The 142,741-nt window shown below is 35.4% G+C and overlaps 5 protein-coding genes across 10 annotated transcripts; 4 read left to right on the forward strand and 1 right to left on the reverse strand.

Annotated features, from left to right (window-relative positions):
* Window positions 1-5,264: 5,264 nt before the first annotated feature.
* LOC121410054 (protein Wnt-16-like) lies at window positions 5,265-23,285 on the forward strand. The gene is made up of 5 exons (XM_041601899.1): window positions 5,265-5,972; window positions 15,631-15,778; window positions 16,713-16,869; window positions 21,504-21,844; window positions 22,642-23,285. The coding sequence occupies exons 1-5, from the start codon at window positions 5,842-5,844 to the stop codon at window positions 23,110-23,112; spliced, it is 1,248 nt and encodes a 415-aa protein (XP_041457833.1). The 5' UTR covers window positions 5,265-5,841; the 3' UTR covers window positions 23,113-23,285.
* Window positions 23,286-28,757: 5,472 nt separating this feature from the next.
* Window positions 28,758-42,422, forward strand: LOC121410055. Of its 2 annotated transcripts, none has more exons than XR_005969267.1 (3): window positions 28,758-28,968; window positions 38,978-39,191; window positions 40,317-42,422. XR_005969267.1 is itself a non-coding variant. In XM_041601900.1 (3 exons), exons 1-3 carry the CDS (start codon window positions 31,188-31,190, stop codon window positions 40,498-40,500), a joined length of 405 nt encoding a protein of 134 aa, XP_041457834.1. In that variant the 5' UTR covers window positions 31,063-31,187; the 3' UTR covers window positions 40,501-42,422. The 2 variants fall into 2 exon arrangements, 1 of the variants encoding a protein (XP_041457834.1); XM_041601900.1 differs by lacking the exon at window positions 28,758-28,968 and adding an exon at window positions 31,063-31,194.
* A 403-nt stretch (window positions 42,423-42,825) lies between these two features.
* LOC121410056 (THAP domain-containing protein 5-like) lies at window positions 42,826-57,477 on the reverse strand. Of its 3 annotated transcripts, none has more exons than XM_041601902.1 (6): window positions 57,273-57,477; window positions 50,253-50,458; window positions 47,341-47,481; window positions 46,687-47,021; window positions 43,714-43,829; window positions 42,826-43,038 (listed from the first exon to the last, which is right to left on the reverse strand). In XM_041601902.1, the coding sequence occupies exons 2-5, from the start codon at window positions 50,409-50,411 to the stop codon at window positions 43,826-43,828; spliced, it is 639 nt and encodes a 212-aa protein (XP_041457836.1). In that variant the 5' UTR covers window positions 50,412-50,458; window positions 57,273-57,477; the 3' UTR covers window positions 42,826-43,038; window positions 43,714-43,825. The 3 variants fall into 3 exon arrangements, with proteins under 3 accessions (XP_041457836.1, XP_041457835.1, XP_041457837.1); XM_041601901.1 differs by lacking the exon at window positions 57,273-57,477 and adding an exon at window positions 55,877-56,126; XM_041601903.1 differs by lacking the exons at window positions 47,341-47,481; window positions 57,273-57,477 and adding an exon at window positions 55,877-56,128.
* A 2,811-nt stretch (window positions 57,478-60,288) lies between these two features.
* On the forward strand, window positions 60,289-82,796 carry LOC121410057 (TBC1 domain family member 22B-like). The gene is made up of 11 exons (XM_041601904.1): window positions 60,289-60,606; window positions 65,519-65,841; window positions 66,820-67,026; window positions 69,096-69,166; window positions 69,786-69,914; window positions 72,529-72,594; window positions 74,200-74,314; window positions 75,871-76,068; window positions 79,443-79,570; window positions 80,227-80,322; window positions 82,128-82,796. Exons 1-11 carry the CDS (start codon window positions 60,479-60,481, stop codon window positions 82,266-82,268), a joined length of 1,602 nt encoding a protein of 533 aa, XP_041457838.1. The 5' UTR covers window positions 60,289-60,478; the 3' UTR covers window positions 82,269-82,796.
* Window positions 82,797-92,540: 9,744 nt separating this feature from the next.
* Window positions 92,541-130,088, forward strand: LOC121410058 (E3 ubiquitin-protein ligase ARIH2-like). Of its 3 annotated transcripts, XM_041601905.1 has the most exons (14): window positions 92,541-92,602; window positions 100,156-100,499; window positions 102,798-102,865; window positions 104,835-104,919; window positions 110,752-110,902; window positions 112,748-112,869; window positions 113,439-113,548; window positions 114,964-115,081; window positions 116,139-116,189; window positions 120,294-120,339; window positions 121,211-121,338; window positions 124,539-124,682; window positions 127,377-127,529; window positions 127,859-130,088. In XM_041601905.1, exons 2-14 carry the CDS (start codon window positions 100,275-100,277, stop codon window positions 127,928-127,930), a joined length of 1,473 nt encoding a protein of 490 aa, XP_041457839.1. In that variant the 5' UTR covers window positions 92,541-92,602; window positions 100,156-100,274; the 3' UTR covers window positions 127,931-130,088. The 3 variants fall into 3 exon arrangements, with proteins under 3 accessions (XP_041457839.1, XP_041457842.1, XP_041457841.1); XM_041601908.1 differs by lacking the exon at window positions 127,859-130,088 and having other exon boundaries at window positions 126,739-127,455; XM_041601907.1 differs by lacking the exons at window positions 127,377-127,529; window positions 127,859-130,088 and adding an exon at window positions 126,507-126,728.
* The last annotated feature ends 12,653 nt before the right edge of the window (window positions 130,089-142,741 follow it).

Raw genomic sequence — 142,741 nt, forward strand, 5'->3', positions numbered from 1 at the left:
TAAGAAGTGTCACAACTGTGTTACCATTCAGTATCATGTTGACGTTGGCCCGGGTTGGCCATGGATGTACTTGGGAGAGCAATCAAAAGTTATTAAAAAAAAACAGCCACTACTAGACCAAGAAGCTGTACAGCCTTGCTGTATATATGACCAGTATATGCTGTACAGCCTTGTCAAAGTCTTTGATTTATGATCACTCAAGTCAAAATGTGTAACTGTTTCATTTTAGCACCGTTAATACCACTTGCCATCAATCAGAAGTAATTTCCTTTGATGTTGAGGAACACGTTGCTTTCGTGGTATACTTGCTGCGTGATGTCCCTATCTTTCCCGCCATGTGGGCATAACTCCTGTCGTCTGCTCATATAATTCTCATGCTGCGCATCAAGTCCTCTCGAAACATTCTATTATCAATCTTTCTTGTATCCATGAGGTGTTTGTCCTTTCCCCACAATATTTTTGAACCATTTTTAATATTTGTGGTAGATGTTAATAAAACATGAATCAATATACTTCTACTAACTAAATGGACATGAATTCCTGATTTTTAGACGAAAAAAGTTTGAGCTGGTTTTAATCGAGTAAATATTATTTTAGAATATACTCGTACAGAAAACATGACGAGACCGGCCTGTTGGGGGGGGGGCTTCAAATATCTTCTCGAAAATGTTCCCCAGAAGTCTTTTGAAAGAAAGAGCTAATTCTTTTCATTCGATAGAAAACGTATTATGTTACCGACAAAAAATCGAGTCGAAAAACAAACACACGCGGCGTCGGAGGATTGCCGAAAATGGTTACATGTCGCTGGCCAAACTGAGCCGGTGTCTTTATTCAATTTTCTGATCAAACCACTTACTCAGCAGGAGAATAGAGCTCAAATTTATGAACAGATTGAAAAGGGGGTCTGACGGGTGTATTTGAGGTATAGGAGAAGGGGTTTGCATGCATGGTCTTCCTGTAGGTATTGTATTCATTACTTTAGTGCTTTGATATAGCCTAGCCTATGGCTTTGAGATTAGTGTTTGAACCCATTCGAAACGAAAGTTAAGTCCATGGTTGTTGAGAGGGGAGTATTTCGGGTTGTCAAGTGCAAAATATGACCCCAGGCCTTTTTTTTTATGAATTCCACTACTTTTAGAAATTTTGTATTCGAATTGGCTCGTGTTAGAGGAAAGGAAATTGATGGTTGAATAATTGAACTGTTCCAGTTTTGTTAGGCTCCTTGTGATCGTAAGACGTTGAAATACTTTATTTTGCTACATTGATAGATAACACGGGAGAAGTGATTATTTAATGTGGCTGAAACAAACTATACGAAGGATAAATCGTACTTAAAATGAATATATTACAGAAAGAATGAGAATTACTGGATTCGTTCCTTGCAGCATGAAAAAATTAAAAGGGACATAAATAAGTTTAAATTAGTTTGACAATATTGTCAAATCATTTCTTGCGTATGTCTTGAGCTTATTAAATCTACTGCATTCGGAGGTGTGTGTCACTGGGTCTGTTTTAGACCAGCATGTTATAGTTTGAAATTCATGGATCTTTTTAGTTTGGATGGTGATGTTTGATGTGTTAGAATTATACTGGTTATGATCTTGATTCTCCGAAGAATCGAAATGAGAAAGACAGATAATCATGGAATTCATAGATATCCGTTAAATTATGAAACAAATATTTCAGGAAGGGGGTATAGGGGTAGGAGTCCTACACATGATATTCACTCCTGTACTGGGTGCTATGTTTGAAAGTAATTCCTCTGATCCGGCCCTCTGATAGGTTGGATCTGTATCATAAAATACTTACAATGATTATAACAGAGCACAAGCCAATCGAAATCAAGGTTACCATAGTAGTTACCATAATATTTTAGGTATTTATAAAACGGAGTCCAGATCGAGATTCCGACCCGGATTTCCGACAAAATATGTCTTCAATTTGGACAAACAATAGAGGAAAAGGTCCATATCCTTTTTTTTTTAGAAACTTTTAGAAAAGTTAGGCAATGGTTGAAAGATAATTGAAATGTTCATTATTCAATAATACTGCTTTCAGGAGATTACACATCGCAATGTCTTATCAGGGAGTTTCTACCTTCCAACTCATTGTTTTTATATCAGGAGCATTCTACATTATTTTATGTGAGTGATAGTTGACTCATAAAGCATTGGCAATTTCTCCATTGAAACTAAGAACCATTGTATACAGGACAGGTCTATATATTATGAAATCCTTCCCCCGTTTATATTAAAGTTTTCAGAGAATTTTGGTGAAATGATTGATTGATTGATTTTATCTTATTCATATACATATACATAATTTTCAAAATTACATAATATTTATTTTGGTAAAATTATTCATATATATATATATATATATATATATATATATATATATATATATATATATATATATATATATATATATATATATATATATATATATATATATATATATATATATATATATATATATATATATATATATATATATACATGTATGTATATATATATGTATATATATACATATGTATACTCATGTATATATATATATGTATATATATACATGAGTGGAGCATCATAAACTCTATGAGCTTGAGAACACATCGGTCTCGCGGTAAAAATGTGCAGGACATATTTTTCCAAGTGTTAGAAATCGTGTTGCCATGGTAACAACATATTAGATGTAAAAAAATTAGGCAAAGATCTTGCAGTTTGAACGACTTCATCTATTTGATATATAATATGATACCAAGTGTCAAAGCGCAGTTGAGTATATGCACATAGTAACTGCGCTATATAAATGGACATATTATCATTATTATATTTTAACCGATTTTCATATTTAGCTCACACATTGGTCTTGGTGTAATAGTAGGTAAGACCTATTTTTTCATGTGTTGGAAACTATTGCCATGGTAACCACGTTTAGTGGGGGTATTAATCGCCTTCAGTGATGGTTCTAGTTCATTAAAAAAATAAATGTTTGAAAATGCGTTGTGTACGCCGAAATTCTGAAGCGAAACTGGTTCTCTCATTAACAAATAAAACGATCCCAGCGGGTCTTCATGAGAGTATAAAAGTAACAAAATAAAAAACAATTATAGAAAAAAAACTATTCCGATTCTATATCCTGATATTTCAATGAAATGGATATGAACCCCTTGCCACCCAGCTTTTTCTCATCCATTCTACCCCATGTTGATCACACCTGCAATACTGGAGGTCTTTAGGTGGTCTTTGTGTGTTTTCTGGCATAACCATGATAACTGCAGGTTTTAACGATGTCCGACTTTTTTTATTATTCTTATTCTGTGGAGCGTTGTGGCCCAGTGGATTAGTATCCGGACTTTGAAACAAAGGGTCGTGGGTTCGAATCCCAGCCGTGGCGTAATTTCCTTCAGCAAGAAACTGATCCACAATGTGGTGCACTCAACCTAGGTGAGGTAAATGGGTACCGGTAGGAAGTAATTCCTTAAGAAGCTGTGTGCGCTCCGAACGCCTAGCTTAGCCGGGTAATATAGGAGCGCCTTGAGCACCTAACAAGATGGATATGTGCGCAATATAAATATCCTATATTATTATATTTTTTTTACGAAATTCAAAAAGTTCTAATAACTCGGCACTTTTCAAATTTGATTTGACACATTTTTGTTCAAATTCAAATCATATCTATAATGATGAGACCTTTTCGATTAACAACTCAAATATTGTGCCGACCTATCAATTATGAATAATCCATAGTGATTAGAAATAGGCCTAGAGAATAAAATATATAGATCAATGATGAGGGGAGAGACAAAGAGTGAGATATTAGGGGGAGGATGGAATCCCAAAATAAATACTTCTGCTGGCGGTTATGACGACTACGACGACAATGATGTTGGTGATGATAATATGGATGTTTGTGATGATGATAATAATAAGGTATGTATTTTAGTTGTTTGCCGTATAGTTGTGTCGTATCTGATGGGGTGGTTACTCAGATATTTTCCAATGATAATTGTGGAGTGGTGTCGCTCAGGTCGCCGTCAACCTGTATCGTTTCACAGGTTTATTTTAATAGCGGACGATATTGATTTTTTGTCCTCATTCAAGGGATCTGCTATTTTCGTCGTTGAGGCTATATGCCATAATATTTTTAACTCATCGCCGAAATATAAAAAACCGGATAATTATTCAAAATACAAAACAAGACCAAATGTTTAATGTTTTCATGATTTTGAGACTAAAATGTAATTCATTAGGTCTTATAACTCGCATTATAAACCAACCAGGGCATGTAAAAATATTTGTTTTAATGCCATCAGCCTTGATCCTACTACGATTAATCTGTCAAAAACCCAAATGGTGTCATGCTACCCCTCTTCTAAATGAACTACATTGGCTACCCGTTTCTGATAGAATACATTATCGAATACTTATTCAAACCTATAAATCTCTGTCAACCACACTACCTTCTTACATTTCTTCATTATTTCAGCAACAAAGATCCACATACTCTCTTCGTTCTGCAGCTGCTCCTCCCTATGTCATTCCAAAATCCAGAAAACAGTCCGGTTTCAACTCATTTCAATCTCTTGCCCCCCGTCTTTGGAAAAAAAACTCCCTCCATCTCTTCGAAACCTCTCTTCTCTTGACCTCTTCAAAAAACATCTCAAAACATACTTATTTAACCATAAACCTTAACTTGTCTTATGCATTTAACAGCGCTTTATATCCTCTGGAAAAAGCGCTATATAAGTCCAATTATTATTATTATCATCATTACTTGTTGCTAATGGTAATTTCTAAATAAAATCAAATAGCTCAATTAGGATACAGTCATTTATGTCAGTACAAGCGTTATATATTGTCATTTTAATTATTAATCTGGTGATTTGAGTATAGACCTAAATTCCGAGTATACTTGTCTGCACTAGTCGTCGTAAAAGTGTTTATTGAGGATTCTACATACGTGTGTCATGAGAATGGAATCTTCCTATCTACTTGTCGTTTTATTTTAGTTTTTACACACAGGTGTTTATACCAGTATAATCTCTCTAAAATGCCTAATCCTTATAATAGGAGAAAAAATCCGGGGAGAACATTGATTCACTATTCATAAAAAGATAAACAATTGAGATAACAAAACGGATAGGTTAAACAGAGCCCTCGCTTCACAAAGAACGATTTTAGGGAGGTATTGCCTCGTCACGAAAGAATAGAAAGCATAATGAACGCATCTAAATTGTTTGTATTCATTGACCGAGCAACCCTCACAGAGATCACAACATTCTCACGGCTTGCATCAGATGCAATGACCTTTTCTGATGTTTCTAATTTATTTTAATCAAACATCGGACCGGAAAGCAATAACATTCTCATATTGTGTTATAGATTGATTTAATAAGAAAACGATTACCTCTTTTTGCGAGTCACTAAATGAGTGAGTAACACGTCAACACTGATTGGTTGAAACAGGCGGATGTGACGTTCCTTGCCGACCAATCACCAGAGACCTATCCGTTTTATTGGCTTGACTTGATAAAGTTTTGGCAGTGGTGTGTTTGCCGTTGTGTCACAGCACATTACGAGCTTAGGTTGTTTGCTGAGTGGTCAGGTAGAAACGGCAAGCATCAAAGGAATTCTTTCCGCAATCGTCAGGGGATATATACCAATCTTCGAATGCACTGCAGATACTGAACTGCAAATCGTATCAACTATAATAAACTTTTGTCAACAAAATAACGAGTACCAACTGTAGCTATGAAAGACAACTAAACAGAACTTTCTTCAGAAACAAAACGATTTTATCTGTGCAGATTTTAATTTTGTGAGACCTTTAAAGGATATAACAATGGAGTGTAACCTAAAAGAAAGAGAGATCGGATGTTACAAAACCAGAATGAATATATCTTATCGATGTTTTGTGATCTTCAGCGTGTTTTGGTTGATATCAATACCGAACAAGACAGATGCTACATGGATGTAAGTACCTCTGCAGTTTCATTTGAATTGTTTAAGTTACTACACTAACATTACAAGAAAATTAGTTTAAATATTGTGCATATAGGTAATAATATTTCATATTCAATTCTGTACAAACATAGTGCAGCTTTCTCTGTTTCTGTAGCTGGTTTTACAATACTAGAAATATAAGATAACTATGTGACACCGATGGCTCTCGTTTAGATTACCAGTATGTTTTTTACCTCGCAAGTAAGTAAAACTAAAAATTGAATTGATTTGGAGTACCTTGGTATATGTAATGCGTATTGACCCAAGTGGAATGCCTCTGGCCGTCTCACCTGCATCACGCGGTTCAATATAGCAGCAGTGCTGACTTTGAATACTACTCTAACTCGCACAAGATGTTCAGTGATACATGGTTACTCTTATGTCCACTTTTTATGAACTAGACCAATAAACTTACAGAGATATGATGGTTATTCACCAAAAAACCCCAACATGGCCAAAGTTCATTGACCTTACATGACCTTTGACCATGATCATGTGACGTGAAACTCAAACAGGATATTCAGTGATACTTGATTACTCTTATGTACAAGTTTCATGAATCAGATCCATAAACTTTCAAAGTTATGATGGTAATTCAACAGATACACCCAATTCGGCCAAAGTTCATTGACCTTTGACCTTGGTCATGTGACCTGAAATGTGCACAGGATGTTCAGTGATACTTGATTACTCTAATGTCCAAGTTTAATGAACTAGCCCAATAAACTTCCAAAGTTATGATGGTAATTCAACAGATACCCCCGATTCGGCCAAAGTTCATTGACCCTAATGACCTTTGACCTTAATCATGAGACCTGAAACTTGCACAAAATTTTCAGTGATGCTTGATTACTATTATGTCCAAGTTTCATGAATCAGATCCATAAATTTTCAAAGTTATGATGGTAATTCAACAGATATCTCCAATTCGGCCAAAGTTCATTGACCCTAAATGACCTTTGACCTTGGTCATGTGACGTGAAACTCATGCAGGATGTTCAGTGATACTTGATTAACCTTATGTCCAAGTTTCATGAACTAGGTCCATATATTTTCTAAGTTATGATGACATTTCAAAAACTTAACCACAGGTTAAGATTTCGATGTTGATTCCTCCAACATGGTCTAAGTTCATTGACCCTAAATGACCTCTGACCTTGGTCATGTGACATGAAACTCTAATAGGATGTTCAGTAATACTTGATTAACCTTATGGCCAAGTTTCATGAACTAGGTCCATATACTTTCTAAGTTATGATGTCATTTCAAAAACTTAACCTCAGGTTAAGATTTGATGTTGACGCCGCCGCCGCCGCCGCCGTCGCCGCCGCCGTCGGAAAAGCGGCGCCTGTAGTCTCACTTTGCTTCGCAGGTGAGACAAAAACCTTTGGAAAAAACACTTCGAAAAGATCATTGCCAGTGGGAGCACATCCGGCCCAAGTCAGCCACCCCTCCCCCCTTGCATCCAAAGATAAAAGCAAGAACAAAATGGAAAGGAGGACGACAAAAAATAAAAGGAAGGGAATGGAGAAAGTAAGAGAAAATGGAAAAGGGAGAGGGAAAGGAAAAGGAAGGAGAGAAAAAAAAGAAAGAAAGAGGAAAGGTTATAGGAAAGGAGATGGATAAAAACAAAAGAAGGTGAAAAAATCGAAGCACAGGAGTGGGAAGTAAGAAAATAAATAAATGAAGGGAGAGAGAGAGAGAGAGAAATTAAGAGAAGCAAAAGAGGGGATAGAAATTTCGGAAAGAAAACTTTTAAAATGACAGAATTTATACCATTATACATTTATATATGCGTACATGAAAGTGATAATAGGTGTTTTTTTTAAATAGTAAAACAAAATCTTTTAAAATCAGTTTCTGATTTTTTCCACGAAGAAATGGAAGATAAAAAGAAGAAAAAAGTACATGTGCGAAAGGACCTTGCCTGCGTTTTCAGTGGGCCTTGCCCCTAACCCAGCAACAAAAGGAGTACGGGACTAAAACTGAATTTCAGTTGTAAATTTTTGTCAGAGAAAAATATATATATGAGCCTAAAATCCCATGCCTCCCCTTGTACCAAATGAAAAAGTTTAGGACGGAAAATAGAAAGATAAAAGCGGGCTCTGGGGCTGCAGTATCTTCAATGGTTCAATCTGGCACTATTTCGCTCCTTTAGAGATGCAACTTTGATTGGAATGGAATTTATTTGTTCCAATTTTACAACAAAACGAAACAACGGTATGAATATAATTGTGCAGTTTGATTGGACCTCTATGAAGAACAGAACAATATATCAATAGCTCTGAATAGAATTATCCATTCGTATATTTGTAAGTATTTATATCGTGATAATATTTGTAATACATATTTTTACAATGCATATTGTTTTTATTTTTCATATGGTAAATAAAACCAAACCAAACCATATTGTTAAACAGAGCGTTTTAATTAATGTATAAGTTGTGGAGCATAAACAGAAAGCAAAGCTTATAGAAAATTATTTGTTCCCATCGGGAGAAACATGTAAGTGATTATAGTAAACAATATGTTTTCAAACGGTTCACTAGGATTATATGTATACACACGAAATATTAACTTCTTGCATCTTTCAGAACGAGGAAAATCTTTAAAGGTGATCAAAACGCATTGTGTCATGTTTAAAGATGCAAAGTTAAACTCAGACTGAATAGTGGTGGTATTGATCTATTTCATGAACACTGTAGGCATACAATCTCTCTTTTTAAATATTTCTTAATAAAATTGCGTTAATTATTCGTAACTTTTGCAGTTTAAGGTAAACTTAAATTTTTTCATAACAGCCATTTTCGTAAAATAAAGTGTTATATCAACTTAATGTAAAAAGTAGGACTAAGATAGGCAGACGGAAATAAGGTTTTTTTTTAACCTACATTACAAAATGAAAGAATATGTATTGTCGTTTGTACATACATGTAAGTTTGAATCATGTAGATATACCTGGGTCATTATACCGGGACCGAAAGAGATCAGCAAAACACTTTGCATCTTGAATTTAACCTTTATCATGCTATTATTCATCGTCTCAATTTCTAAATCCATCAATATTCCTTGCCAATGACACGAAGAACGCGTGTGGGCAACGGGAAACAAGCTCTAAGCCTAGTTACAAGGTCTACAGTCTTGTCAACATCTCTCTCTCGCTCTCTCTCTAGAGGGTGATTTATAATTTTATTTCATTTAGGAAACATTGGCCTTGCATGTTGATTTGAATTTATCTAGAATTGCATTCACTGGCGAATCGATCGGAGGGGGGGGGAGGGGCACCTCTCTGAAAAAGTTCCACAAATAATGATGAAAGGAGAAAAGGAAGAAATGGAAAGGGATAACGCGATATACGATATAACTTCTTGAATATTATGTTAAAATCTATCAGAAAAATTAGATTTTTGTTTGGATTTTTTTTCGCCCTCTCTCAACTTTTCGAAATATGTAGTTTGCCACATACGCCCTATAGTCTATGGCCCCCTCAGAATTATTTGTTGGCTCATTACTCCACTGATCCAAATAGAATAAGATAACAAATACACAACGGAGAAAAGAAAGAAGTTACTGCTGATCACGGTTTCACGAATTATTACACAGATTATGCTCTATAGGATTTACTGACTTTAACTTTGAAACTGTTGTTCTTGGGTTCAAATCCCAGCCACAAGAAAGTGATCGAAATGGTGCTGCACTCAACCCAGGAGAAGTGAATTGGTACCTAGCAGGAATTTATTGCGTATATATGCGCTGTTAGCCGTCAACATGGTCAAGCTAAAGCCGGAGTAATTCTTTATAGTAATAAGATAGACAAGCCCCTCCCCCACTTTTTATTTTTTTTCTCTCTCTCTATCACATCCCTCTTCTCCTACCCCCCCCCCCTTTCTCCCACCCACTACTATATTGTTTTTGTTTTTCATTTTCAAATAAGTTTAATATGCTTTCTGGGAAGCGTTTCATCAACATTTTTGTTTCACAAATTGTCAGATCTGACAAGTTTCCTTCATTTTATTTGCGATGGGTAAGAAGCACTCTTTCCAGTGGCGTACCGTGGGTCACGGCATTGGGGGGGGGGGGGGCACCAGCAAAAATTTCGGGTCACTTAGGGAGCGCGCTCAGTTGTCAAGTATACTGACCTAATAGATATATTTTAAGGACATGCAGTGCCATTAAATGGATATGTATCTCACTGATTAAATAATGCGAGCGCGAAGCGCGACCTGAAAATTTTTGATATTGGGGGCTAAAAATTGACATTATAAGCAAATTGTTTTGTAATCATGATACTTAACTGTCTCGCTAAACAAACAATGCGAGCGCGAAGCGCGAGCTAAAATTTTTGTATATACTGACCCTAAACAAGGAAATTTTAAGGATTATATTTTAGAATCCATTAAGAGTATAAATATCTCACCATAGTCATCTAATGCTAGTGCCATCCTTTACTGATTTTGTTAGAATTACATCTAAACACAGTCATGAAGCACCTTTTGTAGTCATGTAATCATGATTATCATACGCATCTTACTAATCAAATACTGCAAGCGCAAAAGCGCGAGCTGAAAATTTAGGAAATATAGACCTGAAGAGGGGCATTCTAAGGGTTGTTTGTAGGAATTCTCTAAGACCCTACGTATTTGACTAACAATAATGCGAGAGCGAAGCGCGAGCTGAAATTTTTGTATATATTGACCCCAAACATGGATATTTTAAGGACTATGGTTAGGAATCCATTAAGTCAGAGTATACATATCTCACTATAGTCATCTAATGCGAGTGCCAAGCGCTTGCTGATTTTGTTAGAATTACATCTAAACACATGGAGCACTTTTTGAAGTCATTGTAATCATGATTATCATACGCATCTCACTAATCAAATACTGCGAGCGCGAAGCGCGAGCTGAAAATCTAGGAAATTCATACATGAAGAGGGGCATTGTAAGGCTTGTTTGTAGGAATTCACTAAGACCCCACGTATTTCACTAACCAAATGATGCGAGCGCGAAGTGCGAGCTAAAATTTTTTGATATTCAGATCAGAAAAATTGACATTTTACGGACTGAATTTAGGAGTTCATGAAGAGCAGAAATCTCACCAATCCACTAATGCGAACGTTAGCACGGACAGGAAATGTTTTATATTAAGACTTTGAAATAGGGCAATAACTTTCAGTAGTCATGAAAAATAAGAATATATCACTACTTAAAACAATAATAACTCTAATTGCGAGGAAATATACTATTTTGTTGTATATTGATTTGAAAACAGCAGGTTTATATATCTCGTTAAACAGTCTATGCGAGCACCAGGAACAATGAATACACAATTAAGCAAATAATGTTTCATAAAGTTGTGAAAAAAATGCTTCTTATGTTACATAACATAATATAATATAACACTATAATAAACAACAAATTCTTCTTTTCCCCACTACGTTTCTCTTCCTTTTTCCCTCTTTTTCTCCTTTTCCCCGTTTTTTTTTTGGCCAGCCGATTGGGGGGGGGGGCACGTGCCCCCCAATGCCCCCCGTAGTTACGCCACTGACTGTTTCTATGGTAACAGTAGGATAAATCGTTCGACAGTCCTTTCATAAAGTCTACCCTGGTCTTAGCAATGGTACAAATTTTATTGCGGAAGTCCCACAATAGCACCATTCTTTCTGTAACATCTGAAATATTAAGTGTGAATGACACATAAAGCAGACGGTATTATATAGTTTCCAATTTATTACCTGCGCGTGGATACTTACTAACATTTTAGGGCCTTATTTGAGTGTACCGCCTGAGGTCTAACATAATTGATTATTACTTGTGGAGGTCTGTGTATGACCTTTTCTTTGTTCTGCTGCTTTAGCCCTACCATCAATTTACTTTCAATAAAATATGAATAGACCTATACAAATATAAAATCAGATCAAAACCGGTTATAAAGTAAGAGAGTTGTGTGTATTTTTTTTCTGCAGTTTTCACCGCACTATTACATAATGAGGCAAGAGCTCAATTTCGCATTATTTTTCGTCATCGGTGATAAGAAATTCCTTTGTTGTAGATGTAATGAGAAAAGGCTATCCATTGAATTAGCAAGAGGAGGAAATCTAATTATACTAATAATAAAACTATAAAAACTTCAAGAAGATTATGAAAATATTGCTTATTTTTCGCATAACATGTTTATGCACATCACAGTGATGTGCAAAGAGAGATTTGATAATGTACACACATTCTTTTTGTATTTTATTGTTTGGGGTATCATAATCATATTTTTTTGAAGATTTGATAATGAGGGGGTCCTTTATCTATCAACTTAAAATAGCTTGATGATGTCATTTCCAACCTGTTCCGGGACGGATCGAACTTTGTTTCACATGAAGAAAAAATTAAACTATTTCACATAAAAATGCAAAAAAAATAACGAGTTAGTGTCAGTGATAGCATTGGTTCCCTCCAATAAACTGATAGTTTTACACAACTTTCTCATTTGACATCCAATTGTAATGAAATTTAAAGCTTAGCGTTATGCTTGTTTGAGTTTTCTCTTCTTGTTAAAATCAATTCTTTTTGTTAGGGTGGACTTCTCCTTCAAGCTCGCTTGACTTTTATTGGATCATTTGGTAGTAGATGGCTTCAACCCGAAAAGAATAGTTAAAGTTTGAATTGAATTGATTTTCCTTTAAAAACAAATAACAATGCTTATGAAATGACACATGTAACACTGACAAATGAAAAAGGGAGGATGGCCCTACTTAGCATCAACCATGGTGCTGCTGGTCTTCCGAGGGGTCCTCGTGACTCAAACTTAACAAACCAATCTTAAACATACCTATTTCAACATGGTGTGGTTGTAGAGAATGCAATCAACGAGATTGACATCATGGTGTTACTATCTCAGATGCAATCAACGAGATTGACATCATGGTGTTACTATCTCAGATGCAATCAACGAGATTGACATCATGGTGTTACTATCTCAGATGCAATCAACGAGATTGACATCATGGTGTTGCTATCTCAGATGCAATCAACGAGATTGACATCATGGTGTTACTATCTCAGACGCAATCAACGAGATTGACATCATGGTGTTACTATCTCAGATGCAATCAACGAGATTGACATCATGGTGTTACTATCTCAGACGCAATGAACGAGATTGACATCATGGTGTTACTATCTCAGATGCAATCAACGAGATTGACATCATGGTGTTACTTTCTCAGACGCGATGAACGAGATTGACCTCATGGTGTTACTATCTCAGATGCAATCAACGAGATTGACATCATGGTGTTACTATCTCAGATGCAATCAACGAGATTGACATCATGGTGTTACTATCTCAGATGCAATCAATGAGATTGACATCATGGTGTTACTATCTCAGATGCAATCAACGAGATTGACATCATGGTGTTACTATCTCAGATGCAATCAACGAGATTGACATCATGGTGTTACTATCTCAGATGCTGATGCCGATCTCGAATACGAAATCAATAAATAAAGGGAGTAAAAAATAACATTATTTGCCCCCAAATCTAGTCATATTCCAGGATTTTGTGCTGTGAATATTAACAATGATGGTAATTCAAAATTCTTGCAACATATTATCTTTAAACAAATTTTAGATGTATATTTTCAGGCCGGAGGGGGCAGGCCGATGAGACTCGACAACAATGATTTTTAAAAAAATTCCTTTGACAAAACACAGATATTTGTTCTCTTCTCAAGTTCTAAGTGGCAATTGATCAAAATACTCTTCAGTAAAGCAGAATATAAAAAAGTTCTTTATTTGACATATGGCTTTGTTTAGACCATTACTGCGGCACACACATCAGTGATCAAAATATCCTTTTTAGTCCCATTAAGGTAATCGGGCAGAACGTAATTCAGATATTAATCGGCATGCAATTATTACAAGTCACTTTTTGTACCCAGAATGACTTTGTTCATTCAGTTGGTTTACACAAAGATAAGAGATCATGATGATGGCATAGCTCCACTTCCTATTTATTATTTTGAAGCCAACAGAACTACCTACACAATATTCCCTACTGTAAAGAACACAGCATCGCCTAATCGAAAAAAACTGTATTCTCTACTCGAGAAAACGCAGTATTCCCCTACTCAAAAGAACACAGCATCCCCTCCTTGAAAGAGCATCTTCTACTCGAAAGAATGTGTTACCTACTCGTGAGAACACAAAAAGGTGGTCAGTTTGTAGAGAATATGACCAGATCCCAACCGTTTTAAGGTGCAATCTTGTTTTGACCAACAGTTGGTATGGTCATATTTTAACCAAGTTATAGGGTAGTAATAACAAAATTTGAGAGTGGATGATTTTATCTCATATCCTCATGGAGGTAGTATACCTCAATGACTGGATCCCACTCGGGGATCCTATACAATAATTTGTTCACTCCTTTTTGAGAAATGGAATCTTGCCTGCGGACATGTAGTACAGGTGGCACCAGTCTGTTTATTATAGATCATTTACAATGACAAATTTCAAAACGATATGGGTTGAATTGATTATATGAATGAGTAGGAACTCATTAGGCCTAATTTAATATCTGTTAATGAGCCGTAACGCTCAGCAATCTTGACGATTATTACACAAAAGAAACTTTAAACGATCAACAGAATGTTTGAATACCGTATATCAAATGGGTGGGCAGCAGTGGAGGTGAGCAAAATATCATCATAAGCGCTATTAGCTATTGTTAATCTACTAATAACAAGAAATAAAAATATGTTAAAATATTGCGTGGCATCCCCCCCCCCCTCTCTAAATTGGAGGATGTCTTCCATGGTCGTCTACGTGTATTTCCTTTCCCATGTACATGATGTAATTGTTTTTTTTACTATCTTCATTTCCCACTATTTGATATTCTCTTAAAATGCAAATTGATGTGCTTTTCCTGCATGGATTCGAAAAAATGAAAACCCAATTGAAATGTTGAATGTCTAGACATGTTTTTGCCGTTTTCTTTAACGAAACATATTTGGATATTTTGTCCGCCTCATCGTTCTGAAATTTATGCTCTTCCAAAACTCCATGTTTTTTTGTAGTTTGCCCTTTTCTATTTATAATTTCATTACTATGATAAACGTTTTGAATTTATGCCTTCTATGAATAAATGCGATTTTCAAATTCTTGTTAATGTTATTCATCATACACAACACCGCGATCACCATCATTATTATCTATTATTATTGTTTTTTGTTAGTAGTATGCCTACATAAAGTACATGTATATTAATGGCGGTAGTACTATGATGATGATGGTGATAATAATAATGGCAAATGCAGTTAAAGCGCATTGTTAAAGGTCAAGTCCAACCCAGAAAAATACTGATTATAAAAAATAGAGAAAAATTAAAGAAGCATTACGCAGAAAACTTCATCAAATCGGGTGTAAAATAAGAAAGTTATGCCACTTAAAGTTTCGCTTAGTTTTCACAAAACAGTGATATGCACAACCAGTGACATGCAAATGAGACAGCCGATGATGTCACTCACTCACCTTTTCTATCTAATTATAATTCTGTTCTTATTTTGTTTTGTTTAATGAAATTGGAAATAGATACTTTAATTGGCATTTTAATCATGTTTGTGTTGTATCATAGGTGGTTAGGAGCAGCATCTCTAGGAGCTACAATGGTTGGTCATGACACCATTCCAGACCAGTCTGTTACTCAACCACCATCAATCAATAATATCTTAGTCGATCCTGATACACTATGTCAAAGGTTTCCAGGACTCACTATTGAACAGGTTTGTATAAATGCATCACGACAGGTCCATCCCCAACAAAAAGTTGACTCGAATAAAAAGAAGAAAATCTAACAAGCATAACATCGAAAATGTCATCAAAATCGGATAAAAAATAGGAAAGTTGTGACATTTAACTTTCTCTTAATTTCAGTTGAATGCACGTCCTCTTCGGTGCAAATGAGGAGACTGATGGCATGACCTACACACTTTTTTCAATACATGAGTTATGAAATATCTTAATTTTCTCTTAATTCATGTCATTGCCATGCATATGAAAGTTTGAAACAAAAAGTTTTATTCCTCCCTCTGGCCTATACATGTAGAATTATGCTTTGTTTGATTGCTTTAACATTTTGTGGTTCAGTCAAGTTGGTCATTATTGTCAAATCTGTGAAAATTGAAATATTGTATAATTAAAACAATAGAACATAAAATAAATAGTAAAGGAGCTTGGATTTTTTAACTCCGTCATTTGCATATATCTCTAAGTTTTGCATAAAAATGTTATGTGAAAAAAATAGCAAAGTTTAAAATGTCATAACTTTCTCATTTTACGTTATGCTTATGCGATTTTCCTGTATTAACATTTCTCGGTGGACTTATAGCCAAATGTTATCAGAATGGCGCTCCTATTTTTTTTACGTAGTAAACAAGGGGAATTAAATTGATAGAAAAACCTCACTTTTAGGTCGTCTCAAACCTTTATCTTAATATATTGATTCTGTCTCTGTTTTTTTCATTTTTATGCAAATTGGGAGGGATTTTCATCACGTTGAAATATAAAATTCAAACGTTAGATGAAATTTGGAATGAATAATGAAGAAAGATTTTCAGAAGGTACCTCTATACTTTCTTTGTTGTGATCTTTGTTAAAATATATATATATTTTCGTTGTTTTGAATTATTATTCTATTTCCTTTGATTTTTATTTCAGCGGAGAGTATGTTCTACCACGCCTGATATCATCAACATGATTAGTGAAGGAGCTAAAGTTGGGATTATTGAATGTCAACGTCAATTTAGCACTGAGAGATGGAACTGCTCGGTTATTGGTGACGTAAACAATCCGTTTGGAGAGATTATGAATACAGGTTAGTAAAATTAAAAGGCTTATAATGTAGTTAGATAATGTAGTTGATGTTATACGTTTTTGGCCCTTGACAAGTAGGGATGAAGCCAGAATACTATGCTTTGTGAATTTTAACGACAACCTAACATCTTAACCTTGAAATTCACCATAATCGGATTTTATGCATATTGTGTACATGTCCTATTGGTTGCTGAAACACGTTTTAACAACCAAATCGAATGGTCACAACTTGCTGCGTGTTTCTGACATCAGTGTATACAGCTCTATACAACTTTATGTAAAATAGGAATGCGGAGAGTTTGCTTTCAAAAATATTATTTTTGCATAATTATTTCAAGAGAAGATTATACTACAATATGTAAACGCAGCTTAGTATAAAAGCGGAGATGGAATATATCGATCAATAAAAACCAGTAGGAGCCCATACCGTACACATGGTATATACCAAAAAATGTTAGTTCAGTATACTACTAGGTATCTATACTTGACCAGATTGTAATTCGTTTGTTCTCTTGAAGTTATCATTGTATCATCTCATTAATTTAATTAGGTCTAACGAGATAGACTTCTAATGAGAAATAATGTAAATAATACAATGGACACACTTTATGAACTCTTCGGGGTTTAAACATACCTTGGCAGACAATAAAAGCATACACAAATTCAGGTCCTACAAAGAATTACGAAGATTTTTGTATAGTATATAATAGACGCGGCACTATATGGGTGGCTGCGAGTGAAATAAATCTGTTATCAACAACATGTCTGCTGGTCAGTTTCTACGATTTTGACTAGAAAATTTTCCACATTTTACCTGCTAGTTCGCATCTGACGAGAATATACTTGCTTGTCAGTTACTTGTTCCAATGGCGCGGTCAATTTTTTTATCAATGGAATATAGGGCGATTGGGTTGCACAACTTATTTCTCTTTTCTTTCTTCCTTTTTCTTTACCCCCCCCTTTTTTTTGTTTCGCTACTTAAAAAAAAAGTCCCTGCATGTAGAGCCGACCCCGACCAGTTTCGCAAGTAGGCCTATACACTGCCATGGGTGTGGACTATAAAGTCGCATATATGTACCTTTTTATGAGATTTTAGTTTAATTGGCTTCTGTATAATGTAAGTGACCTAATGAACTCTATTTGACTATAGGCATGATAGGTTCTTGAATGGCTTCTCATCACACTCGTACATTCAGGTTTCGACATTTTTTCCTGCCTTCTTTTTTTTCTTCTCACTCCCTTTCTCTCACCTTTGGTGTATATGGGTCTTGGGGACATAAGACAATCGAAAAAACAAGAGAAAACAAATAAAGGAGAAAAAAATTAATAAAATGAATGAAAAAAGTGCAAAATGCAATTATCTTCTGAATGATAATGTCAAATTCTGTCATAAAACAACAAATTTATTTATTTAAGGGTCTGAATTTTCGCTCGCTCCTGATCTTTGAAAAGATATTTTGCCAACATAATAACTTTCCACTGTGTCTATGGCTCTTCTCCCCAGTACCTCATTTCACTGATCAAAAGTTATACCCCTTCAAGATCCTTACGTTTCCCCTCTTCCAATTCCCTGGTTACCCCCAAAGTTTCCAAAACCTGGGGGAAAGATCATGGAATAGCCTCCCTGAAAACATCAAACAGTGCTTGACTTCTGAAACTTTCAAACAATACCTTAAAACATTTCTCTTCAATTCTTCTCAATTTCTTTTTATAATTTGTTAAAATGCGCCTTGAGCACTCTACAGAGTGGATTTGGCGCGATATTTATTATTATTATGCCATGATTTGCATGAAGTTTTGTTTCATCACGCCATTGTCCCTCACCCCTTTCGTTCAACCTTCATCTTCATAAATCTTCTTTTGTTAAGGATAACACACTTTCACAAAATTAATCTTAGCCACTTTCATTCCTATTTTGTGTTACAAAATTCTTTGTTAGCTGAAGGAAGAAGAAGAAGAAAAAGGGAATACCTCCATGTCAAATACATGTAGGCCTATTATGAAATTGGCATCTTCGTGGTGAAGAGTGTTATGGTCCTACCCTCACTGACTGTGTGTTGTTACATTTACTTGTTGCAGTAATTTAATTCCACATGTATTACATGTGTAATAAGTTTAATATTATGTAATGGTCTGCGTGGCATTGTTTTGTTTTGTATTTGGTCTAAATTAAAATAAAAAATGAGTCAATGCCAACCATATATTTCGTATTTTCTTCTTCATAGAAACATTATGATTTTTTTTAAATGAAAATTAAAAATCTCCTGGATTATTTGATTGGAATCATATTCACATCATAAATATTATATTTGTTATAAATCTTAGTTAGTTTTGGAAACGATTGGTCTCAATATTATACAGATTTCGATCACCAATCTACTTAATTCAAACTTAGGACTCACCTCTGGAATTCCTCTTTCGGACCGACGTAATTTTTTTTAACAAAGGGGATATCTTGGCTCAATATTAGGTTTATTTCCTTTAATAGAGAAAACAACTCGAGGCGATTGGTTCTCTCAATCCTCACCGATAACCATCAGTCATCTTAACAAAATAAGGATTTACAAATCAAACATCGAATCTTTAAGTCTATGATTCATTTATTCATGTTAATTAATATGAAAGTATAGGAATTAGAATATTGAGTGGAATACATGTAGGTAGATGACAGTACCATGATAGTTCATTTCAGCTGCGAAGTGGCACAAACCGAGTGTGATCACTTACATCGTCTTTATATCAATTTCTGAGAATTGTTGCCGTATAGGATAATTAACTCGATTAATTAACTATTTAAAATTCTCAACATCTCATAAAGAATTTTTACGACCCCCCCTCAAAATGAAATGTGAATTGGTAGAAATCCCCCCTCTCTCTCTATGTTTGATATAGGGCCTACGTTGATATAAAGTTGGATTCGATTGAACATATACTTTTGATACACCTTATCATGGAGGTTGTTGCCAAGTCCATGACAAAAAAAGAGAAAATGGCCCGGGGCTGCAGATTAAAAAGAGATTTGTTCGTGATATCAGAAATCGGATTTCTATTCATGCGGTTGTTTGTATTTAAATGTGAGGGGATTGCATACCCCTATTATAATCATGTTTGCATAAAGAGAACAATTTGTGGTAAGTATTGTTTGGGCGGCAAGAGGACCCGAAAGTGAAGCAGAACTTTCTTGAACTTGGAAGGACCATTTTTTTTCTTTCTTTGTATCCAAACCACGCGGGAAGACAAGTGCTCTATAAGCGCGTTATTGGGAACATTATTATGAAACTGTGTTATGCTTGTAAACACTATGAAATTCATACCTAACTAAAACATAATTTATGAAACAGTAATATGTTAGTACATAAAATAAAATTTATATTGAAGACATGAATTACACTATCCTTTCATTTATATGCCTTTATTGAATGGAAACTCTACTGAAGATAATATTACTTCGTTTTTCTCAGAACATAATGATGAGATATGTTTAGTTTACATCGGTGTATTGTTGCTCTATATTCTGTTCCCTTTTTTCTAGATGAGTGAGAATATGTTCTGATATCCTTCCTTCATGTCCTTATGACTCGTAGGGCTCATTCTTTTATTTTCTCGTCTATTTCCCATTTCTCCACCGACTTAGTTCTGTTTTTGTGATGGTTTGTTTTTTAATAATTTGTTTCTAATAGAATATTGAGATCTCATTCTTCGAATTGAAGACTACACTGATTTCATTACAGCATTGAACAAGCCCTCCAAAAAGCCCTAAATATACTTGGCAAGATAAGGAAGCATACTGGACTGACATAAAAAGTGCTTCATCCATAATTGTTTTTATATCAATAACACCTTGTTTCTTAATCTTATTACTTTTTGCTTCTAAAATATTTGATCTTTGAATATTAGAAAGCCCTAATTAATCTCGATAATGAATTTACGATTATGAATATTCGTCATACAGCGTGGATACACCGAGTAATATGGAAGTGTACCTTTAAACACTCTCCCGTCTCGTGAAATCTATGTAGGATAAAGCAAAGATGAAGTGGTATTATAGACATGTTTTCATAAATCTCACTGACAGTTCACATGTACTTTCATCATGATAGACACCACATTGACAATATGAAATATGAATTATTTCATTCACTATTTGACTGGTAATAAGGGCTTCACAGCATTTAAAGGATTGAAACTTTCTTTATCTCTTGGCTAATAAATGATTACGATGACAGAGCTCAAGTTTGTTGAGAAGAAATAGCTGGGGTGTTTATCAGTACCGTAAGAGTAATAAATGATCGATCATTGTCACTTTGAAAATGGTCCGCAGCATTCCATCCTTTAAATAAAAAGTTGTGAACTTTAAGTGAAAAGAATCTCCAACAACACATTTTTTAATATTCAGTATCAAACCTGTAAAATACAAAGGCCTACTAATAGTAATACAACAAAATACATTTTTAGCAATACCTTTTTATCTAAATACCAAAATTTGATGGGTCCGTATAACTTTTGTTTATGTGAGTGTGCAATCCATGGTACCAAGAATTATTGTGTCACTGATATAGGCCTAAAAAATATTGGAATTATACTTGTTCGCATTGTAATGGAAGTCTTTATCATTTACAAAAAATCTTTTGACAGGCAACAAAGAGACTGCATTTATCTACGCTATCACATCAGCAGGAGTAGTATACTCTGTAACAAGATCGTGTAGTGTTGGTAATCTTACAGAGTGTGGATGTGCATCACCTCACGGTCGTCCTAGTGATGATGTCGTGGGTGAAGATGAAGAATGGAAATGGGGAGGATGTACAGATGACGTCGATTATGGAATAAAATTAGCTAGGAAGTTTGTTGACGCTGCCGATGAAGACGCATCATCGTCGCCTTCGCCCCCACCGTCTTCAGCTAAGGGTCGTACATTGACTATCAAGCCTGGTGTACATGAAATGAATCTACATAACAACGAAGCTGGCAGACAGGTCTGTAGAAATCATTTCTTATTATTATCAGTGATAGGAGTGATGAATATAAAAAAGGAACTACATGTAACTTCGTACGTTTTATTTTTAAAAGAGCAAATGTTGGGTGGATGACGTAACGCAAGTTCATGACAAAACCGGGGAAAGAACTTTATGTATAACTAATTTACACCATACTGCTTTATTACTATGAAAGAAGTTACAGTAACGCCATGGTCACAATGGTCCTTGGTAGCCCACCCGTGCGTTTTGTGATTGGTAAGAAGAGATGACTTGTTTCAAGATCAAAAGGAATGCCGACAACTCCTCAGAAAGCCTCCTTAAGATTGTAAAATACTGTCCAAGGACATAGTTCCCTGGTATCACCATCGAGGTACTACTTTATCCAAGCTATTTGGTATCACATCCTCCTCAAGTATATACTCATGTACAAAGGTTATACTTGATTTCCCACTAGTTTTCATTATTGTGGGTTTGGACGTATTTAAACTGAGAAACGAGTGTTCGTCTTTCAGCTAGTTTTATCTCTCTAGCTATATGAATACCAGCTAATTATGCAATTATGTAGGATTAAAATGCATGGACTTTTTTTTCAAACATACTACTTTCGACTACTATTATTCCATGTTTATACGGGCTAATACGGCTATATTTTCAATTAGAAATAGTTTGTTGAAATGATTTAAGGGTTATCCTGTAAATTTATTAAAGATTATTTTACCAACTCTTTGAATTTCCTCTTTGGGTAAAACGAAGAAAAAAGAAAGATAGTTGATATGTATTTGTTTTTCTTACAGCTTATCAAGTCAGGAATGAAGACTCTTTGTCGATGCCATGGTGTTTCAGCATCTTGTTCATTAAAGACATGTTGGAGGGCGATGCCAAGCTTCAAGGAGATCGGTGATCTCGCTAAGAGTCGTTATCGTGAAGGTGTCGAAGTCATCATCAGAACAAAGAAGCATACTCGACTTCGTCGTAAAGACAAACGAATGAGACGCGAAGAGATTGGATCAGATGAACTAGTCTTTATGCAGAGATCACCAAACTACTGTCGTACTAATCGTGATCTTGGTATCGTAGGAACAACAGGACGAGAATGTAATCGAACATCTACTGGATCTGATAGTTGTGATCTTTTGTGCTGTGGACGGGGTTATAACACTCAAGTTATCAGAAGAGTCGAAAGGTGTGATTGTAAATTTATCTGGTGTTGCAAAGTTAAGTGTCGAGTCTGTGAAACTGTCACTGATGTCTACACTTGTAAATGAATAACAAAATCCATGGCTTAGTCAGTTTGTGTTCTGACTCGTGTACACTGAAGATGACAGACTCTGCATTAGACTCGACTATCTCGAGAAAAGGACATGTTAGAAAACCAAATGGAATCGGTGGACGGAACATGAAATATTCCAAATAGCACCATCTGCTTGGAAAATAGACATACAATGAAAATAAAAACGAAAGAAGTCTGTTATGATTACTTCTTGTAAGCGCGTATTGCCTAGATGAAAATCATTCACAAATGACTTTTATTGAGGCTACTAACCATGCTAACGTATCACTATTATTGACTAAAGAACAATCAAATCTTTAAAAAAATCTATACACAACACAAATAAAGAATCAAAATATATAAATCTTCCTGGATAATGTGATAATTTCCATTCTCATTAATACACTTTTTAAAAAGGATTAGTCGAAATAACCAATGTGTTGATGAACGTGCATCTGATCAATAATAATAATAGAACAGCTTTTGTATAGCGCATTACACCTTACAAAGGTCTCAATGTGCTTTAGAAGAAAAAGAAAAGATGAGGGGTAAGCTGCTGGTAATGCTTTGTTTATATTCTTTTCAGTTAAATAAATATGTTTTCAATGCAGTTTTAAATTGCCCAATTGTGTCAACTTGCCTTAAATTTTGTGGGATGCTATTCCAGAGTTCCGGCGCAGCATGCGCAAACCCCCAAACAATAAAATGTTTAAAATCAATCAATATATTGGTTAGAATAGATCATGACCATTTTTATCGGTCGGACACATCAAATTGGTTATTCTTACCAATGCTCTTAAGAATGTAACAATAAGTTAGAAAAGTGTCATATTCTGAATCAATTTCTGTCCAGTGATGATGGATTAGCACCTTGTTCAAGATTTTGAAAGTATACTTGTTTTTTTTTAAATCTTATTCTCCAAGTACTTGCCCTGGGCTTGTTTCAGAATCAGATACACTATCAGCTTGGGACTTTTTTCATAGAAAAAAATGATTAGTCGATTGGAAAATTAAAAAAAAAACTTTCATAGCCCTGATAATAATAATAATAATAATAATAAAGGTATATTTACCCAGGGTAGCCACTTCAGTTCCGAAAACTGTTCTCCCAGCGGGCCCTGCTATTATTACCCGGCTAAGCTAGGCTACCTTCTCGGTGCACACAGCTTTTTGAGGAATTACTTCCTGATGATGACAATCCATCTGATAACAGTTAAGTTGATGTCTAACACAATTCACAAATTGTGCATGTTGTGTGAATTGTGTTAGACATCAATTAAACTGTTAATTGCTTATAGATTTTTTTTCTCCTAATAATTTTTCACACCTGCGCACTGCGCAGCAGAAGCGGGACGGAGTCACCTTTTTTTCCGACGGCGGCGGCTGCATCGTCAACAGTGGAATCTATGTTAAGTTTTTTAAATATCACCATAACTTTGAATGTATATCAGTGTAAGGATCTATTTCATAAAACTTGGACGTAAGGGTTATCAAGTATCACTGATCGATTGGTACGAGTTTTAGGTCACATGATGATGATCAAGGTTAAAGGTCATTTAGGACCAATGAACTTTTACCATTGTGGTATCATTAAGCTAATTTTATGATTTAAAGTTTTCAAGATAATGTTGAGTCTTTGTCTCTTCAAATTTACATTTACCAAGCACCGGCAAATAGAGGAATACTATTTCAAGTCAACAGGCGATGGCCAAAGGTCAACTGAGGTCAACAAACTGATATTTTATTATCAAATGAACACTTTTTTTGAAAAAATATTCATCTGAGTTGTTTCAAAGTCAGCACTAGCGCTATATTGAATCGTGTAATGGAGTCGAGTCTGTCTGAGGCGTTCCACTGGTTCTCTTGTATTACACCTATACTATATCATAGAATCATGGGCCGCATTCCGCGTCGACCCAATTTTGGAATTTCGAAATTTTGCAGCAGCCTATGGGCATGATGGGAGAGGATCGTCCCTTCCCCCTAGCCGGTGAACATATCGGACGAAACCGCCTCATATGGAACTGTTGCATTATCTTATTTTATTTGGAGTACGTTACGGGAAACAGGCCACCATGATATTATGAAGTTTGTTCATCATTTTATAATTTCCTCGTATCCTGGTCATAGAATTTGATATATATTATATTGATGACTTGACGATCCAAGTTACTCATTATATTTGAAACATATATTCCGATATATCCATTGGGAGATGATATAATGTATGTAAAAGTGGACAATGAATTAGATTTATATTACTACAAAAATCTAGTAATACTAGTACTCGAATAATGTAGAAAGAAGGTATTCAATACATGTACTTTGTATACGTAGAACTTATCAGTCGATTAACTATTCCAGAGTTGACTTTCTTCTTTCTTTTTGTTGCATATATTTTCCAGCGAAGCATTTCATGAAGAGTATTGTAGGTGATTTTCATCACTGATGGTGGGGGCTTGGGCAATATGGACCCACAAATTTCTGACTACTAAATGAAAAAGGAATATACAGGAAAAATTGAAATATGACGTGATTTTCTGGATATTAAACTATAGGCCTATTACATATTTTTGTATTATAAAAGTCAGATTTTTGGCCCATTACTCCATGTCTGCCTCATCAAAATTCTGTGGTCATTACGCCATTGATTTTTAAAACATAAAATCTATCGTTAAAATCACTTACAAATCTCATCACAGAACGCTTTCGGCTGTCGTGGAGAGACATATCTATGAGTTTTTATATTTATTCAATTTCATTTTTAACTCATGTGGGTATTGTTATCTGTTTAACTGACTTGTATCTCCTTTGAACAAAAAGTTTAAATAATATTTACTTTGTAGATTAAATGTAAATAATTTTTATAACAAACATTGTGTCTTCATGTGTTGATTTCCATATTCAAGCACTGTGTAATGGCGTTGGCGATTAGACGGGAGGGCACCAAATTGTGACAAACATAGGGGCCTTCATCTATTTTTCAGATTGGGAGGCAAAATCATAAATCAACTTCCCAAAGGCGCTCGATCACACAAAACAAATTAATGCCAGCGCGAAGCGTGAGCTGATTTTTTTTAGTACACTGACCTGAAAACAGGATAAAAGTGCCTGTTTAGGACTGTTTGTAGTAACTCATGAGGAGGATACATATCTCACTACACAGATAATGCGAGTGCCGAGAGCGAGCTGGATTGCTTTATATTCTGACCTGAAAGCTTGATATTCTAAGCATTTTTTTGTACCAGTGATTAAGATGGGTATCTAAAACAAAAATAGATGCGAGCGCGAGGTGAAAATTTTGATATTTCGGTCTGAAAAAAAAACCCAGTTTAACATGTTTAATGGACGTTTTTGATAAAGAATAAGATATATATCCAACAAAAGATTATTGCAAATCGAAGTGGGAGTTCTTTTGAGGTTTAGAACTCAAAACGGGACATTCTATTTAATCATGAAAAGTATGGGGTTTTGCTGAAGAAATGATGCGAGCGCGAAACGCGAGCTGAAAATTTTTAAGCGGACATTTTGGGCACGATTTTAAATAAAGAACGAGTTGTGTATCTCAATCTCGCTTGCTGATTTCTGTGTAACATTATAATCTTATTTTTTTCTACATGCAGAATTATTAGGGGGGGGGGCAAAACGATATGTTCCCCCAATATTTTCATTGGTGGGACGATCGCCCCCCCTGCTCCCCCCCCCGGATCGACGCCTCTGGACAAACAGGTTATAGTTCGTATATTAAATCATATTTATCATATTCTATTGTTTTTCATGGAAATTGTCAACAACTTTATTCTAACAAAAAGAGTCAAAATAATTGACTATAATGATTAAAAGTAGAATTATTAAGAATTCAGGCTAAAAGTTTTGTAAACAATTCTTTGAAATTTTTTTGGTTAGAAATGCACTTGGAAGACCCAACGCCAGCTTTTCGCTTTTATTAGGGTTAAGGGGGAGTACGATCAGTGGAGTGAAAGTGATATAGGGGAAGATCATGCACCCCAGGCGTTGATCCATGGGGGCCGAAGGTGTCTTGCCCCCCGAAGAGAGAGAGAGAAAGGGGGGGGGAGGGAGAGAGCTAAGAGAAAGAAAGGAATGGAAAATGGAACGAGCAAGAACGAGAGAAAAGAAAGAAATATAAAGGGAAAAGAAGCAAAAAAGATAAAGGGAAATGTAGTGCGGGAAAAAATGAAGGGGAAAAGAAAGAAAAGGGGAAAAGGGAGGTTAAACGAAATAAAACGAGAAAAAAAGGAAGGGCAAGGGAGGGGGAAATAAGAAAAGAAGAAAAAGGATAGAAAGAGAAAACAAAGTGAAAAGGAAAGAAAAGAAAGGGAAAAATTAAACTTTAGGAACAAGACCTAGGGTTAACCGCCCTGCATACCCTCGGTGCATAACACATAGCCTATACACGGCCATCATGATAATGTGGTATTGTTCAGAATAGGTTCAAATCACTCATAAATTATACATTTTTTGATAACCTGAATCTGGGTCAGGAGTATAATAGCGACATATCTGTGAGAATTTTTTATTTATCGACAGAAGAATTTGACACCTCACAAATCCTTAATTTCAGGAAAAAAATACTTCATGAACACATAGTTATTATATAAGGTATGAAATAGCTTTCCACAAATAATTTGATGAAAGTATGGTTATGTGTTAACGTTTGGATAATCAGGAGGTATTTTTGACAAAATGATGATTTGCACCAGAGTAAAGCATGGCTGCAGTGACTGAATCCAGATGTCATAATGTCATGCCTTATTACTTTGGCGCAAGTCAAAATTTACATAACTGCAAAGAATACCTACTTATTATCCTAGCCTGACGACTTATCACACATTATAGGACCTATAATATGGTATCAAATTATTTGGGAGAAGATACTCTTTCATGTCTTACGGGCCATATCTATGGCGTGCCAAGTGTACGCCAGTATATTCTGTGCAATTCAAGCAATTCCGTACACAAAATGTGTTTTTATTCAGACGAAAATCTTTTCGTCATGACGCTGTTTTATTTCGTACACGAAATTTATTTTGTGTCACACAAAATTAATTTTGTCTCAACGAAAAAAATTTCGTCTAGACGAAATGTAATTGCGTCCACAAACTTTTTTTGGCGTGCCATACTCCGTCCAATTCACGCCATTCCGTACACAAAAGTTCTTTTGTTCATATGAAAATGATTTCGTCATGATGCAATTTTATTTCGTATACGAAATTATTCTTGTCACACAAAATAAATTTTCGTCGAGACAAAATGTAATTTCGTCCACAAAATTTATTTCGTACACACGAAATGAATTTTGATCTAACGAAATGGCACCCCAAGTGTTCAAAGGAAAATTCTGTAGGAAAATTTGTGTTTCGATCACTCCAACGAAATTCATTTCGTCATGATGCAGTGTGATTTCGTATACGAAATTTATTTTGTGTCACACTTATAATCAATTTCGTCGAGACGAAATAAAATTGCGTCCTCAAAATTCATTTCGTTGCGATGCGAATATCTATTCCGTCGATGAAATGATTTTGTGTCACATCACAAAAAATTCCGTCGACGAAATGATTTTGTGACATCACAAAAAATTCCGTCCATGTAAAATAATTCTGTCTCCTCTTTCTGGCAGGGTATATGAGATCGTCGCTGATTGGCTGCACCTTGCTCAAGCCGATCTTCGATCGATCGATATCCGGCCGCGGGACGGTCACACTCACAGGTCGGCATGTTGGTGAACCTTTCCTGTTTAGCTTAGATTTCACGTTATCATGGTTATTCATGCCAACAAGAGCTGCAAACAACTTCTCTAATTAGTAGAATGTGGACGGACATTGCATTCGTAAGTTCAGCTATGTTTGAATTACGTTGAAAACAAAATGGGAAATCGTAGTGGTTGCCATACCTGCTACTTTCATTTGCAAGAAGCTGTGTACTGTAAAAATTATAGTCCCATGTATTCAAGTTTGTGTACTGTAGTCAGACAAAGGGGGGGGGGGGGATTGGTCTTTTCTGCACACCTAAAATGGTGAGGAATTATACAGGCTGAAGATATTTTGGCCTAGAACTTAGCAAATAATGTAAAATTCATACAGAGCAAAATGCTGAAAATTTCATTGAAATCAGATGACAAATATATTTTTTTTTAATTTGAAATAACAAATTTATTCAACAGTTTGGGCATGTTGGGCGGGCTTGGCCGCAACTTGGCGCAAGTTTACCCAGCCTCACTAACCTCGTACCCCGGGCCGGGGCACTTGAACAAAAAAGTGGTGGGGGTGTGCCGCAGGAGAGACAAAAACGGGGGCCTTGGGCTTGGAGCGGGAGTATTGTAAAAAGGAGGGTCCTCGGAACGGGGTTTGGAACTAAAATTTTGTGAAATGGGGGTCCTTGGAAGTTGGAACGGATCGATCGCCAGCGTGTGAGTACGTGCGTATGCATCCCTATGGAACGGGCATCCGTGATGCAGCTAGCGCAGCCTCCGCCGGGTGCGCTCGCTCAGAGACGATGGTCGGACAGCGCTCTGTGGCCGCTTTTCACCAAAATTGCAGCAGATCAATGCGACCGGAATGGCGTAACGAAAAATATGCGAAGCTTTGGAGCGAATTTCTTCTTTTTTCTAGATAAGAACAAAATGCTTTGCCTTGGAGCAGCTTTCTTTGTTTTTTTTCTCAATAAGACAAAAATGCTATGCCTTGGCTTGGAACGGAAATTTGGGTGTAAAAATGGGGGTCCCCTCCGCGGCACATACCCACTATGCATTATATACTGAGTGCCCCCCCCCCCCCCGGGCCTCGTACTAGTGTGAGTGCCCTATTGCGATGTTTCAGTCTTGATTCAGGCCCTCTTCAAATTCAGCTCCTCTGTAATTATGCTCTCGCAGACAAAGTCCGGAGGGGGCATTAAGCGTTCCACCTGTCCATTGATTTGCCTGCCTCCCCCCCCCCACCCCCACTTGGTTTCAGTGCAATAAATTGAAATATATTTGATTGTTTTTTTTTAAATTTAGGTGTGTTGGTAGATGACACTCTAGGCACCGTGCCTATTAATTCCTGTGTTAAAAAAGTGAGTGCACGCGAATTAAAAGTTGGACTTAAATTACTAGATTTTAACATGGAACTCCATTAAGAAAACTATTTTTAATTAGTCCCTAGATACTACTTCTTTTCTTGGGGTATTGAAAACTATTCGTCCAGAACTTGCTCAACTTTTGCGACTAGCCTTGTCGCCATAGGGTTGTACACATCCTCGTTTAATACTGATTGTCACGTGACACGGCAATGTGTGTGTGTGTGTGTCGTTAGGCTGTTTGGCCTGTATTCAAGGCGTTCTATCCGTTATGATTTTATATTGAAGCAGAATACATCAGGTATAGGCCCATGTCAAGTCAAATCGATACAGGGATCGAGGAGGGGGGAGGGGTAGAGGAAAAAATTCCCAGTCACATGGTATGAAAATGATATTTTTTAATGATTGTTCATGCATTAGGGCAAACCCCTGTGTGGCAGGAGCATGATGAGTAAAAAAAATGAAATAGTAGAAAGAAAGAGGCCGAAACATATGGCACGTGGGAATAAAGTTGCTTTATATGTTCCAAGCGAATGAAGCAAGCGAGAAAAAACCTTTTGTGCAAATCTAAATTTGAGACAGATATCTTACCTTACACTTTTCCTAATTTTGGTTTCTTTAATTCCCTTCATTTTTTTATATCTTGGTTGTACGTAGAACATTCGGGGGGCATGCACTGGGCATAACCCTGGCTTGTGTACCCCAGTGCTAAATCAGCAGGTGGGTTTTGATATCTCTGGATCTTTAGCAATTTTAAAACTTTTTATAGAATGGATGAGAAAATCCCTGCAATCTGATTGGTTGAGAGCAATGCAAAAATTTTACTGGGCTGCATGAACGATATCCCGATAATCAAAACGCAACGATATCCACTGTAAACAAGCAATCGCCCGAAAAGGTCATTGTGATGTCATCGCGCATGTACTGTTACCGTCACTTGTTTACGTCAAAATTTGAATTTCGATCAAAGCAGAATGAATCAAAGGATGCAAAATGATCTGTAAGTACAAATACGGTACCGTAATTGTCATTGGGATTAAAACTGCCCACATACTCGTTAGTTGAGAAGTCCAGACATACATGTACGATCTAACGTTAGATCTATACTGCCCTGGGCTGGCTGTGCACAGCGAAATATCCACTGCAGGCCCAGGCAGGCGCTGGCCCCCGGCGCGGCCCGCATACACACACACAGCTACATGTATTGGAGGTCGGAGGCTGCCTCAACTGCTCAAGATATAGTCAATGCAAAGCTGTATCTGGCATTTTGGGTATAACAATATCTTTGTGGCAACATCCAGTTAAGCCCATATTTATGTTGTCCAGGGTTATCAAAGTGTCTGCGCTCTGCATTAGATTTTGGAATTTTCATGCATCGATCCGGTAAATAAATCATGCGTCCAGTAAATAAATCATGCGTCCGGTAAAAAAAATCATGTGTCCGGTAAATTAAATTTACCGGACGCATGAAATTATCATGCATCCAGTAAATCATTAATTTTTGTGGTTTATTAAAAAAAAAATTCCATTCTATAAAACAGATGATGCATGGGTTTCTTTCGTGGGTCAGTGGAACTGTGTGCATGTGGTTACCTTGTACACAGAGTTCCTACTGACCCACTCTAACGCATCATTTGTATATAGATGGCTACTATTTTTTATTAAATCGCGAGTGTAGACCTAAATGTAATTATAGAAAAACATTTCGTTAAGGTTTTTATTTTTTTGACCCCCCCCCATAAAAGAAGGAAAAACAATTATAAATGAAGTTATAATATACACCCCTTTAATGATTTCGCTTTTTCTTCTCTCTTTTCCCCTCCTTTTTTTTGGGGGGGACCTTTTCGTTTATTTCCCAGTCTTCCCTTTCTCCCCCCCCCCTCTCTCTTTCTTTCCTTTTCTCTTATCTGGATTTTTTTTCCGGTGAAATCCACTAGGGATCAAGGGCCAGCCTGCATGCCCCTGCAGCGGTTTACGCCTCTGCCGTGGTATACGCATGATCTTAACCCTAAAAAGACTGAATCAGCCCCCCCCTCGACATTTTTCGTGATAAATCCGCCGCGCAAATCTTTTTGACCGCGTTGCTCGCTGACTTTTTACTTTCAAGTCTCGCACAACTTTTGAGACCAAAATTGTGACCCCCGGGTACACAGTTTCGAAATTACGCAACATTTCGTTCGTGCATGCAGACCCAAAATTACTCAAAAACGTGAATTTGTGTACAAATCCAATACAAATAGTGTTTTTAGCCAAAATTCATAAATGTATTATTATTTTTCCTTTTACTGCTTAAGATCAATTTATTATTTCTTTTTCATGGTCAAAATAAAGTCCCTGACAATTTCCATTGAAAAAACAATGAAAAACAAAGTCGAAAAACAATGAAATACATAAGAAATTTAGAAAACAATAGAATACATAAGAAAATAAACATGATGTTGAAATTTTTTAAAAATAAATTTGATCAGATGCCTATCTAGAGTAGGTGAAACAAAAATTAGCATTTCAGGGGCATTATTTTATTAATTAGAGCAAACTAATGATTTTACGCAAAAATTAGCATAATTAATGAAACATGAGATTTTTTGCATAATTTGATGTGATAATTTGGTAGATTATGCCATGGGTAATGTGTGCCAATTTTCGTCGCGATCGCGCAATCGACGTCCGAGATCATAAGGGGGCGCTGAATCAGCCCCCCTCCCCAGTCTTCTTAGGCATCGAAATAGCCCAGTCTATTTAGGGTTAATCATGATTAAAACTAGAGGTAAATCCAAGATTTTCCAAAGTAGGGGGGGGGGGGTGGGGTGAATTTTCTCAAGTACAATTAGACAACTCCCAAAAAAGGTTCTCACTTAAAAAAAACCGGTCATTTTGTCTCACGTAAAGTGATGGTCACTAAAAATGAAAGTCATTTCGTTCGCGTGATATTCGGCAAGCTCCCCCCAAAAAAATAAATAAGAAAAGGGAAAGTCATTTTGTCCATGTTATATTTGGCAACCCCCCCAAAAAAAAAATTGAAATTAAAAAAAAGGTTTTAACTGTAATAATGATCGAAGGTAATTTTGTCTTGCGTAAAATTTGACAAATGAAAAATAAGATTGTCACTAAAAAAATGAATGTAATTTTGACCCACATAAAATTTGGCAAGCCCCCCCCCAAAAAATGAAAAGGTTTTAACAAGCAAAAAAAAGGCTAAAAAGAGAAAGAAGAGACAAGAATATGAACGAAATATATCCCCATTACAAATAATGCTGTGATCATCATGAGGGAGGGGTCGCATAACTAATATAATTCCAAAATATTTACTATAAATCTCAATAGGGGGATCGTGTAGAAATGCTCACCAACAGTGAGCATTAATATAATCCATTTTAATTTCAACTAATTTTATAAAGTATTAAATGTCTTCCCACCAAATGAAAGTCATATCGCATAACTCCAATTTGTATTAAGGCGTACATTTACCAAAGTCTTGGGTTTGAAATCAGATTCAGAACAGCATTGTCCAACCGGCAACCCATATTTTGGGTAATGTCGCCTATGAGGTCCAAACATTAACATTAATCATTGGTACTAGGAGTGTGTGTGTGTATTTTGAGTTTTTGACAGACGTATATCAATCAGGTTTGATTATTTACGTCTGGGACCGACCTTTAATGTCACAATCCGAAAGACGTGATCAGGGCTCGAACCTCTGCATCAATGTGTAACTTCCCCACAGCTTGGAGTGGGTGACACCATAGGAGTGGATGACACCATAGTAATAATAATAATATTCCACATATTTATATAGCGCTTAATGCATCGGAACGACGTCTCTAAGAGACTAAGCGCTTTCCAGACTCAGTATTACCACGGTCATCAGAACCTTGTATGCCTGCGTACAATGTATGCACCTTCTCCACTCCCTGGGGAGCACTCCAACAAGAGTTCCAAGACTCAATTGCTAGGCATACTACATTATACATAGGCTTTCACATCCTACCAGGTACCCATTTAACACCTGGTGGAGAGTGGCAAAGTGGATTAACGCCTTGCCAAAGGACGCTAGTCCATGGCGGGATTCGAACACACGACCCTCTGATAGTACAGGCCAAGTTTGAATTTGGAGTCGGCAGGTCAAAACACATTAAATATGCAATTTAGTTTCCGCATGATAATGTCTTTTTTATGAGTTATGAAATATTCTACTTATTTGAACAAATTTGGGTGTGTAGGTAGATGATACCAATACAGGCTAAGTTCGAATTCGGAATATGCTGGTCAAAGATCACAGCTCATTAAATATGCGAGTTGGATTCCTCACGATATCTTATCAAAAGTCATCAGATTTTTTAAAATTTGGGTGTGTTGGTAGATGATGATGCACAGCATTTATATAGTGCCATATATCTGTTAAAGACATTCCAAGGCGTATTGGAGGAGCCAGCCAATCTGGGTCGCCTACAAGGGTGCGCACACAGAACTGTGACCCGCAGGTATCTCCTCCCAATTACTGGTTGGGGGTATCCGGGTGGACCACTACACTGGGTCATTAAATATGCGAGTTGGTTTCTTATAAAATAACATCAATATGAAATAATCACGTAGGCCTTATATAAAAAGTGCAAAGGCAAGCAATTTTTTTTCTTACTTTTTTTGGAACTTTTATATATGTATTTAGGATGTATTTTGTCCTGAAAATTTAACATTCTAGGCACCGTTTGTGATCCTGAACAAGATGTGTGTGTTCTAGATAATTACTGAGAATGCCAAGCACGAACATAATTTTTAATAAGTGTTCTAGCATGATCCTGTTAAGGACTGTTTAACCATGAGGATGGTACATATTTCAATAATGGGAATGCGAAGCACGAGCTGAAAATTGTTGACATTCCGACCTAAAAAAAATGGTCATTTGTTCTATGCACTAGATCATAAAATGATAGGTACGTAACTAAATAATTGATGCGAGTGCAAATTGGGAATTTGAGTGTGGCAAACTGATTCTGTTTGGTTCTGCTTGCGTAGACTGGGGCCCGTTTCTCAACACCGTTAAGTCTTCTAACTTCTTAACTAAATTGGAAATAGTTAGCTACCTGTTAGCGAACTGTTTCACGAATCCCTCTTTGCCAAGATCGGGGACAACTTGACCAAATAGTTATGACATCTCCAAACCTGTCATAACTTACTTCTTTCTTAAGGATCAAGTCCACCTCAGAAAAAATGTTGATTGGAATCAATGGAGAAAGACCAGACAAGCACAATGCTGAAAATTTCATCAAAATCGGATGTAAAATAATAAATTAATGACATTTCAAAGTTTCGCTTATTTTGAACAAAATAGTTATATTAACGAGCCAGTTACATTCAAATGAGAGAGTCGATGATGTCACTCACTATTTCTTTTGTTTTTTTATTGTTTGAATTATACAATATTTCATTTTTTACAAATTTGACAATTAGGACCTCCTTGCCTGAAGCACAAAATGTTAAAATAATGTAATTCCACGTGTTCAGGGAGGAATGACACTTCATTTCACATGACAATGACGAGAAAATAAAAATAATTCATATTTCATATAATAGATTACAAAAGAAATAGTGAGTGATGTCATCAGTTTCTCATTTGCATATCGACCGAGATGTGCATAACTGTTTTGTGAAATGAAGCGAAACTTTAGAATGCCATAACTTTCTTATTTTACATGCAATTTTGATGAAATTTTCAGTGTTATGGTTGTTGAATTTTTCTCTTTTTATTCAAATAAAGTTTTTGTTGGAGTGGACTTGTCCTTTATGTAGTGATATCATGTGGATAGACTGTGACATTCAAATGAGCCTCGAAATTTGAAAATTTTATTACGTAATAATTTAAAGAAAAATGAATTATATAGCAAACAAGTGGGATAAATCATTTAATAGTAATTGTAATGCACAGAAATTATAACAAGTGTTAATTTAAGGTAGTAAAATAATTGAATTGACAAAGATTCTACCACTTCAGGTCATCCATAATTGGACTCGTTTTCAGACCCTTATCAAAATTTTAATAAATTCTTCCTCTAATATACGCATAGCATTCATAAAATTGTGCGTTTAGGTATCTAAAGAGTTTAACAATCCATGATAATATATTTTTTGATGATGTTTGGAATCCTGAAAATCTGTTTGATTATCATCATATTAAAGGCAAAAAGAAGCTGCTGAAAACTGCTTATCTAAAAAAAAAAAAGAGCCAATGGAGTAAATTAGAGAGTCAAAAGGGGGCCTAAGCTTTCGATCCTAGCAGAATCTTCGTCGGAGGCAAAATGACAAACATAAAGTGGAACAACCATGATATAGACCACAAACATCCAACAGCAACACTAGAAACCATCATGTTAGGAAGAAAGCCTTATGGTTTACTTACGTAAACTATTCAAATTTTATATCTTGGGATAAATATCTCAATGTCCACTTACATGTGATTTTTTTTATCATGATATGAATTAGTGTTAATTTCATTTCCTCAGAAATTTAATGCCCATGTCTGCATGTTTAAGTACTTTTTAAGCATATTTTGCCTCTATTTTTTGCAACTTTTGGAAAATTTGCTATTTTGTGACTAAGGCTACGTCTGGTATGTACTTTCCACCAATAGTATCAATATGATATTAATGGATTCTAGTTAATCCTTTTGGGTAATTTTGGAACTAATTCTGTGTTTGGTAGATAAATAGGACTAACTTGTCCAGGTGTTGAGAAACGGGCCCCTGCTGATGAGTAGGCCTAGAGTTTTTATGCCCCTGCAGATGAAGCCCGGAGGGGGCATTAAGTGTTGCCCCTGTCAGCCCCCCCCTTGGTTTCCGCGCAATAACTTGAAAAACATTCAATGGATTTTAAAAAATTTGGTGTGTAGGTAGATGTCACCAAAATACAGGCTAAGTTCACAGCTCATTATGCAAGTTGGTTCAAAATTTATTTTTTTGATTATATTTATATGCGTATTGATTTCTGCATGATATTAAGTTCAATCATATTGAATAGATTTCTGATCGCGTTAACTGGGGCCCGGGTTGGCACGTTTTAACCAGTGTGTTTTAAAACACATTTTTTTTACTTGTGTGTTATAAATAAATCCTCTTTCTCTTCCCCCTTTACTCTTTCTTGATTGCTTTGTCATGTTCCTCTTCTCCCTGTTCAATCTTGCACAGCAATCAATATTAAGAATATCATTTTAACAAACAAATCTATGTGATTAGCTCACTTTTATCTACAATAAATTCGTAAACATGGCAGGGCCACACAACATTCAAGACTATTTTTGGAATGCATGCATGGTTACGCAGTTATGATATACACAAGTGCATATTATCAGATTCCGAATTGCTTAAAAACTTGATTTCATGTACAACTCAATGTGAGTCATTGCCAAAATTTGTATCTGTATCATTATTTTCAGAAATTGCTGAAAATTTCTATTAGTAATAAATTTGAAAATCTGTACATAAGAAAAATGAAAAAGTAAAAAAAAAAAACATTACCAGTAACCTACATAGACTGGGCTATTTCATTTCCTAAGAAGACTGGGGGGGGGGGCTTTATGATCTGGGCAGTCAATCATGGGATCACAGCGATGATTGGCAAACGCATTACCCATGGTATATTCTAAAAAACTATAATCAAATTTTGCCTAAATCTCATTGCTAATTTATGCGTAAAATCAAAAGTTTGCTCTAATTAACTAAATAATGCCCCTGAAATGATCACTTTTGGTTCACAGACTCAATATATTTCAACATCACACTTATTTTCTTATGTGTTTATTGTTGTTTCAATGGAAATAGTCGGGGACCATATTTGACCGTAAAAAAGTTGAAATTAATTGATTTTAATCAGTAAAAGGAAATATAATGGCACATTTATGAATTATGGCTAAAAACACTATTTCCATAGATTTGTACGCAAATTCACATTTTTCCAGCAACTTTTGGTCTGCATGCACTTCCAAAATGTTGTGTAATTTCGAAAACACATACCAGGGGGTCGCAATTTTGGTCTCAAAAGTTGCGCGAGACTCGAAAAAGTGAGTGAGTGATGCTGTAAGTCTGTGAGTGATGCGGTAAAAAAAATTGCGCAGTGGATTTATTGCAAAATATGACAAGGGGGTAAATCAGCCCCCAGTCTCATAAGGGTTAAAAACATTATATAGGCCTACTGATTGTTTTTAATATACATTTGATCAGAATTCCTGAATTAAAAAAATAAGTAGTTCAAGGGCTATATTTATAGGTTTGAATTGAATTTGTATTTTATGCCCTAAAATTGGTATAATTGATTCAAATGAAATAAAGCATATTGATTTACCCGAAATGAAATTAAGCTTTGAAACCCAATGTATATCAATTTTTCCATTGTGCAAATTCTCCTCGCCCCCCCCCCCTCGATTGACAAGACTCAGGATACCTAGGGACAACACGTATATAATCATGTATTAGGAATGAAATGTCATATTACTTATAAAGTGTTTTTTTTTGTAGGCATTCAATTTCCATGATTTAGTAATTTGGGGGGAAATATCAACTTTTCTGTTCAAAATTCATAAACAAAATTGTGGTAATCTCTTATTAAAACATCAAGAACTGAAATCTTATTTTATTTAGTGTATAGTTTAATTGATTTACAGAAAATTGCATCATAAAACAATAAAAAAACATTTTGTACTACAATTCTGCGGGGGCATCTGTTTCCTTTGGACACGTCAAACTTTCTTAATTATGTGTAATTGATTCTATGACATGTGTTTACATTTGCTGCAGATTCCCATTCAGCCATTGGACTGAACCGGTACCAAGACCGGAACTGTAACACAGTAAGGATGGTCAATATGAAGCGAGCTTCATTGAATTCCTCCAAGAGCTCTGTACTCTGTTCTGATCATTTTGAAGATGCTTGCTTTGACCTGGGCAGACGATACGTCTTAAACAGGATGCTGTCCCAACCATATTTGATTTCCCGCCTCGTCTTCAGAAGGTACAGTGGATCTATATCATACATGCGTTCTAAAGAAATATATATTCTGTTTTATCTACCTTTGTTTTGATAGAACATTGCTTTAATTATTCAATTTTCAGTAGCAAAATAGAGATGAAAATTATCCTAATCAGGAGGATAACCATGGACCGGGGCCTATACTGTGTATTTACAGTAAACTACTAAATAAATATATTTTTTAAAATTTGGTTTAACTCATAATCCTGGGAGGTGGGCTTTTTTGGTCCCCCTCTTCAGATCTTGCCTCTGATCAAAACGAAAACCAATGCACACATCAACATCAATGTAATCTGCAAGCATGGAACTAAAGGTTACAGAATTCATTAAAATTTATTGTTAATAAATTATTTATTGTTAATAAATTAGTAATGCTAATTTATGCGTAATAGAGAATTCTTTGTTTTAAAGGTTAATCTCTAAAGAATTCCCGAAATTCTATGATTTCTAACAAAGTTGCTCAAAAATAAATGGTAAATGACATTTCTAATCTTATGTATTTTATTGTTTCTATAATTCCATATGTATTTCTTTGTTTTGGGGCCTTATGTATTTTATAGTTTTTTTAATGGGATCTGTTCATGGCACTATTCTGATTATAAAAAGCAAAGATTTGATTATTTTCAACCAATAAGTGCAAGAATAATGATAAATTTGTCAATTATGACTGAAAATAGAATTTCCATTGGATTAAATGTGTATACAAAATAATATTTTTGAGCAATTTTTGGTCCGACATAAACTCATAAAATGTTGGGTAACTGAATATCCGGGTATCTCAAAAGCTCTGCAGAATTGACCAAAAAGTAATCATGGTACCTCATTTCTCATTGTGGACTTATCATGAAAAATGTGGATGGGGAGGGGAGTTTATTAAGCCCCCCCCCCCCCCGGGGCTAGATAGGGTTTATATATCATGTATATTTTTAAAAAAATTATCTTGTTGCAAGTCACTGCAAAAGGTTTGATTTCTAAACGAATATTGTTCTTCATGGATAATCGAATATTTGATTGAAAAATTATCTTTGAATAGTTATCTTTTCATTCTTGTATCTGTTTTTGTTCAATATTGTTTTTCTTATTTTTTTATTAATTCGTCTCCTACAGAATTCACCCAAACCAAGGTATTTCCCAAAAGACTTTTCGATTCAGCAAACAACCTCCCAGATACTGCAAAGACACCAGTGCCAAAGTCTTCAGCACCTTAATTTCTCGAAGACCACTCCTACTGAATACCAGAAAGTCCAAGAGGGGTAAAGTGGAAGTCAACAACAATAATGGACTGTATTAAAACTTGGAGAAGAGGCTGAAAACCACACAGAAGTCCTACCTTATACATTACTTGCTTTTAAGTTTGGACAAACATTGATTTGCACAACTTTACAACAAAAAATTTACGCTGTGTGGATTCTGATTATTTAAAATAGCTCAATGAAAACGTTTATCACTGGGCATGTAACAAAAATGAATTCATTGAATTTGAAGATGTCTTACAGTATATTCATTCTGATTTGAATGTCAGAAGAGAAAAAAGTTTGTGAAAAGTAGGAATGACGGCAAGCTGACAGAAGAATAGAATACATGTAGGATAGAACAAGGCCACAGTTATAAATGAGCTGTTGGATAGAGACAAAAAGATGAATTAAGAATGGGGGTGATAGAGAAATAGAGACAGGAATTGGGGAGCCTGTGATGAATGCCTGAGAAAGTAAAAATTACCATATTTTATTTTTTTAAGGATTTGAACAGTCAGGAAGAATGTGGTCTTTTTTCTGTTGTTATTTCTCAAAATACTGGTATGTTTTGTGTACAGAAAGGGGTATAATCCTTTGCAATAATCACTCTCACAGAAAATATTAACTAATCAAAAGAAAAGTCAAATATTTCACTGATTTACAATTGTTCGGTCACTCTCATATCTAAAGTTACCCCCCCCCCCCCATCATTTCAAGGTATTGGAGAGAGAGGTTGGGCAGGACATGGCTGTCAGCAGAAAAAAAATGCAGGGTGGGGCAAAACAATTTTGGGATATGTGCGAGGGAGCGAATGCGACAGAGCAGAATTTTGTGGGGGGGGGGATATATGCGAGAGAGCAAAATGACAGAAGGAAAATGCAGGGGCCAAGAGATTTGAGGAATATGTAAGAGGGAGCGAAGTGACCAAGCAGAAGAAATGTAGAGGACAACAAATTGTTGGGTATGTGAGGGAGCAAAGCAACCAATTAAAAAAGGAGGTTAGTCAAAACGTTCTTGAATATGAGTAAGGAAGCAACTTGTTCACTTCCGAGCAGTAGGACTCGTTTTAAAATAGCTTAGGAAATATGTGTTTCCTAAGCATGGTAAACACATATTGTAGGCCTATAGTACAATTTAGGTGCTCTAAGAGTTAAATTCTGAATGAGCTGCATTTGCTGGTAAATCATGCGCAGAGGATCTTTGTCTTTTATCCATTTCTACACTTTTCTTTAGATTTCAGTTTTAAGGCGGGAAGGATCCCACCCTCCTGTGGATGCTAATATTTTGACTGACCCTGGGTAAATAGAATAATTACAAAAACAAAAATGATGTTTTAATATGAGATTTTTTAATGCCCCTTGAAAGTCCACCATCTTTCTCACTCTCTCCATCTTTGTTTTTATTCATTTTAACTTTCCAATTCTTTCTCTCTTGATATCTATAAAGTTCAGGTTCACCCTTTTAACTTGCACTATTCCAAGCCCCCAACCAATTGGCATCCACAGGAATGGGGGAGTGGGGCTTCCCCCTAGAAAATAAAGTCAAACAAAAGAAAAATGTGGAAAATAGAAATGGATAAAGACAAATAATCCTCTACGCATGTCTTACCTACCAATAGTTCATTCACAATTTAATACCTAAATTCTACTGAGTTTACCATACTTAGAAAATGCATATTTCCTATGCCATTTTTAAACAAGTCCCTATCGCTGGGAGTGAACGTGTTGCTCACCAGCACGAATTCGAAAATATTTTGATTGACCTGGGGCCCGTTTCATAAAACATTTGCCGCAGCGGCAACTCCCATTTTCTGCGGCAAATCTCAAAACAGCGGCAAATGACAATTTCTGCGGCAATATTTGATGCAGCTATTTGAGCTGCGTCAAATATTTGCCGCAGATACTTTCAGGGGCAAATGACAATTTCTGCGACAATATTTGATCTATTTGAGTTGCGTCAAATATTGCAGCAGAAACGGCTTTTTCATCAAAATATCAACAATTTGGAGGGCCTAACAACCATATTGCTAAAGTTTTTGATGATATTGAATTGATAAATTGCTTTTTGTCATTCTAAATAGAAAATACAGGTATTTTCACTCATTGACAAATAAAAGTAGATATTTATTGAATCACTAAATTTATTGAATTGAATTTACTGAATTTATTAAAGTCAAATTTATTTCATTAAATAGATACATAGGAACATCCATTGTGTTCCTGCAAATTTACACTTTAAAAAAGTATTTCTTTATCCTGTAAAAGAATGAATAATTGTCTCAGTTTGTCAAAGATGTTGCGTCATTGGCTTTTGAGTTTCAATTAGATTCATTTCATTATTCATAAGTGTTTTTTTGCTGCTGTTGGTTTTTTTCTGATGTGTTTGTTGAAACTCCAGCTGAAGCTGTGGTTGCTGTTAACGTTCCCGGAGTGTTTGTTGGACACCTTGATGTTGTTGAGGTTGCCAGTGTGGTTTTTGCATCTCCTGCAGAAATTGTTGATGCTGCTGTAGTTGTTGCTGTTGGTCAATGTAGTGTTACATCTCCTGTGTGTTTGCTGCTGTTTTTGCTCCTACTGTGCATGTGATTGAAGTACCTGAAATAGTAATTTATAATGCATATGAGCAAGATACTAAACTTATTCCTAATTTCAATTTCATTGTTAACCCTTAATAGAGTGGGGGGGGGTGGAGGCACCTCTTGGTACTTTGCAAGATTTATCCAAATGGACAAGATCCTCAGGCACTCCCGGGATGACCTACCAGAATAGCCTCACAGTAAGGTGTATTAACAGGATTTTGTACTCATAACATTCAGTTGATTTTGCATGAACTCAATTCATCAAATGAATGTAAAGGGTCTACCAGTAAAAAAAATTCTGTGAGCTTTTTCGGGTAATCTTTCTGAGTCCTTTTACTCCTTTAATGAAATATTAATAATAAAATACATGATGAAGTGAGTTTGACAGTTATTTGACATGTTGCATCTTATGTGCTAGTGGTGGGGTCAATCATTATAGAAATGCAGAATATACATGTACATGTACCAATTTGGCAAGAGAAAGCAAGTCACATTATCGACCAATGATTGATATTGGTTTGTTACTTTTGCAGCTGAAAAAAAAATCATCAACACCTCAAACTAAGAGTTTAATTCTAAAATTTGGATTCCTGACAAAGAGCAAATCAAGAAGACAAAAATCATTCAAATTGTTATTATGACTTACTTTCTATGCCAAAATGAATCAGAATTATAAATAAGTTTAACTTACGTTTAAATCACATTTCTAGGCTCTTTATCTGGCTCTTCAAACCCTTCAGTTGTTGATTCTGGCATGACTTTCTGATACTATTTTGTGTCCTTCTGGAACTGTGGACAAAACCTCACCTGAAGGAATAAATTAAAATTTTCAAAAAATGTTTGGCACTATAATTTTTTTTCTCACATGAATACATTACATGTATATCAAAAGAAAAGAAAAGGAAACTTCATTTGACTATTAGGTTTTTGTCAGGGGGGGGGGGGGGGTAAAGGGGTCAAGATGGGTCAATATGATGAACAAAAATGCAATAGTAAGTAATACATAAGGATCAATCTCTGGTTGAAAAACGTCACTTCATGCAATTATTCCTCATAATTCATCTTGCACACACATATACACATAGTGAGGATGGGTGAGAGAGAGCGAGCATCGTCATCGTACATGCAAAAAGTATTAAATCCATCACTGATGTATAGATGGGGGCCATGCCCCCCAGTCAGACTGCAGGTCCCAAGAGAGTGGCTTCTTTCATCCAAATGATATTCATGACTTGAGATGTTTTGTATATTTAATGAGCTTGACGCGGACCATAACACCTTTTCATTCGGTCATTGCTGCTCTAACTGTGCATCGAATTTCATGAATTTGGTACCATTGTAAAGAAGAAGAATCATTCTTTCATGTCATATGTTTGGATTTATTCAAAGATTTTGTAATATAGGTTCAAAGTTTGATCTAAAATATGCTATAAAATAAATATTTTCACCTGACAAAAGTTGCTATTTTCACACTTTATTTGTGTTTGAGCCCAAATGATTTTTATATCATGATAAAGCTGAATATGTATGCTTTGAAACGATATAGGTTTCAAAATAAGAATTGGTTTAATCGGGTCAAGATCACACTTTTCATTTGCCAAGTACATAAAGCAGTTTGAAAACAAGAATACTGCATTCTGATTGGTCAAATGGACCACCCAGTGGCAAATTCCAACGGTTCCAGTGCCATGGTTCGTAGGAAGGTCACACTTCCCATGTGGTAATCTCCTCAAATACCCTGTGCCTGTTGTTCTGTGAACCTTATCCAGCCAATCAGAACTCTGGATTTCATGCAAGTACAAAATTACAGAAATCTCGTATTGTACCTTAGTGGGAAAAGTGTGATCTTGACCCGATTAAAAGGTGCCGCATATCAAGAGTGGCATTGTGAGAAAGAAAAGAAGTTCAGCTTTATGGTGATATGGATATCATTGAGGCTCAAAATAAAAAGTTTGCACAATGTGCAAAAGAAAATGGAAGAAGAAAATTAAGTTTTGAGGCACACTTTCAGGCCAGAAATTTACTTATTTAACAAAATATTGTATACAAAATAAATGACCAATATGAAAGAGTAACTTTTACTCTATCTGATAGTGCAATAATATTTAATTTAACTTGAGGTTAAAAAGTAATGCCAGTAGTTGCAGTAAACACTGATTTCATGAGAAAGTCTGGCTTAATTGTCAGTATATCATCGAGGATCTAGATTTGGTAAAGTTACATAAACTGAACTTTGTGAAATCTTGAAATCTACGCTGAAAAATGTTCACACTGAAGATCACCAACACAGATAGGCACACGTGGGACAGTGTATTATTATTGCTGGAATATGAGCTTATTTTGCTTATTTCTCAGCAATTACACAATTTCTTCCAGAATCCTTTGGCACATATTTTTTATTCATACAAACAGACACTTGGGTGGTCATTATATTAGATTCTGTAAAAAGTCATTTTGAGATCGTTACCAATACTGGAATTTCTCTTTAAAACAGGTAAATTCTTAGACTCGAGAAAGAAAATCTCACGAATCACAAGATTTTGCAAGGATTCAGCCACGAGATGATTTGGATGTATCTGGACTTTTTGCTCATTAGCATAGGGACCTGCGGTCTGACTGCCCCCCCCCCCAATGTTTAACGACCAAGAAAGAAAAGGAGAAAAAGAAAGAAAGCGAACGAGAAAGGGTGAAATAGAGAGTATTTACTGGATATTATTACGTCAAAATCTTTCCAAATTTTGATTTCTGTATTAAAAAGTTCTAAAATTTTGCACACTCCCTTCGCTCTCTTTGGAGAACTTTTGTTCCATTCGCCATATTTAGCCCTCTCAAAATATTTGGCTCATTACGCCACTGAATTCAATTGTAAGAATTTTATGTTTGCTTAATGTAGACTTAATCTAACCCTAATAAGACTGCCAGGGTATTTTGGAGGCAGGAAAGATGGGCGGAAGGGGAGTGGGGGCCCTCAAGATTGACCGTTAATTGCGCAATTGTGAAGAAATGCAAAATGCCTGCCACAGATGAAAAAATTGTATATTTGATCATTCTAAAATTATTTAGAATTATATATTTTACTAAATCATGCATGAAATTAGAATTTGGCTGGAAATCTATAAACACAGCCCTTGAAGTTTTTGTTCAGACACATAAAAATTAATTGATATCAAATACCTTTCATATGTATTTTTTTCCTTTCTTAAGTATTTCTTTGTTTTTTTTACTTTTTTTATATTGTTGACAAAATTTTCTGATCATAAGCACAATGAAATTAATTGATTTTAATCAGTAAAAATAAACATTAACCGGTATGATACAATTATGAATTCTGGCTAGAAACAGATTTTGCATTGGATTTGTCCATGAAATCACATTTTAGTGCAATTCTGACATGTGTAATTACACAATGCACAATGTTGCATAATTGCAGAACCGGGTACCCAGGTGTCACAAATTTTGTCTGAAAACTCATAAACTTTTTTTAAAAAAGGCTTTATAATGACGCGGCACAATCTTTCACGTTGTGGATTTATCGTGAAAATTTTTGGGCTCCCACCGCCTTTTTAGGGTTAAATCAGATAGCACATCATGATGGGTTTTACTGATATTCATTCTGCAACCCATATTTCAAAGACTATCCATCATATCTGACATTGATTTTTACCTGTGGCAGTATGTTAGTCTCTGCATTTCTACAACTGTGGCCAAATATTCTACTACTAGTTCATTAGATGGGCCCATGGCATTTTTCTTATTGTAGGAGACTGGCAAGCCCTGGCTTTGAAGTTCCTGGTATATCCTTCTCCAGCTGCAATATCTGGTCAGTTGAGGACTTGGGGGCTTTGTGTCAGGAGTGGTCTTGGTAATGGCGGTGGCAATGGTGATGGCAGTGACAGAAGCAGACTTGGTGGTGGTGACTGCAATTGCAGCATTGTTGATGGTGGTATATGCCTCATCACGACCAACATTAGCTCCTGCTGCCATGCTGCTGGTCTCCATCTATTATGTTTTAAATAGAATAAAACATTAAAACAATTGATTATTAACACATCAACTTCAGAACACTAGCATATTGATAATAAAACTTGTAGATTAGCAGTCAAAGCATAAAATGAACTTCCACAGAAGACTACATGTACCTTCTAATAGAATTTCAGACCACCTTGAGGATGTTATGCTCAAAGCAAGGTTTTTATTTGACAACATTGGTCAGAGGGACATGGATTTAAATGTCAGAATACAACTGGTATCATTGGTTGATCAATCATACTGTACAATACCCCATTTAGATATATGTTGCTGTTATCTTCCACTTTACCCCTCTTAGATTTTTGGCATTGAGTAGTAGTCCCAGGGAAGGTGCTGAAGACTTTGGTACAGGTGTCTTTGCAGTATCTGGGAGGTTGCTTGCTGAATCTAAATGACTTTCTTTCGAGGGTTTCCCTGGTTTGTGTGCATTCTGTACGAGAAGAGTGAATAAAAAAAAAACATTAAAAAAAGAAGAAAAATTGAATAAACCGAGATGCAAGAATGAAAAAAATGACTTTAAATTTGTCAAATTAATATTCAATAGTACATTTAGAATAATATTTGTTTAGAAATGAATCCTTTTCAATGGACTTGCAGCAAAATAAACATGTTTAAATATTCATGATGATTTATTAACCCTATCTGGCCCCAAAGGAGGAAGGGGGGGGGTCTTAAAGGGATGGTCCAGGCTGAAAATATTTATATCTTAATACATAGAGTAGAATCCACTGAGCAATATGCTGAAAATGTCATCAAAATCGGATAACAAATAATAAAGTTATTGAAGTTTAAAGTTTAGCAATATTTTGAGAAAATAGTCATATCATGAATATTCATTAGGTGGGATGATGTCACATCCCCACTTTCCGTTTGGTTCATAAAATCATAATTTTTTCATTATTTCATACATGTGTAAATGATGTGTCTCCATTATGATGAAATAAGTTTCAGCAATTAATATCTAATGTACTAAATCAGTTGTCAATCCAATTTTTCTAGTTCTTGGAGGATAAAATTTAATAAACATAATTTCATATAATAAAATTCAAAAGAACAATTTGAGATGTGACATCATCAGCCCACCTAATGAATATTCATGACGACCGTTTTCACAAACTATTGTTATAAACTATCAAATTCAATAACTTGATTATTTGTCATCTGATTTTGATGAAATTTTCGGCATTTTGCTCAGTGACTTCTACTCTATTTATTAAGCTACATGTATAAATATTTTCAGCCTGGACCATCACTTTAATAAGCCCCCCTCCACATGTTTTGCAATAATTCCACAGTTAGAAACATGTCCTCATATTTTTTTGTTGGTCAAGTCTCGCAGAAGTTTAGGGACCAAGTTTGCGGCATCCGGATACGCAGTAATGCAACAATGTATGAGTTCATGTCGGACCTAGAATTGCTCAAAAACATTATTTTTCTTACAAATCTAATCCAATGGAAATTCTATTTTAAATCATAAATGACAAATGCATCATTATTCTTGTACTTATTGGTTGAAAATTATAAAATCTTTGCTTTGTCTCAAAATATTATATCTATATTTTGATATTAATAGATGCTCTAAGATCTTATCTTTGAAATGGCATTTAAAAAATAAATTCATGCTTGAGCGAACATGGGACGTTTTATACTTTTAGACTTTTGGCTAATCAGCAGACTTATAATATATTCATTATCTTTGCCATAATTTTCGAAAAATGCTGTCAAATTTCACTAATAAATTTATTCATTTACCTGAATTACATTGGTTTTAATTTGAACTTCTTTTACCTTTGAATTTTGCTTCATAAGTAAGAAGACTTTCTTGTCAACCCAAGTGAGAAGATTTGCATTTTTAATTGGGAGAATTTGTAATCATTCAAATCCTTTTTATTATGTGAAACAAATTATGTTATGGTACCTTTGATAATAATTATGTGAAACAATTTATGTAATGGTACCTATAAAAGACATGAATCCTATTTTCAAGGGGTCATTGAATCCTTCACCAAGTTTAATTATGTGCTTGACAGGACAAACAAGAAAATATTCATGTCTTTCAATGGCAATGGTGTATTGAGTCAATTTTGAAGGAGCAAGATATGGCAGATCAGGTAAAATGCATTGAAAAGTTGTGAAGCGAGCAAGCAAAAATTTCCAGTTTTTACTAAAATATCCAATTTTGTGATTTTGACATAATATTCAGAATAATATCATATTTCACTTTCTATGTTTTCTGTTATTTTTCTTTCCACTTTTTTCCTTGGTCATAATTTTGTATTGGGAGGGGGGGAGCACCCCGAGCCCCCACCCCTCAGTATGCCACTGTTCAAAGGCATCATAACCTTTGCAGAACACAATGAAAGGATTAAAAAAAAAACACGCTCTACCATAATTTGGTTTTAAAAAATGTTCTTGCCTAAGGAAGGAATATTCAAAACTAAAAGAGAACATATTAAAAAGGAACAACACCACAACTATCCAAATAAATAAGTAGATTTGGAAATGAATTTTGACTGCATAATTCGAAAATTATGGCAAAGATAATGAAAAGGTTAAGAGGAATTCTGCTGATAGCAAGAAGTCCGACCATCATATTATGCCATTTTGGCGCAAGCTTCCTTTTTTACCCCAGACAAAACAAAAATTTGTGTTTGCGTAAGCACGAACAAAACCAAATTATTTTAATAGCATTTGAAGGATAAGACTCCATAGCATGTATTGACACCAAAATATTGAGATCATAATTTGAAACAAAAATTTTATAGACTTTTCAAATCTATCCCATTTTTTCATACGCACTGTAGAACTTGGGAACTTATTTAGAGATTTACTTAACTGTACAGCAGAGAATTCTCTATTTATGCATAAAATAATTTATCAAAAATGAATTTTAATAAATTATGAAAAATCAGCAATACACCCTTAGCTTTGCAATTTCAAAGAAGCTCATGCTAATTATGTAGGGCTAAACCAAATTTTTAATTTGTTTGATCATTTAGTAAGCGTTAACTTAAAATACACAGTCCCCTGGTACACAGTATAGGCCGAGGTCCATGGTGACCCTAACGAATAGGATAATTTTCATTTCTCTTTGGCTACTGAGAATGGAATATTCAAAACATTGTTCTGTCAAACCAAAGGTAGATAGATAATACAGAGATTATATTTCTTTAAAACACGTATGATATAGATCTACTGTACCTTCTGATGACGAGGCGGCAAATTAAATGTGGTTGGGACAGCATCCTGTCTTAGACGAATCGTTTGCCCAGTCCTGTCAAAGCAAGCATCTTCAAAATGATCAGAACAGAGTACAGAGCTCTTGGAGGAATTCGATGAAGCTTGCTTCATATTGACCATCCATACTGTGTTACAGTACCAGTTCAGTCCAACGGCTGAATGGGAATCTGCAGCAAATGTAAACACATGTCATGAAATCAATTATATATAATTAAGAAAACTCTAGGCCTACTCAGCAGCGGCCCGTTTATCAACACCTGGACAAGTGAGTCATATTTATCTACCAACCACAGAGTTAGTTCCTATCTTTAGGATTTTTAACAAGAAATAATCCATTAATAACGTTATATTGAGACTATCGGTAGAAAGTACAAGAGATGTAGCCTTAATCACATAATAGCATAATTTTCAAAAAGTTAAATTATGATAAAACTTGCAATTATTGTGATAAATCAGGAAATACATCCAATCAAAAAATAGCAGAGCCAAAACTAGAACTAAAGCTTCGGTCTCTGTTAAAGGGGAATCCAACCCAAATAAAAACTTGTTCTTAGGGGAATAAGAAAAATCAGTCAAGTTGATAGGTGAAAGTTTGAACACTATCTGACAAATAATAAGAAAGTTATTTTTAAAGTTGTGAATATTGGTAATCCCTAGATCCACGAGACTGCAAATTGGCCACATATGTGATGTCACAGTGATGTAAGGCAAGGACTACTCTTCCATGTACTCCAATACATAAAATGGCTAATATGTCATTTTTTCAAATGTTTTACTTCAAATTTTTATTTTTCTTTCACATGAGGACATAAAACAATATACTACCAGGGTTATATTTAGATTACTGCCCCAGGGGAAGGGCAGTTAGGAGAAAAACACAAATCCCTGATAATTAAGTACATGGCCTATGGGAAAGTTGTCCTTGCCTCTTGTCATAATTTACTTACCCAGTTGCCACTTTGAAATCTACATAATCATAGGGATTTCAATTTTAAAGCAGCCATAACTTTCTTATTGCTGGTCCGATTTCTTTCAAACTTTCACCATTCTGTTTTATCTAATTTTCTCCTTTCCAACACTATATTTTATGACCAAGGCTGGATTCCCCTTAAGTGTAAAGGCATCTGGCCGAGCGTTGTTGGAGCGGTCGTGGAGCGGAGAGAAAAAAAAATCATCACCGCTCGCTACCGTTTACCATTTTCAAGTTCGATTTGTTTTTTTGTTTTCGATTTTTCCCCCATTTTGAGAGAAAAATTCTACCCTCTTTCCCTACCGCTCCAACAACGCTCGGCCGGTGTGACCATGCCTTTATGTTGGTTGTTCAGCTGAATTTCGTTGGCTTCACTCACCAAATACAGAAAAAGATATAAAAATACTCCTCGAGACAGAGGGCTGCCAGCTGTCTACTAAAGGCAAAACATGCATCAAACATAATTAAACCATGCAGACTTGGGGATTAAAATGCCGAGAAAAATGAAATCATCACTAATTCATTTTGAACATGACTAAAAAACAAGGCAAAAGCAATTTTTGTCTCGCCCACTTATGAAAATAACCAGAAATATTGTGATTTGCGAGGGCACGCAAGAATTATATCGAAACTTCATTGTGAAATTACTGGGATGGAATAACACTTGTCATACCAGCCTTGCACGTAAACTTTAATATTGACCTGAAAATGACCTTTGACCTTACCATGTGACATCCGACTGCAGCATAAGTCTGCAAGTTTGGTTGAAAAGTGACTTACGGTTGCGGAGTTAGGTGTCATAAGAGAGTCTTGCATGTAAACTTTAACCTGTAAATGACCTTTGACCTTTCCATGTGACCTCTGACTGCAGCATAACATGCAGGTCCCCCAAGTCCATCTACCATCCAAGTTTGGTTGAAAAGTGACTTACGGTTGCGGAGTTAGGTGTCATAAGAGAGTCTTGCATGTAAACTTTAACCTTTCCATGTGACCTCCGACTGCAGCATAACATGCACGTCCCCCAAGTCTATCCAACATCCAAGTTTGGTTGAAAAGTGACTTACGGTTGCGGAGTTAGTTTTCATAAGAGAGTCTTGATGTAAACTTTGACGTTGACCTGAAAATGACCTTTGAACTTATCATGTGACCTCCCACTTCAGCGTAACATGTGCAGGTCCCCCAAGTCCATCTACTGTCCATGTTAGGTTGAAAAGCGACTTACGGTTGTGGAGTTAGGTGTCATAAAAGTGTTGCATGTAAACTTTAACGTTGACCTGAAAATAACCTTCGACCTTACCATGTGACCTCTGACTGTAGCATAACATGCAGGTCCCCCAAGTCCATCGACCATCCATGTTTGATTGAAAAGTGACTTATGGTTGCGGAGTTAGGTGTCATAAGAGAGTCTTGCATGTAAACTTTAACCTGTAAATGATATTTTACCTTACCATGTGACCTCTGACTGCAGCATAACATGCACGTCCCCCATGTCTATCCAACATCCAAGTTTGGTTGAAATGTGACTTACGGTTGCGGAGTTAGGTGTCATAAGAGTCTTGCATGTGAACTGTAACGTTGACCTGAAAATGACCTTTGACCTTACCATATGACCTCAGACTGCAGCATAACATGCAGGTCCCCCAAGTCCATCTACCATCCAAGTTTGGTTGAAAAGCGACTTACGGTTGTGGAGTTAGGTGTCATAAAAGTGTTGCATGTAAACTTTAACGTTGACCTGAAAATGACCTTTGACCTTACCATGTGACCTCTGACTGCAGCTCAACATGCAGGTCACCCAGGTCCATCTACCATCCATGTTTGGTTTAAAAGCGACTTACGGTTGTGGAGTTATGTGTCATTACAGGTTTGTGACGGACGGACAGACGACATTTGGATCCCTTAGTCTCGCCTTCACCTCTGGTGGGCAGGACAAATATGTCATACGGACGTTGAGATATGCCGCGAGAGCTTTTCTCGAAAGGGTGGGTTGAGGAGGAAAGTCAAACAAAACACACCTTTTCGGGACAACCGGGGGAACTTTCCATGAAAGGCTGCATGTGTTTAATATTTTTTCTGAACCAATCGTTTCTATGAAAATTAGTCTTGAAATAACAATATAACAGTAATATAGACACTAGACAGAGGTGCATAGATGGGGGGAGGCTTGGGATGCTCTCCCCCCCCAAAAAAAAGGGAAAGAAAAATGAAATATAACATTTTCTGAATATTTTTATGTCAAGCTACAAAATGTGATTTTTTTTAATGAAAAGCTTGCTCGCTCACAACTTCTATTGAATTTTGCCTGATATGACACATCTGACTCCCTCAAAATCTTGGGCTCATTTTGTCTCTGATTATTAGGAGAAAAAGAGAGCTTGCAGTTTTTGTGATTCTGAATAAAATTTCATATTAATGAAGTAATTCAGGACACAAAATAATTACACAAAGCCATATGGAATTATGAGAAATAGTAAACAAATATATCAGGCTTTGAGAAAGTATAGTTGAATTATTTATCCGAGGTTGGTCTGACAATTACTTCCTGAGGGGCGAAGCCCCGAGGGAAATATAGTAGTTTTGCCAGTCCAACCGAGGATTAATAATTCCCACTATGCTTTCGAATGAAACGCCTGATATATTTGTTTTTTATCCAACTTTTTATAATTTATAACCAAAATCTATGTGATGAGCTTGCAAAGTCCGGTTACTTGAGTTGAATTACCTACTTTTCTCTGAGCCATCGTGCTCAGCAGAACGCAGATCAGTGCCTGTGCCGACACATCGCTGGACTTGCCCGGGAGAGAGCGCGCTGGCCGGTGTGCCTGAGAGTTTAGCTAGATCCAGTTTTGTGAAATAATGATGTCAGACCTCGATATACTAGTATCCAAAAATATATCGAGGTATGACGTCAGAGTTGATATTCGGTCACATGATGCTACTTGAACCAATAGTACTATACATGATTTACTCTATGTAGGATATAATGTATTCTATTCTATAGGCGTAAGTATTTGCATAGAAGTGTGATGAAACAAATCAGTGGCGAAGTGAGCCAAAGTTTTGAAGGGGCTAGATATGAATAATTGGGCAGATCTTTTTTTTGTGAGCGAGCAAAAAAAATAAAAATATTTAACTTTATAAATATCCAATGAAAGCATAATATTCAGAAAAAATATATTTCACCATTTTCTTTTCTACTTTCTTGGTCATAATTTATTTTTGTAGGAGAGGAGAGGGGGCAAGCGCCCGAAGACCCCCTCGCCTCATCTGTGCACTGAAGAAATTACTTTGAAACTGACTTTCCTTTGCAAGCTGCTGGATAATCTTTATATAATAGTTACCATGCAAGGACGGCTGCACTGCCGAGACTATTGAAAATAAATACATGAAAATGCGCAAAATTTGTGTTTTCCCTTCTTTCCTTCCGTTTTGTTTCACCTGCATAGGAGAGTAAAATTATATTATAGGCGCTGTTTTTCTGACGGTGGCGGCATCAACACCAAATCTTAACAAAAGGTTGTGTTTTTTAAATGAAAACTTAGAAACCTAGTTCATGAAATTTGGGCATAAGGTTAATCAAGTATTGCTAAACGTCCTGCCTGAGTTTCAGGTCACTCAGTTGTTGTGTGTCCGTACAGGTTGTGTGTCCACACGATCAATGTTAGAAAGTCATTTGAAAAAAGTTAGAAGCGAAGTTTCATCAAATTTTAGTACAAAATGTTGGGAAATATAAAGAACAAAATAGAAGATGATTACAAGTATTGAATTCATATTTTTAGTGTAATCCAAAGACAAAAAGGAAGGCTTCAAAAAGATTGTTTACATTCATAATTCCGAAGCTTCGTTATTCCGAAGGTTTGGATATTCCGGAGGTTCGTTAATCTGAAAGCGAAATAAGGTTCGTTGTTCCGAAGGTCGGACGATCCAAAAATTGAAATGACGTTCGTTGTTCCAAAGGTTCGTTAATCCGAAAAGGAATAATGAGAGTCATAATTCCGAAGGTTCGTTAGTCCGAAAAAAAATGAGGTTCGTTGTTCATTTAGTTTTTTCGGATTAACGAACCTCATTTCGTTTTCGGATTAACGAACCTCATTTCGTTTTCGGACTAACGAACCTTCGGAATTATCACTCATTATTCCTTTTCGGATTAACGAACCTTCGGAATTACGCCACAAATGTTCGGATTAACGAACCCTTTTTCGATTTAACGAACATTGTGGTTCAGGCAATAATGAATTCACGTGTTTTGGAATTACGAACCTTCTGAATTACGAAGTGTAACCAAAAGATAACATGTCCGGACACTGGACCCCCTCCTATATTAGTTTTGTTTTTAAAGATCGTGATGTTCCATGAGTTTTATATTTCCCCATAAAATCCCACCTTTGTCACTCGGAATATCAGATCGACTTAACGGACACGATGTTCAGCCAGATGGAGCGTATAGTAGTGGTGGTGAAGTGGAGCCGGCACAAACATCGCTCAAAGTAACTAAACTTGTACTAGTAATGAGTGGGGCTAGGACCTAGGCCAAACATACTTAGGCTACCACAACAGGCGATAGGCTTTCTTACCCCTCCAAAGATAACTTCTTAAATTGGAGATAAAATTTTACCTTCTAGGGTGACCTTTTCTTGGACTTGCCCTATACCCTGTACCATGAACCGTTTTGGCAGTGGATATCTAAGTCAGTGGGTCGCGCATGGGATCTCATTCTCACTTCTGGTGTCCATACCACATGATTTTTCTGTGCGCGGTGGCGCATCTTTGGGCCCGAGCCGAGATAGGCCTCGACTCTAACATTAGAGTCTACGGACAAGCCCAACTCATAGTCAAGGGTTCATTACATGCAGAAACAGATCTAGAGGGGGGGTTGCAACCCCCCCAAAAAAAAAAAAAATCTGGGGACCATTTTTTTTAAATCTTATCTTTTTTAAAAAACTTGTAATTTTATTTTATTCTATTTCTATGTCTTCATTTAATTTATTATTATTATTTATTTGGGGGGAGGGTTGGGCAAACAAATGTCACATAGTCCTTTTTGCCCCCCCATCAGCTTTTTTGAGGACACGGGCCACCGCGGAAGTGACAATCTAGGCCAGGGTTGCCAATTCTCATCCCCAAACAAAAATCCCCCCATTAAAAAAAAAAAAAATGGGGGATTGCAACTTAATTTTACAAATTTTCATGGGGGTTAATTTGGCAACGACCTCTATATAAAAAATAGTGGTGTTTTAGATGCAAGGAAACGCCATTTTCACACACAGATTTTCAAAAATTTTCCCTACGTGGGAGGGGGGACACCCCCCCAAACACCCTCGCTTGCTCCGCTCGGTTGGACTCGGTCGCTACGCTCCCTCACATACCACCCCAACCCCCCCTTTATAAAAGCTGGATCCGCCCCTGACATGCCACAGCGCACAGAAAAACCAAGCCATTACTTAGAAGTGGTGTGTTTAATGCCTTATGGACGTGGACATCACTTGCAGAAGTGGGATCGCAGCAAGCCAGCATGCGCGACCCACTAACTCATTAACTGTCAATTCGAAATCCACTGCCAAACATGGTTCAATGGTTTAATTTACCAGTATTAATACTAACCTCGCAATGCGTGTGGGTGCCCAAGCTAAAGCTGTTTTTAATAATCTAAAAATAAAATCACGTCAATCACTGACTCAGTCAATAATTATATAAAATTTGTCATCCAATGAAGTTTCCAATTTCAACATGCATTTTGCTCTGAGTCAGTCTGAGTATGAATTTTACACCATTAATCAAAATCTAGGCCTAAATATCAGCCTGTATAATTCATTACCATTTTAGGTGTGCACAAAAGACCAATCCCCCTGGCCTGGCATGGGCATGGTCGACTACAGTAGGACCCTACACAAACTTGAATACACGGGACTATAAATTGCACAGCTTCTTGCAAATGCAAGTTTGGCAACGACTAACGAATTCCCATTTTGTTTTCAACGTAATTTTGAAGTCGAAAACATAGCTAAACTTACGAATGCAATGTCCGTCCACATTCTACCAATTAGAGAAGTTGTTTGCAGCTCTCGTTGACATGAATAACGTGCAAGCTAAACAAGAAAGGTTCACCAACATGCCGACCTGTGAGTGTGACCGTCCCGCGCCCGGATATCGATCGAGCGAAGATATCGGCTTGAGCAAGGTGCAGCCAATCAGCGACGATCTCATATTCCCTGCCAGAAAGAGGAGACAGAATTATTTTACATGGACGGAATTTTTTGTGATGTGACACAAAATCATTTTGTCGACGGAATTTTTTGTGATGTGACACAAAATCATTTCGTTGACGGAATAAATATTTGCATCGCAACGAAATGAATTTCGAGGACACAATTTTATTTCGTCTCGAGGAAATTGATTATAAGTGTGACACAAAATAAATTTTGTATACGAAATCAAACTGCATCATGACGAAATGAATTTCGTTGGAGTGAAACACATATTTTCCTACAGAATTTTCCTTTGGACAATTGGGGTGCTATTTCGTTAGATCAAAATTCATTTCGTGTGTACGAAATAAATTTTGTGGACGAAATTACATTTCGTCTCGACGAAAATTTATTTTGTGTAACAAGAATAATTTTGTATACGAAATAAAACTGCGTCATGACGAAATCATTTTCATACGAACAAAAAAACTTTTGTGTACGGAATGACGTGAATTGGACGGAATTTACCATCGGACATTTGGTGCGCCATTTTGTATGGCACGCCAAATGAAGTTTGTGGACGCAATTACATTTTGTCTAAACGAAATTTATTTTGTGCATTTCGTCGAGACGAAAATGATTTTGTGTGACACAAAATAAATTTTGTGTACGAAATTAGAAAAGCGTCATGACAAAAATTGCGAACAGCGAACAGATCAAGAACAGGTATTATTAATGATGGCGCTGTACATAAATCTGCACTGTGTCGCGTTGGGTGTGCAACTGTGCCGCATCAGCCGTTTACTCTGATGGGGTCTATATATAATTTTGCCTGTAGACAAGATTGGGCTTTATTGACGAACAAGAAGACAGATGGTGGAGGCTAATCTTCGCCTCGCTTACAAATACATTAAAAAAAAAAATCAGCTCGCGCTTCACGCTCTCACCTATTCAAATAGGGCTCATGTTACGTATACCGTTTGGCGTTTTGCTCTCCCCCTCCATTTTGCATTACCAAGGAAATGGGGAGAAAAGGAAATGGATCATAACTGTGAAATATAGGCCTATAATTTTTCAAATGAAAATCTATCACAAACTTTGATTTTTGTAATTGCAACTTTACGCGATATGCCGTATATAATTATCAAGCCACTTAAATTTTTTTGGCTCATTAACATTACGCCACTGAGACAACCCCTTCAAACTGAAAGAAACAAACAAAAATTAATTTTGAGCGGCTGATCGGGGAAAATATGGGTGAAAAAAAAAGTTTCGGGACTCCCCCGAGTATTGGCGGGCCCTGGACCGCCCTCTCAGAAAACTCTGGCTATACGGCCGGCCCTGATGTTCCCCATTAAATAAATTATGATGGATGCATAGTTGCTCGCAAACGACGTCACAAATTATAAACTTTGAAAATTCATAACTAATTTATTCTAGATTTTCATCAAACCTCCCACGCGGTCAAACCTACACCAATATATTTTCTCTCACTTCTCAGAGTGTAGAACCCAAACAAAGATATTATTATTATTTATTTGGCCATAAAAAGCATACAAAAATTGTACAATGTAACTATAATAATTCAATATTTATATAGCATCTAACAAAATTTCACTCAGTGCTCAGTTACATCGCAAAAACCTAACTACTTAACTTAAAGGGGAATCCAACCCAAATAAAAACTTGTTTTTATAAGGAAAAGAAAAATCAGACAAGTTGATAGGTGAAAGTTTGAACAATATTGGACAAACAACAAGAAAGTTATGAATTTTTAAAAGTTGTAAATATTGGTAATCACTATACCAATGGAGACTTCAAATTGGCCGCATATGGGATGTCATAGTGATGTAAGGCAAGGACTACTCTTCCATGTACTCCAATACATATTATGGCTAAAAAGTCATTTTTCCCAAAAGTTTTATTTGAAATTATATTTTTCTTTCATGAGGACATACTACAATATACTACCTGGATTATATTTAGATTACTGCCCCAGGGGAATGGGTACTTAGGAGAAAACCACAAATCCCTGATAATAAAGTACATGGCCTATGGGAAAGTTGTCCTTGCCCCTTGTCATAATTTACTTACACAGTTGCCAATTTGAAATCTACATAGTATTAGTGATCTCAATTTTAAAGCAGCTATAACTTTCTCATTGCTTGTCCGATTTCTTTCAAACTTTCACCATTCTGTTTAATTTATTTTTCTCCTTCCCAAAATAACATTTTATGGCCAAGGCTGGATTCCCCTTTAATAAACTAAACTCACTTATCAACTTAACTGCCTTACATAACTAAACATCCAACGTAACTATACCTTTCTAAAATACTAACTTAACTGTAAAAAAAGTCATACTATTTACGAAAAAGATATAATTGGATCTTAAGCTCAGAGGAAGTGAGTTCCAGAGAGCCACAGCTGAAAAGGCTCTTTCGCCAAAATACAATTTGAAATTGAATGATTAAATATGAAAAATAGAAACGAAAGCAAAGAAGAAAAGAGTAAGAAACCTGGTGGAATGTTCTTTAATGGATGATGATGATGTACCGTATGTAACGCCAGGCAAGATAAAGAAATAAAGAGCGGTATTGGGAAGAAATATGCTACGAAACATAAGCGTTATTACCATCTCTAAAATAAAAATCATCTAGAGGGATGTAGGATATCTGTACCAGAAACAGAGCCTAAATGCAAAGATAGCATATCCTAGGGGGTGTGCCGATTTATCATCATGGTGCCGATCGTGCTGTCCATATCAGCCGTGGCTGGCGCACGCAATTGAGCCGACTGTATCACTGTAGCTGTGCGCTGCCTGCACATTACAGTATGTCAGCTACGCGCGCTACACAAACTATTTTCACACCGAGCTCAGATTCAGCTAACGTCGCGAGAAGCAGATATAACAGACACGGCAGTTACGATAGATATTCTTCCATATTATGATGTTATCCTGATCGACTTTACAGTTTTAATCGTATGCAATTAGCCATTCAAATTTTGCATTTATGCATTAAAGATCGGATAATATGGCAGCAACAGGAGGCAAACCTGGTGTAGCGACTGCTGTCAGTGCTGGATACGTGTCAAAATCTGAAGCAGGGCCAGGGAAAAGAACATCTTATTGGAAGACAAACACAAGCAAAGTTCCCGGAAGGTACGGTACTTCATTTCACTGAGTGTCGATCATGTCGATAAGATTTAGGATGTCAGAAGGAAAACTTCTAGCTGATTATTTATAATGTCACTCTAGTTTAAAGGCCATTACAGATGGGGGGGGGGGGGGCAAGTCTGCAACTGCATGCCTAAATCATGTAAATAAAAATTTGGGTTAAGATTTAACATTACCTAGGTTTTATTTCAATATCTTTCAGTTAATATTCCTAATGTATTTAGGCCCTAATATGAGCATGATGAGTAAACTAAGTGTACCACATATTAAAATTTGAAAGAAAATATTAGGATTTTCCTGGTAAGAACCTTGGGTGGTCATTTTAAGATTAAAAAAAAATGTTACTCCATGCCCATGACATGTCTGTGCACCCATTCACTATGCACACGATTCAGGGATTTTTATGAAAAAGCTGCATTTTGAGGCCATTACATGAAATGCCCAAAATTCACTATTTTTCCACCATTTTTAAATTTGAGTTGGATTTTTTAATGAATATCTGTCTATGTATTGCATGTGCATGATGTGTAAAATCTGTGTTGTGCCTATTATTCTTTTACTCGTCTATAATCGCGCAGATATGCGTGTGCGCAGACTTGGGAGAACTTGCCATACTATACTGTCTTGGTAGGTCTGTAGTATGGCAAGTTCCCCCAAGTCTGCGCAGTCCCCCTTGTCTGCGCACATGCATATCTGCGCGATTCTAGTAAAAGAAGATATGCGCAGTCCCCCTTGTCTGCGCACATGCATATCTGCACGATTCTAGTAAAAGAAGATATGCAACGAGCACAAACTTTACATAGACAGGTATTCATAAAAAAATCTTACTCAAAATGGTGGAAAAATAATGAGTTTAGGGCATTTCGTGTGACAGTCTCAAAATGCTTCTTCTGGAAACAGTACAGTCCACCGTCTGGTGTATTGTCGTATTTGGTGAAGTGCAGCATGCAAGTGTATGTACATTATCCGATAAAAAAATTGCTTACAGCGTGCAAGTAAAAACAAAAACCGTTATTAACGGAGCTGGGTCTTTTGTACCTCTTGTTTAAAGATGTGTAGAATGCAGCCTTCTCATCAAAATCCCTGAATCGTGTGCAAAGTGAACGAGTGCGCAGACATGGGGTACCATTTTTTTTCAATCTGAAAATGACTGCCCGAGGTTTTTTCAAGAAAATCCTAAATTTTCTTTCATTTTTTAATGAGAAATTTGATACACTTACACTTTATATAAGGAACGTTATTAACGGAAAGATTTTGTGAAATAAGAATAGATTTATTTGAAATCTGAACTCAAACTGTTAGGAGCGCTGACTTGGGGCCCACATCACTTATAACTTGTTTTCATGGTATTTTAGTATTCATTAAACTGTCTATGTCTGTACGTTTAAACAATTAACTCTTAACATGCCAAGCACACTACTAAGCCAATGCCACAGTGCTAATCCGATGCTAATCCCCTGTGCCAGCCACAAAACCCCCCTGTGCCACATTGATTTCGGGATCGCGAGTCGTATTCACTCCTTCCAATAGTCATGATTACAATTGCTTGTAACTCTCTAACGATTAGTTTATCCACAAAATATTGTGTAGTAAAGTTGTAGGAAATTTCATACCCCTTATAATGATGTCCTCATTATGTGGATTGGTTATTATCTTTACCGCTAAAATATGAGTTGTATCAAGTAGTTCCATTTTGTGGAGTGTTTTGTATGGATCAAAAACCTAGGTCTCTTCTCTCTCAGAGGCGGAGCCATATCTTGTAAAAAATGTAGAAATACTCGAAAAAGTCGAATGTAAACCGCGTGAGTAAGTTTATCTGTCAGAAAGCAGAGTTCACACTGCACACAATAGTGCTAATTACGGCATGCATGCGATGCGCAATACAATGCAAAACGGCGTAACAATGATTGTTATTCCGAATGTGCGCAGTCATGCACGAAGCAGGCGAGGGTAGGAAACAATGCAAGCACAAAGCAATCAATAGTAGGCGTGCGAGCACGAGTGTGGCATGTTATAGTAGGATACGTAGCGTGCACGAAGCACTCAATGAGTTAAGGACTGTATGATGGGTAAACAGGTATAACCATTTACGGTAAAAATCGTAAATACCAGACGGAAGGCAAGACCCCAGAGTCAAATTCACTTGACAGAATTATGAAAAAGGTCAAAGGTTTCACTGGTAATAGCGATCTCAAAATTCCATGGCAATTGACTAGTGCACGCTCTGCTGAAAAAGTGTGACCTTAATTTACGCATGATCGTTTTGCAAAGCGTTAAAAACAAAATCAAGCAAAGGTTAGATAATTATACCAGATGGAGGTTAAAATACCATAAATTCAGTTGGTATCACTTTTCACTTTTTACTTATTTGGAGACCTCTGCTTGGAAACTGGCGATTTCTTGATGCTTGTCAAGAACTTTTCTCGGAGTGGACGCTAAAGGTAACAAAATTTGCTGATGTTTTGCCAATATTTTCACAAATCGAGTCCTTCAAGAAAATTACCATACTGATTAATTTTGGGTCGCTTTTTCGTTGGTGATGTAAGTTTTTCAAGATATTAATTTAGTCTAGAGATATTCGACCATGCGCAAAATTAGATAACGCACAAATTAAGCTCACACCACCATATCATCATATGATTGATGGGAAGGCCATAAATTTGCGATTGTGCACACTTAACAAATTATCAAGAACATGATGAAGTTGATTTTAGATAGGCAGGCATATTTTTTTTAATACGTTTTTTATTTGTCCCTCTGAGGCTACCATATCCCGCCGGCAGTGCATGCGTTGTGAATGGTGCAGTGTGAGTACCGTATGTGTGCATTGTCTATGCAGCTGGTAACCCAGGGAGCTCCCGCCCGCTGCGCGCGGGCGGGAGCCCAGGGGCTTACCGTGTATTTGACCATACTCACGGGACTAGCGTGATTTATGGTCTAAATATTTCTCCAAATGAATTGTGAAAATAGAAATTATGCACTTACCACAATTATATGGATGAAGGTCTAACGAGTGGCAGTTTCCTGACATCTGGGCACAAACTGGAACCTCAAAAAAAAGAAAAGTTCTCTCCTACCCCAGTCTTGATCGGCCATTTTGTTACGATTCATCAAGTTTTCAAATCAAAACACATTCTCATACAACACACATCCATTCTCTATGTATTGCTTGAAAGCCTCAGTTGTGTAGATAAATTGACGGTATAAACTTGACAGAAAGACATACCCAGGGCTGTAAATCTGACAGCACCAAGTATTAGAAAAGGCATGTAAAAGTGTAATGCGAGTATGCGACTGAACATGGAATCGCCCAAAAGATTTGCCAAGATTTTTCTTTTTTACAATATCAGATCAGCTTCTGATCGCACCTCTTCGCACTTGAAAATAGATTTTAGAAAAAATGAATACTCCATGCAGGGGGAGGGGCCTATGAAACTATGCTTTGTGACTTTTTGACCTCTTTAATCCTGTTCATTCTTTACATTCAAATTCCCTTTGGAAGGATGTTGCAAATTTCCAAACATTTGCAATTATTTTCTGATGTGTAAATATGTTCAGTAATACAGCCTGCAGTAATACAGCCTGGCACGATACATTCTCCATGGCTTGATTGAGGTCTGCTTATATTCACTCACAATCATTATAAAAGTACAACCTGACTTCCAAAACGGAATGTTGTGAAAAAAGTGGTGTTTAATTGATTAAAGTAATGATGAGTTGATCACAAGGTGTCTTAGTGTTCCATTGATCAGTCTACATGTACATGTACTTCTGTGGTTAGAATTCCTGTTGCCCTTTGATGTAATAAAATACATGATCTTTAGAGAAATTAAAGACACCTGACATAAATTGTCTCCCACTTAGTACAAGCCTACCGTACATCTACTTCAAAATCCAAACAGGGCGACAGTTTTCGCAATAAAAACTAAAGTAAGACCCATTTTTTGCTTCATATTGTTATCTGCTGTACGTGTACTGACCATCTTTTTTTCAATTACTAGAGTACATGTACATGTACAATGCACACTAAGCCCTTGCTCTGTTACATGTAAGCCTAAGCCCTTGCTCTGATATGACATTGATATCACAACATTGAACCCAGGCCTAATTGAAACTTAGGAGAACATACAGTACTGGGACACATGCATTGCAGAAAAAAAAACTTGCTTTGAAATGCTGTAAAACCTCATACATTTATCCTGTTTTGCCCAAACAACTGATGACGGTTCCAGGAATCCAGGGGAATGTGGAAATGGAACTGTCTATCATTCTAAAGCAATATTTTATTTCTCTATCTGTGTAATAAGTCAGTCCAATCTAAAAATGGTAATATTGATATTATGTATAATATTACTACATGTACATGTAGGGATTGTAGGCTACACTGTAGGAACATTTCTTGATAACCATTCATTGGTGACAATATAAAGTTTTTACAAGAGTTAATAATCAAATACCTACATCGTACAGCCTGATATAACCATTGCAACTCGTTGTGGAATAGAATTCAAATATACATGTAGAAGCAGCTTGATCATTGGAGCACAGATAATACATGTATATATTGATGATTGTTTTGATGTATTGAAGACCACTTTCGTCATTAAATCATCAATATTCAGTTTTCGGATTACTATACTTAAAGTGATTATACATTGTAGGTTATGTTAAGGGAGCAATAATTAGCAACATGAGACATTTTGTTTTGGTTGATGAGCCCCCTCTCTTATTACAAACTGCACCTTTATGGCTGTAAAGCAGCAATTCTGATCTACATTGTGCTATTCTATTACTCATAAAATCATGTCTATAAATTTGACTTCCTGATGTTTCTTCACAGATTCAGTCGGTCGTATTCAATAATATTCTGGAATGTTTTGTCTTCCCTAATCTACAGCATCAAACCTGTACACGCTACACACATGTCAACAGATGTAATACAACATCAACCTAAAGGTAGGAGCTCTCCAAACAAATCCAAGAATAAGAAAGACTCGTTTGCTGATTTTGATGACAGTACTTCAGATGCATGGGAAGTGAATGATGATGAACTAATATTAATGACTTCAAGAAAGTTGTCTGTTGAGGTACATGGTACTACAGTCCCAGGATTAGTACATGTTAGATCTCATAGATCAGATAGACATATAGTGGACAATGTAGATGAGAAGACCCAGGATAGTAGTAATCCATCAAGTGTGCCTTCATTGCAGAAAACAGGTGTGTACTCTTTGACTCTATTGAGTAGTGTTGCCTTACCAGCAAAAGATAAAGGCTATTTGCATGTAGACTTTGCCATTTTCAAAATTGCAATAAAATTTGGAATGAACTTGGTACAAATTGATTTAGAGAAGTCAGTGGCATGGGGCAGTTTGGGCTGCTGCAACTTGCATCTTGCATCCACACTGTCCTCCAGCTATTTCTGTTCATGGCAAATAAATGTGCACCTAGTATTTCTTACAGATACCAACATTAGCTGATGCTTCAGCTGATCCTTGAAGAACTGTTTGGTTCCTCTATTGTAAGTGCACGCTCGGATTACCAAGAAACAATAAGAATGGATGTTGGTGAAACCGCGACATTGTGCATAATGCTTAGCGCAATCCCCCATTCATGCAGCTATGTCTATGTTGAAATTCTGTGAGTTTAAACTACCATTATTTGAAACATTTACACAAAATATCACGTTTCAATATTCTACATATTCCATAATACAATTGAAAAGAATAGTTGATATTTCTCCTCTCCGAAAATAAAACAACATTATCCATGACATTTTTAGCAATCTTCATCGGACTTAAAATAATTAGATTTGGGTTTTTGTCTTGAAGATCGAAACACATGCAAAGACATTTGTTCCCAATAGGCTCTGCTCCAGTTTGTCTAATTCATGCAGGGAATTCCTTTTTTCATGGATCACATGCATCATGCGTGTATATGGGCTGTGGGTAGTCAGAAGTTGTTTCTCAACAACGGCACTCATGATGACAGCACAAATAAAAGTATAACTTATTATATCCCGCATACTAAGAATCTTGCTATAGGATTGATCAGAAGTCGGTCACGTGATAAAAGGTAGTTTCCTCAGATCATGAAAAAAAATTAAGGTCAGTACTGCTAGTACTGCTGTATGCAAGACTGCTATTGTGTATTGGACTTGTTTGTAATTATATTTCTTTATCCTTGTTGATATGATAGAGAGAACTGAGTCAGATGTGTCATTACCAAACCAGACTAAAGTTGAAGCCAATACAAGTAGTGAATTACAAAGAGATGAACAGTCATCACTGAAAGCACCACGTCCATCCTCACCTATTAGAATATCAACCATCCCATTTTCAAATAAAACAGATGAAAAAGCAGAAAAATTCTGGGTTGTACTCTCTACACCAAACATGGAAATGGGTAAGTACAATGAATAGACAATGTAGAAAAAATGTGTTGATGCTGTGATAGAATACAAATTTACAGTATATGAGGAGATATGAAGCATGAAATATAGCATATTTTCAGTGAAAATCTGTACTATAAACTAGATATGCTCTTTATTCTCGCTAGTAGACAGCAGCAATAGATGTGTTTCTATTGCGCCGTTGTTCACTGATACATGTTTGTATGTATATTCAGGTGTGGTTTTTGTCTCACCTGCATAGCAGATTGAAACGATAGGTGCCGCTTTTCTGACGGTGGCATCAACATCAAATCTTAACCAAAGGTTAAGTTTTTGAAATGACATGACAGCATAACTTAGAAAGTATTGTATTGCATTTATTTTCCATTCATAAAACATGCAAAATACAAACAAAATACATCAGATTACAAAATAAAATGAATACATATGAATGGCTGGATTGCCCATTCAGAGTGGTAATGATTTCCACTCTGTTCTGCCTAGGGGTCCAGAACATAAAATTGATCAAATTGTATTATAAACATCATTAACAACAGAAAAGAACATTGAATACGGACCTAGTTCATGAAACTTGGTCATAAGGTTAATCAAGTGATACTGAACATCCTGCATAAGTTTCAGGTCACATGACCAAGGTCAATCAAAGGTCATTTAGGATCAATAAACATGTTGGGGGAGTCAATATTGAAATCTTAACCTAAGGTTAAGGTTTTGAATTGTCATAAATTAGAAAGTATGTGGACCTAGTTCATGAAACTTGGCTATAAGGGTAATCAAATATTACTGAACATCCTGCCTGAGTTTCTAGTCACGTGACCAAGGTCAAAGGTTGATGAACTTTGGCCATAAATTGGGTAACTGTTAAATTACCATCATAACTTTGAAAGTTTATGGATCTGATTCACAAAACTTGGACATAGGAGTAATCAAGTATCTTTAAACATCCTGTTTGAGTTTCAGGTCACATGACCAAGGTCATTTAAGGTCAATGAACTTTTGCCATGTTGGGGGTATTTGTTGAAATACTGTTGAATTCTCTGTAAGTGTATTGGTCTAGTTCATGAAGCGTGGACATAAAAGTAACCAAGTATCACTGAACATCTTGTGCGAGTTTCAGGTCACATGACCAAAGTCTAAGGGCATTTAAGGTAATTGAACTTTGGCCATTTTAGAGGTAATTATTTGATTGCTGTCATAACTTGCAAAGTTTATAGTGTATGAAATGTGGATATAGGGGTAATCAAGTATCACTGACAAGATTTAGGTCACATGATCAAGGTCAAATGTCAATGAATATAGTATTGTATCATATGAATTGTGTTTTTTGTGAATAATTATTTCATAGTAGTTTTCAAAGTCAGCACTGGTGCTAGAAATATATTGAATCGCATGATGCAGGTGAGACTGCCAGAGGCGTTCCATTTTTTTTTACCAAAATGGTCAGTCGCTTAGTCACATCATGATTTCATTGGTCGGTGGGTACGGTCGCTGTGACCGTACCTTGATTTGAAAAGAACATTAGTCTTCAATTTGCAAAGTGATTACTTTATTACTCAAATCATTTTTCAATTTTTTCTCCCAGCATTATCAAGTGCTTGAATTGGAGTTATGCTTGTAATACATTGTAAGCTGTAAGAATTTTACCTGTAGAAAACATGTTTAGGAATTTAAAACTCTTTCCTCTTTTTTTAGTTGATATACATGTACACATGTAAAGGTTGAAGTCTTTTATGAATGTTATTGAAGTCCTAACATATTTCAGTTCTGAGCACAAGACTAAGTCATAAGCATCCCTATTCTTCTGATGAAAATAGCCTTTCCTGTTTCTGAAAAACCTGTAATTCCATTTCAAATTTTATTTGAAATGGAAATTCTGTTTTATCATAGAAAATGTATAGTGAAGGCAAGAATGCCATTTTCCAAAGATATATTCAATGACTTATCAAATTAAAAGTAAAGTTCCAAAATGGATTTTCCATTTTTATTCTAATACTGGTAAACAGAAAATCACTGACCCTACTGTTCATGCCATTCAAAGCATTTTCAATTTATTTATTAACAGAGACTTTACGAAAGCATAGCTGGGCTGGAATACCTAATACAGTACGTCCCATTGCATGGAAAATCTTGTCAGTAAGTATAACTTTCACTGTTTATGTTAACTCCTGTAGGAACTCAGCAGGACATTGTTTTGCTGGTAAACGCCAAGCTGTATAACCAATTACTTAGTAGGAAACATTTTACATGTAGGTTCATCAGTCAGAGTGGCTGACCTTATAGAAGACAGATGTTACTCTCGGGCCTTTTCATCAAAAGTGGAGACAATGGCAGAGTGAGGATTTGAACTCACAACTTTGCGATTATGAGTCCAATGCTCTAACCACTGGACCACATGACCCTGAAACACTGTGTGTTGTGTTGACTTTATTTCTTGCAAATATATAAATGTCTGCATGAGAATGTGGTAAAGATAATAAAAACACACAGTTTGTGCTGAGTAAATGTCCTTTAGAACAGCTGGATCCTCAGTGGAGGTCCTCCTTCCAGCCATTTTGGCCTATTATCCTTGATGTAGCTCTGTGACAGGAGGCAGGCCAGCAGCATCAGGACAAGATGCCACCTCCAGCTATACATTTTGTTAATTAGCTTCATGCTATACATTTTGTTAATTAGCTTCATGTATAAAGTTTCATGGATTTTCACATGTCTATTTGATTGATCTTTTTCTGATTCTGTATTTGTCTCAATGTAGGGCTATCTGCCAGCTAATTTAGAGAGAAGACAAGCAACATTAGACAGGAAACGAGAGGAGTATTTTGGATTTGTAGATCAGTACTATGAAACAAGAAATGATGCCCAACACAAGAATATGTTCCATCAGGTAAGGTCACCTGATATGATTGCAAAGGATTTTATTTTGTGCTTTTAAATCATCATCTTCACAATTTAGATTGGCAAGAGCATATTTACATGATTGACAAACTCAAAGTCAATAATATGTTGGCACAAATGAATTTTTGTCTCACCTGCATAGCAGAGTGACCTGAAACTCGTATAGGATGTTCAGAGATACTTGATTAATCTTATGTCCAAGTTTTATGAACTAGACCAATAAACTTTCAAAGTATCACTGAACGTCTTGTGCGAGTTTCAGGTCACATGACCAAGGTCAAAGGTCAGTGGACTTTAGCCATGTTTGGGGTAATTATCATAACTTTGAAAGTTTATGGATCTGATTCATAAAACTTGGACATAAGAGTAATCAAGTATTACTGACAAGTCTTAGGTCATATGATCAAGGTCAAATATCATTTAGGGTCAATGAACGTAGTATTGTATCATTATATGAATGGTGTTTTCTGTGAATAACTATTTCATAGTAGTTTTCAATGTCAGTACTGCTGCTATATTGAATCACATAACCCAGGTGAGACTGCCAGAGGGCTCACTTGTTAGTTTCTTTTTCATAAGATAACACTGCTTTTCCTTTCATAATTTCTAGTCATAGAACAGACAATCCTCTTCAACATGTTTTAATATACAAGGAGTTCAGGGTGAGATTCAAATCAGTAAAGGGAATTAACATTGTTGAAGTTTGAGATCATTCAAGCCTCTATACTCTAAAGCCCCTTTTACACATTTAAAGATGCATTACGAGTCATCACAGATCCGCCGCTCGCTGACTCTTTACCTTCAAGTCTCCTGCAACTTTTGAGACCAAAATTGTGACCCCTGGGTATGCGGTTACGAAATTATGCAACATTTCGTAAGTGCATGCAGACCCAAAATTACGCAAAAACGTGAAATTGTGTACAAATCCACTGCAAATAGTGTTTTTAGCCAAAATTCATAATAATATCATTATTTTTCCTTTTTCTGCTCAAAATCAATTAATTTTATCTTAATACTAGATAGGTTCATTATTGCGGATCGAAATAATCGCTAGAGGGTATTCATTTGTCTCGCAATCTACTATGGTCAACAAGGAAATTCGTGATCACTCTCGCAAAAAGTGTTCACTAGCTTACAAGTTCACAAGCTTTCGAGTGCCGCTGCAACTCTTTATCAAGTGACAAATATACTTCACTTGATAAAGAGTGGAGCGTTGTGGCCCAGTGGATAAGTCTTCTGACTTTGAAACAGAGGGTCGTGGGTTGGAATCCCAGCCATGGCGTAATTTCCTTCAGCAAGAAATTTATCCACATTGTGCTGCACTCGACCCAGGTGAGGTAAATGGGTACCCGGCAGGATTAATTCCTTGAATGCATGAGCGCTGAGAGGCAGCTCGAGCTAAAGCCGGGGTAATAATAATAATAACGCGCCTCGGAATAGAATATTTCTAGATAGATGGCGCTATATAAATGCCTATTATTATTATCATTATTAAAGAGTTGCAGCGGCACTCGAAAGCTAGTGAACACTTTTTGCGAGAGTGATCACGAATTTCCTAGAAAGCCAGTGAACACTTTTTGCGAGAGTGATCACGAATTTCCTTGTTGACCATAGTACATGTAGATTGCGAGACAAATGAATACCCTCTAGCGATTAATTTTATCTTGTTTATAATAAAAATAAAGTCCCCTAAAATTCCTTTGAAAAAACAATAAAAAACAAAAAGTTGAAAAACAAAGAAATACATAAGAAATTTAGAAAACAATAGAATACATAAGAAAATAAATGTGATGTTGAAATGTTTGAAAAATAGATTTGATCAGATGCCTATCTAGAGTATGTGAAACAAAAATTAGCATTTTAGGGGCATTATTTTATTAATTAGAGCAAACTTATGATTTTATGATTAATTAGCATAATTAATGAGCAGTGAGAATTTTTTGCAGAAATCGATATTATAGTTTGTAGATAATGCTATGGGTAACACGCGTGCCAATTTTTGTCTCTATCGCATGATCAATGGCTGAGATCATGAGGGAGGGGTGAATCAGCCCCCCCCCCCAGTCTTCTTAGGCGTCAAAATAGCCCAGTCTATTTAGGGTTAAGTAGTGTAAGGGTGACTGCACACCTTATGATTGGTCTGCAACCCCATTTCAGAATGAAATGTAGTAGAATTTGATGCTTATATTGAGACATGGAATATCTTACTGTGTAATGTTTCAAATCATCGTACAAATACAAATGTTCAAATCTGTGACTATGCTATCATCCTTCTGAAAATAGTCGTAATGACGTCATAGCAGTCATACGACTGGCTACAATTTTAAACTAATTTGGCCTTTACTCCAAAATAAAAGCTTGAAATCTTTCAAAATGGTTATATTAGTATTCTTTCAATTGATTTTAACCCCGAATAAAATAATATGTTCCATTCATATTTTCAGAAAATGAGCAAAATGCGATTTTTTTTCCAAAATCGGATCGCGAACAGTCGTAGTGTGTGCGGTGGCCTTAACGAATATGGTCCAAACTGTGAGTGGTAGATAATGTATCAATATTTTTACGTACGTACTTTATTCTCTTTTCAAATTTTATCTTTTCAGATTCACATTGACATTCCACGGACCAATCCCTTAATTCCTTTATTCCAAGAACCAGTTGTCCAAGAGGTAATACATTTTGGTTTGTATCCACTTAATCTACCAGAAGATTTTCCAACATCATAATGGCTAAACAATCTAATTCAGATTTTGTCTAATTACCATTTAATGTTTGCCAATGCCGTTCAACCAGATATGCTGTTTTCTAGGATCCAGGAGGTGGGAGAGAAATTTTTCGTTGCAAAATTGCTGTCATAATTTTAAAACCTTATGGATCAAGTTTATGAAATGTGGACATAGGTGTAATCAAGTATCACTGACAAGTCTTAAGTGACATGATCAGGGTCAAATATCATTAGGGTCAATGAACGTATTGTACATATGAATGGTGTTTTTTTTAAAATTATTTTATAGTAGTTATCAGCCATGCTGCTATATCGCTTAATGCAGGTGAGACTGCCAGAGTCTCTCCAATTGTTTAACTTGTTCCCTTGCCCAAAACACTACCTAAAGCACCATTGTGCCCCCCCTCCCACCGAGGCCATTGGTGATATCTGCTTACATGGAACTGTGATTCACGTGAAATGGCTTAGGCTTGATTTTCATTTTGTTAATCATTGTCAAGCTTGGAAAGAGTGTGGAGAAACAAGTATTAAATAGATATGAAATGTGGTCCCACTTTAAATGCTAAAAACTATGTGAAAGAATTTGTCTGAAATAAACTTTTGTTTACATTCATCTACATCCTCAGATCCTGTTGCTACAAAAGGTTATGCTTACCTTAGGGTAAAATGTTAATTTGGGTGGCAAAGTTGTAAAATGTTGAAATTTATCTGTTTTATTTTGTTTTGCTAAAAATGAAAAAGAAATGAATGAGAAGTTTACTGTGTGGTCAGTTTGTTTCAGTTTTTTTCATTGACATTGGGTGAAAATGAGCATTTCTACACAAACCGATTTCTGCGAGCTTAAAAAATTGTCATTGCTCACTCAAGTGTAACATTCCGTCAAAATTTTTACTTTCATTTTATAGATGAGACCTAAACCCAAGAATATATGTGAAAAAATTATCCCCATATTGTGTATTGTACAATTCCCAGGACTTTTCCAAAGTGAAAACTTCATATTGATACACACTGTATAATGACTGTTTTACTGTCATTCTCTCATTCAACATGTTAATTCAAAATGTTAGAGGCTGAGCTTGCATTTACTCAGGGTGATGTCTATGGTAAATGCATCTTAGAACAATCAGCTAGTCTTCAAGAGATTTGGGTTTGTGTAAAACCATTTGGATGTCATCCCATGTATTTCATTGAAATAACCTAATAAAAGTGTTTCAGAAAGTTTGAAAGCTACCATCAGGCAGATAATACTTACTATTTCCCTTGATAATGTGAATTGCAAACTAAATTCTGTCTGCCTTTTGTAAAGGTGAACATGTATTCTATTTAACCGCAATGGGAAGTATTTCCCTTCAAGGATTTATTAATTTGAAATGTTCTAGCTACTGCACTCTTTGTTTGTGCTTTGATATATATCTTCAGTTTATGTGTATGAATTGCAGATATTCCCAATTTAATTTCTCCTTGAAGCATTGAATGTTGCCTTTAGCTGATGGAGACAAAGAACCAAATATTGTAATTTTATTAAATATATTGCTTTCTGTATTTACAGATCTTTGAAAGGATATTGTACATCTGGGCCTTAAAGCATCCAGCTAGTGGTTATGTTCAAGGAATTAATGATCTTGTTACTCCATTTTTTGTAGTATTCCTGTCGCAACACATTGGTAAGTTTTAACCTTATAATATTACAGATTGAATGTCCTAATTGGTTAAGCAGGCTTTTGCACCCATGTTTTAATTGTGACAAGTGAGGGTTTTTTCATAGTGTAAACACATAGATTTCAAAACGGTGCTAAACAAAGATATGCTCGAAAATGGTTCAATATTATAAAGCGACTGATACTGATCAGAGCTCAGAATGTTGGCACTGTTTTCTTCATCTAGCTTCCATATCATTTTAGCTTGTAGCTTTCTGTCATTCTTGTACTGATAAGTACTAGACATGTTTTTTTAGCATTCTTTTATTTTTGTCTCACCTTAAAAGCAGAGTAAGACTATAGGTGTTGCTTGTCTGATTGCTGCAGCAACAGCAGCATTGTCAACATTGAAATCTTAACCAAGTTAAGGTTTTGAAATGCCATTATAACTTAAAAAGTACATGGACCTATTTCATGAAACTTGTACACAAGATCTATAAGAGATGACATCCATTGGTTAATGAATTCACTAACATGTGACTATCATTGTCGTCTGAATAACATTCTCATATTTATCTATTGTGATCCTATCATGGTTGCTGTCAATAAGGACATTAGTTAACAAAAGCATTCTGTGATATTGCACAAATTGTACGTGCAAAAGATAATAAATCACTTATTTCCTGGAAAATCAGTTGCATATTTTGAGATAGAGGCTGAATAGTGATGGATTGGTTATAATTTACAATCCCATTTTTTGTGGTTTCCTCAATATATTCCAGAGAAACATTACACATACCTTGCCATCTAATGATATGCTAGTATCATGCAGACTCACCTTGAAAAATCACTTTTGATTTCTTTACTATGCAAGAGCTTGTAACCCCGAGCGGGGTGTCTCGGACTTTGGCGGGGACTTAGCCACCCTTGGCTTCTTTTCATATTTTTTTTTCAGAGGGGAATGTCTTGCCTATTGTTTTTTTTTTTTTTGGGGGGGGGGTCAGAAGTAATAATCTCATAAAAGAGAAAAAAATAAAGAGTTGTTTATAGAGTAGGTTTATACAGTAGTTGAATATGGGGGTGAAGCTAAGAGAGGCAGATAACTTCTCTGTGATTTTCCATGTTGTGAAAAAAGGGCAAAGGAAAAGATGAAGGCTGAAATAATGAAATCAGAGCATAAACGGAGAAGTATATTTTATGTAATTCTTAATGTTATTCCATATTATTTCAAATTCAGAAGAAAATTCTTTTGGTCATCTTGTCCCTATCTCCCCTTACAAATCATTTGCACTGCCCCTGCATGGAAGTATTTTCCTTTTGCCTGAGATTTGGTCTCTTAAATGAGTATGGCTTGCATGCAGTTTTAATGAAAAAAAACACAGTCTGTGAGAAGAAGCAAAGTCTGCATGTAATTGCATGCAGAAGTATGATTAATGTGTACAGGAAAGAGAGATTACATTATCGACCCTTTACCAAGGCCCTTTAATATTGATAGTAATATAATAATTTCTTTGAGATAGTTAATATAATAATTTCTTTGATATTGATAGTAATAGAATGATTTCTTTACCATTTGTTATTAGGTGGAGAGGATATTGAGAAAGTGGAGAAGTACAAGGGCATTAACAAACTGTCAAAACAGATTCTTCGTGAGATCGAGGCTGATAGTTTCTGGTGTATGAGTAAGCTGTTAGATGGTATACAGGATAATTACACCTTTGCTCAACCCGGTATACAGCTCAAAGTTGCACAACTGAAAGAACTTATACAGAGGATAAATGGTAATGATCACTGACATTTCTTAATAAGTACCCAGTATATTCCTTTTTTTATTCATCTGTGTTTAAGGCAAATTTCTTTGTCTTTTCTTTTCTCAATGTTCGCAATGCGCCTTAACACCTTCTATTCATAGACTTCCCCCTCTCAAAGGATGTATGCATATATATGCTGCTTACGAATTACAAAGCTATAATTTTACTCCATCATCTGAAAAAGTACAACCAAACAAAAACAATGAGGAGAGAGAGAGAGGGATACGAGAAAGACATAGAAAGAGAAAGGAAGATAGATATAGGGAGATGAAATAGAATTTAGAGCATTGTCAAAAAAGATGTACATGTACAATTGATTTTAAAAAAGGAATTTATCTGCACTTTTTGTAAAGAAAAAAATGAATGAAGCAAAAATGTACTAATTGTACTAATTGTAATGTATAGAACCAATGGCAATCACATGCTGAATGGTGACTGTTGCAGCTATCTATATAAGGCCTTTCATGAATCCAGTACAAGCATATTAGACATCACCATCTTTTGCAGTAGGATGCATGACAATAATACCAAAATATGATGACCAACAAACATAGAGGGCAGCAACACATGGCAGTGTTGCTATTAGGAATGTCCACATCTCTCAGATTTTTGTGACCATTTTCTATCAGAGCACTTTTGGTAGATTGTAGAGGGTTTTTTGTTTTGTTTCTTCAATTTTACTATTTTTTATGGATAATAAAATCTCCAAGAAAATATATTAAATGATATTTTTTTGTAAATGTTATAAAAGGTAATCTTGATTCTTGTAGTTGCATAGCAATAAAAATACATAGACTGATGACATTATGTTACCGTCTATTTTCATTCTATAATTTTAATGCAACTATGCAGCCAGCTGTACCCTACTACCCTTTTTACACAGGCTAAAATTTCCTTAACCCCGTACTATAGGTGGGGCTAAATGGCAATTTAGCCCCACCTATAGTACGGGGTTAAGCTTAGCCCACTTTCTTTTTACACAGCATTTTTGCAAAGTGGGCTAACCCCACCTATAGTACGGTATTATTTGGCCCTGCAAAAAAGCAGGGTTATCCCAGCAATTGCGGTGCTAAGAGCGATAGTATGGGGTTAAGATCGCTAGTGTAAAACGAAAGTGGGCTAAGCTTAACCCTGTACTATAGGTGGGGCTAAATGGCAATTTGGCCCCACCTATAGTACGGGGTTAAGGAAATTGTAGCGTGTGTAAAAAGTGTACGAGTGAAGTACTTGTACTATGAATGATCGACAAAAACCACTAGTCCGGGGTTAGCGAGTTTCGTGTGTGAAAAGCAAGCATTCCTTATCCGGGGTTAGCAATAACAATTTGGCATGTGTGAAAAGGAAAAAAAAATAGTACGGGGTTAGCGATAGTCCGGGGTTAAGAAAATCCTGTGTAAAAAGGGTATACATGTACCTCAGCACTGACCAGGCTGGGGCGCCGGCGCAGTCATGCCATGGCGCTTGTACCATGGCTTGTACTCAAGCAGTGGTGCTAGATTGTGTACCGCATTGAAATGTAGTGCAGCGAAATATAGATAAAGAATGTATTAAAAACTCACGTATCCTTTTTATATTGATAATTGATATGCAAAGTCATAAAACCGTTGTCGCCACCACAGAATATTTTAGGAAAGATACAGGGATTAATATTTCAGATTTTTAAGCATGATATGTGATGTAAAAACGTTACAAGTAAAAATATTGAAAATTAGGAAATGAAAACAAATCAATTCTAAAATCTACCAAAAAAGTGCTCTGAGAGGATTTTGTTGGTCACAAATGAGCTTGACTAAATCCGGGTGAATTAGCAGACTGGTTTATTTATGGACCGAACTTAATCCTGCTTACTGAAGATTGAAAAAACTAAGACAATAACTTAGTGATGATTTTATTTTTAAAATGTGGTTTGTTATTATTCTAATGTTTGCATATTTTTATATTTCTATTATTGGAATCTAGTTTTGTCATAATCTGTTATTTTACCTCTTTTTGCTAACTCCGTGAGTGTATTGTATCGATTCATGGTTTCGTTGGTATGCCTACCAAATTGTGCGCCTACTTCAATTGTATGCGCATATCGAGTGGACCTTCCCAGTAGCAGCACTGCTGTGTGTTGCTGCCCTCTACATTTGTTGATGACCTACAAAGTTTAATGAATAATCATATTATTTAGATATGAGGAATAACAATATGAATTTAATTATTTGATGAATTTGAGTGCTGGATACATTATCTTGTAAATCATGTTCTAGCTGAGTTGTAGCCACTTTTTATGCCTCCACCCACCGTAAGTGGGGGTCATACGCTTATAGGTTGTTTCTCTCTCTGTCCCGGTTTTGTTCTCACGATAATTGTGAGAATTGTTTGACTGATCAACTTTATATTTGGATAATATGCATATGGTAGTGACAAAGAAGTGAATAGTTTCTTGGATGTTGATGTCAAAGGGTCACAGAGGTTATATTATTCACTTACAAACTTTTCTTGCGATAACTCAAGAACAGTATCAGGTATAAAATGACCTCTCGGACCTAGAACCTTTGAACATGTGACCTGGTGAACTAATCAGGCGAGTGTTTCATCAAAATTTTTTGTCCAACAAGTAGTCAGATCTGACATCTTTCCTTGATTCCGATTTGCTGAGAGGCATTGTTACTATGGTAACTGTCAGATAAAATGGTACTTGTCAGTTAAAACGTCCGACAAATCCTTTCATGAAACGCTACCCAGATCACCATCACTCCAATATACAGGACTCAAGTTTGAAGTATGTCTTACGGTTCTTGAGTTATCATGAACAAGGCATTTAAGGTATACAGTGACCTCTGTTACTACTTCCTTAATTTAATAAGTTTTATTATCACACCTTTTTTTTCCTGATACTAAATTTACTAAGGCTAGAATTGGAATCTATAAAACCTCAACTTTAGTAAATCATATTTGCATAAAGAGTGACATGATGCCATTTATGATGTCAATGTTAAAGATCAATCTCACAGATCTCATTGAACCCATGAAAGGCCTCTTATTCTATGAATAAGAATATACATTAAATTATTTTCTTTAATGACAATGAAATTAACAATATGAATAGATAGATTATATGGTTTTCACAATATCAGAATGAATTATGTAATAAAGCTCTGATCTTGCAATAATACATGTAGATTCATAAATTGCAGTGGAGAATACATGTACATCTATTTTTGAAATTAATCGAAAATAATTGTTTCAGTGTTAATCGATACTTTTATACACCCCTCTATGGTGTGTGTACAGATATATCAGAAAATAGAAGGAAAGGAACATGTTTATAAATCAATTCAATTTCACTTTATCTGCAGCTCCACTACACAAGTATCTCATGGACAACCAGTTAGATTATCTTCAATTTGCCTTCCGTTGGATGAATAATCTACTAATGAGAGAGTTCCCTCTCACATGTACTGTACGACTCTGGGATACATATATGGTGAGTATGAAAGTAAGCTCATGGAAACACAGGGCTTGGAATAATATGTTGTGGAAGAATTGATGGATCAGCCATATGTTGAAGAGAGAAAATCATTAACCTGTGAAAAGAGCATTCTAGGAACTTTATTTAGTGAATTAGAGCAACAAAAAAAATTATTTCATGAATAAATTAGCATAATTATTCATATATAATAAAATATATGTATATGAATTTAGTGAAATTTACCTTTGCTACATGTATGCCCTCCAAATGTGTCAATATTTTCGACTGCTGTTAAATTTGCAGCCGTTCAGAAATTCACATAATTCTTGAAAAAAAAACCTTCGGAATAACAGCTTATACAGTACATGTATTTTGAATGAACTTGGCTCATATAGGAGTGACAATTGGGGGAACAATTATCTGATTAGATATTGGTTAACAAGTTCATTATAGTCATATACCTGAAATATTTTTATGTGATAAATAAAGGACAATTTGAGGGATTAATTTCAAAGAAGATGAACAGAGTAGATGTTGGGGTCACCAGGTCAAAGGTTACAGAATAATTTTAGTATTGTAATATATTCTTGATCTGACATAGCACAGGCATAAACTGCAACTCTTTGCATTTAAGAATCCATCTAGATCTTTTCTTTATTTATTATCTTTAGAGTGAACCAGAAGGCTTTGCAGTATTCCATCTTTATGTGTGTGCTGCTCTTCTGGAAATGTTCTCATCCAGGATTATGAATGAAAAAGATTTCCAGGTAAGATATTGGGAATTAAAGAACAAAATTCCCTCTGGGTGATAACTCATTGGATATATCTCCATTGTAAAAATCCCTTATAGCATACTATCCTCAGGACTGCAGGGAGAGAATTTTGTCAATAATTTATCTGTTATAAAGCTACTGCAAATTCTTGATTAGCTGAGAGCAATTCAGGCAGTGAAAATCATTGACAAAAAAAAACAATACCTAGGATTATAAAGACATTTCCTATTGTCCCTAAGGGAATTGTTTTAGAAAAAGATTTAGTCAGTGCAACAAGAATAACCATGGAGAAGGTTTATAGTTCACCATGTGTAATATGAAGAAGGGAAAGGAAATGCAGGCAGAAAAAATTGAAATATAAAGACAAGAAAAGATGAAATAAGAGGTATTTTTTTTTGAAAGTGAATGAAGTCCTGAAAAGGACTGTAAACTAGATGAGATGAGCTGAATATGACTTGAGTAGTGATGGTTTGAGAAGAAGCAGGCTGAAGTGAAGAGAGTCACTCAACATTTCGGACAGGTGGACTGTCCGTCTTTAGTCAGGAGTGAAGGATGCTAAACGAGCGCGGGGTACTTATGTACCCACGCCCATGCAACTCCCCAAAGTCACAGCGCCACCACCAACATCCCTGCCGCCGACTCGGCTTGTCACCAATTCCTCCGACGTCCGCATTCTCGACAAGTACCCACGCTCGTTTAGCATCCTTCACTCCTGACTGAAGACGGACAGTCAACCTGTCTGAAACGTCAAGTAACCTCTCTTCACTTCATCCTGCTACTACTCAAGCCCTCGCTACTCAAGCCATATTCAGCTCATCTCATCTGGTTTTCATTCACTTTCAAGAAAAGAATACCTCTAATTTCCTCTTTTCATCCTTATCTTTTCGTTTCAATTTTTCTGCCTGTATTTCCTTTCCCTTCTTCATATTACACATGGTGAACCATAAACCTTCTCCACGTTATAAACTCCACCATGCAAACCTAAAAAGATGAAGAATTACCATGAAAGAAAATTTCAAGTGATGGATAACTTGTCCTAGAACTGCCTTTGAATATTACTAGTCAAGTGGATGGAGAGAGTAAATGATGATCCCTTTGGTTTTCATCCACATATCAAAGGGTTTTAGCTTAAACTAGCTAATTAAAAAAAATGATATTTCATTATGCTTTGCAAGTTGATTGAATCCTGCAATGAAATGTGTAAGTAACATCAAATATTTTAGAATGTGTATAGCAATGACTACATATCAGTATTAAGGGCACAATAAAACCTAAGTTTTCATGAGAATAGAAAGTGTGATATGAGATTCCTTCTTTGTCTAAGCTAGTCCTTTTTCAACATTGTATTGGTGTGATAAGATAAGCCAATATTGTGCACTTCTTTCTTTCATATATGTATGACATGTGTAATTGTTGAACACAATTTACATATCTTTACAGAATGGTACAAATCAAGAAACAGGAGAATTGTACAAAATCACTATCGATCAATCATCTCAAAGATGCTCCTCATTGATCACTGTTTGTTAAATTATTAGCTATTTCAAAGAATTGACCTATCTTTAATTTTTTAATCTGTTCCCTACAGATCTATATATGTACAAAAAATATATATTTTTTCAAATTCTGTTTTGTGAGCTTTTTCTAAGTGATATCTATTTGATATTTTAAGCTTTGATTACATGCTGCAAGAGTGTATGTAATATCATTTTGATATTTTTATTATAAAGTAGTATATATTTAAATATACTTTTACAACTGTTAAAATCCTGCATTGTGGTATGGTTGTCTTCTTACAGGGCACAATGCTTTTTCTTCAGAACTTACCAACCCATAACTGGGGTAATAAGGACATTAGTCTACTGGTAGCAGAGGCATACAAGCTGAAGTACATGTTTGCAGATGCACCAAGACATCTCAATCAACAAACTAAACGATGAGAACTTGCCAATAGATTTATATCTTTTGATGTTTAAATTAATCATGAATATTTTTATGACATAAAATTATTTGATTAATGAAGTTGAGGTATTATGGTGCTGCTTGTACAGGTCTCACATGATTTATAACATCTCATACAGGTAAACATATATGAAAAGTAAAATTGGTCATGTCTGCCATAGATGAAAATCAGTGACGAAACCCTTTAATGGAACAATACTTAGGAATATGAAGACAATTCCTATTATCCGTAGGAGAGTCAGTTAATGTTTGCTTGAGAACTAAAATGGTATTTTGCCATCAGAATACAGGTTTCCTCTGTGAATGTATCACACTACCCTATGCTTTATTACATCATAGAGTGTGTTTATACAGAGAATCAAATTCAAGCTCATGCTGGCTCATTCAAGAGTTTCCTATACATAACATGGTGGGGAAAAATGGTGAATGCCAGCATATATGCCTTGTTTGTACAGATGTAAAATATTTCAAGTCCATTCTCCTGAGGTCGACAAGAACACACTTGTCGAAACGTCGAGATTGGGTGGTCCTTTTCAGGACCAACATTTGCCCAAGAAAGATACATGGTGTACCGTGAAACCTACTACACTATTCTTCTTCGCCATGGAAACCTTCAGAAGTGATATTTCAGGTCCTCTCAAATTCTCTTGAAACCGCTGGAATATACTTGTATTTTAATTCTTTTTATAAACACAAAAGCATGTTGATGTGTAACCAGAAATATAGAACATGAATATTTGTCTCATATGAAAGAATAATAGAACAACTTTACATTCATTAAGATATACCACTTTATTTTAAATTTGTTTATATGTCAGATATAAAGGAATATTTATCAATGACAAACCTGTTAAAATGATTTTGATAATGATAATTCCTGTTAAGTACATTGATTCTCCTGTCACCACAATGTATGCACTTTTTACACTCCCTGGGGAGCGTACAAGCAAGAGTTTCCAATATCTATGCAAATTGCATTGCTGGTTTACACATCCTACCAGGCAGAGGCGTCTATCGGGGGGGGGGGGGGGGAGGTTGGGGTTGGAGTAAATTTTATCATGCAGATTAGGCTGTTTTGGTTGGAGGAAAGATTGGAGTAGTGCCTGTCTGGACCGAGTTACTCTGACCTTCCTCCAACCAAGATACTCTTACTGATTTCTAGGAGTATCTTGGTTTGAGGAAGGTCGGACTAATTCTGTCCACAAGGGCACAACTCCTACCTTTCTTCCGACTTCCTCTGACCTTATCTCTGACCAAAACAGTCTCCTTCTGGGTCGTGATAAGATAAATATCTGTGGAATTTTAATCCATTCATAATAGAATTTTACTCCAATTGTGAGCTGACATCTAAACTAGGCTACTGATTTCAATTGAGATTAAGTATATACTTTCAGTGGAAACTGTGTTGTGAGAACATTGGGTTTCCTGTTTTTTCACTAATTTCTCTCAATTTTGCCAATTCTTGACTAATACTTAAAGTATTTGTTTTGTTTAAGAAAGGGTCTCTCAAGCCTAAATTATAAATTTGCAAATCAATTTTACCAAGTTAAGCGCCTGCTCTACAAATTTGATGCACATACTATTCTTCAAGAAACCATCATTAAGAAGCTGTCATTCAGCATAAAGAGTATTCCAATGTTGTTGAATAAAGGTTGGCTTCATTCCACCCACCAGCCTGGTATTCATTATATGTGGGGTAGAGTTCTGTTTAATGTACCTGGTCATGTCTATGGACTGAATCATCTTGAAATGAATAGGTATTGAGAAAAAAACTACAAATAGATGGGCAAGATCCAAGCCAAGGTGATGATGGTGGAGATCATTCACTTAGTTTGTCCAATCTTTATGAAATGGTTGGTCTTTTGATATTTTGGGTAGCTTTTAGACTACAGGTATTCATTCTTGTTTGTAACCCAATTTGTTGTTTAAGTATGACTGAAATCAGAATGTGCAAGTAAAGAGGTTTCATGTGAAGGTTGCTCTCATGGTTAGGAGCATTCACAAACAAATCCAACTGTTACCAAATTTGAGAAAAATGATATTTTTGCATAAACTCTGCATCTGATATCATGTACATTCATTTAGAGATGGAACCTGAAAGTGGAAGAAACAAGTGGGAAACAGAAGATTTTTGTCAAATGTATAGTGATCAGCTTTTGTTTACTGTGTATCTTTTTATGATGGTCTGGTTACATCTGGTTACATCTGTAATTCATCAGGTCAACTTGTAAGATTTTTATATCTAGAGTGCTATAGTACTACATGTTTGGGGCACTTGATTAGTTTCAAATATTGGAATATTACTGTTTTAACCCTTTGTTTTAACAGAGTAAAGTTCAGTCTTTATGTTCATTGTCTATGTTAGCAGCTGTAAAGCTGGAAGTGCATCTGGCTCCACAGAACAGACATGGCTGGTATTCTGAACTATTTTTTTTCTTCATCATTGAAAGTGATAATTTTGAAGACACTCTCGTGGTTAGTTGAAATGGGTGAATTATCTCACATTTTGGCCCTTTGACCATCATGCAAATAAAAAATATGTGATGTCAAGCCAATGGAGTACCTTATTACTATGACTATAAAAATAAGAGGAATTATCACCCGTATCAGACATCTGAGCTGGTCATTTACAAAACCGTATTGCCCTAGATTCATAAATATCGAGAAGGAATAGGTATATTATTTGTATTTTCCTCGGTCTCATTGCGCATATTTACTTTGCATGCAGAGACGACGCAAAATATACCTTTGTATTTTCCCTGGTCTCACATCCGGGCATTTGTGGATGCGTATAAAGAGATACGCTTCATAGGATCTGCGCGCCAACAATATACGTCATAATAAAGACACCACTGGATCCAAGCGCTTGCAAGTACGTCATAATGGTAAAGTGCAGAGCCTAGACCTTTATATTAACAAGACAACTATTTTAAAAAGAAATATCACCATTATCACGATTTTTGCTCTAGATATCTGATTTGGATGATAATAAAAATATTGACTGGCTCTTCTTTCGGGGAACATCAAATATATTGCCCTTAAAAGCCCCATATTGCCCTCGTCTAAAGACTCGGGCCAATATGATTCTTTTGCTGGCAATATATTTGATGTTCCCCTCAAGGCCAGTCAATATTATATAAATATATCACTGTACTGTTCCATAATTTTCATTTGAATTCTGTACTTACAATTTGTTTCACCTTTGTGCAATTTTTTTATGAATTATTTTCAAATTCTGATCCAGCTTATGACATGAAATTTTATGACAGATAACTACTTTGTGCAGTGTGTTATAACATTTGTCCGCTCTATTTTAGAGAAATGTAATGTGTAAAACAAAGTTGTATATTTTATTTTTGTATTCTATTCATAAGTTACAGGTCACCGGTGGTAATATTCTATACATTAAATCTTTTAATGGAAAGGGCCATGAAAAAAGAAAGGAACAGGGAAAAGATACAGAGAAAATAATTCATTAGTGTTGAAATGCTTTTGAACTGTTCAATGATAACTTCTTGAATTTGAATGAGGCTTTATTTTACTCTACAGTATATTTTGACTGCATATAGTTTGTACTTTGTATAATGAAGAAATACAAACAATTTAGCATACATTCCTAAGATGGTCACTGCCAATATAAGGTAGACACCATTCTGGTACAACAAGTAATAGATGTAGAGTACACCCTAAATAAGCATCTTTATATATATGATTTCCCATCATGAAAAAAAATACTCAATTATTTAAAAAGGGTTTTCTAGGCTAAAAATTATGTGACTTGAACCCAAACAAAACCCTGAAAATTTGATCAAAATCAGATGAGTATCAAAGTTATATCAAAGTTTTGATATTCCTAAGTTTTGAGTAAAATTGATGTTCTTTACTTGTCTTCATGAATTATTTGAGCAAGCTGATGATTTGTAGTATGTTTGATTTTATTTCCTCGTTCAAAGTAACAAGCTGTTCGATTTTATTTCCTCATTAAAGATAATGAAATACATAGATATAAAACATGTTTACATAATGAAATATAATACAGTAAGCCCACATCGTGAGTGGTTAAGTTAGAAATTGATGATGGCCTCATATCCCCACTTATTCTTTTCTATTGTATGAAATTATATTTATTCAAATTTTGAAGAAAAAAAATAGATTGACAACTGATCAAATGTGTAAGATAATCATTGCTCCATGCAACCTGTTTGTTACAAGGAAGACATACATGTACACTTGTATGACATATGAAATAAATATGATTTCATGTAACAGCATGAGAAAAAAAGGAAAGTTGGAATATGACATTATCAGCCCACCTAATAAATATTCTCGAAGATTTGTAGATAACTGGTTTCACAAAATATGACTTTGTTATTTGTTATCAGAGTTTTATGAATTCTTCACATTTTTTCTCAATGAGTTTTACTCATTTGATTTAGATACAACTACATGACATCATTTACCCTTGTATATTCTTGATGATGTGCATATAACCATGGGCTTATGAGAGATAGACATCCATTGGTTAGTTAATGAATTCACTAACATCTGATTGTCCTCTGAATAACATTATCTGCTTTGATCCTATCATATCTGCTGTCAGTTAGGCCAGAAGTTGAAAGAAGCAGTTCATGATTTGACATTGATTATTGCACAAACTTTTTACACAGAAAATTATAATCACTTTAAACCTGGAAAATCAAAATGGTAATCTTTCAGAGTTCTAAGTGTTTTATTGGCAAAATGTAATATATTTTAAGATGGAAGCAATATTGTGATTGGTTCTTTATCTTTAATATTCACATTTTTTTTCTAAGTTCTAATATTAGAGATACATGGCATATACATTAGTGTGTACTGTGTAGAGATTGTGTACTTTATCTCTCATTGATATTGAGGTCATGTGAGTGTGGATGTTTGCGTATCAAATAATACAATTTATAACACAAAAATCGTCTGCTTCTCAATTTTGCTTCTCCAAAGTGGAAACATGATAATTGAAAGGCACTTTCTGATATAGGACATTGGCAAATGTAAATCAAAACCAGGAAAACTATACCTCTGCAAATTATCAGAAATATCTTGGTAGTTGCTACGGTCAAAACACCGATGTGTTATCATGATGATGCACATTAGTCTACAGATCTCTTGTGATCAAAGAATGGTGTTGAACGTCCATACTGTGTGTGCCTCAATGGCGACTGGATAGAATACTCCGCAGGATGTGCATACATTGTTTGCAGGAATGAATCGGGGTAATCTTTGTCTGAAGCACATTATAGATAAGCCTATTATTATACAGTGTGTCCCACAAAAAAAAACAGTGTCAAGTGAGTCTGAGTGCCAGCCTGTAAAACCTCTTCATTTCATGAAATTATTGAAATTCAAGCCTTATTTCACATAAACAGACCTTTGTTATTTCTTGATCATTTTCTGTGATTGAGGTATCAAATTAAAGAGCAGATATTGAACATTTTAAGAATGGGATTTTTTTTCAAACCCAGATACTGCCCACCAAGTCACTTTTTGGTATCCTTTCTTTAAATTGTTTTGCTCACTTATGTTTCAATGAGGAATAATCTAAGTTATTTTTGATGAAAGAGGAGATTCTACGCTTTACAATGATAGGTCCTTTGTCTATTGTATTTGTGATTAAGTTTTGAAAAATTTTCGATAAATCTCAGTTTCATTTTTTGTGGGATGCTCTGTATATAGGTCCATGGTATAACTGACTTCATAAAATATTGCTGACTTTTGAAATTGAATAACTTTATTTTCAACTGATTTTGTAATCTTCACTTAATGTGCATACATTGCCTGAATGAGCAAAACAACCCTTTTCTCATTTTGTATATGAGCATGAGGTCCACCGGAAGTGCCCCCCCCCCCTTCTTGACATTCTGTATATTTCTTGAATGCTTATTAGTATTAACCTAATTTTGTTGAGATTGAATGTTCTGTCCAGGTAATTAATGTGACATTATTGGGTTCTCTCTTTAATACTCATTGTTGTTTTTGAAAATTGTTTGAATAACATCACCATATGAGATGTATCTCTACAAGATGTAGGTATTATTTGAAATAAAGCTTCCTCTTGTTTTTAAATCTGAATATGATTCCATGTAATCATATAAAGTGCTCTCAACAATTAATCAAATTTTCAATTTTACAAATGAGATTATGCTGTTCAGGTCTTGGAATTCTATAGAATCCATGTCCATTTGGATTTAGGAAAATACTTCAAAAGTATGATTTAGATAGTACTAGACCTAGATGAATAGGTTGGCTTTTATTCTGAAACCTCTGTATTTGTCTAGCTTGTTAGTTTCATTGGTTTGGACTATTTACAGGCCACCATATTTACATTTTCTCACTGATTGATTAAAGTGATAAATTTATTGCTTGTACAAAAGTGCTATGCTATCTTCAGTGTGTTGCTTTGTGTATATACTTACCAAAGAGTGTGTAGAGGTAGTTTGTGTTCATTACTCTTTTTCAGAGACTGAATGAATTCAAAGAAGTATAGTTCAAATCGCCATTGTCCATGACCTGTTGGTTGGTTGTAAAAGTAAGTAGGGTGTTTTTGCAACTGTCATGCAGAACAATTTGGGAACATAGAATATTGGCTTCAAGACACCAACCCTTTAGAAACTTAATTGTCTTGAAGGGTTGGTGAATCAAAAACAGTTTTGTCTGCTCTGATACATTATAGACAAAACTAGTATTTCTTTTACAAAGACCTTCCAGCTTTTCATTGTGATTTGACTTGTATTTTCAATGCATTTGCTGTGTTATACCATACTAGGATCTGTTGGACATTGCGGTGCAAAAGAAGAAAAGATCAAGAGGAAAGAGAAATGATGGAGAATAAAAGGGTGCCCGTTGTCTGCACACCTAATAATTTCACTTCACCCTAAAATTGGGGGGGGGGATGATTCAAACCCCCCCCCCCTGGTTTTTCTGCAATCATTCCTCTGCAAAAAAAATATTAGACCACGTCGCTCGCTGACTTTTTACATTAAAGTCTTGCTCATCTGCTTAGACCAAATTTACAATGCCTGAGTATGCTGTTCAAAAAATAACTCAAAAACTTGATTCTGTGTACAAAACATGGCCCTGGGAAGCAGGAATGCTGCATGTTTTATTTTCCACTGGCAACACCTACAGGTATCCTGGTAGGTGTGTAAAAATGATAAAAAGATAACTAAAATTATCTTCATTTTGTTTTTGAAACCCTTTTAAAAAAAATTCTTTTCAAATTTCTCGGGACCAATTTAACCTCTATATTAAGTAATGAAAACCTTTTTTTTTTTGCTTTTCATATTTACATCAGCACTCCCAACATTCCTAGGGCCCTGTTACAGTCAATGTAAATTGATTTTTCTCATCTTATTCATGAAATGATTATCTTTACTTTTATCAGCTGAAATCAATTGATTTTAGCATTATGCTTCAAAAGGTTCTGCTAAAAAATTTGCCCCCCCCCAAAAAAATCATAAAACAGTAAAATATATAATTCATTTTCAAACCAGGATTTTTTCATTTGTAATTGTTACCAGTGGTATAAACAATATTGACACTAAAAATTGACATTCTAAGATTTTTTAGTGAATTTGAGCAAAAAGTATGATATACACATAGATACATAAAGCATAATCAATTCATATTTTAAAAAATATCTCATTTCAGAAAATTAACCATACAGGCTTGTAAATTACATTTGGCTGTAAAAGCTAATTTCATGTTGTTTGCATGATCGGTAGACGAGATCTCAAGGGGTATTTTCACCCCCGCCCCCCCCCCCCCCCCCCCCCCCCCCCCCGGCTAACTAACACCCCCAAAAGCCCAGCCTGCAGGGTAAAAATTGAACATGAATTTCTTTTTATTTCACAAATTCCTCCAATGAGCCAGTAAGTGCCAAAAATCTCATAAAACTTTGAGAGAAATACCGTATATGATTTTCAGATTGATTGAACTAAAAGGTGCCCCATGTCTGTGCACCCATTGGGTGATTTCAAGTCTGCTTGGTGTTGGTGTTGGTTGGTGTTTGAATTTGGATTGCTTCTCTAGCTCCAAAACCTATTCCGAGTTTGTAAAACTGAACCAGATTACATTATTGAATTGCCATCTCAACAACTAGTGGGTGACATTTCAGGACCATCTTCATATGTTTGGTGTTATACTCTTGTAAAAATTGGCCTAACACCCAACAACAAAAGGTCAACGTACATTGAACATGAAATCACCCATTGACTTTACACACAATTTAATAATGATGATGATAATTATGCAGAGGCCGCGTAAGCAGGGGGCTTCAAGCCCCCCCCCCTCTCTTTTTTCCAAAACTATACAAAAACAAAAAAATGACCATGTGATTTTTTGCATGGTCATGCAGGCCCCCCCCCCCACTTTAAAAACCTTTCCGCAGCCCCTGCTATGTGACCCAGGACCAAAATCCAGTTGAAACCAATTAGAGCAAAACCAATTGAAACCAGTTGGCCAACTGGTTTCAATAGGGAAATTGGAACAACTGGTTCCAATTGAAAACCAGTTGCCAACTGGTTCCAGTTAAAACCAATTGGGCAACTGGAACCAGTTGGCTATCGGGTTTCAATTGGTTTTCAATTGGTTCCAGTTGTTCCAATTTCCCTATTAAAACCAGTTGAATCCAATTGGAGGCAACTGGTTTCAATTGGTTCCAGTTGAAACCAATTGGAGGCAACTGGTTTTCAACTGGAACCAGTTGAAACCAATTGGTTTTCAACTGGATCCAATTGGAACTTCCAGTTGGAATGAACTTAATTAGTTACAAACTAATTAGCATTTGCACTAACTATTGCTCATGCCAACACAGAAGCAGTGTTATTTGTCTATTAATACCAATGTAAAGGGCATTGATAAAATACAGACTTTCATATGTATATATTCATATTGGAGTTCTTCAAAATATGTATTTTTATTTGATGTAATTTGGTAACAGTTAGTGGTGTACTAATTATTTTTTAATCTGTTTTAATTATAATCTATAACATTTTATGAACATGGTTTTCACTGCTAAGTATTGGAAACACTTATCTGAAAAAAGTGTGGAACTTCAAATTGAAAAAAATTAAATAGATACATTGTAAATTATGATGAATCTCATAAAACATTAATCTGTGCACACTGGCAGAAAATATGCAAATTAACTGGTTTCAATTGGATCCAGTTGGGTAACTGGAAAATTTCCAATTGGTTTCCAATTGGAAATTTTCCAGTTACCCAACTGGATCCAGTTAGGATTTCCAGTTACCCAACTGGTTCCAGTTTTATTTCCAGTTACCCAACTGGTTCCAATTAGAATTCAGTTACCCATCTTTCCAGTTAGAAGTCATCTCCAGTTACCCAACTGGTTCCAGTTAGAAATCATTTCCAGTTGGAAGTCATTTCCAGTTACCCAACTGGTTCCAGTTAGGATTTCCAGTTGCCCAACTGGTTCCAGTTAGGATTTCCAGTTACCCAACTGGTTCCAGTTAGAAATCATTTCCAGTTGGAAGTCATTTCCAGTTACCCAACTGGTTCCAGTTAGGATTTCCAGTTGCCCAACTGGTTCCAGTTAGGATTTCCAGTTACCCAACTGGTTCCAGTTAGAAATCATTTCCAGTTGGAAGTCATTTCCAGTTACCCAACTGGTTCCAGTTAGGATTTCCAGTTGCCCAACTGGTTCCAGTTAGGATTTCCAGTTACCCAACTGGTTCCAGTTAGAAATCATTTCCAGTTGGAAGTCATTTCCATTTACCCAACTGGTTCCAGTTAGGATTTCCAGTTGCCCAACTGGTTCCAGTTAGGATTTCCAGTTGCCCAACTGGTTTCAACTGGAAATTGTTAAATTCCAGTTAAAACCAATTGAAACCAGTTGGAAATCCAACTGGTTTCAATTGGATTTTGGTCCTGGGGAAGATATACATGTAGATGAAAGTAATATATAAAATGATGATGATGGGTGATGATGATGGTGGCCCGGGATGGTGGTGATGATGATGATGTTGATATAATCATGGAGCTATAAATAAGAATAAATGAAAGCATTAAATATAGTATTAGTATTTAAATGGTGAATAACGAGGCGAAAGCACAGCAGAATGGGCGAAAAAACGATAAAAAGATTATTAGAATCAAGCAAACGTAAACGTTTAAACGCAAGCAAGCGCGCCGCAATTAAGCTAGCGCCACTATAGTACCGGTACCCGGTATATAGGTACGGTATATAGGATACTCCATTTCGTACAAATTACCGTGTGTAGATCCAGAGAGAGATCGGCTTCGGAACGGGACGGTATGTGCAGGATATTTTTATTTTTGTTATATTTACTTAATCATGTCATTGTTGTATTTTGTTTTGCTGGATGCTTCCCTGATATTTATTTCGTGTATATACTTGTTGATGTGTTATAAAAAGAAGATCTTAACTGTCAAAATCAAGACCTACACAAACAGACACAGAGACCCATTTGTTTTTACGGTATTTGTAATATCGACGTGTGCGATTCCTATTGACACTTATGCTATGGTAATTTCACAATTACGTGATAGAGTCGTTCGAATAGTACAGGTACTAAATCCCCAGCCAGAGGCACTTGTGAATGTGATGGTGGTCCCTGAGTCTGCGCACTTAACGATTTGAGTTAGGAATATTAGGATTTAACATGAATTTCTTTTTTTCCACAAATCTTTAAGTTGATATTGATAATGTTCCTTATATTATGAGTGAATGTGCCAAATTAAATATCTTATGTTATAAAAACTTGAAAGAAAGTATGATTTTCTTGGAAAAAATCTAGGCTCAGGTTTGACTTTGAGTCAGCCCACTACTACGGGCACTATCATATGGTGAGACTACCACATATTGACCACCTCTTTTGAAACCGACCACCTTGCGCGCGTTAAAATTATTGCGTATTACAAACGATACGCGCGGGAGAGTAGGTGCAGTATCCATAGAAACGGTAAGAATCGATTTTACGAGAAAAAAAGAAGCAACAAAAAGTAAAAATTTAGTAGAATTAATCAAAATTGTACCCAAACCCCGCTGAAAAACCAAGAAATCTGATAGGAAATGGCTTTAGAACAAATATCCGTCGTCAATCATCGAATCATGTGCCGGAGCTCGCAATGGAAGTAGTGAGACGATCATTTAGTATGTTTACATCATATAACTGATTTGAAAGAGTCAAAATATTTCGCCACCGCGACAAGAATCGGCCGTAAACTTAGTGTATCGCGGGTGGTCGGTTTCAAAAGATGGGTGCAAATGAACAAATGTAAAATCGTCGTATTCGTTGTTCGTCGATATATACGCGGATTGAATCGTAGTCGCCGTGCGAAACGTGGGAATCTGATCTGCTCAATTTTCTGCACAAATGAGACGAAAACTGGGTAAAATTGATGAATAATTTCGCAGATACGATGCTTAGAAGATTAAGTGGTCGATAAGGGGTAATTCCAACCATACTTCGCTAATCAGAACACAAATAATGCATTATGCGATCGTGAAAGCCAGGGGCCATTAGCTAGTTTTTCGCACGCGCACTTCAGACTGTCTGCTAGTGCGCGTGTGCAGCAGCCCCTTTTGCGATCCCATAATGCATTGCGGTTCTGATTAGCGATATACCTTAATACTTGCTGCCGTGCAAAAATTCAAGGCATGACGCATGCAACTCTCAGTCTCACTGTCTCAATGACCTGATCCTTCCACTTCTTTGGAGATTTCTGGAGTCCAGATAAAACACTTCCATGTGATTTCATGAAATAAATTGTATCTAAAATGTAACCAAATATTCCACTTCACTTATCGATCGATATTAAATCCATTTGGTGACTTCTTTTAGCACTATGTTCCCCCGGGGGGGGGGGGCACTCAGTATATAATGCATAGTGGGTAGTACCTCGAGCAAAGTTCGTGCAGGCTCCACTCCACTTCACTACCGCTACACCACGCTCCACCAACATGTTACCGAACTTCGAGACAGTGAACTCTATTGGATATTCCGAGTGACAAAGGTGGGATTTATTGGGGGGGGTAATATAAAATTCATTGAACATCACAATCTTTAAAAACAATACTAATATTCTTACTTTGAACACAAAGTTTCACTTCTTTTCCATGCTTACTATCAGTCTCAATATTAACATCGCGTGCGTGCGGATGCGATATGCGCGAGGTACCGGGTCCGGTCTGAGCTCGGACCCTCACGCATGTGATTTTTTTAAATCGGCAGCGAATCATTTATACGTGTGAGGATCTTGTGAGGATAGAAGCATGGAAAAGAAGTGAAACTTTTAAAGTAAGAATATTAGTTTTAATTATTTTTAAAGATTGTGATGTTGCATGCAGAGCTGCCAAGTAGTACTGATTTTCAGTATTTAGTATTGAAAAATGAGAAGAATACTGATAGTTTCTTGCAAAATACTGATTTCCTCAGTTTCAGCTTTACATGTGGTCCTATGGTATTCTTAGAAAATACTGATTTTCTCACCTAAATACTGATTTTCAGGTTTAAGATACTGAAATGTCTTTTTTCTGGTTGTCAGCTCTGTGCATGGATTTTATATTCCCCTCCTCCCCCCATAAAATCCCACCTTTGTCACTTTGAATATGCGATTGAGTTCACTGTCTCGAAGTTCGGGTAGGTGGAGCGTAGTGTAGCGGTAGTGAAGTGGAGTGGAGCCTGCTGCCTGCATGAACTTCGCTTGAGGTAAGTGGGTATGTACCGCGGAGGGGACCCCCATTTTTACACTCAAATTTCCGTTCCAAGGCATAGCATTTTTGTCTTTAGAAAAAGAACATAGAAAGCTGCTCCAAAGCATAGCATTTTCTTATCAAGAAAAAAGAAGAAAGAAATCCGATTCAAATCTTCATATATTTCCCATTATGCCGTTCCATCCACTTGATCTGCTACTATGAGCCGCAGTTTTGGTGAAAAGCGGTCGCTGAGCGCTGTCTACCAACGCCTCTGCGCTAGCGCACCCGGCGCCCGGCTCCGGGCTAGCTGCATACATGTTCAATAGGGATGCATACGCACTCACACGCAGGCGACCCGTTCCAAGGACCCCCATTTTCACAAACATTGTAGTTCCGAAGCCCATTCCGCGGACCCTCCTTTTTACAATAAGCCGGCTCCTAGACCCTCGTTTTTGTCTCGCCCGCGGCACATACATGTATCTACTACTTTTTTTGCCAGGTCTGTTCCTCATCTTTTCTTGCTCTTGGCATCACTGCCTGTTGAACCACAAGCTGACATCAATTTTTGCCTAAAGAGGGCGCGCAAGTTATATTCATATTAAAGACACAACAAGGATAGACTAGGCACCTAAATTTTTTACATGCAAATCGACACAAAGCATTACGCAAAGTCCTTGAAGTGCCTAATCTTTTCATTGTATAGACTTTGGTAGACCGTATATTGACAAACGAACAAAGCTTCTACTGCTGGCTTCGTTCAAGGTTCATAGATTTTTTCTATTTCGTTTCAAATTATTTGCAAGCGTTATCATCGCCAATAATAATAATCTTAATTTATGTTTTTGAAAATATTAATTTATTGATGCTCATATTTAATAAAGTAATCATAAGAATTGCTCATTCAAAGAATTAAGACACAGTTATAAAATTACTGAGGAGTTGAATCAAGGTTGTGAAATTCATTAGCGCCACCATGGGGCTTCTTTTTATTTCTTTACATCAAACATGCAAAGTCACTTTACAAGCCAAGGTAAAAAAAATTCTTTTCTTTGTATGATTTTGATTTATAAATTTAAAACTAAGATTATGATTGTATGGCTACTCACCGGAAAGAGCCCCAGCGAGTAGCGATAATGAGTTTTGGCAAATATTACTTCTGCAATGAAGCAATGTTTGCCGACTACTTAGAAATCCAGGGCCAAAAGCGGTTTGCTGTATGAGGTTACTAACCTGGTACTAGTGTGAGTGGGCTTGAGTGAAGTTGGCTCAGGCAGTCATTTTCAATTTCAGATAGAACAAAAAATGGTGCCCATGACATGTCTGCGCACCCATCCACTTTGCAAGCAATCAGGGGATTTTGATGAGAAAGGCTGCATTTATTTGGCCATCGCATAAAATGCCCCAAATTCATTATTTTTCCACCAGTTTGAGTCAGATTTTTTAATATATATCTGTCTATGTATTTGATTGATTTGATTTAATAGCATTTATTCCATTCAACAAGAATGGAACTGGGATTGGGAGCTCTTCTATACAAATTTTTTACCCTTTTCAGTAGATAGTTCCAATGATTACAAATTACAACTCTTAATGCTTTAAGTTGAACCTCAATCTATCTATCCCGACAGTCAATCTATGTGTTTCGGATGAGGCCCTGGGCAAAAGTGAAAAAAAAAATTTGCCTGATTGCTCTACACAAAGAATTTTGCTTGCGGAGCACACCTAAAAACTACAAGTTTGTATGTTTGATATTTCTACATGTATGTCAGGTTCAATTTTTCAAAAGTGCTTTTCATGCTTTTTAAATGTTGCATCGCATATTCATTTTTTTTTAAGTTTTCAAAATTATTAAGGGCATATAGGTGATTATGCTTGCCCCCCTTAATTTAGGGGTGATAGTCCCCTGCCCTCTCCACAATCAATCGAGGCCTCTGTCTCTTATTGTAATTTCATACCCATGCTGTCTTACATTAATGGGTAATTGCCACAATCACCCCCCCTCCACATCTAGCATCTAGCTCTAATATTTATTTAGCTGTATGCGCTTACAAAATGACGTCCCAATGCAAGCTTTTCCCTGAAAATTTTGTGTAATCCTATCTTTAACAGCGCATTTGATTGGATTAAATAGATGCAGAGTAGGAAGACCTGAAGATATAACATGCAGATAACACGGTTTTCAGAATACCGATTTGGGGTATGCTAGCCCTGGGCATGTTAAATCGGAGAGATAACACGATATTTAACACCAAAGTTAAAATGATTTTCAGAATACCACCCCTGGAAATTATCAAAAGAGCCCCAGAAAATCTTCATTCTCTGCCAAGAGGGAGTGAACTGTGTATGATCTCTCATTAAGTGTGTCATTGTGTGTTATAAAATACATTGTTGTGCATGTTTTTAGATATCTACATGTACATGTTTTTAGATATCTACTTATACTCCAGAGAATAAAGTAACCTAATTTTATTTGAAAAGAGAAACTAAAATGTTTTGAGAGGAAATGTAATCGTTGTGCTACTTGGTAACATAATTTTTGTGGTGTAAATTATGTTTTGAGTAGTTAATTAGAATTTTATCATTCAAGTGGGTCTATATTAGACTACTCTAGCATTATGGGTGAGGAAACTGGCCAGGTATGAGAAGGTGAGAACTCGAGATGGCACTCTGGGTTGGTATCTCCCTTTAAGCGTAGATACATGTAGCGTTGCATACATGTATAAGCATTTTTAATAGTTGTGAAAGGTACCCCCCCCCTCAAAAAAAAGAAAAAAATATCATTAATGATAATAAATAGATAAATAAGTAAAATAAACTTTGCCTGTCAGTTACATTACCCAGAATACATTATACAGTATGACCTATATTAGGTCTGAAAAATGTAGGCCTTTGTCTTTATAGGCATATTTATGCATCTGGCATTTTATAAAAAATGGAAGATGCAGGGTTGGCGGATTTAAATCACGTTGATTTAAATCGTGATTTAAATCGCGATTTAAATCACCATGATTTTTTTTTTAAATCATTGATTTAAATCACTTCCATTGAAAAATGTACAAATCATGGACAAATTATTTTTTCAATGCAGTTTTTATTCTTCAAGTCAACTGAAAAACTTTGAATTAACTTTATATCAATAAAAGATCAACAAAGTCTTCATATCTACTTAAAACAAATTAATAAAATCAGGTAATTCCTTAAAAACTACAGATGTATGTTGTCAATAGGTACTCATTTTTTGTAAATTATGTCGAGTTTTTCTTCTGAAATTTTACATTCTTTGTCAGTTATTATTAGTCAATTTCTTTCTTAACATAAAGTTTTCACATAATCCAAAGACTTTTCAGAGAGCAGTTTGTAAAAAAATATATATAATATATAAAAGTCAATGAGAAAGGTATGTTGGCAGTTTTCCAGTTTTGATCCTTCGCCTGCACATAACTACTTCTGTCATGTAAAATAAAAAAAATGATACCTGCATGTAATCAACATATTTAACATGCCTCTTATTTCGTATTGTTACATTTATCATACGTTTGATGTTTTAAATAACATAATTATAAAAATCACATTAACATAATGTAGTACAGTCATAATTTGACTTTTGAGAAAAGCTTTCTCTTATAAACCTTTTAAGTCACTGCAGCCCATTTTATGTTCAGTGCTACAAATAATGGAATTTTTGTATCTGCATGTAATAATGGAAAGAGCTCTATAACAACAATTTGCAAAACTCAGAATAAACATTTAACACTGCATTTTAATGTTAAGATGCAGGTACTTCAGTTACAATCATTGGCAGTTGTAAGCTGTGTGTCATTTAAAATAAAATACTTCTTTTTGTAATACATATGTTGTAATTTAAGCAGTTTTGCAGTTTTTATCCTTTAAGGTAAAAGTAAGTAGATTTTTTTTTCATACTTCATGGATCAAACAGATTTTTTTGTAGAGAATATGGGAATAAAAATTGTAGATTAATGTAAAAAAAAATCACAGTAACAGAATGTAGTATAGTCACCCTTTGACTAAGCTATCTCCTATATTGTTCTCCAAAACTGAGAGTTTTGCATCTATATCTGTAGCAAGAGAAGAGCTTTTTATCAAAAAGATCCTAAACATATACAGTTGTAGTCTCTCTTTGACTATTGTAAAGCTGTGACTAATTGAAAAAAATCATTGATTTGAATTATTTCTCTTACAATAAAGTATACATGAATACTAGTGATTGGCAAAGGGTTTGTTGGCAGTTTTGATAAGGGATTTTTTCTCTTGGATTTTTTAAATATTTGAATGAAAAATCCCAGAGGGGAATTTTCTCTACTCACTGGGAATTCCCTATGGAATATTCCTTCATAGGCCTATGTATGATAGAATTAAGTTCAGATACATGATTCCTCAAATTTATTTTTAATTGTCCATTTTTACTGGATTTTAATTACAAAATATGTGGTTAAGAACAATATTAGGGGTGAAATGTATAACATCAATATTGATGTCATTGTAAGAGTAAGGGGGGGGGGGATAATTACCCTTTTTTTCGAAGGAACTTTTAAAAAATCAAAAAAATCAAAAAAATCTGATTTAAATAAAAAAAATCTGATTTAAATCAAATAAATCCGATTTTTTTTATTTTTTTAAAAAAATCAAAAAATCGCCAACCCTGGGAAGATGTCACTGTCACTTAAGATATCTTGTTATTTAAGGTACATGTACGTGCCACCTTATGAAGGTGAAAGTATTCACGCTGGCATGAAATCATTAACTTTTCATACATTCTTGTATGTGTGTGTGAAAGAGAAGGATGGGGGAGAGAAAGAGGTAATGAGAGAGAAGAGAGGGGGGGGGGGGGGGTCTCTCAGCTGCATATCCTCATACTCTGATTTTCTAATTCCCATTTGGTCTGGTTGGGTTGTTTTTCCTCTTCTCAAAATTCAGTCTCTTTTCCATTTCAGTCTCACTCTTGAAAACTTTATCTTGTTTAATTTTAATCTGCTTTTTTTGTATTTCTTGTTTGTTCCATGAGTTAATGTGTTAATCTTGAAAATCATTTGTAAATATTGTAATTTGATTGTTTATGATTTATTTTTATAAAAACAAAAATATATAAAGCACTTTAAAATGTTTTATTTTTATTTTTTATTTAACAGGTAGATGTATCCACTTGGAACATAAGATCCTACAGAGTCTTCTAGCATACAGCATTGGGCTACACATTGATCGAAAAAAACTATTAATCTTCAACCAGTACTTTCATTTCATTATCACAATGGCCGAGGCTAATGATAGTTATGATGATGATGACTATGAAGAAGAGGATGATGATGATGAGATGTATGATGATTATTATGACCATCAAGGTATGATTGATGATCCTGTTTTCAGTGAGATGAGAGAACCTGACCCAGAGGCTTTTGAATATAAATGTGTTGACATCGATGGAGCAAAGAATCTACTCAAAGAAGAAGTAGAATTTGCTTGTCAAAATTTGAAGGTGAGGTTATCTTTACTTGTAAGTATTTTTTGAATTGAATACATGTTGTATCAGTATTAAACTAGATTAAACACAATCTTCATGCAATGGAGGGAGAGACCTCTTATGATGTATATATCAACTATAGTTTTGGGTTAGTTGCACATTGCTGGATCTCAGAATACCACCCCAGGCCAGTGTTTTAGCGATGCATCAAAAATGGATATTTTGGTCTGCAGCAATTGCCTTTTAGATTAAACGATTATTTAAATTTAATAAATTGATGCAATATCACTCCTTTACCCACCTCCTAGCAGAAAGGATTTTCATTGGTTGAATGAAATGAGATTGCTGTAGGGTGAGGGTATTTCAACTTGCAAAGATAATTTTTTCAATATTTTATCTCAAATAAAATGGATCTCAGAATACCACTCCTGGACTCGCCTGTGGGTCTCTGTTGGACCAGGCATATGAAATACAGTAGCTTGAGTCAGAGTAGGGCAGGTCCAAGCTATTGTCCCCTCTGAAGCCAAAATTAAATCTTTGCCTAAATCTAGCATATTGTATGTCATTTTAAAGCTTATACTCCAAAGTTTTTTGCCCTATATTTTTTTCTTCTGAAAATGTAAAGTTAATGAATGCCAAGGTCACGATTCCAAGAAATCATTAATTAGCGTGACGTATGGGACATCACATTTTTTGATCTGCAGATAATGCAAATTATATATTTGAAAATATTTCTGTGGGGACTTGTTGTGCTAAGTTCATGCAAACATTTGAGAAAAAAATGATTTTGAAAACTAATTAATTAAGTTAATTATCTGGTGTCCAACAGGCAGTGTCCTGTACGTCACGATTTAGCATGTTTTTTTATATTCTAATTAAGAAAAAGTTGAACAGTTTTCTTCAAACTTTGGAGATTTCTAATTTATATTACTATACATCCAAAAATTAAAGTGAATTTACTGAATTAATTTCATGTTTAATTATATCAGCTAATTAAGTATGGTGACGTACGGGACAAATGTGTGACGTACGGGACACACCATAGGATTTCTATGTAATTTTAATTAGGGTTATTTTTCAATAAGGAGCAAAGATAATGTAAATTGAGATAAATAATATTATATCAGTGGTTGAATATTGGTAAAAGGGTGATAATAAAGTTACAATTTGTAATAAATAACATTAATTAGTATTAATTAGTTATGTTATTAATTAAATCTTTCATAATTATTAGGTAATAAAAGTTTTTTATGCTTTGTTTAATCATATACTATAATAGAAATATATATAAATCATACTAATCCATGTAAAACTTACTTACTTTGGTTTACATCCGGTTAATTATAAATTTTTATGAAATTTCAATTTCCCCATTCGTTTAACACATGGAATTATTTGCAAGACATCTTTCATAATATTTATAAGGTCGTAAATGTTTGCTATGTTTTCTTTCAGTGTGTGCCATTAAAGAAATATATATCAATCACGATAATCCATGTAAAAATTAACTTACTTTAGTTTGCATCAAGTTAATTATAAATTTTGATGAAATTTTTTCACTTTCCCCATTCGTTTTACACATGGACAAATGTCCCATACGTCACATGTCCCGTACGTCACAGCGCGATGTTTATATTTTGAGCTATTACATAATAACACCAATGAGTTCTATCATTTCATTCATGGCTAATGAAACTTGATTAGATACAAGATGAAAACATGATAATGAGAGATTTCCAGCTTATTCCAATTCACAGAGTTTTAATGACAAACTTTTTTTCAAAAAAATCAACTTTCGTCTGGTCCCGTACGTCACAGTGCATATTAATTAAAATATTACATCGTTAATGGAATTGTAGATCACTAATTTTTTTCATGAATAAAGAGGGCATGACTGGCCTTCCAAAATCCATAAAAGATTCTCTGTTGTGCATTTATTTCTTATGTTACACAACTTTAAAGTCTCTAAATGTCCCGTACGTCACAAGTCATATAGCTTGGACCTGCCCAGTAAAACATCACGTTTGTGAGTTGGATTCATAAATAATAAATTTATCTTTGATTTATCGATATATCATAGAAAAAGTGCACTTCGGGAAAAGTTAACATGGTAATATTTTTTTGCAATGGCAATACTGAGAATATCCTTGGCTTGAATATATAATGTTGATATATTGAAATATCACAAGAGCTAATACTGGGGCATATACTTATCTTTTAAATTAGATAGTCTTTGATAGTGTGTAGAAGTATTATGGTAATCAGTGTTTTAGAATCAAATGCTATTAGTTTGATCGATACTTATTAATGCAGGTTCAGCCTAGGGTTGCAAGAGCACTTCTTATGGCACATCACTGGGATCTAAAAGAAGTCCAGAAAAGGTAATGTACAACCAACTTTTGAAAAATATCCAATTGTAACAATGCATCAATCTACTACAACGCATGCTACGCATTGGTCATGATGAAAAAATATTGAAAGAAATGATGAAAAAAAATAAAATTATAGAAGCATAAAAATGGAGCTGAGTGCATGTATGAAGTGAGAATTATTGGCCTGGTCCCTGAAATTTAGACTAGGCCAATAATACATTGACTTCAGTGGGGCTATTTATGTATTCATGAGGCCATATAAGGCCCACATAGACTGATTTCCACTTAATTTGGGTTGTGTAGGTATATAATCATGCTCTACCAAAATATAATATAAAAAATGCTGAAATTAAAAAAAAATGAAAATTGATGTCACACTTTGGTACTATATAGGGAGTACATCTTTCTCAGACCAAATCATTTGATATGAGGGAAATATTACTTGCAAAGCTATTGATGGAAACACAGATCTCGGCTGTGGATCCAATGTCATGATTTTTAGAGTATCACTGTAGATCTAAGAAAAATTTCGCTATTTAAGATTATTGAGAATTTGATTAAAAATATTTATAAAAAATTGTGCTTACATAGTTTTTGTCTCACCTGCGAAGCAAAGTGAGACTATAGGCGCCGCTTTTCCGACGGCGGCGGCGGCGTCAACATCAAATCTTAACCTGAGGTTAAGTTTTTGAAATGACGTCATAACTTAAAAAGTATATGGACCTAGTTAATAAAACTTGGCCATAAGGTTAATCAAGTATTACTGAACATGCTATTAGAGTTTCATGTCACATGACCAAGGTCAAAGGTCATTTAGGGTCAATTAACTTAGACCATGTTGGAGGAATCAAAATCGAAATCTTAACCTGAGGTTAAGTTTTTGAAATGTCATCATAACTTAGAAAATATATGGACCTAGTTCATGAAACTTGGACATAAGGTTAATCAAGTATCACTGAACATCCTGCATGAGTTTCACGTCACATGACCAAGGTCAAAGGTCATTTAGGGTCAATGAACTTTGGCCGAATTGGGGATATCTGTTGAATTCCCATCATAACTTTGAAAGTTTATGGATCTGATTCATGAAACTTGGACATAATAGTAATCAAGCATCACTGAAAATTTTGTGCAAGTTTCAGGTCTCATGATTAAGGTCAAAGGTCATTTAGGGTCAATGAACTTTGGCCGAATCGGGTATTTGTTGAATTACCATCATAACTTTGAAAGTTTATTGGTCTAGTTCATTAAACTTGGACATTAGAGTAATCAAGTATCACTGAACATCCTGTGCGCGTTTTAGGTCACATGACCAAGGTCAAAGGTCAATGAACTTTGGCTGAATTGGGGTTATCTGTTGAATTACCATCATAACTTTGAAAGTTTATGGATCTGATTCATGAAACTTGTACATAAGAGTAATCAAGTATCACTGAACATCCTGTTCGAGTTTCAGGTCACATGATCAAGGTCAAAGGTCATGTAAGGTCAATGAACTTTGGCCATGTTGGGGTTTTTTGTTGAATAACCATCATACCTCTGTAAGTTTATTGGTCTAGTTCATAAAAAGTGGACATAAGAGTAACCATGTATCACTGAACATCTTGTGCGAGTTAGAGTAGTATTCAAAGTCAGCACTGCTGCTATATTGAACCGCGTGATGCAGGTGAGACGGCCAGAGGCATTCCACTTGTATTATCTCACAATTGCCTTGTTGTACATGTACCTACATGTGCAGTGTAAGTGAGCAACCTGCCGCTTTGCACTAATCTTTTTTTTAACATCAATTGATGTTCTGTGATAAATTGCCATTTCGTTCCAGTTTACAAAAAGTAATGTCTTGTGAAAAAATAAAGATTTTCATAAAAAGAGAATGAATTTGTTTTCTTTGAAACCCAATAGATGTTCAATGTCTGGCTTTAATAATAGAGCATATACCTAGCATTTTCATATTTTAATAATGTTGATTTTCTTGCAGAACTGACCAGGACATTGCCAATATTCTAGTTGAGACAGGCATTCTTCCAAGAGCTGATAAAAGTTTCACCGTGCCTCTACCTCAGGTAGTTTTTGCTTTAAGCACTATTTTTAAATTGTTATATTTTGCACATAAATCATAAAGGAGTTTTCCAAATATAATTCAAAAGTCATGACCTAGGTTGTGAATGGAGATTTTTTTTATTAATTACTGAATGAATGTCATTTGAATTGTGAGATATATATGTAACACTTCTTTAATGCAGGCTGTTTGTATAAAATGAAATGTATTCCTTTTTCCTATCCATTTCCTAGTATGGCACCTCTATAATAAAACAAAACCATTACTTCCTGTTGTCAGTAGGATGTCACTTTTTTGGATCATGAGGTAATAGGGTGTTTCTAAAAAAGGGTAACCAGATTTCAAAGGTCAGATTTATCAAGATTACATGGTTTATAATTCAATACAAAGTAATTCATCACTGTCTAGTTCAGAGTTGCTAATTTTCCGGATTTTTTCCTTTGCTGAAAAATATTCCGGGAAAAAAAATTGATTGTCAAAGTGAAATCCGTAAAAATTTCCCCTCCAAATCTTGTCACGAAGTTCGCTACGGAGAGCGCAATTTCAATTTTGGATGGCCAATTTGCGCAGACGGAAAATTATTAGCGTTGTGCGCAGCATGAAGTTTAGCTGGTACTGTACTTGCACGGTACGCGCGAGCAATACATTGTAGCAGTTGCAAACGCCGCCCTATACCCTGCATGGATACGGGTGTCAGCGCTATCCCAGTCGGGCGATCGCCCGGTAGAACCGCTCGAAGCACGGCCCGGTGTGGCTGCAATTGCCTGCTGCTGCGTGAGTGATTGGTTGTCTGCCGCGGGATTTCAGCTGAAAACCTATTTGCTACCATGAAATATGTGTTCTCTGGTGCGTATTCATCAATTCATATGTGTGAACTATCCATCATTTTGATAGAAATTGTGATTTATGGATTTTCAATAGTATAGGATTGTCTTGTTGATGAGTACAGTGAGTGAAAAAGGGCACCCCAGCTGCTACATACACCCGTCCCGAGTCGCACCCATTGGCCGCAGCATATTAACCCGCAGCAGGTTAACCCGTACCGTAATGAGTACGGGTTACATGATTTTTTTTTGAGCACCTTTCTTGCCTATGATATGAAGTTTATTATGTCATTAATTATTTGTTATGTACTACTGTAGATTAATGATTTCAGCCCTCTAAAGAATAAGAAAACGTTCCAGCTTCAGGGGGCTTCGCCCTTGACCCCGCCAGGGGCCCTGGGCGGGCCCCTGGACCCCCGGCCTGGGTTTTCAGGATTTTTTTGAGTTATCAGTTAGCATCTCTGCTAGTTGCAATCTCTATTGAGCACATCATTTGTCCTTACCTTTTGCACCAAATTTGACATGTCCACCTCCCCTGTTAGTCCAGGATAGGCCCCATAGAAAATTGACCAAACCTTGTTTTTTTATATATACAATTTTTTTTTTATGGTTTCTTGTCAATTCGAGGGTGCTGATTACGAATCTGGATGATGCCACTCGCGTAACCTTGAGCATTTTCCGCAAATTGGCAAAATCCAATATGGCCGCCAAAATATGCAAATTACCCATGAAAACCAGAAAATTGTCCACATATTGGCTGTGAAATGCATGAAATTGCATGTCAGGAGTTAAATACAATCTTAAAAAATATTTTTTGACAAAATATTTATTTTCCTGATATTCAAAATGGCCGCCATAGGCCATTGTATACACTATCATGTACAATACGAATAGGGAAAACTGATTTTCACAAAAATGAGCACTAAACTGCAAAAATGCGATGTATGAACGAAGTAATATATGCAAATCATCATTACTAATGAGATATATGATTTATTATGATAAATATGAAAACATTGCTGTATTTTTATATCTAAAATAGCCGCCACTGGCCCAAAGAGTATTATGTACAATGGCAATGGCCGGGGCCAAAGAAATGACAAGAATGAGCATTAAAATGCATATTATTAAGATAAACAAGTGGAATACTAAAAAAAAAAACAATTGTATATGCCATTTATGTGATAAATGCTGTATTTTGAAATTCAAAATGGCCGCCATAGCCCCTATATTCATCATGTACAATGCGAATGGAGAAACTAATTTTCACACGAGTAAGAAACATAAAATGCCATGTAATTGTGATCTATTAGTAAAAATTATCGTCTGACAACATGTTTTATAGCAAGACATATCATTTATTTTGTCATGCATGAGGTAAATACTGTATTATGAAATTCAAAATGGCCCCTATAGGCCCTATTGATATTATCTACAATGTGAATTGGGCTGGAATAGGGACATATAATCTTGTAAGAATTTGGATTTACTTGATTTTGACATCCATATAATCCTGCTGTATGAGTAAAACGTTATTTGAAAACATTTTTTTAATCATCGCATTTCTCCATATTAGGTTATACTGTATTTTGACATTCAAAACAACCTCTACAAGCCACTAAATTATGTAACATGCGAACATGGAAACTAATTTTCACAAGAGTGAGAATCATAAAATGCATATAATTGTGATGTACGAGTAAAGATATTGTCTTAAAAATTATTTCTAACTAAATACATCACATATTGGTTGTGGACATGGTGGAGCTAATAAATGCTGTACTTTGAAATCCAAAATGGCTGCCATAGGTCCTAAAAGTATTGTGTACATTGTAACATGCATGGGGCATATAATTTTGACAGAATTTGGCTTTTCTTGACTCTAAATATTGCATGTAATTGTGAATTGTGATGTAAGGGTGAATTATTGTCTAAAACCATAATGTTGTGTAATTAAGGTGATAAATGCTGCATTTTTAAAATTGAAAATGGCCACCATAGGCACTTATCGTATAATACATGTATACAATTTGGGTGGAGACAAATAATGTTAAAAAGGGCATATGGCAGCCACTTTGAATTTTGAAATACAGTATTTATCACCTAAATTGCATAGAATATGATATATTTTGTTATAAATCATGTTTTCAGGCAATATTCCACTCATACATCACCATTTGACCAAGCAAAGCCAAATTCTGTTGAAATGATTTGTTCCCATTCATATTGTGGATAATACCGTAAGGGACTGTAGCGGCCATTTTGATTTTAAAATAACCGTATTTATCACTTAACTGGCAGAATAAATGATATATCTTCATAGAAATTATGCTTTCAGACAATATTTTACTCATCATGCTCTTAGATCAGTATTACGTGCATTTATGGTGCTCACTCCTGTGAATATAGGTTTCCCACTTTGCATTGTACATAATACAGTTAATGTCGATGGCGGCCATTTTGAAAGTCGAAATACATTATTTAACACAAACTTGAAACCTGAATGATATAATTTGTTAGAAAATACGTTTTTAGACAGTATCCAATTAATTTATCACGTATATATGCATTTTAGCGCTCACTCTTGTGATTTCTTTTCTCTCATTTCTCATTGTGCATAATACGTTTAGGGCCTTTGGCAGCCATTTTGAATATCAAAATACAACATTCACCACATACATGGCATATTAATAATATATTTCATTAATATTTATGTTTATAGTCAGTATTCCACCTGTTTAATATTCATAATAAGCATTTTAGTGATCACTCTTGTGCATTTTTGGCCCCCATTTCCATTGTACGCAATTCTGTTTGGGCCAATGGCGGCTATTTTAGATATAAAAATACAGCAATGTTCCCATATATGACATTATAAATGATATATCTCGTTAGTTATGATGATTTGCATATATTACTTCGTTCATACATCGCGATTTTTTGCAGTTTAGTGCTCGTTTTTGTGAAAATTAGTTTTCCCCATTCGTATTGTACATAAGTATACAATGACCTATGGCGGCCATTTTGAATATCAGGAAAATAAATATTTTGTTCGAAATTATTCTTTCAGAGATTATTTTACTCCTGCCATACAATTTCATGCATTTCACAGCCAATGTGCGGACAATTTTATGATTTTCATGGGTAATTTGCATATTTTGGCGGCCATATTGGATTTTGCCAATTTGCGGAAAATGCTCAAGGTTACACGAGTGGCATCATTCAGATTCGTAATCAGCACCCTCGAATTGACAAGAAACCGTCAAAAAATATTGTATATATAAAAAAACAAGGTTATGCCTCTTCTATCCTGGACTATGTTGGCGCTACATGTCTTGCTTTGTTCTTCTAACCATGGCAAGATTTATAAGGTGATTAGCATCAATCTCATGACAAACATGTACTTTCAAGATATTAAGGATATGCTCAGCCACAATTGCAGCTATGTAACATTACATTCAAAAGGATAGTAGAGGGGATGCCAAAAATTTATAGTTTATTTGTACAGGTACATCACAATCCTAAACTTATTGTACCCTTCACCTTTGAAGGACGTTAACACAAGCAAGTTGTCAATTTTTTTATTTAAGTTTTTTGTTAAAATGAATCATGAAAAATCACAATATGCACAAAGGATTTCCAAGATGAAAACAGAATTGTGAAACATACAAGAAAAAAAAGATTGAAAAAAATGAAATAAAACTATCAGGGTCTTCAGGGATGAGCCTTGAGATGGGAGAGAGACCAACATTCAAAAAGAGGAAAAACAAAACCTCTACCGGACCAAATGGGCTAAAGAAAATTAAAGTAGGGGAGGACAAGCAGCTGAGGGGACTCCCCCCTTCCTCTCTCTCCATCTCTCCCTCTTCCCTCTCTTACACACAAACAAAACCCAACCCCTCCCCCCATGTATACACACATCCAACCATCCCTATAAACACATACATATGGGGCCCGTTGCATAAAAATTTTTACCTGAGAAAACTCGGGTTGTTTTTACCTGAGTTTTTGCCCTGTGTTAAAGTCAATGGCAGAAATCAGACTAACCTTAGTTTCCAGTTTTTACCAGAGTTTTCTCAGGTAAAAAGTTTTATGCAACGGGCCCATGGTCACACACCAAATTAAAATTGATGATACATAGTATTGTAGAATACATGTAGAAATTACAAATGTATTCTTAAAAAAAAAATAACCTTTGAGCTTCAGTTGCATTTTTCTAACACCTTGTATTAATCCAAGGCCCCTTTGTAAATCAGTTTTATATATTAATCTGAAAGGGCCCTTGTAAATGAAAATGAAATGAATTAGATAAATGAAAGAGATGTATAAGGAGTTAAGGAAATGAATCATTTACATGTACAAGGAAATGAAAATTTGCTGGTAAAGGAGTGATCTCCAAATCTGGCCATCCAGCTTTAAAACCAAGTGAAAAGGCTGGTGCTCACATGTAAATCATTCATAGATCCATCAAAATTGAACTATCTCTGTCAGTCTTCAGCTTTCCTTCATGTAGATAGAAGTGAATCCTTTCTATAAAGTCCAACAAACCAAACACCAGTCCTCTGTAAAAAAATGAAATAAAAAGAAAGTGAAATCCTGCAAAAATATTCTTGTGTGCTTGATCTAGATGCAATTCATCTGGCATTGTTTATTGAGATGATTTTCTGAAATACGAATGATCAACAAACTTCCAAAGATGAACAACCCACGTGCAACAAATAAATTCATACTCCTACTCATATCTGACAATATTAGAAGTAAGTGCTGTTCAATGTTGATATCTGATGATTGATAATGCCAGTTTCAGGGGGAAACTGAGAAGTGAATATTTGGATGCATGTTCATCTATTAATGAACAACATGAACATTGAGCACATGATGAAAAATGTGAATATCATTAGGAATTGACAGCAATTTCTGAAAAATAGTTCAGAGACTTAAAGTTGAAGAAAATTATGTAGTAGTTATCCTTTTGATTCATTTTCAAATGCTGGATTTTTTTAATATGATAGGAATTGGTGTTACCAGCCAGAACAACCTGTCCAGTTTGTACCTTTGTTAAAACAAAGGATGAACTAAGGGCTTTATCATGTGGACATTTCTTCTGTTGTGATTGCTGGATAGCTCATCTCAACTTTCGCATTACTGATGGAACAGCAATAGGTATGGACTTATTCTATGTTGCTTTGCAACACACTTTACTTCACTTTTACATTCTATTTTATTGAAATGATTTAGCCTGGCCTGGCAATAGTACTCTTCAGAATATTGCCAGTCCATCCAAGGATGAATTATACCCACTATACTTTTGAAAGAAACATCCAGTATATTTGATGTTTATCCTTTCTAAAAGTTGATATGAAAGATCTGAAGCTAGCTCTAGTTATCAATCTGCATAATGTGGACTATATCTTAAATTTGCCCATACATGTACTGTACATGTTCATTATAACAACTTACAAGCCTGTAGAAAAAAAGGATTACTTTCAATTGAAATGAATTTACAGCAATGTAATTATGCAAATTTATGCATTATATCAATTTGGAAATTAAACAGCTAGTGTCACTTGCGATTTAATTTTTGTCGTCAGATGGTATCTTTGTAATACTGTCCTGATAAATTTTCAATATGAAAAATTGTGAAATTAATTGAATGTTATTTTTTGAAGATGTAACCTCATTTAGGGTCAATGAACTTTGACCAATTTGGGGGTTTCTGTTGAATTACCATCATATCTTTAAAAGTTTATGGGTCTAATTCATGAAACTTGGACATAACAGTAATCAAGTATCACTGAATACCTGTGCGAGTTTCAGGTCACATGACCAAGGTCAAAGGTCAATGAACTTTGGCCATGTTGGGGTATTTATTGAATTACCATCATAACTTTAAAAGTTTATGGATGTGATTCATAAAACTTGGACATATTAGTAATCAAGTATCACTGAACATCCTGTGTGATTTTTAGTTCACATGACCAGAGTCAAAGGTCAATGAATTTTGACCATTTTGGAGGTAATTATTAGATTGCTGTCATAACTTTCAAAGTTTATAGATATATAGTTAATGTGGATATAGGGATAATCAAGTATCACTGACAAGTCTTAGGTCTCATGATCAAGGTCAGATTGCATTTATTTTTGTCTCACCCACTAGAGGTGAAGGCGAGATTTAGGGATCCAAATGTAGTCCGTCGTCTGTCGTCCGTCCATCACAAACCTAATGACACGTAACTCCACAACCGTAAGTCACTTTTCAACTAAACTTGGATGATAGATGGACTTGGGAGACCTGCATGTTATGCTGCAGTCGGAGGTGACATGGTAAGGTCAAAGGTCATTTTCACGTCAACGTTAAAGTTTACAGGCAAGACTCTCTTATGACACCTAACTCTGCAACCGTAAGTTACCTTTCAACCAAACTTGGTTGGTAGAGGGACTTGGGGACCTGCATGATATGCTGCAGTGGGAGGTCACATGGTAAGGTCAAAGGTCATTTTCAGGTCAACATGAAAGTTTACATGCAAGACTCTCTTATGACACCTAACTCCGCAACCGTAAGTCATTTTTCAACCAAACGTGGATGGTAGATGTACTGAGGTGACCTGCATGTTATGCTGCAGTCTGGGTTTACATGGTAAGGTAAAAGGTCATTTACAGGTCTAAATTAAAGTTTACGTACAAGGCACTTATGAAAAGTGTTATTCCATCCCAGTCATTTCACAATGAAGTTTCGATACAATTCTGTTGGGTGCCCTCGCAAATCACGATATTTCTGGTTATTTTCATAAGTGGGCAAGACACAAAATCACTTTTGCCTTGTTAACGAACATAGTATTGTATCATATGACTGGTGATTTGTGTAAATAATTATTTAATAGTAGTTTCCAAAGTCAGTACTGCTGCTATATTGAATCATGTGATGCAGGTGAGACTGCCAGAGGCGCTCCACTTGTTATTAAATATGTAGTCTTCCCCCTTTTGAACAACTTTCTTTTCTTCTTCCAGAAATTCGTTGTATGGCTAATGAGTGCCACATGAGAACACCTGAAGAGTTTGTTCTTTCCCTTCTCAAGTCTGACATCATGAAGAAGAAATATGAACAATTTGCTTTTAGAGATTATATCAAGGTTAGAATTAACTCCACAGAGATGTGGTTGATATTTATAGTGGTTTCAAGAAGGCATGCTGGCTAAAAGCCATTAGTAAATTTCCTGAAATATGTTATAAGCTTTTTGGATCATTACATATAACCAAGGGTTCTTTAACATATTTTGTTACAGATTGCAAAGACTTATACATACTTTTTGTGTCAAATATTCCCCTCTCAGCTGGAATGAAGTCATAGTTAGCTATAAAGTTTTTCATGTCTTTCCATGATTTCTTTTTTTTATAGTGTTGATCAGTGACTTCTACTGCAGATTAATCGGGAGGAGATGCTGAAAAAAAAATAATACAGAGTGCATCCCAATATTCAGTTTCTTAACTCTCAATTCCCTTGAAATCAATTTCATCAATGTTGCCACATGTGGTCATTGTTCTAGTTTTATCCTGAAAACCAAAATTTCCAAACATATATAATTTAGCATTGATGAATTTACTGCAGTCACATACATGTAATTCTTGGAATTAATCCTTCAAATATTATTAAAGCAGGAGGGAAATGAAAATAGCATTGTTTCAACATTCTTTTGTATAGAGTCACTGGAAATTTCGATTCTGTCCTGGTGCTGACTGTACTATGGTTGTACATGCTGATGAGGTCAAAAGAAAGAGAGTTGATTGTCAAAGATGCAAAACTTCTTGGTGGTATGTTCCATATTATCAGTTAACAACCCTTAAAGGATAATGACCGTAAGTAAGGCTGAAAAGCTTTAGATGCATAGGCATTACACGGATGAAGTGAAAGAGTAATCAAATACAACTGTACCATGCCCAGGTACCATTCGCCATACACCATTCACCCACCATTCACCATACACCCACCATTCTCCGTACACCATTCACCCACCATTCACCGTACACCATTCACCCACCATTCACCATACACCATTCACCATACACCATTCACCCACCATTCACCTTACACCATTCACCATACACCCACCATTCACCGTACACCATTCACCCACCATTCACCTTACACCATTCACCATACACCATTCACCTACATGTACCATTCACCATACATTATACCCATACATGTACCATGCCCATGTATCAGTCTTTATAGTTTGATGCTATTCATTTCTGCTTTCCATTTCATTTCCTGTATCCACTCATATTTACATGTGTTTTGAATATTTTCCATTTTTATTTATCAGTAAGTATTGATTTAAATTTATTTATGAAATACTTTGTTACATATATGTCTATATTGAAATTTGTCCCAAGTACTTTAAGTTATTTTTACCTTGTTATTGATGATTTTGTTTTTGTAATGTAAACTTTCACAATTCGGCTTTGGCTGCAAAGAAAGTATTTTTAATAAACCATATTGAATTGAATTGAATAACGACACATTCCTAAATTTTCAGTGGGTTTGAAACATATTTTCAACCAAAATGTCAAATTTTTGATTTCTAAACATTCTTAACCAATGTCAATTCATTTCATACAACAACGCGACAACCATACCGGTGTTATTAATTGAACTATGACAAAATAGAAATGATCACAAGATTGCCTAGGTTCCCAGATTCCTAAAACATACAAACCACTGTTGCGTACATCATTCAAAATAAGTGAACTTTATTTTCCAATCTGTTCACCTACTTTCCCTATTACAAGTGTTTTATTCATAGCATTGAAAGATATTTGAATTCATCTCTTGTCGCTTTAGTATCAGTTTAAGAGGACAATGTAAATCACATTATCACTTTGATATCATATTTTACCAAACATCCCACACCTTTGCACAGAAAGTATAATTAGTTGTAGTTTATTATAATACAAAAATATATAGGAAAAAAGGCATTTTAAAAAAGTGTACAGATACAGTTCTGTAGTCCTTTTTCACAGGTTTTACCTTTACATAACTTGGTCAATGATCATCACATGAACACCTATGCTAAACTGTCAATTGCAATTATTAATATTTACTGGTGCAACAGCTGAGTGCTAAAATTTAAAAAGTGAAGATAAAAGGGCAATTTCACTGTGATCTAACTTGGTGTTCATCCTAATTTTTGTGTGACTAATTTTGTCTATTTTTATTTACAAAGTTTTAAGTGCAGTGAGTCTTACCATGCTCCTGCTGGATGTGAGACTATTAAGATGTGGTTGACTAAATGTGCTGATGATTCAGAAACAGCAAACTACATCAGTGCACACACCAAAGATGTGAGTTCAATATATTATATATATTATTACTTAATAGCTATTTAAATTGTTGCTGGAAGCCTTATTTTCATTTGAAAGAAGTTAAGATCTGTATTCCACTTTTCAATTATGTTTCCAAACTTATATTTTTTCTGATTTAGCTATTTATAGTTTGATTCAATTAAATGTTACTTCAAGAGGTGAGAGTCAGTCTGTATGCAATGTTCTGTTAGCATACAAGTATGAATGATAATATACTGCTTTCATATATAGCGATTTATGATATATCCCAACAACGTCTATACACATTATTATCTATGTCTAACTAATACTACAAACTATTTCTAACCTTGATTGTGTTTGCATACTCTCATGAAAGTTCAGAAATTAGAGGTTAATATTGCCATTGATTCTCTGCAGAACAAGCATTGTTTTTTGGTGACCTTTATTACCTCTTACAGACATACCTTGAAGCATCTAACCTACACTCTTACAATGTAATATGGTGGGAGGGGGGTATTATTCCATACAGTAATCAGAATCAGGCTTATCCATTCTTCACTCAATGAACTCCCGAAGTAATATTAATTTGAAATATTTACAACCTTTCATGAAAACTAAAGACATATGTCAGGAAGACCCCATTTATAGGAAGTTGGAATGTACTTTATTGAATTTGCAAGGGGAACATTTATCACCTACCAATTCCTGTTTTTGAAACAAACAAACAATGTTTTCTTGAAAAAAATGTGTTTAAAATCAAGCTTATATGTCACCATATCATTGCAGATCTAGTTAATTTTATCTAACTCCATTGAATCTTGAGAAAATTATGTACTAAAGTAATTACACTGAAACAGATGTAAGACAGTGTATTAGTGCAACAAAAGAAAAAAGCTGTGCATCTGGATGGGATACCATGCTTGCCATTACAGTTTCTACAAGATTCATTTGTTATATTTGTAAAACAAGCACTTGCATGGTCTTTTTATTTCATTCTCATCATACTCATTCTGTGATTGTTTCCTCAATTGCTATTTATCTTAACCTGTTCTCTTAATATCTCATTTTATTCTAGTGTCCAAAGTGCAACATCTGCATAGAGAAAAATGGAGGCTGTAATCATATGGTAATTGTATTTCTTCCTTCCTTCCTGAACAAGCCTAGTGCTGTGTATTATTTGTAAACTTGGGTTTGTTTCAAGTTAAATTTGAGTAATTGTGTTGAGCAACTATGAGAGAATAGACATGAACACAAGGTAGATTTTGTGGCACATTTCTCTGCATATGGAATTGTGCACATGACTGACAATATTTTGCCAGTTTATTTGCCTGCTGGTGACATACGTATGTCTTCTGCCATTTAATACACATGTGTATATGGGCTGTATGCTATAGATGCTGATATTTTGTATATTGCATTCATATCCTTAGGATATAGTAATTCTTTATTGGAAAGTTATGTTACTCATTTTTTCATATCTACATGTATGATGTAGCTTTTCAGAAAAGTAAAAACTTACGTTCTTGATATCTAAGTAAAGTATATTATAAAAAAGGAAAATGGAAAAGGGCACTTCCTTGCTAAAGTTTTAAATTTTGTCCATCTTGACTATATTTCCAAAAATTCTAAATAGTGCTGCAGCCGAACCGCCGAACCGAACGGAAGTTCGCCGAACTTGGCACTTCCGAACCGGACCGAACCGAACCGAACTCAAAAGCCTGGTTCGGAAGTTCGGTAAAAAAAAAGTATGTTTGTATGCAATGCGTGAATGCGATGACTACATAGATATAAGTATAAAATTAACAAAATATATATTGGTTAGTGATTGTGCACAAAGAGAATTCCACTCAATATATTTTTAAAATCCACTATGATAGCTCCCATCTCGTCTTTGATTGAACTGTTATCAACTTAAGAATATTTCATTCACATAAATATATTTTTTCTTGATAAAATGAGGGGGCATTTTTAAGCTAAACTCGGTATAAAAGTGTGGTGTAATTACGTATTGCCGTAATCGATCGTGATCGTAATCGGACCTTATCATTTTGTATTTAATAAAGAAAAAGAACCAGACATAAATTCATTCCTCGTAAATGGCAAAGTATGACAGTTTCGGTCTCGTGTTTGATTAAATTTTTATCATTTTCAATTTTTTTTTATAAACATGAATAGGCCTGGGAGTAAACATCGATTGATCGAATGGTTCGATTGGCATGCCGCCAATCACCAATTGATTAGCAAAATTAACACTAATCGAATGTTCGGCAGATCCCGATTATGACGTTGGGATAACTCTAATACCCAAGTAATAATAATAAAATGACAAGAAAACAATGATGACAGCTGTTTTTTACAGGTTTAAAAAATTATGTTACCGAGGTAATGTTTCAAAAATTACCAATGATTGTATCACATTCACAGTTACATACCAACATGATAGCGCTCCGAAAATGTTAATCCCACCCGACCTTGCCCTCATACACAAAATAAGTCGTTGTGTGCGTGCACAATAATAAGTAAACACATGACCAGCTCACTTGAGCTGATTGGACCTTCGGATAGCCAATGAAACTTTGGGAAACAAAGAAGCGGAAGGCATGCGGTTCCCTTATCAGGAAAGGTCATGACTTCAGGAATAAATTGACCCCTCCCCCATCTGTGTGTGTGTGTGCGCGCGTGTGAGGGAAAGAGAGAGGGAAGGATAGGGGGTGGGAGCCGGAGAATTTCTTTCATGTTTCAGAACAATGCAACCTTTTTTATATCCCCCTCAAGTACCAATGAAAACTACATTCCAACACGCGCCCGCCTTCACCAGTACTTTCTCGACTAGTCTCAAAAAATAGACCCAGTTATACATGTAGGTTCAAATGATAAAAAACCGTGATTTTGAAAGGTATTTCAAATGAAATATTTTTTTTTAATACATGTGTAGCATCGTGGGCAGTGCCACAAGTGGAGGCGGGGACATGGTGTGGGCAAGGGATGAAATTTTTCAAGTGAAATGCTCCACCTGGGCTCAGTCTCAAAGAATATACTTCATGAATGAGTTGTTTACGTCTTTGGACTCGGCGGGGCTGATTCATTTATATGCAGGGGTGTGGCACTTGGAGGGATGCATGCATAATACCAGGGTACCAGTATTGATTTAGGAAAGATTTTCATTGGAACAATAAACTGAAAGATTTAATCTCATTTCATGAAGTTTCTTTTGATATAAAAAATCATGGAGAAGGGGGAAAAGGGCCTCATTTATGCTAAACATGTGACTTTGATGGAGATTTCTTCATGGGGGGTCACCATAAAGTAGGTCAACTATTGTGACTTAAAAGACGTGATTCCCGACGAACAATCGAATCATTAAATTATTTTTCCAGGAAATAATCGAATGGTAATAATGACAATCGTCCAAGGCCTAAACATGAATATATTTTTCCTTAAATGTGGGGACATTTTAAGCTTAACTCAGTTAAAAAGTGTAGTTGAATTACGTATTGCTGTAATCGGATGTACATTTAATTGAAAAGACATAAATTAATTCCTTGTGACTGACAAAGTAATGGTAAAGTATATATATTCCACCTTCTGAAATTTCCATATTAATATAAAAGATAAATAAATAAGAGATGAAGGAATGAGGGTGAAAAAAACAAAAAAGATAAAAATTCAAACCAAATCAACGGATGTTCCCTGATCGATGTTCAGGAAATGGTTGGAAAGGAAAGTTGAAACAGGAAGTCCAAACAACCTGCTCTCGGTTGCTATTATACAGGTAAAATTCGTATTCCAAACTTGAAACGTTTTTCCATTGTCAATATTTTCTTAAAAGTGGTTTAATCTGGCCAATTACTGAAAATGAAATGATAAATTATCAGTTCCGTCTTTGTTCTGACGATCAACGCCGAGTGATTTCACACCACTAAAATATGCACTACAGTCCCATGTACTCATTTTCGTGTTAGAAATATGTTTGAAGTCACGTAGCGTCGATCTTTCTGGACCAAGAATGGACTGATATTTTATCTTTTTAAAGTAATTAATTTACCAGATTTTACCACTTTTCAGGAAATGGGGACTTTCTAAAACACTCATATTCTTTGGAATGTGAATTTTACATGTATAATAACAGTTGAGTGGAGGTTGTTTGTCTACTATTTCGACATTCCCGATCAACACTTTCCAATTTGAGAAGCTGCGTTGGCAATGACATCGTAATCGATCATGATCATAGCTACATGAAATAATCGTAAAAAAATATTCTGATCTTTGTAATTCTATTTCTGTCCTGATTCTCTCGTTATCAATATTTTTTCTTTTGATTTTTTTTATTTTTATTTTAGAAATAAAAGTAGAAATGACTTATTTTTTGTTTACTAAAACAAAAGAAAGTTCAACAATTATCTTAACTATTCTTTTTAGAAACAAAATTTATTATTAATACATGACAATTCAACGTAGAGATTACTTGTCTGTAAATCGGCGATCTTTATTTTTTAAATGTTAAATTTAATTTGGCATCTATTGCCGAACCCCGAACCGAACCAAAGTTCGGAAAAAAATTGCCGAACCCTGCCGAACCGAACCGAACCCGAACATGCCGCCTGACTTGCAGCACTACCCATAAATTTTATATTACTGTGGCACCAATTTTAGGGTGTTTTAAATAATTTCTGAATTTTTCTTTAGTTTTTCTACAAATTTTGGTCTCGCCTGCTAAGTAGAGTGAGACTAAAGGCACTGCTTTTCCAATAGCAAGGGTGTTGTCATCATCACTGAAATCTTTAATAACTAAAGTTAAGTTTTTGAAATGTCATTATATGAGATAGTATAAATACCTAGTTTATGAAACTTGGACATAAGGGTTATCAAGTATTACTGATCACCTTGCACGAGTTTCAGGTCACATGACCAAGTTTAAAGGTCATTTAGTGTCAATGATTTTGATCATGTTTTGGTTATCAAGACTGAAATTTTAATCAAGGTTATGTTTTTGATATGGTCACTAGGTAAATGTCAAAAGGTTATTTAGGGGTCAATAAACTGTTGTCAACAATGGAAAAATTAACCAAATGTTGGGATTTTTAATTTTTAAGATAATTTTGACATTTTCAGTCAGGTTGTATTAAACACAGATATAATGGTTAACAGGTATCAGGAATTCAATGAATATATTTTTCGAAAGAGTGTGCATGTGAAAAGTAATATTATGATTATTTATATTATTTTTTAGCAATGTTCAAGATGTAAGCATGATTTCTGTTGGATGTGCCTTCAAGGTAAGTCATTTTGTACTGTTTTTACTTTATTTCTTAATTTTACTGCAAGAAAACAACCATGTCATGGCATTAATTCATGTTGAATATCACCTCCTTTTTGGTTCATGTTTCCCATTTGAAATCTGAAATTCATTATTTCCACATATAATGGGGGGGGGGGTACAAGCTAACAAAAAGAACATGAGAATTTGAACAGGTTAGTGGTTATGAGATTGGATCAATTGCTTGCCTGATGTTCACTAACTTTTAAACTGGAGTCATTTTTTTATCACATAGTGTAGCCTAGATTTTATTAAAACAATTAGAGAGTCTGCATTGATAAATCTGATACCTTTTCAAAGTATTATGATTATTTTCCTTCTTTTGCTCTGTTGTTTGATCGATTAAGTTCAGGAGATACGAGCCAGCCACCTGAATAGTACCACTTTAAATCCGTAACAACTCAGCCTTGGCCTTACTCATATTGCAACATTCGTTGAAAACAGTAGTCTTGTGATATAGGCCTATTTGTTTGACAATATATAACCACTCAGTGTATTCATACCACAGTAATCATGTTACCAAGTACTTTCCTCTCAAAACATTTTAGTTTCTCTATGCAAATACAGGTATAGGCTAATTCATTTTGGGTATTAATAGTTTCCTCTAATGGTGTTTTTTTAGATCTTGCTTTGTGTAACACTCAGTCAATGAGAAGTGTTGGTCAGTTCCGTTTCCAATGGTTTCTGAAGATCTAAATTTTAAATTCACAATAATGATTTCCAATGTAATTTTACTTGTTATTCTTAGTCTCTTTAGCTTCAGCTCAAGTTTGTTACAGAGTAAGGAAATGCTGATGGTTTATATTTCATTTCTCTTTACCGGTATCTAGATTGGAAATCACATGGAAGTGAATTCTATGAGTGCAGTAGGTATAAGGAGAATCCTAATATTGCCAATGAATCAGCTAATGTAAAAGCAAGGGAAGCTCTTAAGAAATACCTCTTCTACTTTGAGAGAGTAAGTATTATGAAGCAGTTTATATTGTTTAGCATAAGCTTCCATTCCTTTTGGCTGATGCAATAAAGAAAGGTCAGGGGATATGGGTTGCTATTTTGTCAATAATGAAATCCATTTCCTAATAAAAAAAAATAGATTTAGAGGATTTGCATATTACAGTACTCTCTTTTTTTATCGTCCACTTATCAGCCGAGCATGCTTTCAATGTGTGTGACTCAAAAAATCTGGTCCTTAGTGTGTTTGCTTGGGGTCTCGTGGGGGGTGTTTCATCAACATTTTCTTCCAACATCTTGTCAGATCTGACAACTCTCCTTGATTTTGATTGGCTGAGAAGCACTGTTACAATGGTAACTGTTGGATAAAACAGGACTTGTTTGATAAAACAGTCCTTTCATGAAACACTTCCCTTGTCAAAGATCATAGCTCAAATGGCTTGGCCTTCAAATAGCTTTGATGACACAATACAAATTTAAACTTGACCTATATATGCATACAATAGTAACGGTGACAAGATTTGTGGAAAATTGTTTCAATGTATGGCAATGACATATTTTGAAGTGATTTAATTAGATGTTAATTCTTGGCAGTCCAGGAGGAGGGGGGGGCATCATTATCTACCTTATAAATATTTGCACGATACAAGAAGATGAAGTAATCTATGAGGTCGCACATTTAAATTTCACTAAATTATCCCACCCCCATGCGCTACAAAAAACTGTATGATGCAAGATTTTTATGTATCTATTGGGTTGCGTAAATGAATTTCATTATGTATTTGTATTTATTCATGGAATTAGAAGTCACCTGTTAATATTTATATGTTGCCCTTCAACACCTTTGGAACACTTGCCCTTCTTTGCTCCGTGAAATTGACAACATTGAACTCTTCAAATTGTCCCTCAAAACTTACTTATTTCAGCAGATGTGTAGTAATTAACTTATTGGATGAGCCTGCGCCTATGAATGTTTTTAACACTCGGTATTTTCATCTTGGGATAATGGATTCATTTAAAAAGTCGAATAAGAGATATGACTCTGGACCATCAAAACGGTGGATAATGAACAGCATTGATGACAAGTAAGTTTGTCAAAATGCAAGCTCCCTGCGCAGCAGGTAAGGCATTTGGGGATGTGCCTGGGGCTGCTGATGACTGCTCTGCTGCACTGGCGCTCCTGGCCACAGCAGTATTGAGCATAAATTAGTCTAGCTATGCCGGGTATTTCTTTCACTTGTGTTCCTTTTTTTTTTTATTTGATTGAAAATGAGAAAGAAAGAAAAAGGATGGAGTGTTATGATGATGTGAAACATGATTTCAATGAACGTACCTAGACTTAGTTACTTTAAGACGTAAGGCTAAGTTATTTGTTAGTATCTGAACAATATTCACAAATCTTAATTGAGTTTTTGAAATGTCATAACTTTAAAAGTATATGGATCTGGTTCATGAAACTTGGACATTTGAGTAATCAAGTATCACTGATAATTTTGCATGAGTTTCAGGTCACCTAATTAAGGTAAAAGGTTATGTAAGGTCAATGAACTTATTGTTTTTATCATTTTTTTGACAGTTGTGGAGAAAATGAAAAAAAAACAGAAAAAAAATATGCAGAAAATTTCCCCCTTTTCAGCTTAATTTCTGTTGAAATCCCTACTGTGGGAGGGGGGACAATCACCCCAACCTTGCGCGGTCAACTTCAAATCATTGAAACACAGTGTAACCTAGTGTTCTCCATTTAAATTAATTTGAAGGATTTTTTTACACCAACCGCATGTTTATTGTAAGAGAAATATCGTTGCAAGGGCATTTTACAGAGAAAAATACTGAAACAGGGAAAATCCTTATTTTTTTCCCCAAAAATATGTTTCTTCAAGCTGAAAAATACTTCTTTTGAAAGTGACAGGTTGGCAGCTCTGCTCCATGTATAGGCTTGCAATATAACCCTGCACAAGCTCTAACGATCCTCTTGCCTTCCTACAGACCTTGCAACTGTCATCCTCTGCATAACCCCACCTCTTCAAATTCACTAGCGTTGGCAGGACATTAAAGGTGGAACTGATCTTAATGCGCATGGCTCCAGACGACATCATCCTGAGTTAGTCCCAGGAGATATTCCTCTGCTCCACCTCTTCCCAATTAGTCCATGCAACCTGCACACCCTGCTGTGCAGCTTTTGCCAACCTACATGTACATTCCTCCTCTTCTTGACCGCCTCAACCACCAAATCCCTCTTACCATTCCTGCCTTGCTTGCTATACTATCTCATGCAAGGACAATACCCTACCCTGTTCCTACCCACTTAGACAGTACCATGCATCTCCTTCCACTTTGCTATTGCCATGGCTTCATCCGCAGCATATTCTGCCCTTCCACTTTCTTTCTGTGACTTGGTTTATTCACGATTAAAATATATGAATATAAACAAAATATACATTGTAAGATGAAATTATTATAACAGAATCACAACATAAATAATGAGTATAATACAACATATAAAACTGATACATATCGTAGGGAGGACTCGTTTAGATGGGCTATTAATATAGCTCATCTGTTCTTCCCGGAGGTCCCTGGAAATAAATTATTTAAATTGATATGGATATTTAATCTGTACGTATTGGTTGCTTAGAATCTGCTGTTTTCTGATCCTCTGACTCCCTCATCATCATGACCAACCTAACCTTCCAACACTTGTACTCTTTTACTACTGATGCCATAGGAAGCCTTAGCTTTCCAGATCTACAAACGAATGCCAAATCCATCAACATTTGTTTAACACCTAACCACTTGCGATAGAACGTGTTCATCTTTTGCTGCATCCTCTCATATTTGGTCAACAAACTTAGTGTTTATATTATTATACAAATAGTGTTTGTTGTGACCAATTGTTTTATCATAGTCGGCACTGCTGCTATATTGATTCGCATAATGCAGATGATAGCCTACTGCCATACCTGCATACCCGGGTGCTGCAAATGTCTCAAAAGTTCTGCAAGAAAGAAGATGTAGTGTGAAACTTTAGTCTTTCAGATTTGTCTCAAAAAATGTTGAGGGGCCATACTGCTCATACCTTCCCCCGACATCAGGTAAAAATATAGTAAGCTTGCTACATACACTCAATGTTTTTTAAGTGAAATATAACTTGTCTATGTAACCCTATCAATGATAATATACTACTATTTGTCTGCTCTTTGATATTAGTGGGAGAATCATTCTAAAAGTCTTCGTCTTGAGGCTCAGACCCTGAAGAAACTAAATGAAAGAATTCAAGAAAAGGTAATGAACAACATGGGTACATGGATTGATTGGCAATACCTTCTTGATGCAGCATCACTTCTAGCAAAGGTTAGTCTTCCAATAGTTCGTAACAACATTATAAAAACCATGGCTGATATACAGTGCGTATCAAAAAAAGTTTACACTTAAAAAATCCTGTAAAATTATACATTTGTAATATCCTGAACATTTTTCCACATTTTAATATTGGTACAGATCCATTTAAGCAAATGACGATATACATGTAATTGTCGAAAAATATTTCCGCTTGAGTTGAGCACCACCTACATTTGAAAATTTAGAAAAACTTTGAAATAGTATTGCGAATAAAATTAGACCTTAATCATAAAGAACATGTTAAATTAAGCTAGTAAAATTGATTTGAAGATATCTCTGTGATCTCTTACCTTTTTTAACTTGTTTCTTTGCCCAAAACACTTCGAAGAGTGTATTGCGCCCCACCCCACACACTGAGGCCATCGTGACAATATTTGTATCCCCCGAACAGAGTTCGGAGGATACTATTGATTTGGCCTTGTCGCGTCCGCCGTCGCAGAGATTTCTTTGTGAGCGCATTTCTTTTCCGATCATCTTCAAATTTGGCATGAAGGTCGAGAATGGTATAGCAAAGGCACCTATTGCTTTTGGTGTGGGCGGAGGTCACATGGTAAGGTCAAAGGTCATTTTCAGGTCAACATTAACGCTTACATACAAGACTCTCTTATGACACCTAACTCTGCAACCGTAAGTCACTTTTCAACCATACTTGGATGGTAGATGGACTTGGGGGACCTGCATGTTATGCTGCAGTCAGAGGTCACATGGTAAGGTCAAAGGTCATTTTCAAGTCAGTGTTGAAGTTAACATGCAAGACTCTCTTTCTCCGCAACCATAAGTCACTTTTCAACCACACTTCTATGGTAGATGGGCTTTGGGGACCTGCATGCTAGGGTAATTTTCGCCATGATTTGTCAAATTTCTGTGTGAGCTCTATATATCGCAATGACGAATGACGCGGTGGGTTTGGGATTCATGTGCTCAGCTGCGTGTCCCGCCGAGCATCTCTAGTTTGCTTTACACCAAGCTTTGATTTACATGAAATGGCTTACTCTCAACTTTCATTTTGTCAATCATTTTCAAGCTTGGGAAAAGTGTGGAGAAACAAGTATTAATGAAAATGAAATGTAAACCCACTTGAAATGATAAAAACTTAGTGGAAAAAATGCTGGAGATGTCTGATAACTTTTGTTCAGATTCATATCCTCTGATCCAGCTGGCACAAAAGGGTAAAGGTTGTGCTTACTAAGTGTTGAAATTTCAATTTGGATGGCAAAGTCGTTACAAAATGCTTGAATGTATCTGTTTTATTTCAACTGACCAAAAGTGCAAGGGAAATGAATGAGAAATGTTTCGCAGTGTAAGTTTGATTTCGCCCTATCTCCTTGACACAGTGTGAAAACAAGCATTTCTGCACAAACAGATTTCTGCGAGCTTTTCAAAAATGGACAGTGCTCACTTAGTGTAACATTCTGTCAAAACTTACTTTCATTGGATGGATGAGTCCCAAACCCAAGATTATATGTGAAAAAAATTACCCACATGTTTTATATTTTTTAATTCCCAGGGCTTTTTCAAAGTGTAAACTTTTTTTATATGCACTGTGTGTTCATTTTTTCTTATCCTTGCATTTATGTAGCTCTCTTTCAATCTGAAGCTTGTTTAAAGTGAAATTAATTTGCCTTTGCCAAATAGATGAAAATGATATTGAGTTATTTTTTTCTAATATAAATCTGTAGTCACCAATAGCAAACAATCATAAATCTGATTATGAAGTAGGGGAAATATAACTTTGATTACAATAACATTGTGGAAAGACATGTTTGTTTTATACAGTGCCGATACACTCTTCAGTATACCCAACCTTATGCCTTATTGTGATTGTTTTATACAGTGCCGATACACTCTTCAGTATACCCAACCTTATGCCTTATTGTGATTGTTTTATACAGTGCCGATACACTCTTCAGTATACCCAACCTTATGCCTTATTGTGATTGTTTTATACAGTGCCGATACACTCTTCAGTATACCCAACCTTATGCCTTATTGTGATTGTTTTATACAGTGTCGATACACTCTTCAGTATACCCAACCTTATGCCTTATTGTGATTGTTTTATACAGTGCCGATACACTCTTCAGTATACCCAACCTTATGCCTTATTGTGATTGTTTTATACAGTGTCGATACACTCTTCAGTATAACTACCCTTATGCCTTATTGTGATTGTTTTATACAGTGCCGATACACTCTTCAGTATACCCAACCTTATGCCTTATTGTGATTGTTTTATACAGTGTCGATACACTCTTCAGTATACCCAACCTTATGCCTTATTGTGATTGTTTTATACAGTGCCGATACACTCTTCAGTATACCCAACCTTATGCCTTATTGTGATTGTTTTATACAGTGCCGATACACTCTTCAGTATACCCAACCTTATGCCTTATTGTGATTGTTTTATACAGTGCCGATACACTCTTCAGTATACCCAACCTTATGCCTTATTGTGATTGTTTTATACAGTGTCGATACACTCTTCAGTATACCCAACCTTATGCCTTATTGTGATTGTTTTATACAGTGTCGATACACTCTTCAGTATACCCAACCTTATGCCTTATTGTGATTGTTTTATACAGTGCCGATACACTCTTCAGTATACCCAACCTTATGCCTTATTGTGATTGTTTTATACAGTGTCGATACACTCTTCAGTATACCTACCCTTATGCCTATTTCCTGGAAGCTGGTCCCCGTAAGAAGCTCTTTGAATATCAACAAGCTCAACTTGAAGCTGAGATTGAAAACCTGTCATGGAAGGTAGAGAGGGCTGAGACATACGACAGAGGAGTAAGTTAAAATAACTCCCTAAACATTCTTTTTCAAATATTTAGAGAGCAGAGATTTATGAGCAGGGAAGGGAAGATTAAAGGAGAAAAATATTTTGAAAATTCCTATCATGAACATTTTCATGAATTGTAGTAATGAAATATCAGTTAAAGTAAATTTTAAGCTTGAAATTCTTGCATTTTATGTTATGCAAACATCTGTAATGACTCAATGGCACTTAACAACAAGAAGAGAATGAATTTAATGAGAATTTTTTTTTCTTATCTACCCACTCCTGTATTTTTATAATTTCCTGAAAAGTCATCACTGCTAACTTTTTATTGTTTCAGGATTTGGAAAACCAAATGGATGTTGCAGAGAAAAGACGTCAAACACTACTGAAAGATTTCCATACTTTATGAAGGATATCAAGATTGTGCTGTAGCTCTGTATGTACAACAAACAAAAAATATCCTATAACTCTTTATTATTTCCTTAGTTGAGAATGAATACCAGGGATTAAAGCTCATAACTGAGAGATTTGCCATATTTTATCACATCTTTGAAAGACTTCCCTGCTTAAGGAATCTTCTATTGATTAAGAAATCATTTATGAGATGAAAATTTGAATCTGTAAATGGTGTTTTGGTGTATGTAGCAAATAAGGGGCTTATTTTCACTCCTTTATTTTGGTTTGCTGAGGATTGCTTCATCATAGAATATGGGATTGAATTTATCAAGAATAAACCAAACATTAAAGCTGGATGAACTTGCTATTATAACATAATTATCAATCATGTACATGTTTGACAAGTTTGGAGATATTTACAATATTGTATCCACCCTAATCATCAACATGCTTCCTCATTGGCTGTCTGTACTACTGTGCCTCTTTATACTAAAGAATACCTACTATGATATGCTCTGTGGTGGCTCAAGCAATTGCTGCCTTGCCATATATAATTATATCATTGTTACCAGCCACCCATGGAGGGTTTGTTCTTAGTAATACACCTATTAATGATAATCATCTCAGTATCAAGGCACTTTACTACAGCATTCATCATTATAGTGAAGAGATGCTCAAAACGTTTGTCTTGCACTTATCAAGAACCTATTCTATTCAGATAAAAAGAGTTTGTGCATTGATGTATGATTTTAGTGAGTTTCTGATATAAGATTCTGGCTCTTGGCTAGGCTTACCATATACTTCCAGATGCATGGCTAGCCTAAAGTTATGTAGTGATCCTTTGAGAGCATTTGCCTTACTAAATTCATATTGCTGCATACACACTTAGTGAGGCCTCGGGGCGCTAGAGCCTAGCCTTGTCTGCCAGCCTCCCAATGCCATTGGCTGGCTAGCTGTGTATGTGTATATTGTGGCATGCAGTGCCTATCACCTTTTCAACTTTTTGTCACCTTAATTTACTGGAACTTACATGATCAAAGTAGTAGTCTAATCACAATGGGACAACTGGAGTCAGCAAAAAAGGTGTTATCAAAGGGGTCTGCAGAGTATGGGTCCTAACAAATTTGAGATTCTACAATTTACGTTGCGAATACTATGCATCACTTTTCCTGCGTAATGATATCTCAATGACGTACTGACCCAATAGCATATTTACAATTGCTATCGTCAATAATGTGTGGAATCGATCATCAGCCCAGTAAAATTGAATGTATAATGATTGACCAATCAGATAGCAGGGATTTTGATACCCATTCCATAATATCGTCTGATAGCCAATCAGAATTCAAAACATTTCCTCACCATTTCTTCATTGTAGTATGTGTTTTTCTTACATATCTTAGCTTGCTGTTCTTGCATTTACTCTTGATAAGTGCAATGTAACAAATTTTGGACATTTCTTCATTCATTGTCATTTTCAGATTTTGTAGTAATCAAATAGCTTTTCAGTTCTTTTAGTCTTAATGTATTATGATTATTATTATTATTTAATAAACTTTCATAGATCAAGGTGACGAAAAATTCTTTTGATATTTTCTATTGCCGTATAACTTTATAGGAAAGATAAAGAAAATATGAAAGTTATGGTTTACAAAATAAAATTGAATAAAAGATATTTTCGAAACAGTGATTACATGTATTTGGTGTGCAATATTAGAAGACTTGAAATCTTTTACGTAGGGGTTAATGACTGAAAATATGGTTTCTTGCATCTATTGGTTTATTGATATACAATGAAATAAAACTATCTGCACCAGAAATCTCCCAAAATAAATGAAAAGTGCAGCCCCTAAAAAGTTCCAGTGAAAAAGTTTAGTGAAGAAAGTTCATTATAAAGAATAGATTGATTGTGTTTGTAGGACAATCTTTCAAGTCCTTTGGAAGCACATAGAGACATTATTCATAATGTGATATGTGCTATACAAGAACTGTATATTATTATTTTAAAAAACATTGTAACATTGGGATCTATTATGTCACCTCTAAATAAATCACCCCCTTAAAGTTAAATGTTCATTTGTAATTTTTCATATCAACCTGACACCATATTGAGCATAAGTCAACATGTATGATACAAGCACTTTGTAGTTTGGTTTTACAAATATTTTTAACAGGTAACTCATTTGATTTTAGAAAATTTTGATTAAAAGATATAGTCAGTCAATCATCCAGGTGTAAAATCTGGTTTAGTCTCCGACTACAGAGGTGGTTGGATTCACTCACAGATATCCCCCCCTATATCTTTATTCTACTCGGTGTATCCTCCCTTAACCTATCTCTCTTACTCTACTGTTTAGCATTTATATTTTGAAGCTAGTTGAGTATATCTTTTTTTATTTATTGTTAATCACTATAAAACTGAAAGAAAATCCTGAAATTTAGATAAAGATGGGCAATTACCTGTTGGTATTTGGACTATTTAATGATGTTCCACAGTTAAAGTGAAATCCATGTCATTTTCACCAAATTTTGCATATTTTAGCACCTGAATATTCCAAATATACAAAATCAACATGGGTCCATATGCTTGATTTTTTTGCTTTAGAGCTTCAAAGTACACCCAAATGGATGTTCTTAAGAATTTGGCATTTCTAGACCTCACGGGATCACTACAATGAGTTTAAACCTATATTACTCTGTCAAAATCCATAAAAATTTCATGATTTTTTTGTAATAAAGTTAATAAATGTATCCTTAAGATAGAGAATCTATTTATATTGGTATTGTTTGCTTTTTAAAATCTAATAGCAATCTCAGTTCTTAATAATGAATGTGAAAACACAAACTTAGTCTTTAAAATGTGAAATTTTAATAATGAACCTGAGAGGTATAGTAAATGCTGCACATTCAAAACCCATGTCATTTTCACAAAACTTTGCAAAGTTGTAGGAGAAGGTATACCTATGAGGTGTAAACATTAAAAATAGGGGTTCATGTGCTTGTTTTCAAACTATCAGCACTTAAATTATAGTACATGTAGATGTGCTTTTTTAAACATAAACAATGCAATAAATGCTTTGTATCTATGTGAGGAAAAATTCCAAACCACTTTACCATTTATTCCTACTTGGGGTCATTTGTCATACTTTGCAGCAGTAGAGTAAAGTATTTTGAATTTGGAGAGGTATTCATAAAAATGGTCCATGGAATAATTCAAATTCCTAAGCTTCATAAAAAACACATCAGATCTGCAGTTAAGAGTGCAGATATTGAGAAAAGAATCAGCTCATACATACAGCTGATTAATCACCTGTTCATCCTCTGTGACGTCAGCGTGCGGAGTGTAAAATATGCGCAGATCATGATGCGCACAAAAATAACTGTGGATCGTCCTTAATAGACATGATATAAACGCAACACCATAACTAACTTCCCCTCTAAAGGACCCCATCAAATCGTCCAGTACAATGATTTATTTAACTTAAAACCAAGCATGGGATATTCACATAGCTAGGGTTATTAGAAAGCATAATCTTAAAAATTAGGAACATCCATACTCCTGTTTCCAGGAGCTACCCATTTTTCAGATTTTTTTTATCAACCAAAAGAGGAACACAATTTTTCCATTCATTTAAAGAGAAATGCCAGTAGTTGCAGTAAACACTGATTTCATGAGAAAGTCTGTAAAACCAGGCTTAATTGTCAATATATCATCAAGGATCTAGATCTGGTAGAGTTACATAAACTGAACTTTGTGAAATCTAGATATCTATGCTGAAAAATGTTGACACTGAAGATCACCAACACAGATAAGCACACGTTGGACAGCGTATTATCATTGCTTTGAATGTCGGCCCGACGCCTTGACCCGAATCCTGTGCTTATTTGCTAATTACTCGGCAATTACACAATTTCTTCTAGAATCCTTTGGCACATATGTTTTATCTATACAAACAGACAGACACTTTGGTGGTCATTTCATTGGATCCTGTACGAACTCATTTTGATATCGTTACCACAACTGGCATTTACCATTAAGATAAAAATGAATCAGTCCATATATGTAACTATGTGGTGGGGTATGGGTGTAAGAGTAATATAGTTTTTCAACACATCTAATTTCTCAATGTTTAGGATTTTTAAACCTGTATTAAGAAAATTGTGAGGGAGATGTGGCCAGACATGATGTGGCCAGACATCCAAAAGAAATATTTGCACTGCACTATTAGAACTCCTTTTTTTTCATTTTCAAATGTTGGCAAGCAAGCCTGACTGCTGAATGAGCACAATATAAACAGAAAAGGATGTTTTCCAAATTAAAGACAATATGAGTAATTTTCACTCTCAAGAGGGATTTCATGTTCATTTGCAATGTGATAACACATGTAGTGTAATGCCATTTTGTCACATCCTGTTTCATAGTAATGCTTAAGGATTCCATTCATTTGATGTTAGGGGCAATCTAAGATTATGAATAATTCACACATTCATACAAATTATGGTAGCAATATTTAAATGTAGGTTGTTGTTTGTTTTGCTTCTCATCTTGTTACGCAAGAATTTCTTTAATTTTCACAAAACAACATTTGCTGTTTTTGAAAAAGCATAATTTTTGGTTCATGTTGTGCTCATTTAGCCTTCAGTCACATATGTCTCTAATTTTTTTAAAAATCCGCTTCCAAACAACCCTAGCTATACCCCAAGCTTGGTTTAAACTTGAATTATTCATTATAGTGGAAGATATGATTGGGTTCGGGGGGGGGGGGCGAACTTGCATTTGATATTGTGTTTATATGCCTAGCCTACCCCAAACCAACAATAAGTCACAAGGAGCATCTTGCATTCAAGAAAAACTGGTATTTTTTGGGCCAGAGTTTATCAATGTGTTGAGTGTCAATGGCATAATTTTGTTTGTCAGAAATTTTATTTATTTACCAGTTTAATGGCAAGTGTTATATGCAACAGGTCCTATGAAAGGTCTGTAATATTTGTGCTATGCCCAGCCAACCCCACATCAACAATAACTCTCCAGGGCCTTATTGCATAAAGGTTACTATTGTAACTTTGCCATTCAATAGTAACTACCATGGCAACAATGCTCAACGGCCAATCAGAATCAAGGATTTCATTAAAGATACCGTTGGATGGCAAAGTATGCAACAGGGCCCAGGGACGGATATCTGTAGTAGCCAAATAGTAACAAGATTATTATTGTTTTTGACAACATGTTTTCCTGAATTGCTTGGAAGTTTCACCAAGATTAAATGTATGTACCTCTTATGCTGGAGTAAACACCAAACATGTTTTTTTTCTTTGGGAGGATTTACTGAGTTTATTCTACATTTGATCAAGTACCCGAGTGTGTAATTATTAATTTGGTTTGATAACTCATACCTCAGTTTGAAACTTAGGATGTGCTTCTTCAAGTTCAATAAAAATCTCAATTCATTTTGGGGACTTATTGTTGGTTTGGGATGGCTATATGACTAAAGCCAGGCTGACACTTGCATGACTTTTGGCCACGATTTTGTCCTGGCAAGTCGTGCCATTTTGGGGCACGAATTGGGAGGCTTCCGCACTGTTTACGACTTGTTCACGACGAGTTCACGAATGCGTGCCCGTCAGTGTCCACATTGACACGAACTGGCACGACGAGTTCATGCATAGTTTAAGCACTTCCCGCATTGGCACGACGAGTTTGCGCAATTCGGACGGTGTCGTGCTGAACTATTCGTGAGCACGATGTGAGCTGTTCGTGAACTATTCGTGGCAATTTGTTACAGTTGTGGCATGGCACGCACTGGCACGCATCGTCACGACGAGTTCACGAACAGTTTGCGCATAGTTCACGACCTGGTCTCTAAATTTTGTCGTGACCAAAATTTTGAACATTTCAAAATTCTCGTCCTGACATGGCACGCAGTCACGACGTGTTTACGCACACTTCACGCCAGTTCACGACTAGTTTGCACACTGGCACGACTTGAGTCGTGCCAATGCGTGACACAAAATTGTGCAAGTGTCAGGCTGGCATAAGTTTTCCAGTCTTGAAAGGGGATGTTCCTACGTCTCCTCTTACAAAGAGTTGCGATCGATCCAGTTGATGACAACTATGCAAAACCAGCGATGTCAACATCTATAGGTATGATGTATGTTTACGTCATCAGTTTTTGTGTCGCCTGCATAGCACAGTCTAGTCTAGTTCTAGACAATTTCAATTTAATCATATTCTCTGTTGTATTGCACTATCGCGTGCATACACCCAAGCTGAGTGAGCTGGCAAATCGGGCGGACAGGTTCTCGGATTTGCACACACACTCGGCTGCATTGTTACACAACGGAGAATTTGAGTGAATTGAAATTGTCTAGAACTATATGTAGACTAAGCAGAGGCAGACTACCTTTATAGGCACAGCTTTGCTGACTGTGGCGGCATTATTATTGAAATCTTAACCAAAGTTAAGTTTCCTAAAATGTCACCATAACTTAGAAAGTAGATGGACCTAGTTTATGAAACCTGGATATAAGGGTATTCAATTATCAGTTCTTATGTTACATGAGTTTCAGATCACATGACCACAGTCAAAGGTCATATAGGGTCAATAAATTTTGACCATGTTTCGGGTATCAACATTGAAATCTTAATGTTAAATTTTTAAAATGTCCTTATGACATATATGGACCTAGTTCAAAAAGCTTGGACATGAGGGTAATTAATTATCACTTATCGTCTTGCAAGTTTTAAGTCACAATGAGAAAGGTCAAAGGTCATTAAGGGTCAATGAACTTTGATAATGACAGGGTTTTTTCTGAAATGTCATAATAACTTTGAAAGTTTATGGATCTACTTCACAAATCTTGAACATAGGGGTAATGAAGTACCACTGATTGTCTCGTATGAATTCCAGGTCACACGATCAAGGTCTAAGGTCATTTAGGGTCAATGAAATTTGACTACACTGTGGTATTAACATTGAAATCTTAGCGAAGGTTAAGTTTTGAAATAGTAGTATAACTTTGGAATTAAATGGGTCTATTGCATGAAACTTGGCCAGAAGGGTAATCAGATATCACAGATCGTTTTGCGCAAGTGTCAAGTCACATGATCAAGGTCAAAAGTCATTTAGGGTCAGTGAACTTAGTATTGTTTTCAACGTCAGCACTGCTGATATATTGAATGGCATAATTCAGGAGAGACTGCCAGAGGTTCCACTTGTTCTTTTTTTTTACAGTTTAATGTGCTCCTGTTTGTTTACCAAAGGACATGTTGAAAATTTGCTCTAAAAATGACTTTGATGGATTTCATTCAGTTCAGGTTGATCGGGTCAGTTGTAACTCTTTCTAAGACATGTATTATTGGAACACAATAACAATCAGCATTTTAGTGACATAATATTAAAAATTATAAAATCTACATGAAGTCAACAGGCATGATTATCTCAGTGGACCTGTAAATTTCTGCTTAATGTAAATAGATGAGTATGATGGTATACCACAAATATTGTAGTTAATTTTAAAAGCAGATTATTCAGACTTCCATAGGGTTGCATATAATTACTAATTAAAAGGCAATTTCCTCCTCTCTTTTTTTATTGTAAATAATAATAATATGGACCATTAATATAGCACAGTAACTATATTAATATACTCTACTGCGCTCTTTCCATTTGGTTTCATAATATTATTACCCCGTCTGTAGCCGAGTCGCCATATAGGCATTCATAAATGAATGTACATGTATGAACTATTCTCAAAGTTGCCTACATATGTAGCTATACATATTTTTTATATTGTGAAATTCATATATTTATTTACTTGGTCCAAAATGTTATTGTGTTGCCATGTTTTCCCCTTGTACCTTATAAAATCCCATGTGTATGGATATTGTAAGTACGATGGCAAACGTAAGTTTGTAACCTTTCATATATGTCACAGGAGCAGATTTTGCATGTAATGTATCGTCGATGAGCACGTGGTCACTCCATATGTAACCAGCCAATAAGATTTTTGTTTGTGTTGAATTTATGAGGTTTTCAGAGAAGAAGTATGACATGGGCCTGCTAAATGATTATTTTATTCATCATCGTTACTTTCAAACAAGACTTTGGCCCTATTTTATTCATTGTTACTTTCAAACAAGACTTTGGCCCTATCGCATGTTTTTTTATTCATCAAAAGATAATGCATTTTCAATTATGTATACTCTATACTCCTCACACACACTTACTTTTACATTTCATATTTTCTTTTATTAATTTGTTTACTTGATCTAAAGTTTAGTTAGGGTGCCTTGTTTTTTTTCCCTGAAAATATTGAAGGACTTTAATGCTGAATGTCATGTATTGGATATATTAAGTATCTCTAATCATAACTAAACAGACAACTTTGTAATCTTTCATGTTTGTCACAGGAGTAGACTTGGGATATTTAGAATGTCTCAGAATCTGGTGGAAAAAAAAGAAGTATGAATGAATGTAAATGGTTCAATATTTTCATTATGTTTTTATGTTCTCAAACAGACAAGAACTAGGATGCTACAATTGATCCATAACAACAGAATTATCTATTAGGCCAAGTATCAATTTAGTCACATGTAAGAAATAACTATTCAACACGCTGTTGATTTGTTCTTTGTGTATTATTGTATGGTATATGCTTGGCTGACAAGTCTCCTTGATTATCAGGGAAATGCCCTTTATGGCTTTTTTTTTTACAAACAAACTGCAGATTTTCCACATCTCCCTGATTTATACATTGATTTCTTTCATAGGATGATGTGTAATCAAGAATGCTGTTCCTTCAGTATTTTCTGTGTGAAAGGTGAATATTAAAGTTGGCAACTGTCTATCATGATAACATTGGATTTCTTCCTCTTAGTTCTTTATTGGTTTTGAAAGTAGTATGAAAAGCAACCATTATGGGTACAGAATACGTTGTGACTGACCAGTTCAAAACCCACAAAAAGTTAATGATATCTCTATACAGTGTGTATCAAAAAAAGTTTACACTTTGAAATTATCCTATAAAATTTAAAGTTATATATATCTTGAGGCTATTTGCACATTCATATGTATTGGTACAGGTCTCTAAAGTGAATTGTGGCCGTTGACTAATCATTCAGCTTGAGATTTATAAAAACTTTGTGAAAACTGATTTGTGCAAAATTTGGAAACAATTAGAAGGATAAAAGTAGACATTAATCATTAAGAGCACATGGACTTCAGCTGTGTAGATTGATTAAAAGTAGCTTTTCCTTTCTAACTTTAATGTTGCCCAAAATACTCCCATGAAAACCAGGGGTGGTATTCTGAGATCCATTTTATCTCAGATAAAATAAAATATTTTATCTTCGTTAAAATCAGTGAGATAAAATACCCATAAAATCTCTCCGAATTGGTATTCTGAGAACCATTTTATCTACATTTTATCTCTGTAAGACACACCTATTTTTTAATCAATATCCAATTAGAAACGCGCTTTTATAGCTCTCTCATATCACTCAACCAATTAAAATCCATTCCGCCAGGAGGTGTGGCAAAGAGGTGAGATTGCGTCAATTTATTGAGTTCAAATACGCTTGCACTATACGCTTACGCGTCTTCACGGAGATTTCTTTTTAACAAAAAGGACAATAGTCTCATCTTTTTTTCGAAGTCTTTATCGCATCTTTTCAAGCATCATTTCAAAGACAATATTAGTCAAGAAAAGTCTTATTAAATACTCTCTGATTGTACAGGATCAACGTTAAGGTGTTATTCTCAATAAATATATATTTTTTCTTCATTTTCATGTCACCATTTGTGGTTACTTCACCTAGAAATATTGGTGAAATCAACGTCGCAGAGATAAAATAGCCTCTACCCTCTTTTAAGTTTATTTTATTTTTCTTCAAAGTAACATGGGGGCAAGCACATCATCAGCGTTGCAATGGCCAGATACGCGATGGATATGTGTACGCAGGCATTGTTCTGTTGCGTATCATCTGTAGATACGCAAAATAAAAATTATACGCAAGATAAAATCTAAAATTTTATCTGAGAGATAAAATCTCATCTCAGAATACCAATTTCATTTTAAGAGATAAAATAAAATATTTTAAAGATAAAATGACCTCAGAATACCACCCCAGTCCCCCAACCCCCTGCTTTACATGTAGAAGTGATTTATATGAAATAGTTTTGGCATGGTTTTTTCTGCAATATTCCTTGTCATGCCTGAGGGGGAAAAGAGTGGAGAAACAAGTTTGAAATGTATGAAAGGTAATTCCCCTTCAGTTAAAAGACAAATTTGATAAAAACAAATGCAAGTTTGAAATCAACTTTTGTTTACACTGATTTGGTTCATTTTATGTCCTCTGATCTTGCTGGCACAAACAACGTGAAAGATTAAAATGTTCATTTGGTTAGTAAAGTTGCAATGTATTTTTTCTATTTCCATTGACTAAAATTAGCAAAAAATGTGTAAGGCAAGGCATGAGGAGAGACCTGCTTATTGAAGTGATTCACTTCACTCTTTGCCTCCCAGGCACAGGTGACACCAAACATATAATGATAATAAGGGTCCGACAGTTTGTTTTTTCGACTGTGCTCACTCACCACGTGCATTGCATTCCGTCAAAAATGATATCTTCATCTGATTAGACCAAAGCTGATGGCGTCGGTGGCGTCAGCATCGTCAACATTGCAATCTTAACAAAGGTTGTTTTTGAAATATCACCATAACATAGAAAGTATATCAGTTTGTGAGAGTTCAGCATTTTAGCTGATTTTTTTATTTATTTTTTTATTTTAGTTTTCCTGTACAAAAACTGTGAGAGCTCTTTCTGTTTCGGCTTTTTCAACACTCATCAGCTTTTTTCAGATCTTTTTATTTGTGACCACTCACACTCTGGTATATGATGGTAACCAAGTATCTCCGAACAGTGTCAGGTCACATGACCAAGGTCATTTGGGGTCAATGAACTTAGATCATGTTTGGGGAATTAATATTGAAGTATTAACCAATGAACTTTGACCGTTTTTTTGTTGAAATGCCTTCATAATTTTGAAAGTTTATTAATCTAGTACATGAAATTTAGACGTAAGGGTCATCAAATATCACTGATCATATTGCACGAGACCGAGGTCACATGATCAAGTCTAAAAATGAAATGAAAAATGGAAATCCATATTCATTGTTTGAAATTTACATGAAATGAAATACTCTGTCATTTATGGTCAATAAGCACAATATTTTGTTATCATATGAATTTTTTTGTGTGAAATTTAATAGTTTTCAAAATCAATGCTGCTGCTATATTGTGAATTGCATAATGCAGGCAAGACTGCAACTGGCATTCTACTTGTTTTTCATTTCCACAACTTTTTCAAAGTGTAAACTTTTATTAATATGTACTGTTTATATATTATATGTATCATTTTCCATCATATTACTTTACCACTGGTTGTAATCATTGTTAGGTATTTATTATTGGATTCACATTTTTTTTAGTGTGGAAAATCTAATATATGTTTTCATATTTGTGCATTATATAGTGATAAAAATTCTTAACCTTGCATATACCGGTATATATATATTTTTTGTATTTGGTAAGTTGAGAATATACTGGTATGCAAGAATCTGTACTCAGAGTAATGGCTGGATGTAACTTGCTATTAAGTAAAAACAAAATAAAGATTTGATTTAAAGTTGCATCTAACCAGCAATGAATAGCTGTGTATAATTCACAAGTACAAATTCAGTCTGTTAAATGTATTGTTTAGTGATAAAACTACCTGTATACAGTCATATGTTTGATATATACTTTTTATGAATAAACTTTTGATCTTCAACATTTAAGTTACATCATGGTTTCTAGTATATGCTTTGTGATGACTTTTAACCATTCTGTAGGAAAGAATGTGAATCTTTTACCATTCAAAACTCTTGTTTCAGTATGATTTTTGTTTCTGTCTTGATAACTTTACTTCACAAGCTTATAAAATACTGTTTCTCTTTTATGCAGGGACAAATTCATCTTCATTTTCCATTTACATAGGTGGGGGGGGGGGGTAGAATGTGTATGAATAAAATGGAAATTCGACTGCAATAGATATTTTGAAGAAAATCTAAGTTATTTATGAAACAAGCCACAATAATTTGCATTGAAAAGTCATGGATTTTCTTCTTTATTTTTTAGAAAAAATGCAAAAGACATGATGCCCCCCTTCGACGCTGTGCGTGTTATTTCCGAAGCGCAAAAAGATAGCGCCAAGAAAATTTGAAGTGAAATTGGGTGTTAAATATGCTAATAATGGTTTTCATGAATAGATTTGCATATTTATTCATAATAAATAGAAATAATTATTTTCAGAATTTTTTTAATACTAGCTTGTAGTGATGTGCACAACTCGGTGACATGCAAATGAGACAGTCAATGTCCCTCACTATTTCTTTTGTTGTTTTTTATTGTTTGAATTATACAATATTTCACTTTTTTACAGATTTGACAGTAAGAACCAACTAGACTAAAACATATAACATTAAACAATGCTAATTCCACATGTTCAGGGAGGAATTTATCATTGTTTCACCTGACTTTGAGGAGAAATTCAGAATATTTCACATTTCAAGTTATAAAATACAAAAATAGTGAGTGGATGACGTCTTAAGTCTCATCATTTGCATACCGACCAGGATGTGCATATAACTGTTTTGGGAAATTAAGCGAAACTTCATCTTTCTTATTTTACATCCGATTTTAATGAAATTTTCAGTGTAATGCTTGTTGGATTTTTCTCTTTTTATCCATATCGACTCTTTGTTGGGGTAGACTTGTCCTTTAAAGCAGATACGAACCATTAGCGCCATTTTGAGTCCTAAACTACTAATACCTGGCCAGTTTCCTGACCCATAATGATGTGTAGTCTAGTAATTTAGACCCACGTGAATGATAACATTCTAATTAACTACTCAATACATTTATACCGCAATAATTATGTTACCAAGGAGCAAAACGATTACTTTTCCTCTCAAAACATTTAAGTTTCTCTATATAGAAATACAATTACAGGTCAATGTATATCTGTAGTATAGTAAATGTCTGAAAACGTTTATTTTAAGAAAATGTATTTGTAACACACAGTCGATGAAAGGCCGCACACAGTTCATGTACCCCCTTTGTAAAACCAGTATGTTAAATTACATTTCTAGTACTTTCTGAATAAAAAACGGTCAGTCTTGTCCTAAATCACACTCCTATAGGAGTGAGAGGTAGGACCAGTCCTTTTTGAGTGAGATTTACATCTTTTCAGAATTTATTTTACATATCGTTTTGGATTGAAAATGTCTGGACAGATGCAGTTCAGTCGAGAAGGCACTCGATGTACAGTTCACTCCAAAGGGATTTCTAGCATCACTCCTAGAAGGGTGGAATTAGGTCATTTGATATCTCTTCAAACATTCAATCATGCATACGCGGATCCAGAGGGACGAGGGGCCCGCCCCCCCCCCCCCCCTATTGACGGAACAAAAGAAGGGGGACAGCAAGGGAAAAAGAGAAAAAGAAGGGGAACGAAAAGAGGAAAGAAAAATAAGAGGAGGAAGACGAGTAAATAAAAAAGGCATGGGAAAGAAAAAAACTATTTCATGTCACTATATAAAATATTGATATGGAGCTAACGCAGTTTTGAAGTCATAAAAACACATTTCAGCTCGGACATCGAGCTTTCATCATTTTGTTTGATTTACAATTTTTTTTCAAGTGCTCTGTAAAATTTCCGTTTTATGGTGTGAATATCAACATTTTTAAAATTTTAATTTTTCTTTTATTTGCCAAGTACCTATTGTCTTTGTGTATTCAATAATGTTCTCAAAATATCCCTTTTCAGGTGTGTGATTGTCAAAACGTATACTGAGCTAGCGCTGTGCATTTGATTGGTAAGCTATGTATCCCTCTATTTCAAAGGAATGCTCCGTTCTGGTTATAATATGATTTAAACAGATTAAGAAAAAGCAGGCAAACACAACACTGAAAATTTGATGAAAATCGGACCACGAATAACAAAGTTTTGACATTTTAAAGATTTGCAATATTCCTGTGAAACGGTTCCAGGCATGTCTTTATGAATATTCAATGAGCAAATTGATGATGTCATATCCCAACTTGCTCTTTTGTATTATATTGTATGAATTTTTTTTCTACCAAGAACTGAAAAATTTGGATTGACAAATTATTTAGTGTATTAGATATTAATTGCTGCAACTTATTTCATTATACAGTGCGTATAAAAAAAGTTTACACTTTGAAAAAACCCCGGGATTAAGAAAATATACGTCATGACTGGGTCATTTTTTTACATATATTCTTGTGTTTGGGTCTCATAAATCAAATGAAAATAAAAGTTTTAACAGAATGTTACACTTGAGTAAGCATTGTCCATTTTTGTAAAGCTCGCAGAAATCTGTTTGCGCAGAAATGCTCGTTTTCACGCTGTGTCAAGGGGAAAGGGCGAAGTCAAACTTACCCTGAGACACATTTCTCATACATTTCCCATTGCACTATTAGTCTATTGAAATAAAACGGATACATTCAAGCATTAATTTTGTTACTCAGATTGAAATTTCAACACTTAGTAAACACAATCTTACCCGTTTTGTACCAGCTGGATCTGAAGACATAACTGAATCTGAAAAAAATATCAGACATCTCCAGCATTTTTTCACTAATTTTTTTATCATTTAAAGTGGTTTACATTCCATTCAATACTTGTTTCTCCGCACCAAGCTTGGCAATGATTAACAGAATAAAAATCAAGCCTAAGCGATTTCATGTAAATCACAGCTC

The sequence above is a fragment of the Lytechinus variegatus genome, chromosome 3 (assembly GCF_018143015.1).
Source record: "Lytechinus variegatus isolate NC3 chromosome 3, Lvar_3.0, whole genome shotgun sequence".
NCBI lineage: Eukaryota > Metazoa > Echinodermata > Echinoidea > Temnopleuroida > Toxopneustidae > Lytechinus > Lytechinus variegatus.

What these genes read in the sequence shown, in the direction of transcription:
- LOC121410055 (XM_041601900.1), top strand. An exon ending in TCCCGCCTCGTCTTCAGAAG is followed by an intron (nt 39,192 to 40,316) that starts GTACAGTGGATC and finishes CGTCTCCTACAG; the next exon opens with AATTCACCCAAACCAAGGTA.
- LOC121410058 (XM_041601905.1), top strand. Translation starts at nt 100,275, where the DNA reads ATGGCCGAGGCTAATGATAGTTATGATGATGATGACTATGAAGAAGAG. An exon ending in TCACCGTGCCTCTACCTCAG is followed by an intron (nt 104,920 to 110,751) that starts GTAGTTTTTGCT and finishes TTAATATGATAG; the next exon opens with GAATTGGTGTTACCAGCCAG. An exon ending in ATGGAGGCTGTAATCATATG is followed by an intron (nt 116,190 to 120,293) that starts GTAATTGTATTT and finishes ATTATTTTTTAG; the next exon opens with CAATGTTCAAGATGTAAGCA.
- LOC121410057 (XM_041601904.1), top strand. Translation starts at nt 60,479, where the DNA reads ATGGCAGCAACAGGAGGCAAACCTGGTGTAGCGACTGCTGTCAGTGCT. An exon ending in TACACCAAACATGGAAATGG is followed by an intron (nt 67,027 to 69,095) that starts GTAAGTACAATG and finishes ATTTATTAACAG; the next exon opens with AGACTTTACGAAAGCATAGC. An exon ending in ATTCCTGTCGCAACACATTG is followed by an intron (nt 74,315 to 75,870) that starts GTAAGTTTTAAC and finishes ATTTGTTATTAG; the next exon opens with GTGGAGAGGATATTGAGAAA.
- LOC121410054 (XM_041601899.1), top strand. Translation starts at nt 5,842, where the DNA reads ATGGAGTGTAACCTAAAAGAAAGAGAGATCGGATGTTACAAAACCAGA. An exon ending in CAGGACTCACTATTGAACAG is followed by an intron (nt 15,779 to 16,712) that starts GTTTGTATAAAT and finishes TTTTTATTTCAG; the next exon opens with CGGAGAGTATGTTCTACCAC. An exon ending in TGGAGAGATTATGAATACAG is followed by an intron (nt 16,870 to 21,503) that starts GTTAGTAAAATT and finishes ATCTTTTGACAG; the next exon opens with GCAACAAAGAGACTGCATTT.
- LOC121410056 (XM_041601901.1), bottom strand. Translation starts at nt 55,922, where the DNA reads ATGGTACAGGGTATAGGGCAAGTCCAAGAAAAGGTCACCCTAGAAG. An exon ending in TGCCGCCTCGTCATCAGAAG is followed by an intron (nt 47,482 to 50,252) that starts GTACAGTAGATC and finishes CTTCTCGTACAG; the next exon opens with AATGCACACAAACCAGGGAA. An exon ending in ATGCCAAAAATCTAAGAGGG is followed by an intron (nt 47,022 to 47,340) that starts GTAAAGTGGAAG and finishes AAAACATAATAG; the next exon opens with ATGGAGACCAGCAGCATGGC.